Source organism: Hyla sarda, chromosome 9 (assembly GCF_029499605.1).
Source record: "Hyla sarda isolate aHylSar1 chromosome 9, aHylSar1.hap1, whole genome shotgun sequence".
In the NCBI taxonomy this organism is placed as follows: Eukaryota; Metazoa; Chordata; class Amphibia; order Anura; family Hylidae; genus Hyla; species Hyla sarda.
Genome location: NC_079197.1, coordinates 152,403,485 through 152,547,663, shown reverse-complemented (window position 1 = coordinate 152,547,663; position 144,179 = coordinate 152,403,485). Strand labels below are relative to the sequence as shown.

The 144,179-nt window shown below is 43.7% G+C and overlaps 2 protein-coding genes across 7 annotated transcripts in view; one reads left to right on the top strand and one right to left on the bottom strand.

The window, feature by feature from the left end:
* Window positions 1-54,334: 54,334 nt before the first annotated feature.
* On the top strand, window positions 54,335-109,015 carry TMLHE (trimethyllysine hydroxylase, epsilon). The gene is made up of 9 exons (XM_056539287.1): window positions 54,335-54,488; window positions 66,093-66,183; window positions 70,228-70,412; window positions 76,963-77,139; window positions 81,622-81,901; window positions 84,450-84,569; window positions 91,805-92,041; window positions 97,782-97,920; window positions 108,601-109,015. Exons 3-9 carry the CDS (start codon window positions 70,229-70,231, stop codon window positions 108,730-108,732), a joined length of 1,269 nt encoding a protein of 422 aa, XP_056395262.1. The 5' UTR covers window positions 54,335-54,488; window positions 66,093-66,183; window position 70,228; the 3' UTR covers window positions 108,733-109,015.
* A 29,185-nt stretch (window positions 109,016-138,200) lies between these two features.
* The window catches only part of LOC130290892 (probable G-protein coupled receptor 34), a 21,623-nt gene continuing 15,644 nt past the window's right edge, over window positions 138,201-144,179 (bottom strand). For 4 of the 6 annotated variants that reach the window (XM_056539083.1, XM_056539081.1, XM_056539082.1 and 1 more), the window contains exon 2: window positions 138,201-139,428. In XM_056539083.1, the coding sequence (XP_056395058.1) occupies window positions 138,361-139,428 (1,068 nt within the window). In that variant the 3' untranslated portion in view covers window positions 138,201-138,360. Of the gene's footprint in view, window positions 139,429-141,191; window positions 141,324-143,394; window positions 143,415-144,179 lie in introns of those variants that run through there. The other 2 variants (XM_056539085.1, XM_056539084.1) reach the window with 2 other exon arrangements.

Genomic DNA, 144,179 nt, shown 5'->3' with positions numbered 1-144,179 from the left:
ACATACAGAAGCAGGAAACCACTGTTTAAATAGCGGTCTTCTGCTTGTCTGCTGGGGCTTCTGCAGGGGGGTGCATCAGGGGCCTGGGCCCCTTAATGGGGTATTGGCTGTACCTCCTGATGGCGGCCCTACAAGGTAGGCCCGGCACATTAACTTGGTTGTCCCCAATTGGGAGTGTTTTGTCCCCTAATAGCAGTGTTTTGTTCCCTACTGTCCCCTATTGGGAGTGTTTTGTCCCCTAATAGCAGTGTTTTGTTCCCTACTGTCCCCTATTGGGAGTGTTTTGTCTCCTAATGGGAGTGTTTTGTCTCCTTTCCGGTGGTCCGAGACTGCTATTGAGAGTGTCCCCTATTCGGAGGGTGCAAATACATTAAGTCTTATGGCACTCTGCCAGGGAATTAAAAACTGTCCGCTATTAGGAGGTGTTTTCATGCTGCACGGGTGCTCTACCCCTCACGGGATGGGGTCAATTTCTACCAAGGAAGCCAAACCTATTTATAACAAAATAAAATGTTCCTTGGTCCATTATTCTTTGGTTTCCACCCTCTAGGACAGTGTTTCCTAACCAGGGTGCCTCCAGTTGTTGCAAAGCTACAACATGTTGGATACAACATGGTTGGAAAACACTTCTCTAGACTCTGTTCTCATTGTTGTCGGCGTCTGTTCTGTCAGGTTTCCCTTGCCTTCGACATGTTCTGTCAACCTCCGGTTACAGTATGTCCGGGCATGCTGGGTGTTGTAGTTTTGCAACAGCTGGGGGCAACCTGGTTGGGAAACATTTCTCTAGGCTCTGTTCACACTTTTGTTGAGTTCTGTTCTGTCAGGTCTCCCCTTGCCTTTGACATGTTCTCTTAACTTCATTATTCTCTTGTTTCCACCCTTTAGGTCTGTGTTTCCTATACAGGATGCCTCCAGTTGTTGCAAAACTACAACACCCAGCTTGCCCAGACAGCCAGAGGCTGTCCGGGCATGCTGGGTGTTGTAGTTTTGCAACAGCTGAAGGAGACATGGTTAGGAAACACTGCTCTAGGCAGTGTTCACATTGTTGTCGCCATCTGTTCTGTCAGGTTGCCTTTGACATGTTCTGTCTACCAAAGATTACAGTATGTCCTGGCATGCTGGGTGCTTTCAGGTTTCCCTTGCCTTTGACATGTTCTGTCAACCACAGAAGTTGCTGTATGTCCAGGCATGCTGGGTAGTGTCGTTTTGCAACAGCTGGAAGCACCCAGGTTGAGAAACACTACTCTAGACTCTGTTCACATTGTTGTTGGCTTCTGTTCTGTCAGGCTTCCCTTGCCTTTGACATGTTTTGTCAACCACAAACTTATGTAGCACAGCTGAATTTGGTACAACTTGGGACATTGCAACGTAGCATATGTAGAACTTAAAAACCGCTATACATCCATGTGATCTTAGGTATTATGCTGTAGCTTTGGACCACACATACACCCATAGCATTTATACCTCACATTACACATACGATCGTAGCATAATACTGCTCATAGCATTTATACTGCACATATGTTCTTAAGGACGCAGGGCGTACCTGTGCCGGGTCCCGGTGTTTAAAACGTCACACCGGGTCGGTCTCGGCTGCTATTGATAGCCGGGACCCTGGGCTAACAATGCACGGCACAGATCGTTGTGCCGCGCGCTATTAACCTTTCAGACGCGGCGATCAAAATTGATTGCCGTGTCGAAAATGAAAGTAAAAGCTTCCCGGCAGCTCAGTCGGGCTGACCGGGACTATCATGATAATATCGTGATGTCCCGATCAGCTAGGACGTAAGCGGATGTCCCCTTACCTTGCTCCTCCGCGTCCGACCGGCATTTGATTGCTCCTAGCCTGAGCTACAGGCTTGAGAAATCAACCCCCTATTACGCTGATCCATGCAAAGCTACGGCTTTGCAGGGATCAGTGTAAGAGATCAGTTTGTGCAGTGTTATAGCCCCCTATGGGAGCTATAGCACTGCAAAAAAAAAGTGGAAAAAAAAAAGTTAGTAAAGGTCATTTAACCCCTTGCCAAATAAAAGTTTGAATCACCCGCCTTTTTCCATAAAAAAATAAAACTGTGTAAATAAAACTGAAAATAAACATATGTGGTATCGCCGCGTGCGTAAATGTCCGAACTATAAAAATATATTATTAATTAAACCGCACGGTCAATGGCGTACGCGCAAAAAACTTCCAAAGTCCAAAATAGCGTATTTTTGGTCACTTTTTATATCATTAAAACATTTATAAAAAGCGATCAAAAAGTCCGATCAATGAAAAAACGGTACTGATAAAAACATCAGGACACGGCGAAAAAAATGAGCCCTCATACCGGCCCGTACGCGGAAAAATAAAAAGTTATAGGGGTTAGAAGATGAGAATTTTAAAAGTATAAATTTTCCTGCATGTAGTTATGATTTTTTTCAGAACTACAACAATATCAAACCTATATAAAAAGGGTATCAATTTAATCGTATGGACTTACAGAACAATGATAAGGTGTAATTTTTACAGAACATAAGTCCCCGAATGTTACAAAATTAAATTTTTTCGGTCCATTTTAGGAACTGTCCAGAGCAGGAAAAAATCCCCATAGCAAACATAAGCTGCTCTGGACAGTTCCTAAAATGGACAGCAGAGGTCAGCAGAGAGCACTGTGGTCATGACATCAGAGGAAATGAGTATACAGCCCCTAAAAAGTACTGGAAGGATTAAGATTTTTTAATAGAAGTGATTTTCAAATCTGTTTAACTTTCTGGCACCAGTTGATTTAAAAAAGAGTTTTCCACAGGAGTACCACCTTAAAGGGGTTATAGTGTACATACACTAATAGCATTTATACTGCTCATAAGCTCCTGGCATTTAAACTGCACATACTTTCATAGCAGTATACTGCATGTATGCTCATAGTATTTACTGCACGTGCGCTCGTAGCTTTGATACTGCACACATGCTCGTAGCTTTGATACTGCACATATGCTCGTAGTTTTTGTTCTACACATACGTTTGTAGCATTTATTCTGCTTATACTTTGGTAGCGTTCATTCTGTACATACCCTCATAGCATTTATTCTGAACGTACACTTAGCCTTAGTTCTGCATGTACATCTATAAGCGTTTACATTGCACATTGTTGATAGCTTTTTGCACATACTTCCATAGAGTTCGCGCATAGTATTTATTCTGCATATGAGTGCCTAGTTTTTATACAGCAGATACGCTGGTAACTTTTGGATTGTACACGTGCTCTTAGCATTTTTACTGTACCTAATTCCATAGCATTTATACTGCATGTTTATATATATTTTTATTTTATTTTATTTTTTTTAATTTTTAAAGTCACATGCGCTCCAGCTTGACACAGTGCGCTAATATGTTTGTGCTGGCAGTGTTTTAGTTACTGTTGTAAGGCTATGTGATTGGTGTTCCTGGGCGGTCACATACTACAGTGGGTATAGAGGGTGTTGCATACGCACATCCAAAGCATTTTTGTGTAGACATGCATAGTGTTCGTTTGCTCATTAAGTCCGTGTGTAGCTTTCTGTGGTATACCCTTCTTTTGTGTTTAATACTGGTTTGTATATTCCTTTTGTTCGCGCATATATGGATTGCACTATGTTGTGTGTTTTGGTTTTGTGCATGCCTCTATTTCTGAGCTTATGTGTAGAGATTCATGTAAAAAAATTATATTTTTGCTGTATGACCATTGTGTGCTGTTCGTGCACTCATGGCATTTACTGTGCATCTGCTCGTAGCATTTATACTGTACGTACGAGCATAGCAAGTTACGGTACATATGTTCATAGCAATTATACTGTACATCTGCTCGTAGCTTTTATATTGTACACTCATAGCATTTATACTGTACAAATGCTCGTAGCAATTATCCTGTATATACGCTCGTAGCATTTGTGCGGTACATATTCTAGTAGTAGTTATACTGTACATACGCTTGATCATTTATATTGTACATACTCTTGTAGTTACCATTCATTCATAACATTTGCTATACATTGATTTACTGTACTTTGTAGCATTTTACTTTAAAGCTGTTATACTGTACGCACGTTTTTAGCATTCATATCATACATACATAGCATTATGGTACATATGGTACATACAGTCACAATGCTTTTACTGTATATGCAATAGTTCTTAGCATTGTTAGCATGCATATGATAGTAGTGTTTATTCATGCTTGGTCCCCAGCTTTCACTCTGTTTCGTTCGGGCGTAGCCTCGAGCATGTATGTTCATGGCATTCCTACGGGCCTAGCATTGACAGATGCATACGTTCGTAATATTTTGGTGCATAGGTTTATAGTTTTATTCTTTGCAATAGTTAGCGCATATATTTAGTGTATATGGTATAGCAGTTAGTACAATATAGTGTGTGTCCAGTTTTAGGAGGTAACAGCGTTGGTATATCATTGAATCAATCTGCAAATATGTTCATTATTTTAGTATAAAAAAAAACAGCTTTACCGTACATACAATTACAATACACGTCATGGCATTTATACTGTGCATATTTGCATAGCAGCTATACTGCTTGTCACATCTGTAGGGGGGGATGCTTTTAGTTATGGTTGCTCACATGTATATAGCGTTCATAGCTTTCCTCATGTATACGGTCATAGCAATTATACCGTGTTTATGTTAATGACAGTCTATGCATACAACCATAGCAGTTATCATGTTAAGGCACATATCATTTTAAAGCGCACACATTGCGCTTTAAAACTGTTTTATTATTGACACATATTCAAAGAAACATGTCGGCATATAGGAAGTAGTTTTCCTGTCATGCCTGCCGTGTTGGCACGGGGGTGCACTGCAGTGTTATTGTTCTATTATGTCTTAGAGCAATAGCTTTGTGAGAGATAGGTGGTGGTATACCAGTCATATCTGCCTCCTTTACAGGCACCTTGGTTATGTAACGGCCTGTCACATTCACAGGCACGATGGTTATGCAAAGTCCTGTCATGTCTACAGGCACGTTGGTTGCGCAATGACCTGTCAGGTCTACAGGCACGAGGGTTTGATTAGACCTGTCACATCTACAGGCATGTTGGTTTCGCTAAGACCTGTCATGTCTACAGGCATGTTGGGTTCGATAAGACCTGTCACGTCCACAGGCATGTTGGTTTCACTAAGACCTTTACAGGCAATATGACCCGCAAGGTCATTGTCACCAAAGTCATGTAGTCAGGTTCTGGCTTTGCATTTATCTGACAGTATATTTTATCTCTTAAATTACAAAGACTTGGGGTAGCACTATGGCATGCCTGACAAGCATTTGTCGGTGTTCCCTTTTGCAGTGCTGTCACAGGTATCGGGTCATTCTCTCAGAGTGGGTGATGCTACTGCAGCTTGTCAGGTACAGGCACCACCTCGAGTGGTCGCTAGTTAGCAGATGCAACTCTTTATATCACACAAGGTAGAGTCTAGTATAGTGTATGAGATGCTTGTTATCGAGTGTTTGTTTATGTTTGTTATAAATTTAGTTATTTATCCTACTAAGTAGATTTTTGCCCTCTATCGGCGTGCCCTCGGACACGGTTCATATCACACCTCGGTCCGCTTTAAGTTTAAGATTTTCTTATAGGTATGTATGCAACGTTGCAGACTCAGGCACGTGTGGAGCCCCGAGCAAGTTTGAAGCCTGTTGGGCTGTATTTGTGCGAGGGGTGTGAGTATTTCACGCCCCCTGCATCTGTAGGTGGGGCATATTGGTATTATGTGAGGGGCGTTAGCATATAATATATTAGGCTCCTGCTCTATACAGGCGGGGTGTACGTGTCATTTGGGAACCCTCCCTCATTTTATTCTTTTATTATAGGGTATGCCCTCTATAGGCGTGCCCTCAGACGCAGTTCATGGGACACCACTGACCACTTTAAAGGACATCTACAGTGCAAAATAACTTATCCCCTATCTGAAGGATAGGGGATAAGTTATAGATCGCGGGGGGTCCGAGCGCTGGGGCCCCCTGCGATCTTCGGTACGGGGCTGCGGCAATATACAGGAAAGGGGGCGTTCCGTCCCGCATGACGCGGCGGCCAACACGCCCCCTCCATGAATCCCATAGAGATACATGGAGGGGGCGATTCTGATTTATCCTTTGGATAGGGGATAAGTTATTTTGCGCTTGAGTACTCCTTTAAGTTTAAGGTTTTCTTATAGGTATGTATGCAACGTTGCAGACTCAAGCACGTGTTGAGCCCAGAGCACAAATAAAAAAAAAATATATATATATATATATATATATATAGATATAGATATAGATACAGAGTTAAAGTGGCACTTTGTGGGATTAAGATCCCAGGATCCAGGTGGGTGCTCAGCCATGTGTCAGACTTGACCACGTCCCAATGTATAGAATTCTCCAAAATGACAAGACGGCACTCCAGCGATCCAATACAAAAAGTGATTTTATTCACCCAAGTGTGAACTGCGACGTTTCAACCTGCTCAATGAACGTATCTATGCTCATGTATTTATATGAATTATCCTAATCATGACACTAAGGTGATTGTTAATTGCACATTTAATGTTATTTATGTCAATGTTTACAATGATGATGTCACTATGTACCGACCCCTTTATGGGTGTGGTGTACCCTTTATATATGGTTCACCTGCACACTATTGTATGCTTGAAAAAGACCTCATTGAGCAGGTTGAAATGTCGCAGTTCACACTTGGGGGAATAAAATCACTTTTTGTATTGAATCGCTGGAGTGCCGTCTTGTCATTTTGGAGAATTATATATATATATATCAATGCACTCAATGCGGACCAATTCTCAATACGACAAATTGAAATATGATAAAGTAAGATGCCCCAATTTATAAGGAGTCCTGTGACTCCCTGTATACATAGTTTCATAATTTCTCCCCTAATGGATATTATTATTTACTTACATAGTGCGCTTGGTTTCAGGACGCTGATCAAAATAGTCAATAAGGGCTCATTCACACTACATAATCTCCACCCGATGGTGTTTTCCAACCATGGTGCCTCCAGCTGTTGCAGAACTACAATTCCCAGCTTGCCTGTCCGGGCATGCTGGGAGTTGTAGTTTTGCAACAGCTGGAGACACACTGCTTGGAAAAACAATGCTCTATAGAATAGGTACAGTTTGCAATGAATTTTCCAGTCACTCCAGTTATCCTCACTTAAAGTTTTCAGCTTTTTTTTGGAACAAATGTGAATTGCATCCTCATTTACAGTACTTCCATGTACAAACACATTAATCTTTCTGCTAGTTCTTCCACCACAATTTATCCTCAAACGTCCTTTAATTTCCTGTACTGGTTGATGGATATCTCAGCTTCTTGCGTTTTACTTTCCATAAAACATTACAACCTGTCTCCGGTCAGTCAAGGTCTAAGGGTGTTGTGCAGTTTTTGCCACTTCTACACCTTTAGGCTAGTTAAAATTTTAGGGAATGTCCAAGCAGAATTCTGCTGGAAAATTCTGCCAAATTACTGCACATTGTATTGAATGGGGATCCTGCTGTCCCATTTCCACTGAAGTATTTCCACTGCGGATGTTCCACAGCAGAAATTCTACTTTCCGGATTCTGGAAAAACATTGAACATGTCCTTAAAGGGGTAATCCCCTATGAAAAGGATAGGGGATATCATGTCTGATCGTGGAGATCTGGTCACTGGGGACCCCCTCAATCTCCACCACGGCTCTTCAGTCAACCGATGCATGATCACAGCCGCGAGGCCCCCTCCATTCATGTCTATGGGAGGAGGAGTGACGCCTGTGTACTAGCTGTCACACCCCATCCCGTAGACCTGAATAGAGGGAGCGTGATGTGACGTTGAAGTGGAACAGTGGCCCAGCTCTCCTTCTGAAAGGAGTGTGTCGACCACCGCACAAACACCCCCCCCCCCTCCCCCCCCCCCCCCCCCCCCCATGATAGGATAGAAGATACGTTTTTATGAACGGGAGTTATCCTTTAAATTTAGCAAAATTCTGCGGCGGAATCCCATTAAAGTCAATCAGGCTTTGAATTTCGGCAGAATTCTGTGTTTTGAGCACCCAGAAATTCTGCTGAAATTCCTCAAAACCGCAAACATTCTGCAACAAGCTTTACAGAACGGAATTTTAGCGGAATGCCAGAGATTCTGCCGTGTGAACATGGCCTTATATAGATTGTAGTGGCATTGTTGTGGAGGATTTTGGTTGTGTCTAGCCCTGCAGCTCACCAATTTAAGTCAATGGGGCTGTGAGTGATTAAAGGGGTATTCCAGGAATCAGAAAACAGGCCTTTTTTCTTTCAAATACCGTTTGCTGTCTGTCTCCAGGTTGGGTGTGGTTCCGCAGCTCCGTTCAGTGAATGGAGCCAAGTTGTAATACCATACCAAAAAGTGGAGACAAGGAGGGTGCTGTCTTTGAAAGAAAAATGCCTGTTTTTATTCCTGGAATACCCCTTTAAGCTTTAGTACCTGGAAAAATGTCACTCCTATGGATTTAGATATGTCTAGATTTGTAGACCTGTCCCTTTGTTCTGCTAACTACAGTAGTAGGGTACATAGTTGTTGGACCCCCATGATTATACTTTGATGACTTATCCTAAGTATTATCCATCAATGCTATATCCAGAAAAAAAAAACCTTTATGCCATATTATTTGTAAAGATGTACCCATGCAGAACACATCCATTTGAGGATAGCAGGTACATGGCCAAATGATATGCTATGCATGATATGGATGGATTTTTACAACTTTACTTTAAATGGGCACAATCAGAATCAAAAACATTTTATATTTTGAACATCTAAACAAAACATAATATATAATTATAATGATTAATTATATAAGAACATTTTTATCTCCTTTTTATAGAAATCATGGCTTATAAAAAATAAAAAGACCACTAGGGGTCCCCATACCATCCAGAACATAATACTGTCTGACTTCAGCATCATCTTTGTCCCAGCTGAAGCACAGGCTAAGACAAAGTTCAGTAAGTGAGGGCGGGACTAGTACTCCTCTGTGCTCACTCCGGTCCTGTCTGCAGCATGAAAAAAGAGAGGACAGGGTTACAGAGCAGCCTGCAGAGAATGGATGAAGAGACCCCACACAGCAGACTCAGGGAGAAAGTGAATGCATAGCGAGTGAGGGCGGGCTCAGTGCTAGCCTTGTTAGGAATTTGTGAGCAAAATACAGAAGCTGAACACACACACATAAAAAAGACATGTAAAGAATCTGCATGACCTAGTGAGGAACATATAGAAGCATTCATTTTTTATGTTTATGTAGAATTTATGTTCAAAACTCTATTTTGATCAGTATCTTTATAGTGGTTGAATCTTTGGTTTTCTAAAATAAAGCTCACAATCCCCTGCACAAGTGAAAATGTAAAATATACTGGCTATCTTCAGCTGTCATTAGAGGGTGCATGGCAAATAACTGCATATATCATGTTTAGAGATGCAGACATGGGCAGATCACTGTTTGCAAAGTAATAAAGTTATGTTTTGCTTCTAAGCGTAGTGGAGGCTGGGCTGGGCTGAGCTGCAGCATGCATACCTCCTCCCTCCACCATCTCTTCCTGCTCTGAATGGTTGATGTACAAGGCAAGACAACAAACCCTGTACATCAATCATGCAGGGCAGGGAGCGATCTCTTATAACACTCTGCCTTTGGCAGGGTGTAATAGGGACACGATTATGACAACTGAGATCAGCTTGCAATTTTCTCAGGTGGTTGGGGGCAATGGGATGCTAAAAGTGACTGGTGTACCACTGTCAGCTGCTGATAGCAGCCAGCAGCCGCCACTGTGTATGGGCCCGCTGCATACATCTTTGATGCCACCATGAAGCTGTGGCCGACATGCCCCCTCCATATATCTCTATGGGAGATACAGAGATACGCTGTATCCCTGTCTCGTCCATGGACTTCAATGGAGGGGCATGACGACCTGCGGCCGCCCGAAGCCTAACGCAGCCGGCATTCTGAACATAAATGGAGATCCCGGGGGACTCAGCGGTCAGACCCCCCATGATCAGACATTTTATTCTCTATCCTTTGGATAGGGGATAAGATGTCCAGGACCAGAGTACCCCTTAATGTACTTAATAGGCATACAATTATTTACCTAAAAAATGATACGTGAAAAGGTGGTGGTTCACTTAAAGGGGTACTCCCGTGGAAAACTTTTTTTTTTTTTTTTTTTAATCAACTGGTGCCAGAAACTTAAACAAATTAGTAAATCACTTCTATTAAAAAATCTTAATCCTTCCAGTACTTTTTGGGGGCTGTATACTAAAGAGAAATCCAAAAAAGAAATGCATTTCCTCTGATGTCATGACCACAGTGCTCTCTGCTGACCTCTGCTGTCCATTTTAGGAACTGTCCAGAGCAGCATATGTTTGCTATGGGGATTTTCTCCTGCCCTGAACAGTTCCTAAAATGGACAGCAGAGGTCAGCAGAGAGCACTGTGGTCATGACATCAGAGGAAATGCATTTCTTTTTTGGATTTCTCTTTAGTATACAGCCCCTAAAAAGTACTGGAAGGATTAAGATTTTTTAATAGAAGTGATTTACAAATCTGTTTAACTTTCTGGCACCAGTTGATTTAAAAAAAAAATTTTTTCATGGGAGTACCCCTTTAAGCCTCCATTTGTGCACTCTTTGGAACTAAATAAACCTAAATACAAATAACTAAGATTGTCCAAATGCAAGATGGGGAATCAACAGATCCCCTAAAATCAAATCTACTTATAGCGGCTACTAATACAGATGACCTGTTCTATGTTATCAATGAGGGGGGGGGGGGGGGGCACATTGCAAGAATATATGTAATCTCACTTTTCGAGAGTAGAGATTTTTGGCAGGCTTTTCCTCATCTTGGATCCCGGCCTCAGAACAGAGAGATAACATTTCTGTCAGTATTAGCATTAGCTTTTGGCCCATAGGAACTTCTCTCCCTCAGTTTTCTTGTCACACACAACTGCAAAGTATAAAAAACTGAAGATACCGGGGGTCAGGATCCGGTAAGCTCTGCCAGGCGACGTTACCAGCTGCAAAAGTAAATTAAAAAATTTTTTTTTTAACTGTTTCATAACAGGATAAAGTAAAGTATGTCGTAAAATGGAACATTGCAAAACGCTCCTCTCAACGAAGGAAGTGAAAGGGTAACACTCGCAGCTGCAGGTCTGAAAGGAAGGAACGCTGATTCTTCCTTTGTGACTGGTTCATTCACATCCTCCGCACAAAAGAGATGGCAATGAGGAAGTCTTCAAACATACTGTGCGGCCAACCAACAGTACTGTGATTTAGTCGGCGACTAAATGGGAACATTCACTGATGAACTATTCTTAGATGTGTAAGGAAGCCCAGAGCAGATCTATTTCATGTATTCAGCTTTTTCCATACAGAAAGTCCCATTTTATAGGTTGCTCCTATTTTATGTCTTTAATATATACTTCCACAAAATGTTGTTGAGGAAGGTTACAAGGAGTTTTGCAAGATTTCATGTGACAGATTTTCAGTCTACCATACGTTGTGCAAAGAGGTATCACTGTATATGAGCCCCTTTCAAACACAAGTATATTGTAGAATGGGTTAGGCCAGTGTTTCCCAACCAGGGTGCCTCCAGCTGTTGCAAAACTACAACTCCCAGCATGCCTGGACAGCCAAAGGCTGTCCGGGAATGCTGGGAGTTGAAGTTTTGCAACAGCTGGAGTCACCCTGGTTGGGAAACACTGGGTTAGGCAGTGGCTGAGGGACAGACAACAGAGGGTTGTGGTCAATGGAGAATATTCAGAGCAAGGTCTTGTTACCAGTGAGGACCTCAGATCTGTACTGGGACCCATTTAGTTAAAATTTGCATTAGGGATATTGCAGAAGGTCTTAATGGTAAGGTATTGGTATTGGTTCAGAACTCTGGACACTGACATTTAAAGGGGTACTCCGATGGAAAACAGAAAGTTAGATAGATTTGTTAATTACTTCTATTTGAAAATCTTAATCCTTCCAGTACTTATCAGCTGCTATATACTACAGAGGAAGTTGAGTTGTTCTTTTCTGTCTAAACCACAGTGCTCTCTGCTGACACCTCTGTCCATGTCAGGAACTGTCCAGAGTAGGAGCAAATCCCCATAGAAAACCTGTTCTGCTCTTGACAGTACCTGACACGGACTCAGACAGGTGTCAGCAGAGAGCACTCTGATCAGACAGAAAAGAAATTCAAAAGGAAAAGAACTTCCTCTGTAGTATACAGCAGCTGATCAGTACTGGAAAGATTAATATTTTTATATAGGAGTAATTTACAAATCTGTTTAACTTTCTGGCACTAGTTGTTTAAAAAAAATATGTTTTCCACCGGAGTACCCCTTTAATGTGAATAAGTGCAAGATAATTCACCTGCGGTAAAAACCCAATTGCAGAATATAGAATATGGGATTCAGTCCTAACCTTAGTTAGAAAAGGGATCATTATTTTAGAAGACAGACAATGTCATAGAGCAGCGGGAATGCTAGCAGAATGCTTGGGTGTATAGGGAGAGGTATTAGCAGAAGAAAGAGCAAAGTGCTTATGGGTCTATAGGGATAGGTATTAGTAGTAGAAAGAGGAAGTGCTCATGGGTGTATAGGGAGAGGTATTAGCAGTAGAGAAGGAAGTTCTCATGGGTGTATAGGGAGATGTATTAGCAGTAGAGAAGGAAGTTCTCATGGGTGTATAAGGAAAGGTATTAGCAGTAGAGAATGAAGTGCCCATGGGTGTATAGGGAGAGGTCTTAGCAGTAGAGAGGGAAGTGCTCATGGATGTCTAGGGAGATGTATTAGCAGTAGAGAGGGAAGTGCTCATTGGGTGTATAGGGAGAGGTATTAGCAGTAGAGAGGGAAGTGCTCATGGATGTCTAGGGAGAGGTATTTGCAGTAGAAAGGAGGAAGTGCTCATGGGTGTATAGGGAGAAGTATTAGCAAAAGAGAGGGAAGTGCTCATGGGTGTATAGGGAGAGGTATTAGCAGTAGAGGAGAAAGTGCTCATGGGTGTATCCTTCATATATGATAGAGATAGGCATAAGGCTATCTTTCATATAAGATGGAGATAGATATAAGGGTATCCTTCATATAAGATAGAGATAGGCATAAGGCTATCCTTCATATAAGATAGAGAAAGGCATAAGGCTATCCTTCATATAAGATGGGATAGGTATAAGGCTATCCTTCATATAAGATGGGATAGGTATAAGGCTATCATTCATATAAGATGGGATAGGCATAAGGCTATCCTTCATATAAGATAGAGATAGGCATAAGACTATCCTTCATATAAGACAGAGATTGGTATAAGGTTATCCTTCATATAAGATAGGGATAGGCATAAGACTATCCTTCATATAAGACAGAGATTGGTATAAGGTTATTGTCACGATGCCGGCTGGCAGGAGGTGGATCCTCTGTGCCAGAGAGGGATTGGCGTGGACCGTGCTAGTGGACCGGTTCTAAGTCACTACTGGTGTTCACCAGAGCCCGCCGCAAAGCGGGATGGACTTGCTGCGGCGGTCGTGACCAGGTCGTATCCACTAGCAACGGCTCAACCTCTCTGACTGCTGAAGATAGGCGCCGTACAAGGGAGTAGACAGAAGCAAGGTCGGACGTAGCAAAAGGTCGGGGCAGGCAGCAAGGATCGTAGTCAGGGGCAACGGCAGGAGGTCTAGAACACAGGCTAGGAACATACAAGGGAACGCTTTCACTGGCACAATGGCAACAAGATCCGGCAAGGGAGTGCAGGGGAAGTGAGGTATACATAGGGAGTGCACAGGTGAACACACTGATTAGAACCACTGCACCAATCAGCGGCGCAGTGGCCCTTTAAATCGCAGAGACCCGGCGCGAGCGCGCCCTAGGGAGCGGGGCCGCGCGCGCCGGGACAGGACCGACGGAGAGCGAGTCAGGTACGGGAGCCGGGGTGCGCATCGCGAGCGGGCGCCACCCGTATCGCGAATCGCATCCCGGCTGGAGGCGGTATCGCAGCGCACCCGGTCAGTGGATCTGACCGGGGCGCTGCGGGAGCGAGAGTGTAGCGAGCGCTCCGGGGAGGAGCGGGGACCCGGAGCGCTCGGCGTAACAGTACCCCCCCCCCTTGGGTCTCCCCCTCTTCTTGGAGCCTGAGAACCTGAGGACCAGACTTTTATCTAGGATATTGTCCTCAGGTTCCCAGGATCTCTCTTCAGGACCACAGCCCTCCCAGTCAACCAAAAAGAAGGTTTTTCCTCTGACCTTTTTAGAGGCCAGTATCTCCTTTACAGGAAAGATGTCTGAAGAACCGGAGACAGGAGTGGGAGAGATAAGTTTAGGAGAGAAACGGTTGATGATGAGTGGTTTAAGAAGAGAAACGTGAAAGGCATTAGGAATACGAAGAGAAGGAGGGAGAAGAAGTTTATAAGAGACAGGATTAATCTGGCACAAAATTTTGAAAGGACCAAGATAGCGTGGTCCCAATTTGTAGCTGGGAACACGGAAGCGGACATATTTAGCGGAGAGCCATACCTTGTCTCCGGGAGAAAAAATGGGGGGAGCTCTTCTTTTCTTATCAGCAAACTTCTTCATGCGTGATGAAGCCTGTAAGAGAGAATTTTGGGTCTCTTTCCATATGGTGGAAAGATCACGAGTTATTTCATCCACAGCGGGCAAACCAGAGGGCAAGGGAGTAGGGAGGGGGGGAAGAGGGTGACGGCCGTACACCACGAAAAATGGGGATTTGGAAGAAGATTCCGAAACTCTGAAGTTATACGAGAATTCGGCCCATGGTAGAAGATCTGCCCAGTCATCCTGGCGGGAGGAAACAAAATGCCGTAAATAATCACCCAGGACCTGGTTAATTCTTTCTACTTGCCCATTGGATTGAGGATGATAAGCAGAAGAAAAGTTTAATTTAATCTTGAGCTGTTTACAGAGAGCCCTCCAGAATTTTGACACGAATTGGACGCCTCTATCCGAGACGATCTGTGTGGGCAACCCGTGAAGACGAAAAATTTGTACAAAAAATTGTTTTGCCAACTGAGGCGCAGAAGGAAGACCAGGAAGAGGGATGAAATGTGCCATCTTGGAGAATCGATCAACGACCACCCAAACAACAGTGTTGCCACGGGATGAGGGTAAGTCTGTAATAAAGTCCATACCAATCAGAGACCAAGGTTGTTCGGGAACAGGCAGAGGATGAAGAAGACCAGCGGGCTTCTGGCGAGGAGTCTTATCCCGGGCACAGACAGTGCAGGCCCGCACAAAATCAACAACATCCGTCTCCAGAGTCGGCCACCAATAGAAACGAGAGATGAGTTGCACGGATTTCTTGATGCCCGCATGGCCTGCGAGATGGGAGGAGTGACCCCATTTGAGGATTCCGAGGCGTTGGCGTGGAGTGACGAAGGTCTTCCCTGGAGGAGTTTGCCTGATGGAGGCTGGAGAAGTGGAGATCAGGCAGTCAGGAGGAATGATGTGTTGCGGAGAGAGCTCTACTTCCGAGGCATCCGAGGAACGAGAGAGAGCATCGGCCCTGATGTTCTTATCGGCAGGCCGAAAGTGAATTTCAAAATTAAACCGGGCAAAGAACAGAGACCACCTGGCCTGGCGAGGATTCAGCCGTTGGGCAGACTGGAGATAGGAGAGATTTTTGTGATCGGTGTAAATAATAACTGGAAATCTTGATCCCTCCAGCAGATGCCTCCATTCCTCAAGTGCTAATTTAATGGCTAGTAGCTCTCGATCCCCGATGGAGTAGTTCCTCTCCGCCGGAGAGAAGGTCCTAGAAAAAAAACCACAAGTAACAGCATGCCCGGAAGAATTTTTTTGTAGAAGGACAGCTCCAGCTCCTACTGAGGAGGCATCTACCTCCAATAGGAAGGGTTTAGATGGGTCAGGTCTGGAGAGCACGGGAGCAGAAGAAAAGGCAGACTTGAGCTGTTTAAAGGCGTCTTCCGCTTGAGGAGGCCATGACTTAGGATTGGCATTCTTTTTGGTTAAAGCCACGATAGGAGCCACAATGGTGGAAAAATGTGGAATAAATTGTCTGTAATAATTGGCGAACCCCAAAAAACGTTGGATAGCACGGAGTCCGGAGGGGCGTGGCCAATCTAAGACGGCAGAGAGTTTGTCTGGATCCATTTGTAGTCCCTGGCCAGAGACCAAGTATCCTAGGAAAGGAAGAGATTGACATTCAAACAGACATTTCTCCATCTTGGCATAAAGTTGATTGTCACGAAGTCTCTGAAGAACCATGCGGACATGCTGGCGGTGTTCTTCTAGGTTGGCAGAAAAAATCAGGATATCGTCCAGATACACAACGACACAGGAATATAAGAGATCACGAAAAATTTCATTAACAAAGTCTTGGAAGACGGCAGGGGCGTTGCACAGGCCAAAGGGCATGACCAGATACTCAAAGTGTCCATCTCTAGTGTTAAATGCCGTTTTCCATTCATCCCCCTCTCTGATGCGGATGAGATTATAAGCACCTCTTAAGTCCAGTTTGGTAAAGATGTGGGCACCTTGGAGGCGATCAAAGAGTTCAGAGATAAGAGGTAGAGGGTAGCGGTTCTTTACCGTGATTTTGTTAAGACCGCGGTAGTCAATGCAAGGGCGTAGGGAGCCATCTTTTTTGGACACAAAGAAAAATCCGGCTCCGGCAGGAGAGGAGGATTTGCGGATAAAGCCCTTTTTTAAATTTTCCTGGATGTACTCAGACATAGCAAGAGTCTCTGGGGCGGACAGAGGATAAATTCTGCCCTGGGGTGGAGTAGTGCCCGGGAGGAGGTCAATAGGACAGTCATAAGGCCTGTGAGGAGGAAGAGTCTCAGCTTGTTTTTTGCAAAACACATCAGCAAAGTCCATATAGGCCTTAGGGAGACCGGTTACAGGGGGAACCACAGGATCACGGCAGGGAGTACTGGTAACCGGTTTAAGGCAGTCCTTGAAACAAGAGGTACCCCAACTCTTGATCTCCCCTGTGGACCAATCCAGGGTTGGGGAATGGAGTTGAAGCCAGGGTAGTCCAAGGAGAATTTCGGAAGTGCAATTGGAGAGGACCAAAAACTCAATTCTTTCGTGATGAGGTCCGATGCACATTAGGAGGGGTTCCGTGCGGTAACGCACGGCACAGTCCAATCTTTCATTGTTAACGCAATTGATGTAAAGAGGTCTGGCGAGACTGGTCACTGGGATGTTGAACCTGTTGATGAGAGAGGCCAAAATAAAGTTTCCTGCAGATTCGGAATCCAAGAAGGCCATAGTAGAGAAGGAGAAGGTAGGTGCAGATATCCGCACAGGCACAGTAAGACGTGGAGAAGCAGAGTAGACATCAAGGACTGTCTCACTTTTGTGCGGAGTCTGCGTACGTCTTTCCAGGCGGGGAGGACGGATAGGACAATCCTTCAGGAAGTGTTCGGTACCGGCACAGTACAGGCAGAGATTCTCCATGCGGCGTCGTGTCCTCTCTTGAGGTGTCAGGTGAGACCGGTCAACTTGCATAGCCTCCACGGCGGGAGGCACAGGAACGGATTGCAGAGGACCAGAGGAGAGAGGAGCCGGGGAGAAAAAACGCCTCGTGCGAACAAAGTCCATATCCTGGCGGAGCTCCTGACGCCTTTCGGAAAAACGCATGTCAATGCGAGTGGCTAGATGAATGAGTTCATGTAGGTTAGCAGGAATTTCTCGTGCGGCCAGAACATCTTTAATGTTGCTGGATAGGCCTTTTTTAAAGGTCGCGCAGAGGGCCTCATTATTCCAGGAAAGTTCTGAAGCAAGAGTACGGAATTGCACGGCGTACTCGCCAACGGAAGAATTACCCTGGACCAGGTTCAGCAGGGCAGTCTCAGCAGAAGAGGCTCGGGCAGGTTCCTCAAATACACTTCGAATTTCCGAGAAGAAGGAGTGTACAGAGGCAGTGACGGGGTCATTGCGGTCCCAGAGCGGTGTGGCCCATGACAGAGCTTTTCCAGACAGAAGGCTGACTACGAAAGCCACCTTAGACCTTTCAGTAGGAAACTGGTCCGACATCATCTCCAAGTGCAGGGAACATTGTGAAAGAAAGCCACGGCAAAACTTAGAGTCCCCATCAAATTTATCCGGCAAGGATAGTCGTAGGCCTGAGGCGGCCACTCGCTGCGGAGGAGGTGCAGGAGCTGGCGGAGGAGATGATTGCTGAAGCTGAGGTAGTAGCTGCTGTAGCATCACGGTCAGTTGAGACAGCTGGTGGCCTTGTTGCGCTATCTGTTGTGACTGCTGGGCGATAGTGTTGCTCGCGAATATTCGCAATTCGAATATTATTCGCGAATATCGCATATTCGCGAATTCGCGAATTTCGCGAATATAGCGCTATATATTCGTAATTACGAATATTCGTTTTTTTTTTTTTTTTTTCTTCACAGTACACATCACAGTGATCACCCCTCTCTGCTTCCAGCTTGTGTGGTGTAAAGAAGGCTCTAATACTACTGTGTGAGACCGGCGCGCGAAAATTCGCATATGCGAAAATTAGCATATGCTAATTTTCGTATATGTGAATTTTCGCGTATGTTAATTTTGTATATGCTAATTTTCACATATGCTAATTTTCGCATACGCGAATTTTCGCATATGCGAAAATAAAACGAGGATATAACGAATATGCGAATATTCGCGAATATATGACGAATATTCGTCCATATATTCGCGAATATTCGCGAATTCGAATATGGCCTATGCCGCTCAACACTACTGGGCGACCACCGTGGTGAGGTCGGCGACAACTGGCAGAGGAACTTCAGCGGGATCCATGGCCGGATCTACTGTCACGATGCCGGCTGGCAGGAGGTGGATCCTCTGTGCCAGAGAGGGATTGGCGTGGACCGTGCTAGTGGACCGGTTCTAAGTCACTACTGGTGTTCACCAGAGCCCGCCGCAAAGCGGGATGGACTTGCTGCGGCGGTAGTGACCAGGTCGTATCCACTAGCAACGGCTCAACCTCTCTGACTGCTGAAGATAGGCGCGGTACAAGGGAGTAGACAGAAGCAAGGTCGGACGTAGCAAAAGGTTGGGGCAGGCAGCAAGGATCGTAGTCAGGGGCAACGGCAGGAGGTCTGGAACACAGGCTAGGAACACACAAGGGAACGCTTTCACTGGCACGATGGCAACAAGATCCGGCGAGGGAGTGCAGGGGAAGTGAGGTATACATAGGGAGTGCACAGGTGAACACACTGATTAGAACCACTGCGCCAATCAGCGGCGCAGTGGCCCTTTAAATCGCAGAGACCCGGCGCGCGCGCGCCCTAGGGAGCGGGGCCGCGTGCGCCGGGACAGGACCGACGGAGAGCGAGTCAGGTACGGGAGCCGGGGTGCGCATCGCGAGCGGGCGCCACCCGTATCGCGAATCGCATCCCGGCTGGAGGCGGTATCGCAGCGCACCCGGTCAGTGGATCTGACCGGGGCGCTGCGGGAGCGAGAGTGTAGCGAGCGCTCCGGGGAGGAGCGGGGACCCGGAGCGCTCGGCGTAACAGTTATCCTTCATATAAGATGGGATAGGTATAAGGCTATCCTTCATATAAGATAGAGATAGGCATAAGGCTATCCTTCATATAAGACAGAGATTGGTATAAGGTTATCCTTCATATAAAATAAGGCCAGGGACTATTCATAGTATTCAAAATATTGGACAGACTCAATTGGCCCAAGGGTTTTTATCTGCCGATACGTTCTTTGTTTCCAAGGTAATTTTGAGGCCAAATGTGAGATTGTGGAAGCTTATGTCTGCCACTGAACATCATTTTACAGTTTAGATATAAAGCGAGTACCTTGTGGCAGGGCATATAAACCCATTTACTGATTCAAGTAATTTATATCATGTCATATGACAGCAACCAGGCTTCAGGAGGTGCAAATCTTATCCAGGGAAAGCTGAGGGGGATATGGGGAAATCTAGCAAAGTTATTTTGCACTCCAGTATTCCTTTAGTGTGAATACAGCTTTATTTTGTGGTTGGAAGTGAAGAGCAGGAGAAGCCTTACATTTGAATTCGGGGCTGTTTACTGCCTCTTGCCCATCTCTTCCGAGCTAATCTCCCACAGCCTGTATGTCCTAACATATATCATACATATAATCCTGCGTGCCTCTCATATGTTAGGGGAGACATCACTTGAATACAAAGTTAGTCTCAGGAAACGAGTACATCTGGAACAATTCCGTATATGTTGTGAAGAAAATATATTAGCAGGCTTTACTCTGTGGGGAAAACAAATGGATTTTTTTTTTTTCTCTCTTCAAATCTTGGAAACCAAATGGTTTTAATGAGAAGCAAATATTTTTGGGCCGGTTCCTGCGAGGAGCCTCCCATCCAGAGGGAAAGCTGGCAATCCTTTATTAGATCTGTGCTTTATATTCTTATCATGTGTGGTGACGGTGTGATGAGGGCAAATGGAATTACCCTAGGGGCAGATGGCATTAACCCCTTGTATTCACGACGCCAGGGCATGATTTATCCTCTACACCACCCAAAGGTATACCTCTGGATCCTGGGCTAGGCATGGGGGCAAATAATGACTCTGATGCCAAGCTACGGAACAAAGGCAGCTTTACTGAGTCAGACAGGTGTAACAGTCTATACAGCTTGGCTAGGCCCACGGAGGTGACCAGTGGCTTTAGAGACCTTAGGGCTTGTTGGGACTAATAGTGGACTTGGACAATTTGAATGTCTGACTTAAGACAGAATGACTTGGACTGACTTGACTATGACAGACTATGACTGACTTCACCCCTTCTGTAGCTTACCAGGCTTTGACTTGACCTGTGGGGCGATGGACTTGAGAATCCATGGCTGCTTGACGGACTTTAGGCCTCCTCTGGACTCCAGACACACACCTAGGACTTGACCTCACTGTTCCTCAGCAAAGACTAAGAGAGTGAGCAGAGGCTCCACCCAGGGCTTATATGGGGGAGACTCTGGAGGGGTCCCATAGGTCACCCTTAGGTCACATAGTCACTGATACCTCACTGGGTTACAATCACATGACAACAGGTTAACCACATGTTAACTATTCTTAAAGGCATAAACTTTTATATACATTACACAGCATAAAGATAAATGTACAAGGGAAACCGGTGCAAGGGGGCCCAACGGAAACTGTAGGGAGGCTGCCTGACAGGAAAGCAAGGGTACAGGGGTACATCTCCTGTACTGGGCCACCACACATGGAACTGAATAGACATGTGTACATATATATACATATATATATATATATATATATATACATATATATATATATATAAATCAACATATGTACGTATGCATCTACAGTATGTACATATGTTCCACCATAACTTCCAAATGGATGGAGATATTTTCATAAAACTTGGTACACATGTTACTTATATGTCGGTTTATTTAATCCTAACCCACCCCCATTTTTTTTTTTCTGAAGTGTCATGCAAGTCTATGGGGCTTCGAGTACATGTACTGATTGAATGTGTTACTCCTGGGCTGCAGAGATTGCCCGTGACAGTCCGGCAAGCAGGTGAATGGAATAATTAATGTAGGGGACGGGAGATGGGGTCAGGATATGAGGACAGGAGATGGGATCAGGATACCTAGTGCCCCTTGTGCCCCCGGCAAGGTGCTTTGTTGGCGCCAGCCCCTCCCACTGTACAATATTTTAGCAAAAAACAATACACGTACGTCTAACATTCTTATCTTAGCTAAGCTGTTTTTAACCCCTTAAAGGACAAAGGGGCAGCTGAGCGCACATCATAACCAGTAAGTCCCAACAGCTATCAGCTCAGGGACCCGTGGCAAATGCCTGACATCGCTGATCGGGCCGATGCCCAGCAATAACCCTTTCAACTTTGATAGTGAAATCTAAAATGACAAAAAACTATTCAAGCTGCTCAGCAGAGCTGATTGGCACACCCGCGGTGAAATTGTAAAGGTCCCAATCAGCTAAGAGGACGTAGATTAACCTCTTCCCTGATTAAAGTTTTAATCACTCCCCTTTTACCATATTTTAAATAAACAATGTAAACAAAAATAAACCTAAACATATCTGGTATCACTGCGTGTGTAAATGTCCAAACTATTAAAATATAATGTCAATTAAATTGCACAGTCAATGTCTTAATGTCTTATACGTAAAAAAATATCAAATTCCAAAAATAACAAATTCCAAAAAATGTCAAATTCCAAATATCAAATATCAAATTCCAAAAATATCAAATATCAAATTCCAAATATCAAAAAATAGAAAAGTTATAGGGGTCAGAAGAGGACTACTTTAAACATACTAATTTTCATACAAAAAGTTATCATTTTTTTAAAGTAGTAAAATAAAATAAAACCTATATAAATTGGGTATCGTTGTAATTGCATAGACCTACAGAATAAAGATAAGGTATCACTTTTACCAAAAAATGCACTGCATAGGAACAGAAGCCCCCCAAAAATTCAAAATGGCAAATTTTTTTTTTCAATTTTGCCCCACAAAAAATTTTTTTGTTTCCCCATAAATTTTGTGTGATAACATTTTGAGTGATATCATTACAAAGTAAAATTGGTTGCGGAAAAAACAAGGCCTCATATAGGTCTGTAGGTGGAAAATAAGTGTTGTGATTTTTTTGAAGGGGAGGAGGAAAAAGGGTTCATATACTGTGCCCCCCTAAATGGATTAAATACTGTTATGGTATGATACTGTCCCCCCCCCCCCATATGGATTAACCTTTTTCCCACCCCAGGACATATGCATACAGTGCATAGTGAAAGTATTCGGCCCCCTTCAACTTTTCGACCTTTTGCCTCATTTCAGGATTCAAACATAAACATATAAAACTGTAATTTTTTGTGAAGAATCAACAACAAGTGGGACACAATCATGAAGTGGAACAAAATTGATTGGATATTTCAAACTTTGTTAACAAATAAAAAACTGAAAATTGGGCGTGCAAAATTATTCAGCCCCTTAACTTTCAGTGCAGCAAACTCTCTCCAGAAGTTCAGTGAGGATCTCTGAATGATCCAATGTTGACCTAAATGACTCATGATGATAAATAGAATCCACCTGTGTGTAATCAAGTGCATAAATGCACCTGCACTTTGATAGTCTCAGAGGTCCGTTTAAAGCGCAGAGAGCATCATGAAGAACAAGGAACACACCAGGCAGGTCCGAGATACTGTTGTGGAAAAGTTTAAAGCCGGATTTGGATACAAAAAGATTTCCCAAGCTTTAAACATCCCAAGGAGCACTGTGCAAGCGATAATATTGAAATGGAAGGAGTGTCAAACCACTGCAAATCTACGAAGACCTGGCTGTCCCTCTAAACTTTCAGCTCATACAAGGAGAAGACTGATCAGAGATGCAGCCAAGAGGCCCATGATCACTCTGGATGAACTGCAGAGATCTACAGCTGAGGTGGGAGACTCTGTCCATAGGACAACAATCAGTAGTATACTGCACAAATCTGGCCTTTATGGAAGAGTGACAAGAAGAAAGCCATTTCTTAAAGATATCCATAAAAAGTGTTGTTTAAAGTTTGCCACCAGCCACGTGGGAGACACCAAACATGTGGAAGAAGGTACTCTGGTCAGATGAAACCAAAATCAAACTTTATGGCAACAATGCAAAACTTTATGTTTGGCTTAAAAGCAACACAGCTCATCACCCTGAACACACCATCCCAGTTGTCAAACATGGTGGTGGCAGCATCATGGTTTGGGCTTTTCTTCAGGAGGAACAGGGAAGATGGTTAAAATTGATGGGAAGATGGATGGAGCCAAATACAGGACCATTCTGGAAGAAACCCTGATGGAGTCTGCAAAACACCTGAGACTGGGAGGGAGATTTGTCTTCCAACAAGACAATGATGCAAAACATAAAGCAAAATCTACAATGGAATGGTTCACAAATAAACATATCCAGGTGTTAGAATGGCCAAGTCAAAGTCCAGACCTGAATCCAATCGAGAATCTGTGGAAAGAACTGAAAACTGCTGTTCACAAACACTCTCCATCCAACCTCACTGAGCTCCAGCTGTTCACAAACGCTCTCCATCCAACCTCACTGAGCTCCAACTGTTTTGCAAGGAGGAATGGGCAAAAATGTCAGTCTCTCGATGTGCAAAACTGATAGAGACTTACCCCAAGCGACTTACAGCTGTAATCGCAGAAAAAGGGGGCGCTACAAAGTATTAACTTAAGGGGGCTGAATCATTTTGCACGCCCAATTTTCCAGTTTTTTATTTGTTAAAAAAGTTTGAAATATCCAATAAATTTCGCTCCACTTCATGATTGTGTCCCACTTGTTGCTGATTCTTCACAAAAAATTACAGTTTTATATCTTTATGTTTGAAGCCTGAAATGTGGCAAAAGGTTAAAAAGTTCAAGGGGGCTGAATACTTTCACTATGCACTGTACATCCCAGTTACCTACATGTCGATATCCTGCTCAGCGCAATGCACTGCAGGAGATCACAGCCAGGGTCCTGCCGCAGCTGCCGAGACCGGCGTGATCCCATTAACCCCATAGATGCCGTAATCAGTCCTGATCACGGCTTCTTTGAAAATGATAGGGGGAGGGCTCCCCATGTTTACCAACGGTGATCTCGCGATACAATCGTGAGAGCACGTTGGTTGCCATGGCAGCAAAAAAAAAAGTGCAAAAATCACTACTTTTGGTCCAAAACGTGGAGTAAAAAAAGATCGCAAACATGGTACCAATAAAAAGTACAGCTTGTCCCAGAGAAAATAAGCCCTCATAAATAGTATCAGATAAAAAAAAAAGTTATGGCTGTCAGAACATGACAATACAAAAGAGGGGGGGGGGGGGGAAAGGATTTTGTTGTGAAAAAAAAAAACTTAAAAAGCTATATTAATTGAGTATTGCCATAATCGTACCAACTCACAGAATAAAAATAACATATTTTTACCGTACAGTGAATGCCATAAAAAAATTTAAATAAAGGCCAGAAAATTTTCAATTTTTCACAATATTTTGGAGTTTTTTACAAAAAATGCTGCATAAATCAACAACGATTTACCACTAATATAAAGAACAATATGTCACATAAAAAACTGTCTCAGAATTGCGTCACTAAGTAAAAGCGTGTCAGAGATATTACCACTTAAAGGAGTACGATGCAAATCATTTCATGGGCAAAGCATGCATTAAGTAAAGTTATATAACTAAGTAATATACTTGTGCTTTGCATATTGAATGGATCCCGGTGTTCTTCAGCTCTCTGCCGCTGACCGAAAGCTCTGTAGTTCTCCCGTGTTTGATGACGTTCGACCCTGTATTCTCAGCGCTCTGCTGCCATGTTAGGCCGGTGACTCACACTTCCCATGAGTCATTGCGGGCTCTGCCTGCCTCCCAGCCCGGAGTCGGCTACTACCCCCTTGCTTATTTATTCATATATTCATGTTTGCTGAGCTGGCATAGACTCAGCTCAGCAAATGCCTATCTTGCGCAGCCCGCCAATCGGATGTAATGAGCGGGCATTCTGGGAGGTATAGTTTTTTACACTGCGCTGGCCATGCACAGAACCCAGAAGTAACGGAAAATTCGGGCAGGCATAGAGCAGGAATGGCTGGACCATTCTGCACGATATGAGGCTCTATGGACAGGCACGTGAATGGGTTACATTTTGATATTAGTTTATTCTTTCTAGGGGGCATCAGAGTTTTTCTTTAAAGAGACACAGGACAGATTTGAAAAATTAGACCTGGTCATTAAGGTAAAAACAGGCTGGGTCCTTAAGGGGTTAAATAATCTGCATTCTTGTATGGATTAGATACTGTAACCCCCTATATGGACCTGCCGATCAGGGACGTAGCTAGAAACCAAAGGGCCCCAATGAAAAAAATTGCCTCGGGGCCCTATACACCCCCCATGCAAGGGTGGGGATCTGACCGATCACCTCGGTTCAAGTGGCTCTCCAGCTGTTGCAAAGCTACAACTCCCATAATACCTGGAGAGCCTCAGGCATTATGGGAGTCATAGTTTTGCAACAGCTGGAGAGCAACAGATTGCGGCATAGTTTCACACATCATACCTACAGAACTTACAAGTGACTACAGCTCTGATGGGACAGTCAGGAGAATACACAATAATATCAGTGACTACAGCTCTGATGGGACAGTCAGGAAAGTACACAATGATATGAATGACCTGAGTGACGCCTGTTGTCTTTTCTTTTTCTTCCTTATCTGGTCCAGACACCAGGACTTCTTCCAGCTACATCTTCCTCTGCAGAGTCTGACGCCCATACATCATTGGTTCATCACTTTGTCAGCAGATCCTCATCCTCTGTATAAAGACAATAATCATTATAATCCTGCCAGACACTGTGCCCCCTGAATATAATACTGCTATATACACTGCACCCTGAATATAATACTGCCACACACTGTTACCTCTGAATATAACACTGCCCCTCCTCTGTTCCACCCCCTCAACCCCTAAGTCCTCTCTACGGTCCTCTTCCCCCTCTCCAGACCCCTATGTCCTCTCCAGGCTCCTCTGCTTCCCTCCCCAGACTGAAGGTTGTCAGAACATCATAGGAGTCTCTTCATCAACACCCCAACCCCTCCCCCAAAAATAATTTAATTAAAAAAAAACATCATTGGTCCCCTCATTAACCCCCCCCCTAAACCCCATCTTTGGTCTCATTAACCCCTTCCTGACCCATGGCATACATGTATGTCATGGGTCAGCTCCCATTCTATAACGTGGGGCCACGGCGTGGCCCCTCGTCATAGCGGTTCGGGCCCGGCACCTAGCAACGGCCAGGACCCGTGGCTAATAGCACGCGGCAGTGATCGCGGTGCCGCGCGCTATTAACCCTTTAGACGCGGGGTTCAAAGTTGAATGCCGCGTCTAAAGTGAAAGTAAACTAATGCTGGTTAGCTCAGGGAGCTGCTCGGGATTGCCGCGGCAAAATCGCGGCATCCCGAAAAGCTTATATGACAGCCGGAGGATCCCTACCTGCCTCCTCGCTGTCCGATCGACGAATGACTGCTCAGTGCCTGAGATCCAGGCATGAGCAGTCAAGCGGCAGAATCATTGATCACTGGTTTCCTATGAGAAACCAGTGATCAATGTAAAAGATCAGTATGTGCAGTGTTATAGCCCCCTATGGGACCTATAACATTGCAAAAAAAAAAGTGAATAAAGATCATTTAACCCCTTCCCTAATAAAAATTTTAATCACCCCCCTTTTCCTATTTAAAAAAAAAAAAAAACTGTGTAAATAAAAATAAAAATAAACATATGTGGTATCTTCGCGTGCAGAAATGTCCTAATTATAAAAATATATCATTAATTAAACCGTACGGTCAATGGCGTACGCGCAAAAAAATTCCAAAGTCCAAATAAGCGTATTTTTGGTCACTTTTTATATCATGAAAAAATGAATAAAAAGCGATCAAACATTCCGATCATTACAAAAATGGTACCGCTAAAAACTTCAGATCACGATGCAAAAAATTACCCCTCATACCGTCCCATACGCCAAAAAATAAAAAAGTTATAGGGGTCAGAAAATGACAATTTTAAACATAGAAATATTCCTGCATGTAGTTATGATTTTTTCCAGAAGTACAATAAAAACAAACCTATATAAGTAGGGTATCATTTTAACCGTATGGACCTACAGAATAAAGAAAATGTGTCATTTTTACCTAAAAATGTACTGCGTAGAAACGGAAGCCCCCAAAAATTACAAAATTGTGTTTTTTCTTCAATTTTGTCGCACAATGATTTTTTTTTCCGTTTCTATGTAGATTTTTTGGTAAAATAACTGATGTCATTACAAAGTAGCATTGGTGGCACAAAAAATAAGCCATTATATGGATTTTTAGGTGCAAGATTGAAAGAGTTATGGTTTTTTTAAAGGTAAGGAGGAAAAAACGAAAGTGCAAAAATGGAAAAACCCTGGGTCATGAAGCAACCCCCCCCCGAACCCCATCCTTGGCCTCCTCATCAACAGCCACCCTCCGCTCCCCCAAGAATAAATATAACTAAATATTCCTTGTTTTAACCTCCTTACTGAGTTTGACTCCCAGCAACTCCCTGGTATTTCCTCACGTCACGGGTGCTCAAGAAAGCGGTGCGCGGGTCCCAGCTTTCCTCCTTAAGATTACATGGGGATGCAGTGGGAGTCATGTGAGCGGGCGCCACACGTGATGCGATGTCAGCGCGGCTCCCCAGCGCTCCTGGGACTAGGACTTGGGATTTTGCGAAGCAGCAGGCAGCAATTAGGATTGATCCCTGCAGATTGCTGCGCTGCAGCGCACAATCCCTGACTCATGACATTATGATTCGGCGGCCTGATCTGTTTTGCGGCGGCGGGTTTGCAAAACGGTAGGTATGTCACTGATTAGGATATGAGGATGTGATATGAGGACAGTATTTAAGGACGAGATATGAGGATGGGATATGATGACGGGATTTTAGAACGGGATATGAGGACAAGATATAAAGTTGGGATATGAGGACAGAATATAGGAAAGGCATATTAGGTGGGTATAGGAGGATGTGATGTGAGGTTGGGATATGAGGACCAGATATAAGGACAGGATATGAGGACGAGGTATGTTGCTTTTCCTCTCCCACAACTTCCAGCATACCTAGAGAACCAATGGCTCTCTGGGCATACAGGGAGTTGTAGTTTTGCAACAGCTGGAGGGCCACAGTTTGGAGACCACTCATATAAACTGACAAAAGAGGATAACACAATGTTCTAAGAATGAGGATGTATGCACACGGCAAGAAACCAAATCTATTTTTTTTCCAGACACCACTTTTTAGTACAGTTGAAGGTCCTACTTTGCCCTTCTTATTAGTTACATAAGGTGAGTTTAGGACATTATTGTGCGTGCTTTGCACTTTCTTAGGATTATTAATATTATTATTATTATGTGTTGTCATAGAGAATAATACAATGGCAATGTGTTGTTGATTGTGCTGGGGGAATAAATAAATACAATGCAGCAATGCAGAAACTCCCTCTCCCGGGATGCATATTCTGGCACGGCAATGAGAACTACAACATAAGGAAGGAATTTCTGTCTCCCAATTGGTTGCTGTACAGAGGTTATGCAAGAACAAATTAATCCCTGGGATTCTTGCAATTCTGCTTTTGACTTTTTATGGCCTATGCTAGCGCTCCCTTGTGAAAATTACTTCCATTAATTGAGTTTCTTTGAATTCTTTTAGCGGTTAACTTTGCTCTGAATTCCATTGGTCGCATTAACTCATGGGATGTTGTAGACCACCAGTTCAGTATTGTGACTGCAGTTATATGGGAGCAGAAGGATGGATTATATAACTGGATCAGTCATTATGCCATGCCACCTTAATGGGGGGCTCCACTTCTAACCATCTTCTGACATATCACAGAGATGATGTACAGTAGATAACAATGAACATGGTCCATAAAATCACCAGGCATCCTTATATTTCACTAGCTGAGTACCTGGTGTCTTCCCCCATAAAGCTTGTGGGAGAGGAAAAGAGACAATGATGTTTTCATCCCCATATCCCATCCTCATATCCTGTCTCTAATAACCTGTCCTCATATCCTGTCCTCATATCCCTTCCTCATATTCCATCTCGTATCCCTTCCTCATATCCCATCCTCATATCATGTCCTCATATTCTGTCCTCATATCCCTTCCTCATATCCCATCCTCATATCCCATCCTCATATCCTGTCCTCATAGCCTGTCCTCATATCCCATCCTCATATCCCATTCTCATATCCTGTCCTCATATCACATCCTCATATCCTGTCCTCATATCCCATCCTCATATTCTGTCCTCACATCCTGTCCTCATATCCCGACCTCATATCCCGTCCTCATATCCCTTCCTCATATCCCGTCCTCATATTCCGTCCTCATATCCCATGCTCATATCCCTTCCTCATATCCCTTCCTCATATCCCTTCCTCATATCCTGTCCTCATATCCTGTCCTCATATCCCGTCCTCATATCCTGTCCTCATATACCATCCTCATATTTCATCCTCATATCCCATTCTCACATCCTAATCTCATATCCTGTCCTCATATCCTGTTTTCATATTCCATTCTCATATCTCATCCTCATATCCTGTCCTCATTTCCCATCCTCATATCCTGTTCTCATATCCAATCCTCATATCCCGTTCTCATATCCCGTTTTCATATCTCGTCCTCATATCCCGTCCTCATATCCTGTCCTCACATCCCGTTTCAACTAATTTTAATTGGTTTTTTTTTTTTTTAGAATATATTAAAAGTTAAACATAGAAAATGTTTTTAACAAATCCTGTCCTCATATCCCATCCTCATATTCTGTTCTCACATCTCATCCACATATCTCAACCTCCTATACCATCCCTATATCCCATTCTCATATCTCAACTTCATATCCTGGCCTCATATCTCGACCTTATATCCCGTCCTCATATCCCGTCCTTATATCCGACCTCATATCCCAACCTCATATGCTGTCCTCATATCCCATCCTCATATCCCGACCTCATATCCTTCCTCATATCCTGTTTTCATATCCCATTCTCATATCTCAACTTCATATCCTGTCCTCATATGTCAACCTTATATCCTGTCCTCATATCCCGTCCTTATATCCTGACCTCATATCCCGTCTTTATATCCGACCTCATCCCATCCTCAAATCCCGTCCTCATATAGTGTCCTCATATCCCGACCTCATATCCCGACCTCATATCCCGTCCTCATATCCCGTCCTCATATCCCGTCCTCATATCCTGTCTTCAAATACCGACCTCATATCCCGTCCTCATATCCCGTCCTTATATCCCATCCTAATGTCCCAACCTCATATCCTGTCCTCATATCCCATCCTCATATCCCGTCCTCCTATCCTGTCCTCATATCTCGTCCTCATATCCCATCCTGATATCCAAGAGTAACATGATCAGGAAATCTACAGGAAGTCTCATAGACTCGCATGGGACGAAATCCCCAAATGAGGGTTGGTTAGGGTCGACTTTTCCTTTACTTACACTATTAGATTCACTTTAATTGTTTCTATTAATTGCATTTAATTGCTTCCTCTGGCCATAGGAGTCCAGTGGGCAGTCTTGACAATATTTATTTATTACACTGATGGATGACGCCATTATCTGAAAAAAAATTGTTTTCTGTACAATCACTCATCAGCGATCAACTGCCTGTAATATATATACAGTGACCCCCCGACTTATGATGGCCCCCACATATGATCATTTCAACATATGATGGCCTCTCAGAGCCCATCGTATGTTGAAGGCAGCCTCGACATATGATGCTGCTGTGTGTCGGGGCCATCGTACAAACAGCTATCTGACAGCTCTGACAACTTCAGCATCTGACAGATAGTTGTTTAATGTCCCCGTGTGTCCCGTTCTACCTCCTGTTACTCACATGCTGTCCTGCTAACTCATACAGGCTTCCACTGTGAGCTCTGTGAAAGCCCCGCCCCCCCCCCTCAGTGCAGCCATAGCCAATAGCCTGCAGCATCTTGCTGCAGGCATCCAATAAGCTGCTGGCTGCCCTCCCCTTCCTTTCCTATAGAGCTGTAGTCGGCAGGATGGTAATGGAGGACATTCTGTCCCCCCTGAAGGTATTTAAAGAACTGTACAGTACTGTATGCGATGTCACACATCACATACAATACATATACACACTATACACCCCATACATCAATGTTTCCCTATCAGTGTGCCTCCAGCTGTTGCAAAACTATAACTCCCAGCATGCCCAGACAGTCAATGGCTGTACATGCATGCTGGGAGTTGTAGTTGTGCAACAGCTGGAGGCACCCTGGTTTGTTAAACACTCCCCATACACTCCACATACAATGGTCATCCCAGAACCAATTAGCAGTTTCCCATAGAGATATGTATTCAACATACAATGGTTCCGAGGCCCCAGAACCAATTACCATTTTTACATAGACATATGTTCTCGACATATGATGGTTTCAACATATGATGGTTCTCCTGGAACCAATTAATATCATATGTTGAGGGACCACTGTATTTACATACAGAGATAGCTATCCGTCTGCGGGAGACTGCCCATTGGACTCCTAAACTCCGAAAATCAGCAGGGATTAAAATAGGTATAGTGAATGTTGCTTCCCATGCATTTTCCCACATACCCACATATAAACATATATATATATATATATATATATATATATATATATCTATATATATATATATATATATATATATATCTATATATATATATAATTTTTTTTATGATTATTATAATTTTTTTTAAATAAATAAAAAAATGTAATATATATATATATATATCAATGCATACCAATTCTCAATACAACAAATTGAAATATGATGAAGTAAGATGCCCCAATTTATAAGGAGCCCTGTGACACCCTGTATACATAGTTTCATAATTTCTCCCTAAATGGATATTATTATTTACTTATCTAGCGCACTTGGTTTTAGGACGCTGATCAAAATAGTGCGTAAGGGATCATTCACACTACGGAATCTCCACCCGATGGTGTTTCCCAACCAGGGTGTCTCCAGCTGTTACAAAACTACAACTCCCAGCATGCCCGGACAGCCAAAGACTGTCCGGGCATGCTGGGAGTTGTAGTTTTGCAACAGCTGGAGGCACCCTGGTTGGGAAACACTGTAGAGTACTTCAGGGCTAATTTCTCTGCCTACAAAAAGAATTTGGTCAGTATACGGCCAAGATACAGAACACATCAAGTGGCCTTTATACCCGCAGATTGCTCAGCTAATTCGATTAAAGTAAACCCATAGGCTGATGTTAAGCCAGGCTGGAAATAAAACATTAAGGCGATTATCTGTCTAAAGTCCCTATTTAGCCTGCAATAATATATTTAGGTTGCGCTATTCGTATTCCCTATATCACAGTCTAGGATTGCTCTGGGGCGCCATCTAGTGACATAAAAAATGACAACGCCAGAGAAAAAGTAAAAATGTTTGTGTAACAGGAATATCCAGGAAATGGCAACTGATAAGAAACTCCAAACATGTTCCAGTTGAATCAACACCAGGGTTGACAACCATTTTTTTTCTCTTTCTGGATAACTTATCAAAAAAGAGCGCTAATTTTTTTTCTATCGTACACTGGACAGATAATTAGTAATATGCGTAAACGTATAGGTTAGTAACATTTACTATAAACATTTAAAGAATTTGTGTAAATAAGCTATTTTTGACTACTCTGAGGCTATGTTCACACAGCGGAATTTCCGAGCAGAATTCGGTGGAAAAATTCAACTCGGAAATTACATTGTTTTCAGTTCCAGTCTCCGCAGAAAGAATTGGCATGTCAGTGCCTTCCTGCATAATCAGCTCGGACATGCATTGCCGTCTATGGAGCGGTCCTGGCGCTGGCATGTTTTGCTGATGCCTCTTGTTTTGAGAATTCAATGTTTTGCTAATTCCTCTTGAATTCTCCTCTCCAGATTAATACACATCGTCTCTGCCCATTGACTTTAATGTTATTTCTGCTGTCCTGTTAAGGCCATGTTCACACTACGGAGTTCTCGCGGGCTGAATTCCGCGAGCGGAGATTCCGCCTGGCGGCCGCCGCCGTGAATAATTTGGCACTAGGGCCGCGGGGCACTGAGCCGTCACCATTGAATGGCTATGCAGTGCTCGCGGAATCCGCGCAAAGAATGAACATGTTCTTTCTTTGCGCGGAACAATTTCAACGGCGGAATTGTCCGCAGCGGACATTCCGCAGTGTGAACGGGTCTCACGGAGACCCATTCACACTAATGTTAAGTTCACACCGCGGAATTCCGCTCGTGGAATTCCGTGAGAATTCCGTAGTGGGAACATGGCCTAACACTGCGGAAATTCTGCTAGCAGAATTCCAACGCTGAGTTCCTTTCCGCTTGAAGAAAGAACATGTTCATTCTTCAAGCGGAATCCGCGAGCAGATTCCAATAGAAGTCAATGAAAGAAAAATTCTGCCCGACATAGTTTTCAAGCGGAATTCGAGCAGAATTTAAGCGGAATTCGAGCGGAATTCAGAAAAGTAGATAAATAGCCTCCTCCTTCATTCCTCTTCATTTCCACATGGAAATTCCACTTGAATTCCACTTGATTGAGAAGGCAACAATTTCCTGACCGAAATTATTCCTCATGAATTCCTCTTGAATTCCTCAGTGTGAACGCATTACAGTCACTATCCTGAGTTGTCTGCGATGTATTCCCTGTAGTCACTGTATGTTGTGAGCAAACAGTTCCCTAAGGCTATGTTCACACAGGGGAACAGAAAATCTCCCTGCGGACATTCCCCTGAGAGCGGAGCTCCGGCAGAACATGCTGGCGCTAGGACTGCTTAAAAATACGCTGTCTCATAGACGGCAATGTATTTCCATGTGGAGTCTTCAGAAAGAATAGACATGTCTATTCTTTCTGCAAACACCAGAAATAGAATTTTCCCGGCAGATTTTTCCGGTGCAGAAATTCTGTTATGTGAACAACAGCATACATACAAACATTTATAATACAAACACACATCTGTCATACATACACACATCTGTCATACATACACACATACATAAACATACTTCATACACATATATCATAGGAACATAAACACATCCCCCCCCCCCCCCCCATCCTTGGTTTTCTCATACACCCCCCTCTCATCCTAGGTCTCCTCATCACCACATAAACCAACATCAGCCCCCCCCCCCCCCTAAAATCCCATCATTGGTTGGTCTCCTCCACCCTCCATCCTCTGTCTTGTCACCAATGTCTCATCCTTGTATCCTGAGTTGTGAGAAATTGTAGTCCGGAAAAAAAATTTGTGCCTTGCTTTTGATGGGATGGCTTGTGGTAGGGGTTGTGGCTTTCAAGCCGGACTGGGACATTCACCCGGAGATGTGGAGCTTGAGGAGTAAGGTGGGGCTGAGCTGTGATGAAGAGATTGTGGTTGAAGGATCTGTGGTGTGGGTGTATGGGGCGAAAATTGTATTTTTGGGCCTTGAGCTGAAAAAAAGGGCTGAAAATAGAAGGGGTGTGGCTTGTTGGAGGGGTAGGGCTTACGGGAGGGGTGTGGTTTTTCAAGATGGACTTACACACTCACCCGGAGATGCAGAGCGAAGATTGTGGAGTAAGGTACCACGGTCCCATAGACTTACAAGAGACCTCACAAATGGGGGTGGGTGATGGTAAATTTAACTATCCTATATTTTTTGTTGACATATAAGTAGCATGTGTACCAAGTTTCATAAAAATATCTTCAGCCATTTGGAAGTTATGCTGGAACATACACACATAAATACATATACGCACACACATTGGGGGAGATTAATCAAAACCTGTGTAGAGGAAAAGTAGCACAGTTGCCCATAACAACCAATCAGATCGCAGCTTTCATTTTTCAGAGGCCCTTTTTTTTTAAGTGAAGAAGCAATCTGATCCACCTGATCCAGCAATCTATCATTTCTCCAATGCTAGGCCACAATCCTTAATATAACAAAAGAAGCTACCAATTAATTTTTCTACATAACACGAAATCTTCTGTAATTCTGTATTAAAATAGCAATTGGAAAAAAAAGGGCTACAGCCCTGACTTTTTTGAGGGTTTTGGATCACTGCAGTGATGGAGAGCAGAGGAAAGCTCACTGGAAAACGTAAGGACACCGCGACATCGGCTACAACATCCCAGCTGGCATTCGCCATAACATCTTCCTGTCACGATTCGGCTGGCTGGAGGTGGATCCTCTGTGCCAGAGAGGGATTGGCGTGGACCGTGTTGGTGGACCGGTTCTAAGTTGCTACTGGTATTCACCAGAGCCCGCCGCAAAGCGGGATGGTCTTGCAGCGGCGGTAGCAACCAGGTCGTATCCACCAGCAACGGCTCAACCTCTCTGACTGCTGAAGATAGGCGCGGTACAAGGGAGTAGACAAGAGCAAGGTCGGACGTAGCAGAAGGTCAGGGCAGGCAGCAAGGATCATAGTCAGGGGCAACGGCAGGAGGTCTGGAACACAGGCTAGGAACACACAAGGGAACGCTTTCACTGGCACAATGGCAACAAGATCCGGCAAGGGAGTGCAGGGGAAGTGATGTATAAATAGGGAGTGCACAGGTGAACACACTAATTAAGCCTGCTGCGCCAATCAGTGGCGCAGTGGCCCTTTAAATTGCAGAGACCCGGTGCGCGCGCGCCCTAAGGAGCGGGGCCGCGCGCGCCGGGACAAGACCGACGGGGAGCGAGTCAGGTACGGGAGCCGGGATGCGCATCGCGAGCGGGCGCCTCCCGCATCGCGAATCGCATCCCGGCTGAGAGAGACATTGCAGCGCACCCGGTCAGCAGGTCTGACCGGGGCGCTGCAAATGCGAGGAAGTTGCGAGCGCTCCGGGGAGGAGCGGGGACCCGGAGCGCTCGGCGTAACACTTCCCCAGCTTTGGCTATAACATCTCAGCCGGAGAACATGGAGGTGGAGGGGAGACAATTTCATGATGATATCACCATGTCTGATCTGGATCCAAAGAAGAGGAGATTCACCTATGATGTTGATGGGGATTGTGTTATGGCCGATGTCAGCTGGATCTGGAAGTGGAGGAGATAGTTCTACTTCTCCAGGACCATGTATAGTAACTATTGGGGGACTCTCTAGAGGTAAGAAATTTACTATATACTTTACTCTATAACATTTGAGACTCTCCTGAAGACTCATCCGGCCAGAAGATCTCAGTGTAGAAGATCAGCAGCAGCCGGTACATACAGCGTCTCTCAGCTACTCTGCAGAGATGACATAACTGTGCTCCGATCTCAGAACATTTTAAGATTCCCTGGTTGAACTTGATGGACATATGTCTTTTTTCGACCGTACTAACTATGTAACTATGTAAGATACAGCGCCTTCCAGCCTCTCCACAGAGATGACATCACTGTACTCCGATCTTAGAACATTTTAGGATACAGCGCCTTCCAGCCTCTCCACAGAGAAGACATCACTGTACTCCAATCTCAGAACATTTAAGATACAGCACCTTCCAGCCTCTTAGCAGAGATGACATCACTGTGCTCCAGTCTCAGAATATTTTAAGATACAGTGCCTTCCAGCCTCTCTGCAGAGATGACATCACTGTGCTCCAGTCTCAGAACATTTTAAGATACACTGTCTTCCAGTCTCTCCGCAGAGATGACATCACTGTGCTCCGATCTCAGAACATTTTAAGATACAGCGCCTTCCAGCCTCTCGGCAGAGATGACATCACTATGCTCCGATCTCAGAACATTTTAAGATACAGCACCTTCCAGTCACTCTACAGAGATTACATCACTTTGCTCCTATCTTAGGACATTTTACATTTTGAGATATTTATTTAATAATAAACATATTTATTTTTTTATCATATGTTATTGTGTTTTATTCCACTATTACTAAGTCTATTACTCAGGGGACTATGTATCAAGGCAGGGCATAGAAAAGTGACACATATCTGCACAAGGCTTCTTTTAAGTGAAAATTTGCAACCTTACCAACTTTTTGTGTAGCTGATGTCTCATTTTGAAAAGTGGGAGGGTCTTAGGAGAAAAGCTAACCAGTTGCCCATAGCAACCAATCAGACTGCTTCTTTCATTTTCAAAAAAGGCCTCTGAAAAATAAAAGAAGCTATCTGATGGGAATCCAACCCCTAGGACCCCCCGCAATCTCCAGAATGGGACCTGACTCTCTCAGTGAGGAGCGTGTGTTGTCTACTGGTAGATTCATTTCTATGGGAGCGCCAATGAAGCCCAAGTTCATAGAAATGAATGAGGCACATGCCATCTGGGGGTCCCAGCATTCGGACTCCCAACGATCAGCTACTTATCCCCTATTCTGTGGATAGCGGATGATTTAGTTTTGGCGGAGTTCTCCTTTAATAGTGTTGGTTTGTATTTTTCATATGTTTTGGCCCAGTATGGGAGGTGTTACCCTGTACCCTTGCTGCCCTGTCAAGTAGCCTCTCTACAGTGTCCCCTGGGCCCCCTTGCATCTGCCCCCCCCCCCCCATGTAAATATGTTTCTAAAGTATTATACCATGTAAAGTGTTCAGAAAGCATTGTCACTTTAAGACTGTTTACCATGTGACTTGTCATGTGATTGTTGCCCAGGAGGGACCAGTGACCAGGTGATCCCAGGAGTGACCAATGGGCTCCCTGCTATTCTCCCCCATATAAGCCCTGGGTGGAGCTAGCTCTCTCTCTTTCCTTACAAGTCTTTGCTGAGGTCGAGTCGAGTCTTAGAGAGTGTCCGGAGTCATAGGAGACCTCAAGTCCAGTCTACAGCCACAAGCAGCTACAAGTAAGCCACAGTCTCGGTATTGTCAGTCATCAGTCAAGTCAGTCACAGTCATCATTTGTCAAGTCAACATGGCCTGCATTAATTTGACCATATCTACAACAAGTCCCAGCAAGACATTAAGGTCTCTGCGTCACTGGTCACCTCCATGGGCCCTGGCTGAACTGTATAGACTGCACCATCTGTCTACCCTCAGTAAAGCTACCGTTATCCGTAACTTGGCACCGGAATCATTATTGCCCCCGTGCCTAGCCCAGGATCCAGTGGTATACCTTCGGGTGGTATAGAGGATAAACCACGCCCTGGTGTCACAAATACAAGGAGTTAATTCCATCTGCCACTAGGGTAACAACATCTGCCCTCATCACACCCCGTTACCACACACATTGTCTGGTTTGCCTCACAACTTGGGCTTGGGGACAAAGGAAACTCAGTGTCAAGACTCCAGGAACACTCGAGACCAGTAGTCTCAAACTGTGGCCCTCCAGCTGTTGCAAAACTTCAACTGCCAGCATGCCCAAGGGAAACCAAGTTTTGACTCCATCAAACCAAGTACAGCCGCCACAACATCAATGACAACCATGGTGGCTGAGGAGAATCGGTCCTAATATTCACTTAGTCGTAATGTGGAAGATGGAGGAAATAAAAATCATGGGCTAAATGGCATAAAAAAATGTATGACAACATTACAGTTCTACATCCCCTCCCCAATTAAATAAATAAATTTAAATAATAATTTAAAAAAAAGGAGATACAAGAACTCCAATATTAAGGCATTACAAAGTACAACTTGCCCCACCAAAAAAACTAATGAATGGCACTTGGAGGAATTATAGGGGTACTCCAGGATAGAAAAATATTTCCCCCTACCCACAGGATAGGGGAAAATTGTCTGATCACAGGGGGGTCCAACCACTGGGATCTCCCGCATGCGCCCTGGCTCTCCCCTGAATGACAAGGCCCTGAGAAGGTTTACATAGGGGCCACATGGGATGGGCCCCTAACCTCCACCCCCCTTCCCCCCTGTGATTTACTATAAGTTTATGTCATATGCACAGTCTCATAGGATAGGGTTTATGTAGGAAGGGTTAATAGTCATTACTATCATGATATGGAGTTTATCTGATAGGGCCAGTATGTTGCTGGGCAGATTTCAAATCCCACCTGATTGGTGGTTAACAGCTGAGGCGGGAAAATTCAACAATATATAAGTGAGTACCGGCCAGCTAGGTGTTACAGTTTTAAAAGAAGATCTGAAGAAGCAGCTGCCCATCCCTCCCTCTTTTTTCATGATGCTGTTTATGAGGGGGTCAGCATCATGACACATTTCCTTTCTCTATAATTGGGAGGTCACCCAGATTTTTCTGGGTGGACAGTTGCTGTTTTGGTATACACTTAGTGGTATTTATATACAGTATATTTATTTTGGTTTGGGGGGGAGGGTTTCCTCTGATTGGAGAACACCAAATGGCCATTTGTTCATTGAGAAAGGGATGTGCTGTCCCGAAACGCGTCTGATTTAGGCTCAATAAAGAAACCTTGCACAATACTTACCTTGTATTGGATTATATTCAAGCGGACTGCGCCTCGTACCCCGGCATTTTTTCAAGATAGCATCCCTATCCCCATACCCATCTGCCGCTATCAGCTGGAACTTCCAGGACCTGATTCCTGGGTGGCTGCACCGCACAACGTACCACGGCCAAAAACTTCACTCTAGTGGTTGTGTCTGCCAACACAACCCAAGAAGGTGAGTCTATTTCTCACCACCCTACAATATTGACAACCATATCAGATGTACTGCCCCATGGGAGGCTCTGCCTTTTTTTCTTCTTAGTACTTCAGATGTGTGTATGTATGAGAGATGTGTGTATGTATGACAAATGTGTGTGTATGTATGATAGATGCATGTATGATAGATGTGTTTATGTATGATAGATGTATGCATGATAGATGTGTGTATGATAGATGTTTGTATGTATGATGGATTGGATATATGCATGATAGATGTGTGTATGTATGATGGATGTATGCTAGGTGTGTGATCTATCATACATATACATATCTATCATATATACACACATCTATCATACATATACATATCTATCATACATACACACATCTATCATACAAACACACCTCTGTCATACATACTCCCATCTGTCATACATAAACACATTTGTCATACATACATACATCTATCTTTCATACACACATCATACACACTTCATACATACACACACTTCATACATACATCCTACACACACACCATACACACGCATTATACATACATATACACATCCCCACATCCTCGATCTTCTCATCACCCCATAACCCCCCCCCTCCCACCAAACCCCATGCTTGGTCTCCTCAAACCAAAACTTGCCCCTCCACCATCCTCTTTCTCCTCACAAACGCCCCCCAACCCCGGCCAATTTACTCACCCTCCTGGAAATCGATGTGAGGCGGCGGAGGCTGTTGCTCTTGCCATTGCTGCTGCACAGAAGGCCTCTGCCATTTAGCAGGGTCAGAGGCAGGAACAGGTCAGAGGATTGGAGTAGACGTGCATGCCTGCGTGGGGCACATCTACTCCTATCAACCCCTGGCCTGTCTGGGCCTGCTCTGTGGTCATTATTGTCCTCAGTGCCTAGCCCAGGAGAACTGTCTGGCCTTGAAGAATTGTGGTTAACGCTACCCTGGCATCACGAACAGTGCATTACCCTAGTAGTACACCACAGACACCACAGATAGGCAGTGTCTGGTTTCCTCCAGACATGATGTGTAATATTAAGGCCAAAAAGTTCTGTTTGGTTTAATTATACCAGAGAATCTGGTTCCACGCAGTCCTAGGTTGATTAGGTAATTTTTTGCAAACTCCAGGTGACTTTTATGTGTCTTTTACCTAGAGGAGGTTCCCTTCTGGTCACTCTGCCATAAAGCCCAGCACCACAATTAACTATTGATGGTCTGTTCTTAAAAAACTGTGCGAATGTAGTCAAAGAAATAATGGAGGCCCCCAAGGAAATAGTTAGGAGTTTTTTTTCTTATAAAAAAAACTCAATATTTTTTTTAGATATTTCGTGAAGGAACCATATAAATGTTCACATGATAAGTTGATCTTGTCCACTAAAGACGTCCTCTACATGTTAATACCCCCCCCCCCCCAGTAGATTTTATTCTATACGTCATTCGCTGTGGGAGATGGATGGCCTTACATCATTGTCCTTGACCTCCTCTTCTCAAATTAGTTCTGACATCAAAGTGCGTATTCTGGCACGCTTCCGATCTCTTTCCTGCCATTTTAGGTGACACAACAGTTTCCGTTTAGCGACATAAATCACTGTGGAAGAAAAGTATTTATTTAATCTGCGACATCAACTTGATAAATTGTATCTGTTGTTCTGATGCTTCTCAGGGCACATAACCTGCTTTGTGTAGATTTTGGCGCAACAAAACTGCACTTAATGTTCCATGTATATGTTTATCAACAAACAACACACGCTTCTATGGGAAAGAATGCTGAGCGCTGAAACAACATGCCATGGACGGACTTTCCCACTGCTAATTTCCATCCACCGCTTCTGTTAATACAACAAAATGAAGCTCCATTGCTTGAATGGGCACTGTTAGAATCAAAAACTCTTTATATCTGTTAGAATCAAAAACTCATCAACTGTTCTAATATACTTCATTAAAAAAAATGTATGTCCTTTTCATAGAAATACTGAATTGTACAAAAAGACCACTTTGTCCCAGCTAAAGCACAGGCAGTAGTCCAGTAAGTGAGGGTAGGACTAGCACTCCTCTGTGCTCACCCCTGTCCTTTCAGACTCTTGTCTAGAAACAGAGAGGAGGGGGTTACAGAGCAGCCTGCAGTGACTGGATGAAGAGACCCAGCACAGCACAGCAGACTCAGGGAGGAAGTGAGTGCATGGTGAGTAAGAACACATAAAAAAGATATGTAAAGCATCTGCATGACCTAGTGAGTAACATATATAAGCATTTTTTTCTGTTATATAACAGGTACGCTTTAAATGGCAATGCCATAATATACCGTATTTTTCGCCGTATAAGACGCACTTTTTCTTCCCCAAAACTGGGGTGAAAAAGTCGGTGCGTCTTATACGGCGAATACACCCCTATCGCGGCGGTCCCTGCGGCCATCAACGGCCGGGACCCGCAGCTAATACAGGACATCACCGATCGCGGTGATGCCCTGTATTAACCCTTCAGATGCGGCGTCTGAAGGGAAAGTGACACTAACCCGGCTGTTCAGTCGGGCTGTTCGGGACTGCCGCGGCGGTCCAGAACAGCCCGACTGAATAGCCGGGTTAGTGCTTACAGGACACCGGGGGGGGGACCTTACCTGCCTCCTCGGTGTCTTCTCCGTTCAGGGATCCCCTGTATGCCGGCGCTCTCCTTCCTCGTCATCACGTCGTCGCGTACGTGCGTCGGCGTGCGTAACGACGTGATGGAGGCGACGGAGAGCGAGGATACCCGGCCGGCAGCAGAGACGTTCCAGAGCGACGGGGACACGGCGACAGCGATGGAGCGACATCCAGGGCAGCGGTGACGGGTCCGGAGCGGCGGGGACACGTGAGTATTACCTCCTCCTGCAGTGGTCTTCAATCTGCGGACCTCCAGATGTTGCAAAACTACAACTCCCAGCATGCCCGGACAGCCAACGGCTGTCCGGGCATGCTGGGAGTTGTAGTTTTGCAACATCTGGAGGTCCGCAGGTTGAAGACCACTATTGGGTTCAAAATCTTAATTTTTTTAGATTTTGCCCCTAAAAATTGGGTGTGTCTTATACGCCGGTGCGTCCTATAGTATGAAAAATACGGATGAAAGTATGAAAATATACTATAGTATGAAAAATACTAGTCTCACCAGTGCCATTGTGCCATGCTACATCCGGTGCTTATGTGCTCTGATCTGACATGTGATGGAGCATACCATGAATTTTCTTCTCTAGAATGGAATCCAACAGAAATAAAAAAATCTCTGTATACCTTTGTATAGAATCAGAGGTACAGAAAAGACACCCATACACCATATACTAAAGTTGGTTGAACCCGCCAGATATTGAAAATGTATGGACACAGTTATGGCTGCATGGATTTGCTACTGACTTTGTACGCAAAAAATTTCCATGCAGTAAATCAGCAGTGTCTACAGGAGCAATAAAGTAGATACAAAATCAGCTGCGAAACTGAAACCGATTTTTTTAATCTGCAGCATATCAATTGTTGTGTCAGGTATTCTGCAGATTTATGGTAGATAATTTACACCATGACTTCAATAGAGAAGGTGGAATCTGCAATTCGTTGTGAATCTTGCTGCAGACAGGCTGCAGATTGGCAGCAAACTTTACCACTGCAGATTTAGGTTATGTTTACGTGGCAGAATTTCTGAGCAGAATTCTGCGGGTATATATATATATTTGAAATTCCGCTGCAGTAAAGCTCCGTTGATTTCAATGAGATTCTGCTGCACTGTACACATGGCGGAATGTTCGCAGCAGATGTTTCTGCTGCGGAAATGCTGATTCCGTTGTACGCAGAAACATTGAACCGTTCAATGTTTTTGCCGATTACAAATCTATGAAGACGGCGCATTTCCGAGCACAACTTAGAGACGACAGTGTTACTGAAAATGATAAAGAAGCAGAGAGAGCATTGTTGCCTTTCCCAGGCACCTGTTAGGATAACAGCAGAAATTCCAACCCGCCATTTGCCTTTTGTCAGCCATGTCATACGACGTTCATGGCTCACGCAGCAGTAGCAGAATGATCGTAAAAATAATGAATAATGGCATTAATAAATAGAGCAAAATGCATTTCCCCTGATTTTTCCCTAGTAAACTTCTATGGAAATCCAATAGTAAATGAGGACCACTAAGTGCCTTTAACCCCTTCAGGACCAAGCCCATTTTGGCCTTAAGGACCAGAGCGTTTTTTGCACATCTGACCACTGTCACTTTAAACATTAATAACTCTGGAATGCTTTTAGTTATCATTCTGATTCCGAGATTGTTTTTTCGTGACATATTCTACTTTAACATGGTGGTAAATTTTTGTGGTAACTTGCATCCTTTCCTTGTGAAAAATCCTAAAATTTGATGAAAAATTTGAAAATTTTGCATTTTTCTAACTTTGAAGCTCTCTGCTTGTAAGGAAAATGTATATTACAAATAAAAAAAATTTTTATTCACAAATACAATATGTCTACTTTATGTCTGCATCATAAAAGTGACGAGTTTTTACTTTTGGAAGACACCAGAGGGCTTCAAAGTTCAGCAGCAATTTTCCAATTTTTCACAAAATTTTAAAACTCACTATTTTTCAGGGACCAGTTCAGGTTTGAAGTGGATTTGAAGGGTCTTCTTATTAGAAATACCCCACAAAAGACCCCATTATAAAAACTGCACCCCCCAAAGTATTCAAAATGACATTCAGTCATCATTTTAACCCTTTAGGTGTTTCACAGGAATAGAAGCAAAGTGAAGGAGAAAATTCACAATCTTCATTTTTTACACTCGCATGTTCTTGTAGACCCAATTTTTAAATTTTTACAAGGGGTAAAAGGAGAAAATGTATACTTATATTTGTAGCCCAATTTCTCTCGAGTAAGCACATACCTCATATGTCTATGTAAAGTGTTCGGCGGGCGCAGTAGAGGGCTCAGAAGGGAAAGAGCGATAAGGGGATTTTGGAGAGTACGTTTTTCTGAAATGGTTTTTGGGGGCATGTTGCATTTAGGAAGCCCTTATGGTGCCAGAACAGCAAAAAACCCTCACATGGCATACCATTTTGGAAACTAGACCCCTTGAGGTACGTAACAAGGAATAAAGTGAGCCTTAATACCCCACAGGTGTTTCACGACTTTTGCATATGTAAAAAAAAAATTTTTTTTCACTAAAATGTGTGTTTCCCCCCAAATTTCACATTTTTCCAAGGGTTAATAGCAGGAAATACCCCCCAATATTTGTAACCCCTTCTCTTCTGAGTATGGAGGTATCCCATAAGTTGACCTGAAGTGCACTATGGGTGAACTACAATGCTCAGAAGAGAAGGAGTCATATTTGGCTTTTTGAGAGCAAATTTTGCTCGGGGGGCATGTCGCATTTAGGAAGCCCCTATGGTGCCAGAACAGCAAAAAATACCCACATGGCATACCATTTTTGGAAACTAGACCCCTTGAGGAATGTAATAAGGAATAAAGTGAGCCTTATTACCCCACAGGTGTTTCATGACTTTTGCATATGTAAAAAAAAAAAAAAAAATTCCACTAAAATGTGTGTTTCCCCCCTAATTTCACCTTTTTTCAAGGGTTAATAGCAGAAAATACCCCCCAAAATTTGTAACCCCATCTCTTCTGAGTATGGAGGTACCCCATAAGTTGACCTGAAGTGCACTATGGGCGAACTACAATGCTCAGAAGAGAAGGAGTCATATTTGGCTTTTTGAGAGCAAATTTTGCTCGGGGAGCATGTCGCATTTAGGAAGCCCCTAAGGTGCCAGAACAGCAAAAAAAAACACACATGGCATACCATTTTGGAAACTAGACCCCTTGAGGAACGTAACAAGGGGTACAGTGAGCATTTGCCCCCCACTGATGTCTGACAGATCTTTGGAACAGTGGGCTGTACAAGTTTTCATTTTCATGGACCACTGTTCCAAAGATCCGTCAGACACCTGTGGGGGGTAAATTCTCACTGCACCCCTCATTACATTCCGTGAGGGGTGTCGTTTCCGAAATGGGGTCACATGTGGGGTTTTGTTTTTTTTGCGTTTGTCAAAACCGCTGTAACAATCAGCCACCCCTGTGCAAATCACCTCAAATGTACATGGTGCGCTCTCCCTTCTGGGCCTTGTTGTGCGCCCCCAGAGCACTTTGCGCTCACATATGGGGTATCTCTGTAGTCGGGAGAAATTGCGTTACAAATTTTGGGGGGCTTTTTTCCCTTTTACCTCTTGTGAAAATGTAAAGTATAGGGCAACATCAGCATGTTAGTGTAAAAAAAAAAAAATTTTTACACTAACATTCTGGTGTAGACCCCAACATTTCCTTTTCATGAAGGGTTAAAGAAGAAAAAGCCCCCCAAACCTTGTAACGCAATTTCTCCCGAGTACAGCGATACCCCATATGTCGCCCTAAACTGTTGCCCTGAAATACGACAGGGCTCCAAAGTGAGAGCGCCATGTGCATTTGAGGCCTAAATTAGGGATTTGCATAGGGGTGGACATAGGGGTATTCTACGCCAGTGATTCCCAAACAGGGTGCCTCCAGCTGTTGCAAAACTCCCAGCATGCCTGGACAGTCAACGGCTATCCGACAATACTGGGAGTTGTTGTTTTTCAACAGCTGGAGGCTCTGCTTTGGAAACAGTGGTGTACCGGACGTTCTTATTGGGGGAGGGGGGCTGTGTAAGGGTATGTGTATATGTAGTGTTTTTAACTTTTTATTTTATTTTGTGTTAGTGTAGTGTAGTGTTTTTAGGGTACAGTCACATGGGCGGGGGATTACAGCGAGTTTCCCAGCGCAAAATTTGCTGCATCTCAAGATGCGAGAAACCCACTGTAAAAGCCTCGCCCATGTGAATGTACCCTGTACATTCACGGGGGTGGCGGGGCGGGGGGGGGGGGGGAGTGCATGCTGGGAGTCATAGTTTTGCAACAGCTGGAGGCACACAGGTTAGGAAACACTGAGTTAGAAACAGACAATGTTTCCCAACCAGTGTGTCTCCAGTTGTTGCAAAACTACAACTCCCAGCATGCCCAGACAGCTGAAGGGCATGCTGGGAGTTGTAGTTCGGCAACATCTGAAGGGCCAGATGTTGCTGAACTAAAACTCCCAGCATGCCTGGACAGTCAGTGCATACTAGGAGTTGTAGTTTTGCAACAGCTGGAAGAGCACAGATTGGAGACCATTATACAATGGTCTCCAAACTGGGGCCCTCCAGATGTTGCAAAACTACAACTCCCAGCGTGCATGGTCTTTTAGTGCATGCTGGGAGTTATAGTTTTGCAACAGCTGGAGGCACACAGGTTAGTAAACACTGAGTTAGAAACAATGTTTCCCAACCAGTGTGTCTCCAGCTGTTGCAAAACTACAACTCCCAGCATGCCCAGACAGCTGAAGGGCATGCTGGGAGTTGTAGTTCGGCAACATCTGAAGGGCCAGATGTTGCTGAACTAAAACTCCCAGCATGCCTGGACAGTCAGTGCATGCTGGGAGTTGTATTTTTGCAACAGCTGGAAGAGCACAGATTGGAGACCATTATACAATGGTCTCCAAACTGAGGCCCTCCAGATGCTGCAAAACTACAACTCCCAGCATGCCCAGACAGCCAAAGGCTGTCTAGGCATGCTGGGAGTTGTAGTTTTCAGACTCCTAGAAGCAGCAGTGAAGATCTTCACTGCTGCCTCTGAGGACCACATACTTACCCGTCGCTGCTCGTCCACGTGGCCGATCCCGCGCTGCTCCTCGGTCCCGCCGCTGGATCAGGTAAGTCCGCCGGTCCCCACGTGTTCCCCCCGAATGCCGCAGGTCCCCGCGAGCCCCTGCAGCCTTCGTCCCCCGTTCTGCCCGACTTCCAGGGGCGGGCAGTGCGGGGGATCTGAACTTTCACCCCAGATCACTGTGATTGGTCCACAGGGACCAATCACAGTGATCGCTGACCAGGACCATCAATTGATGGTCCTGGGGGTGAAGCAGAAGTTGTCCCCTGCTGGAAACAGCGGGACTTCTGCCAGTTAACCCGTGCGATGCTGCGCATCGCCGGGTTAACTGCATGTCATTTATAAACGCCGGGATGCGCGAACGCACTGCACAACCCGGCGTTTATATATGACATTCTGCGGGAAGGGGTTAAAGAAAAACTGACAGCTAGTTCACTCGCACTAAATCCAATATTCTGGGTTATAGTGTGGGTGAATAGTTGTAAAAAGAAGGATAACATACATATTTAGGTGAAGTATTTCCTTTGTTCTGACCATTCCTAAGTCCACAACTTTGCACAATGGAGGCAGGAAGCAGCTCACCGAGCTCCCCTGTCTCATCAATATTCCCTGCCCTCCTTGCATTATAGGAAAAAATGGCACAGCAGCTGGAACACCCACACGTTTATGGTGCCTAGGCACCCTTAATCATGACTGATGATTAAGGGTGCCCAGGCACCAGAAATGCATCGTGTTCTGACTTTTTGTACTGATTTTTTCTTTACTGCATGGGTTTGTTCTGGAGGTCTACAAGTGTCCGAGATTGAGGACACGGGATCCGTGCAAGAGTCATTGAAACTTGAGAGCAGGGTTTCAATGAGACACTTTATTCTGTTTGCTTACATACTTAAATTTTTTTTTAATCAACTGGCGTCAGAATGTTGAACAGATTTGTAAATTACTTCTATATAAAAATCTTAATCCTTCCAGTACTTATCAGCTGCTGTATGCTCCAGAGGAAGTTCTTTTCTTTTTGAATTTCCTTTCTGTCTGACCACAGTGCTCTCTGCTGACACCTCTGTCCATGTCAGGAACTGTCCAGAGCAGGATAGGTTAGCTATGGGCATTTGCTTGTACTCTGGACAGTTCCTAAATCGTGATGAGCGACATTGCCCATATTGGAATTCGCGATATTTTGCGAATATATAGACGAATATTCGTTTTATATTAGCGAATTTCGCGTATTCATTATATTCGCATATTCAAGGAAGAAAACAGTGAGGGGGTGGGCAACTTTACTATTGGTTGCTAGGGATGTTGTTGATAACCTCTGACAAGTGTATTTGCATCATTCTAATTGGCCCACAAGTGAAAAGAAGGAATGTGCGAATATTCACCTATGCGAATATGCGCAAAAAAAGTGAATATTCGTAATTTCGAATATATAGTGAATATATTCGTAATATTCACGAATTTTCGATATTCGCGATAAAAATTCGAAATGCGAATATTCGTGCCCAACACTATTCCTAAAATGGAGACAGAAAGCACTGTGGTCAGACAGAAAGGAAATTCATAAAGAAAAGAACTTTCGCTGGAGCATACAGCAGCTGATAAGAGCTGGAAGAATTACGATTTTTATATTGTCATTCACAAATCTGTTTAACTTTCTGGTGCCAGTTGATTTAAAAAAAATAAATAATTTCGCCGCACACCACATGACCTAAGAGGAAATGCATTTCTTTTTTGGATTTCTTTAGTATACAGCCCCTAAAAAGTACTGGAAGGATTAAGATTTTTTAATAGAAGTGATTTACAAATCTGTTTAACTTTCTGGCACCAGTTGATTTAAAAAAAAAAAAAGTTATCCACGGGAGTACCCCTTTAATAAATTTGGTGCTCCTACACATTACCAGCACACACACAAAAAAAAAAAAAAAAGGTGTAGAAAAAAAGCAAATGTTATCCATTTGCATCCATTTGGATCCGTTATTGTTCAGTAAAAAAAAAATATATATTTTTTTTATGTTCTGAGCATGCTCAGAAGTAAAAACGGATCAAAAAACGGATTGAAAGGGATGACATTAAAGGCTCATCCGTTTTCCATAGACTTCAATGTTAAATTTACTGTATCCGTGTTTTTTTTTCCCTGTTTTTTTGACGGAAGAAAAAATACTGCATGTGCCGATTTTCTGCTGTCAAAAAACAGAAATGAGTGCAGACGGGTACAAATGGATGTAAACGGATTGTAAAAAAATATCCCATTGACATGAATGGGATTTTTTTTAAACCGTTTTTAATCCATTTACAGCCTGCAAGAACGGAACCGAAGCGGTGATAAAAAAAAAAATGGGGACAGACGGCCGTGTGAACGCACCCTTATTCTGTATGTTTACTTAGGCTGCGTTCACACGGCCATCTAGACCCGTCCCATTCTTCTCCCGTCAAAAATAAAAACGGACTTTAAAAAAAAAAAATAAAAAAAAAAAAAACAGACAATAACGGATGCAAACGGATGTTATCCATTTGCATCCATTTTGATCCGTTATTGTTCAGTTAACAAACCCCCAAAAAACGGATTAAAAAACGGATGCAAATGGATGACATTAAAGGCTCATCCGTTTTCCATAGATTTTAATGTTAAATTTACTGTATCCGTTTTTTTCTTCCATTTTTTGGACGGAAGAAAAAATACTGCATGTGCCGTTTTTTCTGCCATCAAAAAAATCGGAAATCAGTGCAAACGGATTGTAAAAAAAAATCCCATTGACATGAACGGGATTTTTTAAAAACCGTTTTAAACAGCCTGCAAAAAAGGAAACAAAACGGGGATAAAAAAAAAAAAAACGGGGACAGACGGCCATGTGAACGCACCCTTATTCTGTATGTTTACTTACCTATATGTTTGTTTAACCACTTGCAGCAAAACCCTATTGATGTCAATGGGATTCTGTTGCACTGTGCACATTACTGAAGTTCTGAGGCAGAATATCCCAGGCGGATCTGGAATGAATTCTACAATGGCATTTTGGTCAAAGGGATGGCGCTAAATGGTGGCACGGTAAGAAAGCACCAATTCTCCAGAAACAGTTGCAAGCAGAATTTCCATAGTGTGCAAGGGCCCTTACAATGGAGGCCATCTTATGCCATGGGATGGGGAGGGCAGGGAGCGCTTCTCCCGCCTTCCATCTAGACTAGTGTAGCCCAACCAGGGTGCCTCCAGCTGTTGCAAAACTACAACTCCCAGCATGCCCGGACAGTTGGGGGCACCCTGCTTGGAAAACACCAGTCTAGAGTTCGGTAGGGGTCTGAAATTTGACATGTCTGTGTGACCTGTCAAAAGTTTTATTTTTTTTATTTTTTTTTAAGTGACAGTGATGCTTTTAACCCAGCGTATGAATCGCCAGAAATTTCTGAAAAGTACTAAGAAGGGTGAATTTACTTAAGCTCAGGTCACTCCAGAATTTCACCCATAGACCCCATCATATATGAAGTGACCCTAAGCTGATGACCTGTCGTCATGGTGACCGCACCCAAGATCAAAGTGGGTAATTTCCTTTTGTACCAACAGCCAAGACGGTTCTGGGCCCCAAACGTTGAAGGGATGTATTGTCATATAACTTCCTGTAGAAATCAATGGTGGAGATCATGTGACATTGATTTCAGTCGCTCTAGTGACTCAGCGTGACTATTGTCATGAGGTGGGACGAAGATGACCTTCTGCCCCAGAGCCCCGAAGCTTTTACCTATGAAACTGCCCAACCAGCTCTGGAGACATCACTGTGGGCCAGTGTTTCCCAACCAGGGTGCCTTCAGCTGTTGCAAAACTACAACTCCCAGCATGCCCGGACAGCTGAAGACCACTGCTCAAAGCAAGGCCAGCAGGGCATGCTGGGCATTGTAGTTTTGCAAGAGCTGCAAAATTACAGGCTAGAGACCATTGCTCTAAGCAAGTCTGCCAGGGCGTGCTGGGTGCTGTAGTTTTGCAACAGCTGGAGACCACTGCTGTTAGGGTGCATGCACACTACGTTTTTGCAATACAGTTCCCGTATCAGGTTTTTGGTGAAAAACGGATTCCTCAAAACCTGACTAAACTGTATCAAAACGTGTGTACAAATTTTAGCCCATATACAGTTGAAAACCATATACGGTTTGAAAAATGATGTCCGGTTGCATCCATTTATTAAGAAAAAAACATATATGCTTAAAAATTTTCACTCCATTTTGAATAAAGTTTCACTTGTTTAATTGAAATTCCAAGATAAAAAATTGTGCAAAGTCAAAAACCGCATGGTGAAAACTGTATGGAACCGTAAGCACATAGGGGGGTATTTATCAATTTTGCCTGTTGACAGTTTCCTTTTACCCTTTTTTTTCCACTTTGGTTTTCGTGGACATGCACCAAATTTATCATTTGGCGCATGTTGTAAGTAATTTTGGCGCAAATGTTGAAATCAGCTGTTCACAGCGCCTTTTACACAGAACTTACCACCACAGAGGACGCGTATTTTACCCTGTAGAGCAGCCATTTCGGAGTCCCTCCTGCAGTATATCAGCAAGCGACGGGAGTTATTATCTTTTGTGGGGTTTATAGCCGCCATGTGAAATGTGTTTTTTTTTGTTACCTTTAGTGCTTACCTTTCCTGAACCTGTGCGGCCATGTCCGATGCTGGCTCAACGGAGGGTGAAGGTTCCTCAGAGACAACTATGTCGCAGGATAGTATTGAGCAGCCCCGGAGGAGTCGCTGCTTTCACAAACATTTTTTTAACTGTATTTTGACGCCTTTACATTTTCTGACATTGCTAAGTGTGTTTTCCATGTACAAAATTTCTTGGTGGTGAATTGCGCCAAAAAAAACCCCTAAAGGCGCAACATTTGACGCAAATGATGAATTACTGTCCAAAGTAAAAATCACACACAGGACTGTGTGATTTTGAGAAAGTTAAAAAAATTACAGTGGGGAGAATGCGCCAAATCTTAGCGCAAAAAGACACTGCGCCAAAGTATTGCGCCAAAGTTACGGGGAAAAAAACACAGAAATCCTTTGATAAATACCCCCCCATACTCTTCTGTACGGTTCCCATTGACTACCATGTTAAAAAAAAAAAAAAAACTTATACGGTTAAAAGGGGTACTCCAAAGGATAGGGGATAAGATGTCAGATCGCGGGGCTCCCACCGCTGGGGACCCCCGGGATCTACCATGCAGCACCCACCTTTAGCGGCTTCCGGAACCACTGGAGGTCCTCAGGCTGAGTCCATCTCGACCACGAGGACGGAGCATAGTGACATCACGGCTCCGCCCCCGTGTGACATCACGCTCCGCCACCTCAATGCAAGTCTATTGGAGGGGCGTAACAGCTGTTACGCCCCCTCCCATAGGCTTGCATTGAGGGGGCGGAGCCGTGACGTCACTATGCTCCATCCCCGTGATCGCCAGTAATCAGATCCGGAGTGAACACGCTCCGGGGACTGATTCTAACGGGGTGCGGTGTGGAAGATCACGAGGGTCCCCAGCGGCGGGACCCCCACGATCTGACATCTTATCCCCTTTATCCTTTGGATAGGGGATACGATGTCTTAGCGCTGGAGTACCCCTTAAATACAGTTTTTCACCCGGACAAAAAAAAACGGTAGACTACGGTTTTGAGTACGGGTAAAAAAACTGTATAGCAAAAACGTTATGTGCATGCACCCTCAGAAAGGCTATCAGGGCATGCTGGGAATTGTGGTTCTGCAACAGCTGGAAAACTACTGGGTACTACTGCTCTAAGGAAGGCAGTCAGGGCATGCTGGTTCTTGTAGTTCTGCTATAGCTGGAGAGCCACAGGCTGGAGACCATTGCTCTAACCAAGGCTGGGAGGGCATGCTGGGCATTGTAGTTCTGCGACAGCTGGACAGCCACTGGCTGGAGACTACTGCTCTAACCAAGGCTGCCAGGGTATGCTAGTAGAGTTCTGCAACAGCTGGAGAGCCACAAGTTGGGGATCACTGTCATTTCTGGTATACAGAAGTATAATACCCATCTACACCAGTGGTCGTCAAATTGTGGACCGCTAGATGTTGCAAAACTACAACTCCCAGCATGCCCGGACAGCCAACGGCTGTCCGGGCATGCTGGAAGTTGTAGTTTTGCAGCATCTGGAGGTGCACAGTTTGGAGACCACTGCTTTTACACATCAGACGTTGTGTGACCCTTTTGAGTCAGCTTGCAAGTAAACACATAAGCAAAGGCCAGTGTACAAGACATTGTTTCCTAAACAGGGTGCCTCCAGCTGTTGCAAAACTACAACTCCCAGCATGCTCGGACAACCTTTGGCTGTCCGGGCATGCTGGGAGTTGTAGTTTTGCAACAGCTGAAGGAACCCTGGTTGGGAAACAATGGTATAAGAAAACAAGCAGCTTCTCCCATAACAGTCAGGCGCCGCTTAGAACTCTGGGAATTATAGTTCAACCCTCGTTTCATCGCCTTGGTACTAGCGGGGAAGTAAACTACGTTTCCCGCCGTCCCTTAGAGATCCTCGTCGCCTATTGGCCAGCACGCTCGGCCAATGACATTTTCAGCTTCACTGCCCGCAATGCCTGCCGGGTATCGTAGTCCTGGCCGTGCTTCATGTAAGTCATAGCGGAGCGCTGGAAAACTACAACGTCCATAACGCCCCGGGGCGTGAAGAATAAATTGCTGTCCAGTTGAAATGTTGAAGCTTCTGTAAACTCGTCCGCAAGGGGCCCCGGTCTTGCCAGGTAGTCCGCACGGTTGTGCATGTTTATACCTCTCACTAGGTGTTGTATGTTATTTAGGCTGCAGGAGGAGGATGGGGGTTGTACTGTGTCTTATAACGGTGATGCATGGGGGTTATTTATGCTTTTTTTTATGTGGCTTTTGTGCAATTTTAACTCTTGACATGCACTGGCAGCCAGGAACTGCTGGGAGTTTGTGGTTTCTTAAAAACAATTAAAAAAAAATGAAAGTTTGCAGCCACAGGTTACAGATTGTACTAACTTTCTTTTCTTTACTTAAGGGAGCATTCACACAGCGTTATTGATGTTTATATAGGGAGGAAAAAAACAGATGCTATAAAAAAAAAAAAAAAAAAAAAAAAAGTTGCTGCTGTTTTCTATTGACTTACATTATATATATATATATATATATATATATATATATATATATATATATATATGTAAGTCAATAGAAAACAGCAGCAACTGTTTTTTTATTAATTTATTTTTTATAGCATCTGTTTTTTTATTTATTTTTTATAGCATCTGTTTTTTTATTTATTTTTTATAGCATCTGTTTTTTTAAAATATATATATTGTAATGCATGTTTTTTTGGCACATACCATAGCGTAGTTGACATCGGTTTTGTGTGCAGAAAAATTAAGGGTACTCTTATGGGAGAGGGGCCGATTCACACTATTGTCACGATGCCGGCTGGCAGGAGGTGGATCCTCTGTGCCAGAGAGGGATGGCGAGGACCGTGCTAGTGGACCGGTTCTAAGACACTACTGGTTTTCACCAGAGCCCGCCGCAAAGCGGGATGGTCTTGCTGCGGCGGTAGTGACCAGGTCGTATCCACTAGCAACGGCTCACCTCTCTGGCTGCTGAAGATAGGCGAAGTACAAGGGAGTAGGCAGAAGCAAAGTCGGACGTAGCAGAAGGTCGGGGGCAGGCGGCAAGGTTCGTAGTCAGGGGAGATAGCAGTAGTTCTGGTACACAGGGTATAAACACACAAAACGCTTTCACTAGGCACAAGGGCAACAAGATCCGGCAAGGAAGTGCATAGGAGGAGGTTAGATATAGTCAGGGACCAGGTGGGAGCCAATTAAGCTAATTGGGCCAGGCACCAATCATTGGTGCACTGGCCCTTTAAGTCTCAGGGAGCTGGCGCGCGCGCGCCCTAGAGAGCGGAGCCGCGCGCGCCAGCACATGACAGCAGGGGACGGGAACGGGTAAGTGACCTGGGATGCGATTCGCGAGCGGGCGCGTCCCGCTGTGCGAATCGCATCCCCAACGGCCATGACAGAGCAGCGCTCCCGGTCAGCGGGACTGACCGGGGAGCTGCAGGGAGAAAGACGCCGCGAGCGCTCCGGGGAGGAGCGGGGACCCGGAGCGCTAGGCGTAACAGTACCCCCCCCCTTAGGTCTCCCCTTCTCTTTATCGGGTAACTGCCTCCCCTGGGATGAGGACACCGGGAAAGGATGGAGGGATTCCTCAACGGCAGGCAGAACCGCAGGAGTGGGAATGGGGAGAGAGGGCAGAGGGCGAGACCTGGCACGGGGCAGTGTGACACCAGGACGAGGGCCATGAGGGGACACAGAAGCTTGCCTGATGGAACTGGGAGGGGGGGAGGGGCATTTCCTGTGGCAGGCAGAGTCCTTAATGACCTTAGGGGGACCGGATACTGAGGGAACCACAGAGTCACGGCAAGGGTTACTGGGAACCGGTCTTAGACAGTCCTTGGAACAAGAGGGCCCCCAACTCTTGATCTCCCCAGTGGACCAATCCAGGGTTGGGGAATGAAGTTGAAGCCAGAGAAGTCCAAGGAGAATTTCCGAGGTGCAATTGGGGAGGACCAAAAGTTCAATCCTCTCGTGATGAGATCCGATGCTCATTAGAAGGGGCTCCGTGCGGAAGCGTATGGTACAATCCAACCTGGCTCCGTTGACCGCGGAAACGTGGAGTGGCTTGACAAGACGGGTCACCGGAATGCGGAATTTATTCACTAAGGATTCCCGAATAAAATTCCCAGAAGCTCCAGAGTCCAGGCAGGCCACGGCTGAGAGGGGAGAGCTGGCTGAAGTGGAAATCCGAACAGGTACCGTGAGACGTGGAGAAGCCGACTTGGCATCAAGAGACGCCACACCCACGAGAGCTGGGTGCGAGCGTGCGTTTCCCAGACGTGGAGGACGGATTGGGCAATCCACCAAAAAATGTTCAGTACTGGCACAGTATAGACAAAGATTCTCTTCCTTACGGCGATTCCTCTCTTCCAGGGTCAGGCGAGACCGATCCACTTGCATGGCCTCCTCGGCGGGAGGCCTAGGCGCAGATTGCAGTGGAGACTGTGGGAGAGGTGTCCAGAGATCTGTCTTTTTCCTGGCGGAGCTCTTGATGCCTCTCAGAAAAACGCATGTCAATGCGAGTGGCTAGATGAATGAGTTCATGCAGGTTAGCAGGAGTCTCTCGTGCGGCCAGAACATCTTTAATGTTGCTGGATAGGCCTTTTTTAAAGGTCGCGCAGAGAGCCTCATTATTCCAGGATAGTTCAGAAGCAAGAGTACGGAATTGTATGGCGTACTCGCCAACGGAGGAATTACCCTGGACCAGGTTCAGCAGGGCAGTCTCAGCAGAAGAGGCTCGGGCAGGTTCCTCAAAGACGCTTCGAATTTCCGAGAAGAAGGAGTGTACAGAGGCAGTGACGGGGTCATCGCGGTCCCAGAGCGGTGTGGCCCATGACAGGGCTTTTCCAGACAGAAGGCTGACTACGAAAGCCACCTTAGACCTTTCAGTAGGAAACTGATCCGACATCATCTCCAAGTGCAAGGAACATTGCGAAAGAAAGCCACGGCAAAACTTAGAGTCCCCATTAAATTTGTCCGGCAAGGACAGGCGGAGGCTAGGAGTGGCCACTCGCTGCGGAAGGGGTGCAGGAGGTGGCGGAGGAGATGATTGCTGCTGCAGTTGCGACTGAAGTTGGTGCACAATGGTGGACATTTCCGACAGCCGGTGGGTTAGATGGGCGATCTGTCGGGATTGCTGGGCGACCACCGTGGTGAGATCAGAGATGGAATGCTGGGGAACCTCAGCGGGATCCATGGCCGGATCTACTGTCACGATGCCGGCTGGCAGGAGGTGGATCCTCTGTGCCAGAGAGGGATGGCGAGGACCGTGCTAGTGGACCGGTTCTAAGACACTACTGGTTTTCACCAGAGCCCGCCGCAAAGCGGGATGGTCTTGCTGCGGCGGTAGTGACCAGGTCGTATCCACTAGCAACGGCTCACCTCTCTGGCTGCTGAAGATAGGCGAAGTACAAGGGAGTAGGCAGAAGCAAAGTCGGACGTAGCAGAAGGTCGGGGGCAGGCGGCAAGGTTCGTAGTCAGGGGAGATAGCAGTAGTTCTGGTACACAGGGTATAAACACACAAAACGCTTTCACTAGGCACAAGGGCAACAAGATCCGGCAAGGAAGTGCATAGGAGGAGGTTAGATATAGTCAGGGACCAGGTGGGAGCCAATTAAGCTAATTGGGCCAGGCACCAATCATTGGTGCACTGGCCCTTTAAGTCTCAGGGAGCTGGCGCGCGCGCGCCCTAGAGAGCGGAGCCGCGCGCGCCAGCACATGACAGCAGGGGACGGGAACGGGTAAGTGACCTGGGATGCGATTCGCGAGCGGGCGCGTCCCGCTGTGCGAATCGCATCCCCAACGGCCATGACAGAGCAGCGCTCCCGGTCAGCGGGACTGACCGGGGAGCTGCAGGGAGAAAGACGCCGCGAGCGCTCCGGGGAGGAGCGGGGACCCAGAGCGCTAGGCGTAATAACTATGGAATGAAGAACGAGTCGGCACTAAGACCGCCCCCCTTCCCCTCTGGATGTGCGCAGTTCTCATTGACGACCAATGCGGTCCGGGCGGAATTCCTTCAAAAAAGAATTATCATGTTCATTCTAGTGGTGGAAAATTCCACAGTGTCAATGGTGCTTTGGGATCCCTTTGAAAAATCCCTTTGGGATCCCTTTGAGGCTGCTGTGCCGGAATATGGTTGTCTAAATGGACCCGAATCTGAGACAAAAACGCAGTGTGAACCCACCCAAATGTGTCGCTTTAGACCTCCATTATATATTATTATAATCTATGGCAGTGTTTTCCAAGCAGCCTCCAGCTGTTGCAAAACTACAACTCCAGGCATGCTGGGAGTTGTAGTTTTGCAACAGCTGGAGACACCCTGCTTGAGAAACACTGATCTAGTGTGTATGGGGCTTCCCTACCAGCGCCAGATGTTGGATCTGATTTCTTCTGGCAGCAATATCCCATTCACATGGAAGAATTTACGCAGTTGAAACATCTGCCGCGGAAATTAAAATTCAGGACTCCGCAGAAAGAATGAACATGTTTATTCTTTCTGCGGAATCCGCTTGGAAATGCATTGCCGTCTATGGAGATGGTGCATTTTTGATTGGTCCTAGCGCAAACAGATAAGTCGCCAGCTGGAAATTTCTCCAAAAATTTGCCGTGTATATGGGGCCTAATAAAAAACGCCAACAAAAATGTGCATGGTCATTATTTATGACTCAAAATAGCCAATTTATGCATAAAAACATTTATGCATAAAAACATTTTTTAAATATATTTTGCACAAGCACCACATAACATAAAAAAATGCAAGCAAAGATCTAAACTGCATAAAATGCACTAAAGGAATGACAATAAAAAAAAAAAAACTCAGCATGCATATGAACATTCCAAAAAGCATAAAAAACTGTTTAAAAATGTGGGTCCCATTTTTCTTGGGCTGGGTTCACATTACACTTCATGCCTCTAAAGAGCAGCAGACAACGCTAGGTGATGGTTGGTCACATGATCAGTCATCTGACAGCTGTCAGTCTCAGTGCTATGGACATGAATGTTGGGATCAGCTGACTGTGTAGGGTACTTCTGTATAGTACTGGATGTGATGTAACTGCTTAGGTAGATGTATGCCTGAATATTCATATTGGGGGATATTTATCAAAGTTGTCTATGTCCCGCATCAATATAGACCAAACTACAGAGGGTTAGTCTGGTCTATTGTGCGCCTAATTTATCAAATGGCGCACAGCTCTTGATAAATTCTGTGCACAGACTGCATGATCTATGCTTTAGTCTATATTTAAACCTGCTCCAACATGGTCTGACATTTCGGCGTACTTTCAGCCTATGCGACTTGTCGCTGAAAAGTCGCACTTGATAAATTCAGCACCAATGCATTTTCCATCTAAAATAGACTAGAATGCATCATGTTCTAAAAATCCTCTACAGCAAAAGTCGCAGAAAAGTCGCACATATTTAGACTGCGACTTTCTGTGTGACAAATTTAGACAAGAAAAACCAGTCTAAATCCTTTGATAAATCTCCCCCAATGTGTATTTGTTACGCCTAGCGCTCCGGGTCCCCGCTCCTCCCCGGAGCACGTACGGCGTCTCTCTCTCCGCAGCGCCCCGGTCGGTCCCGCTGACCGGGAGCGCTGCACTGTCATGGCCGTCGGGGATGTGATTCGCACAGCGGGACGCGCCCGCTCGCGAATCGCATCCCAGGTCACTTACCCGTTCCCGTCCCCTGCTGTCATGTGCTGGCGCGCGCGGCTCCGCTCTCTAGGGCGCGCGCGCGCCAGCTCCCTGAGACTTAAAGGGCCAGTGCACCAATGATTGGTGCCTGGCCCAATTAGCTTAATTGGCTTCCACCTGCTCCCTGGCTATATCTGATCTCCTCCCTTTCACTCCCTTGCCGGATCTTGTTGCCTTGTGCCAGTGAAAGCGTTTTGTGTGTCCAAAGCCTGTGTACCAGAACTTCTGCTATCCACCCTGACTACGAACCTTGCCGCCTGCCCCCGACCTTCTGCTACGTCCGACCTTGCTTCTGTCTACTCCCTTGTACCGCGCCTATCTTCAGCAGTCAGAGAGGTTGAGCCGTTGCTAGTGGATACGACCTGGTCACTACCGCCGCAGCAAGACCATCCCGCTTTGCGGCGGGCTCTGGTGAAAACCAGTAGTGACTTAGAACCGGTCCACTAGCACGGTCCTCGCCAATCCCTCTCTGGCACAGAGGATCCACCTCCTGCCAGCCGGCATCGTGACAGTAGATCCGGCCATGGATCCCGCTGAGGTCCCTCTGCCTTATATCTCTGATATCACCACGGAGGTCGCCCAGCAATCCCGACAGATCGCCCATCTAACCCACCAGCTGTCGGAAGTGTCCACCATTGTGCAGCAACTTCAGTCGCAACTTCAGCAGCAATCATCTCCTCCGCCAGCTCCTGCACCCCTTCCGCAGCGAGTGGCCACTCCTAGCCTCCGCCTGTCCTTGCCGGACAAATTTAATGGGGACTCTAAGTTTTGCCGTGGCTTTCTTTCGCAATGTTCCCTGCACTTGGAGATGATGTCGGACCAGTTTCCTACTGAAAGGTCTAAGGTGGCTTTCGTAGTCAGCCTTCTGTCTGGAAAAGCTCTGTCATGGGCCACACCGCTCTGGGACCGCAATGACCCCGTCACTGCCTCTGTACACTCCTTCTTCTCGGAAATTCGAAGTGTCTTTGAGGAACCTGCCCGAGCCTCTTCTGCTGAGACTGCCCTGCTGAACCTGGTCCAGGGTAATTCTTCCGTTGGCGAGTACGCCATACAATTCCGTACTCTTGCTTCTGAACTATCCTGGAATAATGAGGCCCTCTGCGCGACCTTTAAAAAAGGCCTATCCAGCAACATTAAAGATGTTCTGACCGCACGAGAAACTCCTGCTAACCTGCATGAACTCATTCATCTAGCCACTCGCATTGACATGCGTTTTTCTGAGAGGCATCAAGAACTCCGCCAGGAAAAAGACTTAGATCTCTGGACACCTCTCCCACAGTCTCCATTGCAATCTGCGCCTAGGCCTCCCGCCGAGGAGGCCATGCAAGTGGATCGGTCTCGCCTGACCCTGGAAGAGAGGAATCGCCGTAAGGAAGAGAATCTTTGTCTGTACTGTGCCAGTACCGAACATTTTTTGGTGGATTGCCCTATCCGTCCTCCACGTCTGGGAAACGCACGCTCGCACCCAGCTCTCGTGGGTGTGGCGTCTCTTGATGCTAAGTCGGCTTCTCCACGTCTCACGGTGCCTGTACGGATTTCTCCTTCAGCCAGCTCTTCCCTCTCAGCCGTGGCCTGCCTGGACTCTGGTGCCTCTGGGAATTTTATTCGGGAGTCCTTGGTGAATAAATTCCGCATCCCGGTGACCCGTCTTGTCAAGCCACTCCACATTTCCGCGGTCAACGGAGCCAGGTTGGATTGCACCGTGCGTTACCGCACGGAGCCCCTCCTAATGTGCATCGGAACTCATCACGAAAAAATTGAGTTTTTGGTCCTCTCCAATTGCACTTCCGAAATTCTCCTTGGACTACCCTGGCTTCAACACCATTCCCCAACCCTGGATTGGTCCACAGGGGAGATCAAGAGTTGGGGTACCTCTTGCTTCAAGGACTGCCTTAAACCGGTTCCAAGTACTCCCTGCCGTGACCCTGTGGTTCCTCCTGTATCCGGTCTCCCTAAGGTCGTTATGGACTCTGCCCGCCTTAAGAAGTGCCTCTCCCCCCCTCCCAGTCCAGTCAGGCAAGCCTCGGTGCCTCCTCATGGCCCTCGTCCTGGTGTCACACTGCCCCGTGCCAGGCCTCGCCCTCTGCCCTCCCTTCCCATTCCCACTCCTGCTGTACTGCCTGCCGTTGAGGAATCCCTCCATCCTTTCCCGGTGTCCTCATCCCAGGGGAGGCAGTTACCGGACAAAGAGAAGGGGAGACCTAAGGGGGGGGGTACTGTTACGCCTAGCGCTCCGGGTCCCCGCTCCTCCCCGGAGCGCGTACGGCGTCTCTCTCTCCGCAGCGCCCCGGTCGGTCCCGCTGACCGGGAGCGCTGCACTGTCATGGCCGTCGGGGATGCGATTCGCACAGCGGGACGCGCCCGCTCGCGAATCGCATCCCAGGTCACTTACCCGTTCCCGTCCCCTGCTGTCATGTGCTGGCGCGCGCGGCTCCGCTCTCTAGGGCGCGCGCGCGCCAGCTCCCTGAGACTTAAAGGGCCAGTGCACCAATGATTGGTGCCTGGCCCAATTAGCTTAATTGGCTTCCACCTGCTCCCTGGCTATATCTGATCTCCTCCCTTTCACTCCCTTGCCGGATCTTGTTGCCTTGTGCCAGTGAAAGCGTTTTGTGTGTCCAAAGCCTGTGTACCAGAACTTCTGCTATCCACCCTGACTACGAACCTTGCCGCCTGCCCCCGACCTTCTGCTACGTCCGACCTTGCTTCTGTCTACTCCCTTGTACCGCGCCTATCTTCAGCAGTCAGAGAGGTTGAGCCGTTGCTAGTGGATACGACCTGGTCACTACCGCCGCAGCAAGACCATCCCGCTTTGCGGCGGGCTCTGGTGAAAACCAGTAGTGACTTAGAACCGGTCCACTAGCACGGTCCTCGCCAATCCCTCTCTGGCACAGAGGATCCACCTCCTGCCAGCCGGCATCGTGACAGTATTACTTAATACCTTTAGTGCTTATATGAAACAATGTAATTGTAATCCTCTTTGCTTTTTTTGAAATGTGTAAATAATGAAGTATTCCTCACAGAAAAGGATTGCAGTAACACATGTTTTGCTATACACATGTTTATTCACTTTGTGTGTATTGGAACTAAACCAAAAAAGGGAGGAAAAAAAAAAACCAAATTGGACATAATGGGGGAGATTTATCAAAACCTGTGTAAAGGAAGAGTGGTGTAGTTGCCCATGGCAACCAGTCAGATTGCTTCTTTCATTTTTAACAGGTCTCTTTAATAATGAAAGAAGCAATCTGATTGGTTGCCATGGGCAACTGCACCATTCTTCCTCTGCACAGTTTTTGATAAATCTCCCCCAATGTCACCAAACTCCAAAAATGTACTGGACAAAATTATTGGCACCCTTTCAAAATTGTGGAAAAATAAGCTTGTTTCAAGCATGTGATGCTCCTTTATACTCACCTGGGGCAAGTAACAGGTGTGGGCAATATAAAAATCACACCTGAAAGCAGATAAAAAGGAGAGAAGTTCACTTAGTCTTTGCATTGTGTGTGTGTCTGTGTGTGTGCCACACTAAGCATGGACAACAGAAAGAGGAGAAGAGAACTGTCTGAGGACCTGAGAACCAAAATTGTGGAAAAATATCAACAATCTCAAGGTTACAAGTCCATCTCCAGAGATCTAGATTTGCCTTTGTCCAGAGTGCGCACAGTTTTTGCCTTTGTCCCATGGCACTGTAGCTAATCTCCCTGGGCGTGGACGGAAGAGAAAAATTGAGGAAAGGTGTCAGCGCAGGATAGTCCGGATGGTGGATAAGCAGCCCCAAACAAGTTCCAAAGATATTAAAGCTGTCCCGCAGGTTCAGGGAGCATCAGTGTCAGCGCGAACTATCTGTCAACATTTAAATGAAATGAAACACTATGGCAGGAGACCCAGGAGGACCCAACTGCTGACACAGAGACATAAAAAATGTAGATAACATTTTGCCAAATTGAACTTGAGTAACCAAAATCCTTCTAGGAAAACGTCTTGTGGACAGATGAGACCAAGATAGAGCTTTTTGGTAAAGCCCATCATTCTACTGTTTACCGAAAATGGAATGAGGCCTACAACGAAAGGAACACAGTACCTACAGAGATATATGGTGGAGGGTCAATGATGTTTTGGGGTTGTTTTGCTGCCTCTTGCCCTGGGTGCCTTGAATGTGTACAAGACATCATGATATCTGAGGATTACCAATGGATTTTGGGTCGCACTGTACAGCCAGTTTGTGTCCGAGATCTTGGGTCTTCCAGCAGGACAATGACCCCAAACATGTCAAAAAGCCCCCAGAAATGGATGACAACAAAGCACTGGAGAGTTCTGAAGTGGCAGCAATGAGTCCAGATCTAAATCCCATTGAACACCTGTGGAGAGATCTTAAAATTGCTGTTGGGAAAAGGCGTCTTTCCATTAAGAGATAGATAAAAAAAAAAGGAATTTTTCTTGCAGCGCTGGACCAAAATGAATGTAAAGGGACAAGGCTCTTGAAGAATAAAATCGAGTGGCGTTTATCGATTTTATTCTTCAAGAGCCTTGTCTCTTTACATTCATTTTGGTCCAGCGCTGCAAGAAAAATTCCTTTTTTTTATCTATCTGCATTATTACTACCGATGACTCCAGTGAGTGTTTGGAGGGATTGCGAACTGCAGGATCCAAAGACCCACTCTACATGCGAATAAAGGTGTTGTGCTCTGAGCGCAACATTACATGGTGAGTGAGATTCACACCATTATCTTTTAAATCATTGTTTGACTGTACTTCACTAGGGGCACGTTCCCTCTTTTTTTCTTTTATTTCCTACTTCCAATAAGAGAGACCTGGAGCAGTTTGCAAAGGAAGAGTGGTCCAACATGCCGGCTGAGAGGTGTAAGAAGCTTATTGATGGTTATAGGAAGCGACGGATTTCAGTAATTTTTTCCAAAGGGTGTGCAACTAAAAATTAGGTTATGGGTGCCAATAAGTTTGTCCAGTACATTTTTGGTGACATTATGTCTAATTTGCTTTTTTCCTCCCTTTTTTGGTTTAGTTCCAATACACACAAAGGGAATAAACGTGTGTATAGCAAAACGTGTTACTGCAATCCTTTTCTGTGAGAAATACTTAATTTTCTAGAAAAATGTTAGGGGTGCCAACATTTACAGCCATGACTGTATGTAGAGAGAGAGAACATTGGTAAGATTTTTCCTTATGCATGACAATATCGTACACTGTATACAAGGAATAAACCTATCAACATACATATTACCATCATACTGGTACTGACCAAATCCTGTATACTAAGACCAATATTACCCATAATTCCAGTATAAAAGGAGGAATATTATCACCATACATATTATCATCATACTTTTACTGACCAAATCCTGTACACTGAGACCAATTTTACTGACAATACCAGTATACAAGGAGGAATATTATCACCATGCATATTACCATGATACTGTTATGGACCAAATCCTGTATAATGAGACCAATATTACCTTTAATACCAGTATACAAGGAAGAATTATATTACCATGGATATTACCATCAAACTGGTTCTGACCAAATCATTTATACTGATCTCCATAAGTACACAGCTCTGCAGACCATACAAGTGATTATAGTACGGTTACATGCAGTGACTCGCATTGGGCGTCTTCTCTAAATTGTAGCCCGGGCCAATTTGGCGCTCAGCCTATCGCCGGCCACCGCGATGTTCAGCCTCGGCCGGCGATAGGCTGAGCGCCATGTGACGCTTCGTTACACCAGGAAGTATGAAGAGGATGGACCGGAGGACCGATCAGCTGTAGTGGCGCTCCGCGGGAACCCAGGGAGGTGAGTGAGGGTTCATTTTCATTTATTTTGCAGCCCAGGCAGAACGGAGCAGGAATACTCTGCACTAGAGTACTCCTTTAAACATTTTGCTTTGTTCCACACCAGATTTGTGAATGTGAAATATTAAACCTTTACCCTTTATTTGCAGCCAATTTTATGATAATAAGCAAATTACTTCAATAATGCGGTTTACTCATCAATCGTGTTTTATACTCCATAGAGACCTTTGATACCTGAGGAGTACAGGACGATTACTGAAGAAGTCCTGGTATTTCCAGAAGCACTGCCATAGGAGAAGGCTACGTTAGAAGGTTTGTTGGATTCTTTTTTTGTAATTTACTATTATTTCTTTAGGTTTTTTTCATGATGCTTATTGTGGCCTGTTATCTATCTATGATGGGCAGATTTTTTTTTTCAATAAATCCTAATTGTTGAGGGTTGTGCCCTGTCCATTAATGTTTGGCAGTCTGGGAGTATTAAAAGGTCTTTTACAGGAATATTAAATTAAATGGGCCCAGCATTAGAAAAACATATCTGATTTCTTCCAAAAACAGCACCACACCTGTCCTCAGCTCCATTCACTTATTTGGAACAGAGCTGCACTACCAGACACAAACTGAGGACAAGAGTGGTGCTGTTTTGAAAGAAAGCAGCTATGTTTTTTTTTCTAATTGTGGATAACCTCTTTAAGGCTAGGGTCACACGGGAGTGCATCCGTATTTAACGCAGCGGATGAGCTGCCTGCAGTCGCAGAGCGAGCTCCCTGCTGCAGTAGCTCTGTGTGTCCGCTCGTATCTGCAGATAGCAGACATGCAGAGCTACGGCAGCAGCATCAAATCAAATTCTTCCCTTCATTTGGCTGATCTTTGAGGATCTCTGTGGTCAGGCTGGACGATCCTGTAAATAGGAGATCAAAGAGCATCTCTCACTCCTGTCCTCCATTAAAGGGGTATTCCAGGCAAAACCTTTTTTTATATATATCAACTGGCTCTGGAAAGTTAAACAGATTTGTAAATTACTTCTATTAAAAAATCTTAATCCTTCCAATAGTTACTAGCTTCTGAAGTTTTCTGTCTAACTGCTCAATGATGATGTCACGTCCCGGGGGCTGTGCATGATGGGAGAATATCCCTGTCAGCTCCTGGGACGTGAGTCATCAGAGAGCAGTTAGACAGAAAACAGCAACTCAACTTCAGAAGCTAATAACTATTGGAAGGATTAAGATTTTTTAATAGAAGTAATTTACAAATCTGTTTGACTTTCCGGAGCCAGTTGATACATAAAAAAAACATTTTGGCCTGGAATACCCCTTTAAACATTCAGCCATTGTTTTTAATATATTCTGTGTAATGCTTAATTTCTACTGTGGTGGCGCTGCAGGTAAATTGAACGCTTGCTGCCAGGTTTCCCCACAGTATGAAAGATGTACCCCCGTACCCCTGCTGCCCTGTCTGGCAGCCTCCCTACAGTGACCCCTGGGCCCCCTCTAAACCTGTTCCCTTGTAAATATATCTATTACCTGTATTATATTGTATAATGTTTATAAAAGGTGTTATAGCTTTAAATGAGCACTGTCAGATCCAAAAACCTTTGATATGTTGTAAAACATGTATAAACAAGAGGTTTTGCATTTGCTTTCATTAGAAAATTTTCAGTATTTCATACTAAAAAGCCAGTCAAACAACTGCCCCCCCCCCCCCCCTGCTTGGACACATACTAGTCCTGCTGTGTCCATGCATCATCACCTATGTCATGGACACACTTCCTTGATTGACAGCTGTGAGTGCAGGGCTCATAGCTGGAGGAAAAATCCTCCCACTGTCATCTTGTGTCCCGCTACTGTCAGTGAGGACAAGCTGGGAGTTGTAGTTTTGCTAATGCTAGGGGAGATGTGAGCAGACAGCATACTGAGGGAGGGGGCGGAGACCTGCACAGTGAGCACGGGCTGGATATCATCCAGCCTCTTCGCCACTGCGAGAGTGCGCGCCGCCGGTATACTCTATAGAAGTCACGGAACAGGCAGCCAATTGGAGGTGTTGAGATGGGCCCCCATTGGCACCGGACTCTAGGAGATATATCCATATGGCTTTCTGTTGATAATTTTATTTATCTAAGTACTGCAAACAAGAGGCCATCGCATGATATGCGCATTGGCATGCTGTGGCCCCTTGTGTGAGTCCGTTCAGGTGAAACTTATCCTGACAGTCTTCTGAGATTGACTCCTATGTTATCTCCCCTGATGACGTCGCTGAAATAGGCGATAGAAACGCGTTGGGTATATCAGTCACCACTTAGGTTGACTGAGGGAGTATTTGTATGTTGAATGACCACTAGTTGGTTAGTTGGATGTGCTTGTATAACACTATAGCACTCCCTTCTTGGATATTATTAATGAAGGAATATTGATTTCTTCTTTTAGCAGTATTACTCTGGTATAAAGATCATTGGGTACATGCACAGAACGGCACTATTTGTACTATATGAATCTTTTATTTGAGAATAACAATTAAAAGTTATGTTTTAAGCCACCTCTTATCACTGGTGTAGGTCAGCTGGTGTTATTAATTATTGAGCATCTAAAGTCCCATGGATTACAGGATAAGAAACCAGGCTATGTAATAATTATTAGTAGTTAGGCCGGGATTTTTGGCAGGTAAAATTGTGGTATTACGACAATACTGTGTGTATATACTGCTGCATATGACAGCCTTTGGCTGTCCGGGCATGCTTGGAGTTGTAGTTTTACAACAGCTGGAGGTACCCTGGTTGGGAAACACTGGCCTATGGGCTAGTTTTTTTTTTCCTACAAATGCCAGCCGCAGCCTGAGATCCCCGGCCTATCCTCCATGCAGAGTGCCATAAATGAGAAAAGCAGACACAAGTTGGCGGTTGTCACCTTTGAAGTGAGGATAATATAATAACGCTGAGCCAGTTATCCTGGTTAACCTTTGAGATAACGTCTTGACGGCAGAAGAAGACAGATGTAAAAGTGCAGAGGTTGTTTCCATCCTCTGTGCTGTGTATTTCTGAATATATAATATAATAATGCAGGAGGTCTGGTATATGGGGCGCCTTTGATGTGCACTTAGTAGGCACCTGCCTGGTGAGCTAGCAGCGCCCCGCTGGCACAGGGTTTAGTGGAACCGGGCTCTGTTTGATTACCCAACACTTACCATATTTTTCGCCGTATAAGACGCACTTTTTCTTCCCCAAAACTGGGGGGGAAAAGTTGTTGCGTCTTACACGGCGAATACACCCCTATCGGGTCGGTCCCTGCGGCCATCAACGGCCGGGACCCGCGGCTAATACAGGACATCACCGCTCGCGGTGATGCCCTGTATTAACCCTTCAGACGTGGCGATGAAAGCTGACCGCCGCGTCTGAAGGGAAAGTGACAGTAACCCGGTTGCTTAGTCGGGTTGTTCGGGACCGGCGTGGGGAAATGGCGGCGTCCCGAACAGCTTACAGGACACCGGGAGGGACCTTGCCTGCCTCCTCGGTGTCTGCTCCGTGCTGGGATCCCCTGCATGGCCGGCGCTCTCCTTCGACGTCATCGCGCACGCCGCCCCGTCATCCAATAGGAGCGGCGTGCGTAGCGACGTGATGACAGCGACGGAGAGCGAGGATACCGGGGAAGAAGACGTCCGGAGCGTCAGGGACACCACGGGGACGCGGCGACAGCGATGGAGCGACATTCAGGGCAGCGGTGACGGGTCCACAGCGGCAGGGACACGTGAGTATTACCTCCTATCCGGTGGTCTTCAACCTGCGGACCTCCAGATGTTGCAAAACTACAACTCCCAGCATGCCCGGACAGCCAACTACAACATGCTGGGAGTTGTAGTTTTGCAACATCTGGAGGTCCGCAGGTTGAAGATCACTGTTGGGTGCAGAATCTTTTTTTTCTAGATTTTGCACCTTTAAAATTGGGTGCGTCTTATACGCCGGTGCGTCCTATAGGGCGAAAAATACGGTAGCTGTGCCTTTCGCCCTAAAGAGATTAGTCTACTGGCTTGAAACCAACTTCTCCAGACGTGTGAGTTCAGTACAAGCAGCCGTACGTCTTCTTTTTTGGGAACACGCTGACATTGGGATTTGGTCTGAGCCGTACACAAAGGCAGTTTGACTACTTAATAGCTTGATGCTGACGGCTGCGTACACAGCAGAGAACCCGGAGCCGTGACACAGTGCCAACATATCAGCCAGATTTTCTCCAGCTCCTTCTTTCTTGCTTTTATTTAGCTGTTTACCCTCTTTTCTAATTTTGTGTCGTCGGTCGCTTTCTCCGCCCCCTTTTTAGAATATTTCTATGTACTCATGTTCACTTTTCTCTGATGTTATTCTCTCCCGGACAGCATGTGGTGCCGCAGGCTGGCATGGCTCTATCCGGAGACCAGGGGGCTTCTAACCAAGATGGGGAAACGACCGCATCGATGGACACTACAGTTGCAAAGGTCTTCTTCTCCTTCAGCGGTTCAGTGGCTGAGTACAGCTCCGGAGGCTAAAGAATGCTCCTGGGTCCTACATGATGACCATTTTGGTGAGTTGAAGCTTTGGAGAATTGTGTAATAATTGCATGCTGGGAGTTGTAGTTCTGCAACAGCTGAAGGCACACTGGTTGGAAAACACTGCTGGAGATACATGTAATACATTAAAGGGGTACTCCGGTGAAAAACTTTTTTTTTTTTTTTTTTTTTTTAATCAACTGGTGCCAGAAAGTTAAACAGATTTGTTAATTTCTTCTATTTAAAAATCTTAATCCTTCCAGTAGTTATCAGCTGCTGTATGCTCCACAGGAAGTTCTTTTCTTTTTGAATTTTTTTTTCTGTCTGACGACAGTGCTCTCTGCTGTCACCTCTGTCCATGTCAGGAACTGTCCAGAGTAGGTGCAAATCCTCATAGCAAACCTATCCTGCTCTGAAGAACTGTCTGGCACCAGTTGATTTAAAAAAAATAATAGTTTTCCACCGGAGTACCCCTTTAATGACATCTTTGACCTGGGGCTGCTACTGACTATTTCCAGATTATAATAGCTTCTGTTACTGGAAATCAGGCAGAACATTGTAAGCAGCGTACCAATAAGTTCAATGACAGATGGGGGGTAGATTTGTCTAATACTTTGGCCACAACGCCAAAGATTGCCATGTTGCACTTCAGGACACGTGAATAAGGGTCGGATTGCAGCCCACACGTAGCCACAACTTGACCCAACATTCCCCAGAAATCTAAGACAGTATAAAAAAAGAGAAACAATGGCACTCTCCAGGCTTCAAATCTTCAAATTTTATTTTAATAAAGTTGCAGTAAAAACTAGAGATGAGCGAACTTACAGTAAATTTGATTCGTCACGAACTTCTCGGCTCGGCAGTTGATGACTTATCCTGCATAAATTAGTTCAGCTTTCAGGTGCTCCGGTGGGCTGGAAAAGGTGGATACAGTCCTAGGAGACTCTTTCCTAGGACTGTATCCACCTTTTCCAGCCCACCGGAGCACCTGAAAGCTGAACTAATTTATGCAGGATAAGTCATCAACTGCCGAGCCGAGAAGTTCGTGATGAATCGAATTTACTGTAAGTTCGCTCATCTCTAGTAAAAACCATCTTACTGCAGCCGCAACGCCAGTGTGAACAAGATTCCCCAGAAATCCATCCAGAGGGGCTTTCTGGTAGCGTGTGTGATATGACAGGTACGCTTTAAGGGAATGGATGTGACTGGGCCACCTATGCATGTGGCCCATTCATGCACACCCATTCCCTTAAAGCGTACCTGTCACAGCCAAAAAAAAAAATGCTTTTTATGTTACTAAGTCATGCAGATACTTTACATTTGTGAGTGTGAAGCACTTAGCCTGTCCTCGCTCACTATGCATTCACTTCCTCCCTGAGTCTGCTGTGCTGGGTCTTCTTATCCAATCACTGCAGACTGCTCTGTAACCCCCTCCTCTCTGTTCTCATGCTCCAGTCTAATAGGACAGAAGTGAGCACAGAGGAGTGCTAGTCCCATCCTCACTTCCTGGACTTTGTCTCAGCCTGTGCTTCAGTTGGGACAAAGATGATGCTGTAGTCGAACAGGATTATGTTCTGGATGGTTTGGGGACCCCTAGTGGTCTTTTTTTTATAAGCCATGATTTCTATAAAAAAGAGAAAACATTTTCTTATACAGTATACTCAGAACATAGAAACTGATTAGAAAACAAACTGAATATGTTTCAGTATCTGGTTCTGATCAGTAAAACAATTTGCTTTGAATGGGAAAAACTTACTTTTATCTTCAGGTTAGTTGATGAAACCTTTCACCCCATTCTGTTGCACTGTGGAAGAAAAGAATTCTGCTGATTCTTTGCTTTGTGGGACAAAACAAGAAAAATGTCTTCAAGCATGTAATGTCATAAATATCAAGTTACTAATTTGTAGATAATAAGTAAAGGAGTTGCCTCATCCCCTTATGATATGGAAGCTGAATTCCGGTTCTTCAGGCCAGGCCCCACACCGATGTTCTCTAGGAAAACTGTAGCCAAGCATTTGCACTGCAGCAGCCCTAGAGGTAAAATAGGGTATTACATCAACATTACCGGCTTAAGGCAAAAGCGGGAGCCAATTCTTGGCTCTCCATTCTGGCCCATAGCAAAGAGTTGCTCAGTGGAGGACGGCCTAATAGATGATGTCTATATGTCCTAATAGAGAATATGGATTGGTTGGTGGGACAACCACTTTAAGGGGTACTCCGGTGGAATTTTTTTTTTTTTTTAAATGATCTGGTGCCAGAAAGTTAAACTGATTTGTAAATTACTTCTATTAAAAAAATCTTAATCCTTCCAGTACTTTTTAGCAGCTGTATGCTACAGAGGAATATCTTTATTTTTTGAATTTCTTTTTTTGTGTTGTCCACAGTGCTCTCTGCTGACACCTGATGCCCATATCAGGAACTTTCCAGAGCAGGAGAAAATCCCCATAGAAAACCTATGTTGCTCTGGACAGTTCCTGACACGGACAAAGGTGACAGCAGAGAGCACTGTGGACAACACAAAAAAAGAATTTCAAAAAGTAAAGAATTTCCTCTGTAGCATACAGCTGCTAAAAATTACTAAAAGGTTTAAGATTTTTTAATAGAAGTCATTTACAAATCTGTTTAACTTTCTGGCACCAGTTCATTAAAAAAAAAAAAAAAAGTTTTCCACCAGAGTACCCCTTTAAGTGTAGGGTCACACGGAGTGCATCCGAGCGTATTTCGGGAAATCCGCCACTACGAGCAGATGGCTGCAGTGCTGGACCGTGGTTCTCTTTAAGTTCGAGTCAGTACGGCAGGGTGATTTCAAAGGGGGACTTTAAAGGTCACTGCTATTTCCCTATGGTACCATGTGTCCCATTAAAATCAATTATGGCAGTGTGTTCCCAAACAGTGTGCCTCCAGCTGTTGCAAAACTACAACTCCCAGCATGCCCTCACTGCCAAAGGCTGTCCGGGCATGTTGGGAGCTATAATTTTGCAACAGCTGGAGACACACTGTTTGGAAAACACTGACTGGTGGTTTCCTCATCAAATGTCAGCTTTTTTGCTCATGAGAACATACCCTTACAGTCCATAATAGCGTAACACTGAGCCAATATAACAAACTGCAATACTTTGCTTAAAGGGGTACTCCACTGGAAAAAACTTTTTTTTTTAAATTAACTGGTGCCAGAAAGTTAAACAGATTTGTAAATTACTTTTATTTAAAAATCTTAACCCTTTCAGTACTTATCAGCTGCTGTATGTTCCAGAGGAAGTTCTTTTCTTTTTGAATTTCCTTCCTGTCTGACCACAGTGCTCTCTGCTGACACCTCTGTCCATGTCAGGAACTGTCCGGAGCAGGAGCAAATTCCCATACCAAACCTCTCCTGCTCTGGACAGTTCCTAAAACGGACAGAGGTGTCAGCAGAGAGCACTGTGGTCAGACAGAAAGGAAATTCAAAATGAAAAGAACTTCCTCTGGAACATACAGCAGCTGATAAATACTGGAAGGATTAAGATTTTTAAATAGAAATAATTTACAAATCTGTTTAACTTTCTGGCACCAGTTAATTAAAAAAAAAAATGTTTTCCAGGGGAGTACCCCTTTAATGCAAAGTAAAGTTACAGAAGTGTTTTTGATTAGCTCTGTTGAACCAGTCAGACAGCAGTCAGAGACAGGGACATGGAAGTTATATTTAATCAGGGCTTCTCCTGTGTTTATTTTTCCTGTAACAAAACAAATCCTGCTCCAGGCGTAAACACAAAAATATATGCTGCTTTCCCAATGCTAACTATACAGATCCATTCCCTGTCTATACAGGTGGCTTACTACCAGCCACCCAACACAATAGTCAACAAAATGTGTTACTTACAAAGGTTATTAGTGGTACTGGATTCTCACAGCCTCACTTACAGACCAACTCTCACCTACTTTTAAAGGCCAGTGATGAGCTGTCTTCAGCACCTGTGCTGATCTGGGCTAGTCTTAAAACCTAAAGTGGCCTAGAAGGGAGATGAAAAGCCCCACTATAAAACCTGCCTTTCATTTCACAAAAATTCTAACCTGATAATGGGACTTACCAAAGTCCCTAGCAAGCTACATCTTTCCAGGCATTTAACCATTTCTGTATTCCCTACATCTCACCCAGCTCTCCCTGGATGAGAAATGCTCTTCTTCAAAAAACAGATATTATATACCAGGAGAAATATGGCAATCCCTGATGACCATTGCTGTGGCAAATACAAAGCATACAAAATGAAGGTTGCCGCAACACCCAAAAAAATGGAGGATCAAAACGTGTCCCCCATCCACCAAGCGGAGGTGGCCTCTTGTCGGATGGGACCCTAACATGCTCATTCCACTCACCTCTGCTGGGCATATAGCCTCTGACTGGGTGACATGCAGGATCCACTATCAATTTAAAGAACCTTCAGCTGCAACCTTCATTTTGTATACTTTGTATTTACCACAGCAGCGAGCACCCGTGTATTAGGTAGTGGTGCTGGCCATTTTTCTTTTTTTTTTGCTATGCAAGTTAGGCAGAGTGGCACCCCTCCCTGTTCACAGGAGTATTTTTTCATTGATAGTGGATCCTGCATGTCACCCAGTCAGAGGCCATATGCTCAGCAGAGGTGAGGCCACCTCCTTGTGGTGGATAGGGGACACCTTTTGTTCCCAAAGAAAGAGCCTCCATTTTTTTGTATAATATATAGAATATATATATATATATATATATATATATATATATACATAGAATACAGTTATTTCTTTTTACTTATCCATCCATATGATGGTCTTATTCGCGTAAGTTTTTCTTTTGTAGTTTTCTCATTTTTTCTTCTTCTCTACACTGTATTTTATATATAATTTGCTACTCACATAATTTATCTTGACTGAGGTCACATATAGTTTTGCTCATTTGGGAGTTCCCTATATAGACAAGTTATTCTGAATATTGGGAGGTTAACAAACATAATGTTACTGCACTTTAGCTGGGTATTCACAGAAAGTGGACAATTATGCATATACTGCCACTGGCCCCTATTATGAATTGTTTGCAATTAGTTATATTTCATGTACTGAGTGAGTATGTTGTTCTTCTATATACCTGATTATAATGTGTACCCATATTGCTTTCGTTTTGCCACATATAATAAATGTTGATATTTTGTGGATTAAAAATGGTACTTGTGTATATATATATATATATATATATATATATACTGATATGGGCAGTAAGCAGCAATAATGGGTCTTTTTTCTGTGTACATTGGTGATCTTTACGTAGTGTGAGGGAACATTGGATAATACCTACCATGATTGAGCACTGTAGCCGCGAGCGCCGATTCCAGCATGTGTGCATGCGCCGGGCCGATTCCTGGCACTGTCTCTCCGGACGTCGGTAAGCCAGGCGCGCATGTCCGGATACGACGTATAGAGCTGGGCGGTATGACCAAATATGTGAATCACGGTATTTTTGTAACTTATGGCGGTTCCACGGTATATAACGGTATTTCTTTCACCCCCACCCCCCAAATCATGTGACCCACCAGCGCTTTTCTGCTCCCCCCCACCAAATCATGTTACCCGCCAGCGCTGTTCTGTTCCCCCCCCCCCCCCCCCAATTAATTATCAGCCCAGCGGGGCACTACTCGCATATGTCACCCGCAAGCACTGCCCTCCTCCTCTTTGTTGCGGGCCGCCGGCGCTGGAACTCTATACTGTACGCCAGTGGTCTCCAACTTGCGGGCCTCCAGATGTTGCAAAACTACAACTCCCAGCATGCCCGGACAGCCAACAGCTTTCCGGGCATGCTGGGAGTTGTAGTTTTAATTTAGCCAAACAACTACACGGCAAACATTTAAGCGCCGTATGTAGATCCCGGGGGTACCAATATATAGCCAAAAACAAAGAGACCCACAATACTAATAATATTTCAAAAAGTATGACAATCTTTATTAGACAAAATAAAACAAACAATTAAAATGATTAAAAGGCAGAGGATAACCTAAGGCAGGAGACAACAAGTGCCAGTGAATCTGGTATGGGTAATGTAGGTATTCAGTCGAGAGCATGTACAATATAAAACTGACACAGCTGCAAACTCTTAATATAATACAATATAGATATAACATCTAACATACATCAATATGAGATAGGGAGCAGCAATACAGTATAACAGACAAAAATAGGAACCCAAAAACAGGAAATAGGAATACCTAAAGAGACTACCTGTCATATACCCACAAGCCAGGAACACCAAGCACCAACACCCCAACGCACGTTTCGCATATGGGCTTCGTCAGGGGGCGTGACACGCCCCCTGACGAAGCCCATACGCGAAACGTGCGTTGGGGTGTTGGTGCTTGGTGCTAGCACTGTTATTAATTGCTACCTTTCCCACCATCTTTTTTGGATTTGTTTATCTGTCTACACTCATTGATTTGGGTTTTGATTTAATTTGTAATTTGGTTTTTTTTATGTATTAGTTATCAGTAGTTATGGCTCAATCTTCTTTTATTGTATACAATATATATATATATATATAGATATATATAGTTTTTTTTTTCTCCATAGTTCTTTACCATATTCTTTCCACAGAACTGTTGTACTCCAGCACTTGCATGCGCTTTGACTACGTGTGGCTCCGAGATCACTGTCGCTCAGCATCCTGCTATAATGTTAAAACAAACCAACGCAGTCTAGACACGGCCAGCGTCCAACTGGACATCAAACCGGCACAAGTACGAGTAGATGAGAACACTCTCTACCTAACATGTAAGTCTTTAACTAAGGTATAATGTTTTCTTATTCATGTATTACTAATATTTTTAGCAACTACATGGCCATGGTAAAAGAGGTTGGCATGGATTGGAATAAAAGGAATCTGCTTTTCCAGAAACAATGCCAATCTTGTCCATAGGCTATGTCTGGTACTGCAGCATACCACCAGTCTCTTAGGGTATGCTCACACTGCGGAATCCCTGTGGAATTCCGTGAGCGGAATTCCGCGAATAAAATTCCACACAGTGAACGTTAGCATCTGTGTGAATGGGTCTTCCGCGAGACCCGTTCACACCTCGGAATTTCAGCGGCGGACAATTCCGCCGCTGAAATAGTTCCGCGCAAAGAAAGAACATGTTCATTCTTTGCGCGGAAGTCCGCGAGCACTGCATAGCAGACATTTTCGGTTGTGTGAACCAGGCCTTACAGTGAAAGGTAACACCTCTATTATAGACAACACAGGATCCACCATTCACAATATGTGATGGTCACAACTGTTCTGCTTCCCTATCCCTGTAAGCCTTTGGCTGTCCATGCTAGGAGTTGGGAAACACTGGTTTAAACTGACCTCTGCGTAGGACATAGAAATGTTTCCAACACTTGTCACAAAAGGCCACAGGTTCCCACGGTCCATTGGGCTGCTGTAAAGCATAGTTTAAAATGCAGTAAACAGCTGTTCAGGCAAGCCATCATAATAATGTACAGAAAGTATAAAAATAAACTACAATATGATATAATATCTTTGTATGCAGTAAATCCTATATAGTAGGGGTCCAAAACACAGGCTTTTTGTTAGAAACAAATTTAGCCCAAAACATTTCTAGTAGTTCTGATCTAAATTTGGCCTCTGCACACATTTCTGTAATGCAAAAGGATTCCTTATTGGGCTTGAGAGGGGGGGGGGGGGTTATGGAATACTAGGGGGGTCATGGAATAGTAGGGGGGTCATGGAATAGTAGGGGGTCATGGAATAGTAGGGGCATCATGGAATAGTAGGGGGGTCATGGAATACTAGGGGGTCATGGAATAGTAGGGGGGTCATGGAATAGTAGGGGCGTCATGGAGTAGTAGGGGGTTATGGAATAGTAGGGCGTCATGGAATAGTAGGGGGTTATGGAATAGTAGGGCGTCATGGAATAGTAGGGGGTCATGGAATAGTAGGGGGGTCATGGAATAGTAGGGGGTTATGGAATAGTAGGGCGTCATGGAATAGTAGGGGGTCATGGAATAGTAGGGGGGTCATGGAATAGTAGGGGGTTCATGGAATAGTAGGGGGTCATGGAATAGTAGGGGGGTCATGGAATAGTAGGGGCGTCATGGAATAGTAGGGGGTTATGGAATAGTAGGGGGTTATGGAATAGTAGGGCGTCATGGAATAGTAGGGGGTCATGGAATAGTAGGGCGTCATGGAATAGTAGGGGGGTCATGGAATAGTAGGGGGGTCATGGAATAGTAGGGGGTTCATGGAATAGTAGGGGGTTCATGGAATAGTAGGGGGTCATGGAATAGTAGGGGGTTATGGAATAGTAGGGGGGTCATCTAATAGTAGGGTGGTCATGGAATAGTAGGGGGGTCATGGAATAGTAGGGGGGTCATGGAATAGTAGGGGGTCATGGAATAGTAGGGGGGTCATGGAATAGTAGGGGGGTCATGGAATAGTAGGGGGGTCATGGAATAGTAGGGGGGTCATGGAATAGTAGGGGGAGTCATGGAATAGTAGGGGGGGTCATGGAATAGTAGGGGGGGTCATGGAATAGTAGGGGGTCATGGAATAGTAGGGGGTCCTGGAATAGCCATGATTCATCTAACGTACAGCAAGAAGAAAAGGAGTTGGAGAAGTACATAGGACATGGCCTGAGGAAGTGCTGTAAGCACGCATCGGTCTGTCGCCACTCCCCCCGCACGTCTGTGTACCCGCTCTCCCACTGTACCTGCTGGTGTCTTTTATCCTTAAAGAATAAAGAAGACATAAATCGGAGTTCTTGGTGAGTGCAGCGTCTTTTCTTTTTGAGAAGTGTGGACTATTATTGTTGGCTGTGTTACGCTTGCACCACTGTTACCGATAACCAGTAGTAGTACACCCTGGTGCGAATATATTAAACAGCCGTGCAGTGGAGATTCTAGTGCCGGTGACTGTTCGCTCTCGTTAAGAAGTGTAGTAAAGTACATAGGACAGATGAGATAGGACTACATGTTAGTGAAAGAATGTAAAAATAGCCATTTAAAGGGGGGAAATTGTAATGGATTTAATATATAATCATATATATTATAATTGGTAAAATGTCTTATTTTACTTCTGCTTAGTTTTTTGCTCATATTAGCCGACCTGACAAGATGATATCAGCCTCTCCCCCAGTGAAGCCTGACAATAAGATTGGACTGTTTGCAGATATAATAATAATGTCAGTAGGACATCTGGGGGGAAAGTACAAGGTTATAATTGCTTAAAGCTTAGAAGCAAACAAGTCAGCTGGTTCATGACAAAACCGCACACACGTACACGTCACTAATAATAATCTATAATGTGGGTGGTAAGTTATATTGATTGTGAAGTCTATATAACCTGTGAAATATGTTGTAATAAACAGAGGAAGAATTGCGTTACCCTGAACAGTGTGTGTCATTCACTCCGATGCATGCATCAACTCTAATAATCAATTTGGACGGGAACAGATATCCACTAGGCCTCTGAAGGAGTTCCACTTCAAAAGTGCAGACACTAAAGGCTGTTATGGTGCTGCAGCTTGTTCTCCATTGTGCCCTACCACTAGGTGGAGTCGCAGCTTCCTTGGAGTGTTGGCTTGGCCGGTGCATAGTTACTTACGCTTTTGATGCTGCCAGATACAAGTCTTTATCTTCCTCAGTCCCTGTGTTATTTAAAGGGCTACTCTGGTGGGAAAAAAAATCCTTCCAGTACTTATCAGCTGCTGTATACTACAGAAGAAGTTTTGTAGTTCTTTTCAGTCTGACCACGGTGATCTCTGCTGACACCTCTGTCCATGTCAGGAACTGTCCAGAGTAGGAGCAAATTCCCATAGCAAATCTCCTGCTCTGGACAGTTCCTAACATGGACAGAGGTGTCAGCAGAGAGCACTGTGGTCAGACAGAAAAGAACTACTCAACTTCCTCTGTACTATACAGCAGCTGATAAGTACTGGAAGGATTATTAAGATTTTTTTAATAGAAGTAATTTACAAATCTGTTCAACTTTCTGACACCAGTTGATTTTTTTTCCCCACTGGAGTACCCCTTAAAGGTGTCCCTGTCATTTGACAAATCACTGAGGCATACAAAAGTTTTGATCAGTCAGGGTCGCAGTGTTGATACCCACAACGATTAGAAGAACGAGCCAGATAAAGCGCTTGGTAGCCTTCTTTGTCATGGGGCTGCAAGACATCAATCGCTGAGAGTTATGGAGTGAAACGTGCTATCACGTTCTTCTCCTCTCTCATTCTCCTGATGGTTGGGGGTCACAAAACTGAGATCCTGACAAATCAAATTTTTTGAGGTGTCTCTGTGACGTGTCAAAAGTTTTTTGAAATGTCAGGGACACTTCAAGCTACGAGAGTAATACCTCTCCTCCCTTTACGCAAGTGTTTCCCAACCAGGGTGCCTCCAGCTGTTGCAAAACTACAACTCCCAGCATGCCCGGACAGCCGAAGGCTGTCCGGTTATGCTGGGAATTGTAGTTTTGCAACAGCTGGAGGCACCCTGGTTGGGAAACACTGCTTTACGCTATGCAGCTTATGGTGGTCACAAACAACGCACATTTTGGAAGACTGAAAGCATGGCCAAGTTTCATCCTGAATTATCAAGTTAAAGGGGTACACCGGTAAAAAACATATATATATATATATTTTTTTTTTTTTAATCAACTGGTGCCAGAAAGTTAAACAGATTTATAAATTACTTCTATTAAAAAATCTTAATCCTTCCAGTACTTATAAGCTGCTGTATACTACAGAGGAAATTCTTTTCTTTTTAAATTCCTTTTCTGTCTCTCCACAGTGCTCTCTGCTGACACCTCTGTCCATGTCAGGAACTGTCCAGAGCAGCATATGTTTGCTATGGGGATTTTCTCCTGCTCTGGACAGTTCCTGACATGGACAGAGGTGTCAGCAGAGAACACTGTGGTCAGACAGAAAAGAAATCCAAAAAGAAAAGAATTTCCTCTGTAGTATACAGCTGCTAATAAGTACTGAAAGGCAAAAAAAAATTGTAGAAGTAATTTTCAAATCTGTTTAACTTTCTGGAGCCAGTTGACTTAAAAATACCTAAAATAAATGTTTTCCACCGGAGTACCTCTTTAATAGTTCCATGTACTTCAGTGCATTTTCCTGTTGTACATCATTTATATAACTGCTCAGATTTTTTTGCATTGAATGTGGCTCCTGACCATCTCAGAATGTGGCTCTCAAGGTAAGAGAGGTTGGGGCCCCACTGTTATCCTACATCTATCATTGTCCTATTTTGCAGGGCCGGATGGTCACATGACCCGATATGGCTTACAGTGGTTGTCGCAGAATAGCTATGAAGGACAAAAACAGCAGCTGGTCCAGCCGAGGATATTGTGGAATGAGAAGATCTACAAAGAGGCGAGCGTTCCGGCCGTCAGTTATGTGGATTTCCTGGAGACCAATGAGGGGCTGAGAGACTTTCTGCACAATTTCCTTCTCTATGGTATTGCTTTCGTAGAGGACGTTCCAGCCACCTGCGAAGACACTCAGAAAGTGGCAGAGAGAATCAGCCATATCCGGTAATTCACTCATCCTATGGCACCCACTTATATTAGTGGCCTACATGAACAATAACATGCTTCCATCAAAGGGGTACTCCGCCCCTAGACATCTTATCCCCTATCCAAAGGATAGGGGATAAGATGTCTGATCGCGGGGGGTCCCGCCGCTGGGGACCCCCGCAATCTCCGTGCAGATACCGCCGCTTGTTTAGAATGCTGGGTGCGGGTGGAGGGGGTGGTGATGGCACAACCACGCCCCTAGTGATGTCACGACACGCCCCTTCAATGCAAGTCTATGGGAGGAGCGTGGTGGCCACCCTGCCCCCTCCCGTAGACTTGCATTGAGGGGGCGTGACGTGACGTCATGAGGGGCGTGACCGTGACTTCATGACCCCCGCTGTCCGCACCCAGCGTTTGGAACAAAATGTTCCGAACGCTGGGGCAGCGGAGTACCCCTTTAAGAGCCTACAATGTACAGTAGCCTTGATGTACACTGCCTTGAGAATGTATACACCCCTTAGGGCCCATTCACACTTTTGAATTTCCACAAGGAAATTCCACTTGCAGCAGACCCCTATTGATCTCAATGGGATTCTGCTGTTCGTTGCACACTACCACAGTTCTGTAGCGGAACTTTTGATGCAGAATTTTATTCGTCCAAAAGATTGAACAAATTTAAGAGAGCAGAGAAGTCCCGGTGTAATAAAGAAAACTGTTTGTGACCCTCTGCACAGGGACACTCCCCTGCTCCTTCTCACCCCATCCCGCTCCCTCCCAACCCTATCCCCGCTCCCTCACACCCCATCCCCGCTCCCTCAAACTCCATCCCCGCTCCCTCATACCCCATCCCCGCTCCCTCAAACTCCATCCCGCTCCTTCTCACTCCATCCCCGTTCCCTCAAACTCCATCTATGCTCCTTCTCACCCCATCCCCGCATCCAACCAACCCCATCCCCGTTCCCTCCCACTCCATCCCCGCTCCCTACCACTTCATCCCCGCTCCCTCCCACTCCATCCCTGCTGCCTCCCACTCTATCCCCGCAGCCTTCCTCTCCCTCCCAGCTCCCTCCCACTCCATCCCCGCTCCCTACCACTCCATCCCCGCTCCCTCCCACTCCATCCCTGCTGCCTCCCACTCTATCCCCGCAGCCTCCCTCTCCCTCCCAGCTCCCTCCCACTCCATCCCCGCTGCCTCCCACTCTATCCCCGCTGCCTCCCACTCCATCCCCGCTGCCTCCCACTCCATGCCCGCTGCTTCCCACTCCATCCCCGCTTCCTCCCACTCCATCCCCGCTCCCTCACACTCCATCCCCGCTCCCTCACACTCCATCCCCGCTCCCTCCCACTCCATCCCCGCTGCCTCCCACTCCATCCCCGCTGCCTCCCACTCCATGCCCGCTGCTTCCCACTCCATCCCCGCTTCCTCCCACTCCATCCCCGCTCCCTCACACTCCATCCCCGCTCCCTCACACTCCATCCCCGCTCCCTCACACTCCATCCCCGCTGCCTCCCACTCCATGCCCGCTGCTTCCCACTCCATCCCCGCTTCCCCCCAATCCATCCCCGCTCCCTCACACTCCATCCCCACTCCCTCACCCTCCATCCCCACTTCCCTCTCCCAGGGAGACAGGGACACAGTTTCTCTGCACATTTACTTGCCTTTCTCCCACCCGCCTGCGCCACACATCCACTATCCATCCGCTAGCTGTTCAAAAACTAAAACCCCCTGTAAGGACATACTGTGGAAGTTGTAGTCTTGGAACAGGTAGCGGGCAGGGGGTAGATGTGCAGTGCGGGCGGGTGGGAGAAAGGCTGTGGAGTGCTCTTCTGGCTGCGGTCCACAGTCTGAGTGTTGGAGAAACTGTCCACATCCACTTGACAGAGGGTAGCGGGGATGGAGGGAGAGGGAACAGGCAGTAAAGCAGACAATTGTGTCCCTGTGCGGAGGGTCACTATCCGCGGAATTCACCCTGACTTTCCTTGTGGAAATTTCAAAGTGTGAACAAGGGCCTTTTTTATTTCACTGTAACAATGTGGACTATTCTGTCAGGTCTATTGTATAAAATCAAAAATCCATTTGAATTTCAGGTTGTTACATAAAAGACACCAGGGGGGTGAATACTTTCACAAGGCACTGTACATGTGTGACTGTGTTTAACGTTTAGTTTAGGGGATGGGCATTGCTACTAACAATAAGTTCACTTTTTTAGGAAAAAAAAAATGTTTACACTTATCCTGGTTACAGGTGTAACCAGACTGTAGAACATCCGCAATTAATGTGCCTTTTTTTATAGTTACCACTAGAGGGTGCTGTTGCCCTTATCTATTTTTCTAGACCAGGGTTTCCCAACCAGTGTGCCTCCAGCTGTTGCAAAACGACAACTCCCAGCATGCCCGGACAGCTTTTGGCTGTCCGGGCATGCTGGGAATTATTGTTTTGCAACAGCTGGAGGCACCCTGGTTGGGGAACACTGTCATAAGCAAACGTAAAATGTTATCAGGGCTGACTATGCATGTTGTTATGATGCTAATTGATGTACATTACTATTATTTATCATTTCTGCAGGGAGACTATTTATGGTAAAATGTGGGACCTCACATCCGATTTCTCCCGGGGGGACACGGCATATACCAAACTGGCTTTGGACCGTCACACAGACACCACTTACTTCCAGGAGCCCTGCGGGTAAGTAACTTTTGTTATAAATTATTAAATGCAGGCAAAATGGCTGCTGTATTGCCCTCTACAACTAGAGCAGTGTTAAAGGGGTACTCCGGTGGAAAACTTTTTTTTTTTCAACTGGTGCCAGAAAGTGAAACAGATTTGTACATTACTTCTATTAAAAAAATCTTAATCCTTCCAGTACTTATTAGCGTCTGTATGCTACAGAGGAAATTCTTTTCTTTTTGGATTTATTTTCTGTCACGACCACAGTGTTCTCTGCTGACACCTTTGTCCATGTCAGGAACTGTCCAGAGCAGGTGAAAATCCCCATAGCAAACATATGCTCCTAAAATGGACAGAGGTGTCAGCAGAGAGCACTGTGTTCGTGACAGAAAAGAAAAAAGAATTTCCTCTGTAATATACAGACACTAATAAGTACTGGTAGGATTAAAGGGGTTGTTTGTGCGCTGCCCTGCAGTTCGGAGCTCCGCTCACAGCGTCCGGAAGTTCATTACTCCGAACGCTGTGTTCGGGCTTCAGTGATCGCAGCCGCCAGGCGTGACGTCACGCCTGGCCCCTTTGTGACGTCTCGCCCGCCCCCTCGTGACATCACGCCCTCCCCCTCTACCAAAGTCTATGGGAAGGGGGCATGACAGCGGTCGCGCCCCCTTCCCATAGACTTTCGTTAAGGGGGCAGGCGAGACGTCACGAGGGGGCCGGGCGTGACGTCACGCCCAGCGGCTGCGAACACGGAAGCCCGCACACAGCGTTCGGAGTAATGAACTTCCGGACGCTGTGAGCGGAGCTCCGAACTGCAGGGCAGCGCACAAACAACCCCTTTAAGATTTTTTCATAGAAGTCATTTACAAATCTGTTTAACTTTCTGGCATCAGTTGATTTAAAATTTAAAAAGGCTGTTTGGACATGCTGGGAGTTGTAGTTTTGCAACAGCTGGGGGCTCACTGATTGGGAAACACTGAATTAGAGGTTTCCCAAACAGTTATTGGTCTGATCATAGGTTTAGGAGGAAGCTCAAATTTGAAAAACCTACTATATGGACTGCAATATAAAGGATCACAGTAGAGCGGTGTTTTCAGACCATTGTGCCTCCAGCTGTTGCAAAACTACATCTCCCAGCACACCCGGACAGCCTTCGGCTGTCCGGTCTTGCTGGGAGTTGTAGTTTTGCAACAGCTGGAGGCACAATGGTCAGGAAAAACTGCAATGGAGGTTGGCTTGTTTATTCACTATATTTAGTGAGCCTTTTAAATACCTGGATGAACCCAAAATCTTTATCTTTCCCCCCCTTAAAAATCGAACACTTCCTGACCCGTAAGATAATGCATCACTTGTCAGCAGACATCGTCGTCTCATCACAGGCAGGAGTCCAACACAACACTCTCAAGTTATGACTGATGCCCATGCTTTGCTCTATTTATTTCAATAGAAGTGAGCTGCAGTACCACACACATCCTGAGGATAAGGGTGGCGCTGTTTTTTGAAGAAATCAGCTCTGTTTCGTTTAATTTTTTTAATGCTGGAATCCCCCTTTAAAATCAACGCTTATTCATGCGTAAAGGGGATGTAGCGTGATTGGCGCTACATCAACTTTACACATGCATGAGTGTTTATTTTCACGCCTCCTCCATACTGCTAAATCTCCACCCGGAGATTGTCTGGAGTGGCCACTGCCGAAATGAGCGGCGCTAGGACCGCGCAAACGTGCACCGCCTTCATAGAGGGCATTGCAGACCAGAGGAATTCGGGCCAAAGAAGGAACATGTCCATTCTTTTGGCAAACGTTGATTCTGCCAGCAGAATGTCGCAGTGTGCATAGAGCAGCAGATTGAAAACAATGGGACTCTGCTGCAAGCTGACTGAATTTCAGCAGTGTGTACAAGGCCTAAGAATAGGTTTCCACATGTGTTTTTTCTTTTCTTTTTTTGGTGTTTTTTTGATTTGGCATTTTTTATTTTACTTGTCATGTTGATCAGTTCATCGTGTTTTTCTATGGTTTTGGCCTCTGTGGCAGGTTTCCAAAATCGCAGCATGTTGAGACAATGGCAGGTTTTTTTCGGACAAAATCTTGGCGTTTCTCTTCCATAGGACATGTAGGTTTGGCTTTGGCTTTTTTTCTGACGTTTTTTTTTTTCCCCCTTTTACTTAAAGGGGTACTCTGGTGGAAAACTTTTTTTTAAATGAACTGGTGCCAGAAAGTTAAACAAATCTGTTAATGACTTCTATTAAAAAATCTTTACCCTTTCAGTACTTTTTAGCAGCTGTATGCTACAGAGGAAATTATTTTCTTTTTGAATTTCTTTATTGTCTTGTCCACAGTGCTCTCTGCTGACACCTCTGTCCGTGTCAGGAATTGTCCAGAGCAGCATAGGTTTGCTATGAGGATTTTCTCCTTCTCTGGACAGTTCCTGATACGGGCATCAGGTGTCAGCAGAGAGCACTGTGGATGACCGTATCAGGAACTGTCCAGAGAAGGAGAAAATCTCCATAGCAAACCTATGCTGCTCTGGACAATTCCTGACATGGACAGAGGTGTCAGCAGAGAGCACCGTGGACAAGACAAAAAAGAAATTCAAAAAGAAAAGAATTTCCTCTGTAGCATGCAGCTGCTAAAACATACTGGAAGGGTAAAGATTTTTTTACAGATGTCATTTACAAATCAGTTTAACTTTCTTGCACCAGTTGATTTAAAAAAAATGTTTTCCACCGTAGGCTTGCATTGAGGGGCGGAGCGTGACGTCACACGGGGCAGGGGCGTGACGTCACACACCGCTGACCCTGCGGTCGACCTTAATCAGACCCGGAGCGAACACGCTCCGGGGACTGATTACTAACGGGGTGCCGCGTGTATGATCACGGGCATCCCCAGCTGCGGGACTCCCGCGATCAGGCATCTTATCCCCTATCCTTTGGATAGGGGATAAGATGTGTAAGCACCGGAGTACCCCTTTAATAGAATTCATTGAGTCACATGATGAAAGAATCACAAGACTTGTCATGATAAAAATTGAGGGAAAAAATGCCAAGAGTCAAGGTTAAAAAAAATATATAAAAAACAGAAATTACCAAGTAGAAACCTAGCCTAAGGCTATGTTCACACGGGGAATTTCCTTGTGGATTTCCGCAGAAGAATTCTGTTGGAAATTCCACCATAGTTTACTGTACATTCATTTCAATGGGATTCTGCTATCCTATCCACAGCCGATAGACAGAATCTCTGCGACGGGAATTCTGAAAAAAAAATCGAAGATCAACTCTATATGGTTCCGTGGTGGAATCCTATAAAGGGTGCGTTCCCACCTGGCATACACGCAGCGTATTTCACGCTGCACGAAATTTGCGGCAGCAGTGGGAAATACACTGCGTATTCCTCGCTCACTATACACACAGGGCTTTCCGGAGGCAGCCCTATGCGTGTAGTGAGTTTTGGAGGCGGGGCCGTGTGCCGGTGTGACTGTGACGCGCGGTTCAGCCTCAAAAACTCATTGCCGCCCGAAAGCCCTGTGTTTATAGTGAGCAAGAAATACGCAGCGTATTATCCACTGCCGCAAATTTTGCACAGCGTGAAATACGCTGCATTTATATGCCAGGTGGGAACTCACCCTAAAGACAATGGAGCTTGAATTTCGGCAGCGTTCTGAGAACACAGAAATTCCGGAAGAATTCCGCAATTCTGTTCGGCAAGCTTTTCTGACGCTGTTTTTGGAAGAAATCGGCTTTGTTTTTCTATCCCTGGATAAACCCTTTAACAAACTAAATAAAATATCTGGTAAATCGAAATACATGACTGATCTTATTTTCACATGAAGTCTGCAGATCGTAGGCCAACTTAAAGGGGTACTCCGTTGAAAACCTTTTTTCTTTTAAATCAACTGGTGGCTGAATGTTAAACATATTTGTAAATTACTTCTATTAAAAAATCTTAATCCTTCCAGTACTTATTAGCTGCTGAATACTACAGAGGAAATTCCTTTCTTTTTGGAACACTGATGACATCACGAGCACAGTGCTCTCTGCTGACATCTCTGTCCCTTTTAGCAACCATGCCTTGCAGTGCTGGGGACTTGAGTTCAAATCCCACTAAGGACAACAATAAGTTGAGCGTTATTATTATTATAATAACGTCAGCAGAGGGCACTGTGCTCGTGATGTCATCAGAGAGCATTCCAAAAAGAAAAGAATTTCCTCTGTAGTATTCAGCAGCTAATAAGTACAGGAAGGATTAAGATTTTTTTAATAGAAGTAATTTACAAATATGTTTAACTTTCTGCCACCAGTTGATTTAAAAGAAAAAAGGTTTTCACCGGAGTACCCCTTTAATGTCTTCACCAGTGTTTCCCTACCAGGGTGCCTCCAGCTGTGGCCAAACTACAACTCCCAGCATGCCCGGACAGCCTTTGGCTGTCCGGGCATGCTGGGAGTTGTAGTCTGGCCACAGCTGGAGGCACCCTGGTTGGGAAACACTGGTCTACACTTAGACACCATTTTATTTTTCCTGGATAGGCCCAAAAAATTCTCTGCTCTTCATTTCTTCATATATCTGTTAAGCTGGGTTCACACCACGTTTTTGCTGTCCAGTTCCCGTATACGTTTTCAATTTGAAAACCTTACAGAACCGTATTGAAAACCGTATGCATTGACTCTCCATTGAAAACCGTATGCCAAAAAATGCCTCAGGTTGTGTCCGTTTTGTAAGGTTTTGTCAGTTTTTTTTCCCTCGTACCCAAAACCGTAGCCTACCACAGTTTTTGGTCCGGGTGAAAAACTGTATTCAAACGTATACGTTTTTTTTTTTTTTTAACATGGAGGTCAATGGGAACCGTACAAAACCGTATCTGCGTAAAGTTCCATCTGGTTTTCACCATCCGGTTTTTGACTTTGCACAGTTTTTTTCTTCAATTTCAATCAAACAAGTGAAACTTTATTCATAATGGAGTGAAAAGTTAAAAACTTATAAGTTTTTTTCTTAAAAAATGGATGCAGCCAGACATCATTTTTCAAAACGTATACGGATAAAAATGTGTGCACACGATTTGATACAGTTTAGTCAGGTTTTGAGGAATCCGTTTTTTTTAAATCAAAAACCTCATACGGGAACTGTATTGCAAAAACGTGGTGTGAAACCGGCCTTAGATGTTGGGGCTTCAGTTTTCTACAAAGCTCCAAAATCCCTTCGAAAACATCTAGGGGGGAGATTTATCAAAACCTGTCCAGAGGAAAAGTTGCTGAGTTGCCCATAGCAACCAATCAGATCACTTCATTTTTCAGAGGCCTTTTCAAAAGTAAAAGAAGCGATCTGATTGGTTGCTATGGGCAACTCAGCAACTTTTCCTCTGGACAAGTTTTGATAAATCTCCCCCTATGACTGAGTTGCCCATGGCAACCAATCAGATCACTTCTTTCACTTTCAGAGGCCTTTTCAAAAGTAAAAGAAGCCATCTGATTGGTTGCTATGGGCAACTCAGCAACTTTTCCTCTGAACAGGTTTTGATAGATCTCCCGCTCTGACTGAGTTGCCCATGGCAACCAATCAGATCACTTCTTTCACTTTTGAAAAGGCCTCTGAAAAATGAATGAAGCGATCTGATTGGTTGCTATGGGCAACTTGGCAACTTTTCCTCTGCGCAGGTTTTGATAAATCTCCCCCATAGGGAAGTCAAAATGATACAAGTTTTTCTTAACCATTAAATGTCAACTTAAGAAATACAATGCGTGTGACCTATGAGAACGACTTGCTGTCTTGACGTCTTATGGTCTGATGCAGATAGTCTTTGCAGGAAATGATTCACCATGTGTAGTTCATTGCGATAGCTCTAGTTAGAACAGATTCTTACTGAATTTGTGCAGGATTAGAGAAACAACACCACCTCTGTTGTCAGGTTGAGTGCGATATTGCACTTCCATTCCATTAATGTGAATAGAGCCAAGTTGTAATACCACACAGAACCTGTAGACTGGTGTGGCGCTGTATTTGGAAAAAAAAAATCAGCTTTGTTTTGATAATCCTGGACAAAAAAGATTAGGTTAAAAAGGATAAATTTAGCCATATATTTTACAATCTAGGGGTTGTCCGTGATGGTGAGCTGATCTCAAGGTCCGACTGTGGTATTACAAGATGTCCAGTGGGATCACCTTAGATCCCAGTGGCAGCAGCTGGGATCAAAGATAACTTTTATGGTTAGACTGGTGGGCCCTTCATCCCAATGCCCTACCATGGCACAATCATGTGGCGCTATGTCATGGCAGACGGGGGCCTAGTGAAGGCCTCTATGGTACCAAGGCAGGGGGTAATAGCAGATTGGTAAAATGACATTAGTACAGTATAACTGTGTATAGTGCATTTGATGAAGCAATTGCATCTAGTCCGTTAGGGCAACTTAATGTGTAAGTAATTACTTTTTTTTTTTTCTAAATATTATTTAATTATAATATTATTTAAAAAAAAATGTTAAAGAATTAAAAATAACTTTTCCTATTTCCTATGTGGTATCGCTACATCTATAAAATTCAGTCACATTGTTCATTCATCGAGCTGCAAAACCAACAGACCTTTACTTATGTACAGTGATCCCTCAAGTTACAATATTAATTGGTTCCCGGACAACCATTGTATGTTGAGTCCATAAATCTAAGGAAACCTGGTAATTAGTTCTGAAGCCCCAAAATGTCATCCAAAAATAGGAAAAAGTGAGGGTTAAAGAAAAATAAGTAGATAACTAATACAGATGAAAAAAGTACTTACATATAAAAGTAATAAAGATCTGCTGGAGCTGTAATCACTGTCTATGTAGAGGACAGGAGCTTCTTCGGGGTCCTGTACAGTACACACAGTGTCCTAAAGAAGTAACATGAAGCCGCCCTCACCTGGTGTCCAAAGGAGAAGCTAACCCTGGTACAGGTAAAGAGTACAGAACATGTAATACCTCCCTGTACTGTAGGAGGCGCTACCAGACAACAGTCAGTGCATACACTTCAGTAATACAGGGGTTTTACCAGTGAATGCCCATTCTGATTGGTCGGTTCTTCCAGTCATTGACACGTTTCACTGATCTGGACTGTCTGTAGTATTGTATATTGAGTCTGATTTCAGACAACATTGTATGTTGAAACTATTGTATTTTGAGGCCATTGTAAGTTGAGGGATCACTGTATTTTTATTCCTGATATTATATGAGTATGTTTTATTACTATACACTACTACGTCTTGTGCTCTTATACTATGTGTTTCACTGTTGTAGTATGCAGCTTTTCCATTGCCTGCGGCACGAAGGCACCGGGGGGCGCACTCTGCTGGTAGATGGCTTCTATTCAGCTGACCAAGTGCGACAACATCACCCTGAAGACTTCGAAATCCTCACTAATATCCCCCTGAAACATGAGTACATTGAGAATGTTGGAGGAAGCCACAATCACATGATCGGGATTGGCCCAGTATTAAATGTTTATCCCTGGAATAAAGAGCTTTATATGATTAGGTGAGTTGCATCCACGCAATGTATGATCGCCTGCCTGAACCGTGGGCTTATTGTTTTTAATTCAGTACTAAATCTTATTATGCACTGACTATATGTATTATGCACTGACTATACTTATTATGCACTTACTATATGTATTATGCACTGACTATACTTATTATGCACTGACTATACTTATTATGCGCTGACTATACCTATTATGCACTGACTATACCTATTATGCACTGACTATACTTATTATGCACTGACTATACTTATTATGCACTGACTTTATGTATTATGCACTGACTATACTTATTATGCACTGACTATACCTATTATGCACTGACTATACCTATTATGCACTGACTATAATTATGCACTGACTATATGTATTATGCATGGATTATACTTATTATACACTGACTATAATTATGTGCTGACTATACTTATTATGCGTTGACTATATTTATGCGCTGACTATACTTATTATGCACTGACTATACTTATGCGCTGACTATACTTATTATGCACTGACTATACTTATGCGCTGACTATACTTATTATGCACTGACTATACTTATTATGCACTGACTATACTTATGCGCTGACTATACTTATTATGCACTGACTATACTTATGCGCTGACTATACTTATTATGCACTGACTATACTTATGCGCTGACTATACTTATTATGCGCTGACTATACTTATTATGCACTGACTATACTTATTATGCGCTGACTATAATTATTATGCGCTGACTATACTTATTATGCACTGACTATACTTATTATGCGCTGACTATACTTATTATGCGCTGACTATACTTATGCACTGACTATACTTATCATGCACTGACTATACTTATACACTGACTATACTTATTATGCACTGACTATACTTATGCGCTGACTATACTTATTATGCACTGACTATACTTATGCGCTGACTATACTTATTATGCACTGACTATACTTATGCGCTGACTATACTTATTATGCACTGACTATACTTATGCGCTGACTATACTTATTATGCACTGACTATACTTATGCGCTGACTATACTTATTATGCGCTGACTATACTTATTATGCACTGACTATACTTATTATGCGCTGACTATAATTATTATGCGCTGACTATACTTATTATGCACTGACTATACTTATTATGCGCTGACTATAATTATTATGCGCTGACTATACTTATTATGCACTGACTATACTTATGCGCTGACTATACTTATTATGCACTGACTATACTTATGCGCTGACTATACTTATTATGCGCTGACTATACTTATTATGCACTGACTATACTTATTATGCGCTGACTATAATTATTATGCGCTGACTATACTTATTATGCACTGACTACTTATTATGCTCTGACTATAATTATTATGCGCTGACTATACTTATTATGCACTGACTATAATTATTATGCACTGACTATACTTATTATGCACTGACTATACTTATTATGCGCTGACTATACTTATGCACTGACTATACTTATCATGCACTGACTATACTTATACACTGACTATACTTAATATACACTGACTATACGTATTATGCACTTACTATACTTATTGTGCACTGACTACTTATTATACACTGACTATAATTATGTGCTGACTATACTTATTATGCGTTGACTATACTTATGCGCTGACTATACTTATTATGCACTGACTATACTTATGCGCTGACTATACTTATTATGCGTTGACTATACTTATGCGCTGACTATACTTATTATGCACTGACTATACTTATTATGCACTGACTATACTTATGCGCTGACTATACTTATTATGCACTGACTATACTTATGCGCTGACTATACTTATTATGCACTGACTATACTTATTATGCACTGACTATACTTATGCGCTGACTATACTTATTATGCACTGACTATACTTATGCGCTGACTATACTTATTATGCACTGACTATACTTATTATGCACTGACTATACTTATGCGCTGACTATACTTATTATGCGCTGACTATACTTATTATGCACTGACTATACTTATTATGCGCTGACTATAATTATTATGCGCTGACTATACTTATTATGCACTGACTACTTATTATGCTCTGACTATAATTATTATGCGCTGACTATACTTATTATGCACTGACTATAATTATTATGCACTGACTATACTTATTATGCACTGACTATACTTATTATGCGCTGACTATACTTATGCACTGACTATACTTATCATGCACTGACTATACTTATACACTGACTATACTTAATATACACTGACTATACGTATTATGCACTTACTATACTTATTGTGCACTGACTACTTATTATACACTGACTATAATTATGTGCTGACTATACTTATTATGCGTTGACTATACTTATGCGCTGACTATACTTATTATGCACTGACTATACTTATGCGCTGACTATACTTATTATGCGTTGACTATACTTATGCGCTGACTATACTTATTATGCACTGACTATACTTATTATGCACTGACTATACTTATGCGCTGACTATACTTATTATGCACTGACTATACTTATGCGCTGACTATACTTATTATGCACTGACTATACTTATTATGCACTGACTATACTTATGCGCTGACTATACTTATTATGCACTGACTATACTTATGCGCTGACTATACTTATTATGCACTGACTATACTTATTATGCACTGACTATACTTATGCGCTGACTATACTTATTATGCACTGACTATACTTATGCGCTGACTATACTTATTATGCACTGACTATACTTATGCGCTGACTATACTTATTATGCGCTGACTATACTTATTATGCACTGACTATACTTATTATGCGCTGACTATAATTATTATGCGCTGACTATACTTATTATGCACTGACTACTTATTATGCTCTGACTATAATTATTATGCGCTGACTATACTTATTATGCACTGACTATAATTATTATGCACTGACTATACTTATTATGCACTGACTATACTTATTATGCGCTGACTATACTTATGCACTGACTATACTTATCATGCACTGACTATACTTATACACTGACTATACTTAATATACACTGACTATACGTATTATGCACTTACTATACTTATTGTGCACTGACTACTTATTATACACTGACTATAATTATGTGCTGACTATACTTATTATGCGTTGACTATACTTATGCGCTGACTATACTTATTATGCACTGACTATACTTATGCGCTGACTATACTTATTATGCGTTGACTATACTTATGCGCTGACTATACTTATTATGCACTGACTATACTTATTATGCACTGACTATACTTATGCGCTGACTATACTTATTATGCACTGACTATACTTATGCGCTGACTATACTTATTATGCACTGACTATACTTATTATGCACTGACTATACTTATGCGCTGACTATACTTATTATGCACTGACTATACTTATGCGCTGACTATACTTATTATGCACTGACTATACTTATTATGCACTGACTATACTTATGCGCTGACTATACTTATTATGCACTGACTATACTTATGCGCTGACTATAATTATTATGCACTGACTATACTTATGCGCTGACTATACTTATTATGCGCTGACTATACTTATTATGCACTGACTATACTTATTATGCGCTGACTATAATTATTATGCGCTGACTATAATTATTATGCACTGACTACTTATTATGCTCTGACTATAATTATTATGCACTGACTATAATTATTATGCACTGACTATACTTATTATGCACTGACTATACTTATTATGCGCTGACTATACTTATGCACTGACTATACTTATCATGCACTGACTATACTTATACACTGACTACACTGACTATACTTAATATACACTGACTATACCTACTATGCACTGGCTATACTTATTATGCACGCATACTATCCTTTCTATAGCACCAGCATATATATTGCAACACTATACAAAACTTGTGTGTCCTCAATTGACCAAAGCGTTTCTATACATCTGGCATGTCAATAAAGATATAGAAAGACAGAACAGAACAGAACCGGAGATAATAAGTGGGTGGTACACAAACAAGACCACTGTAACACCCTCCTTAACAAGTAATATCCCCTAAAACTAACATGACTCCAAACACATATACCAATCAAAAAGCAAAAGCCCAGGGAGTCATTTATTACGATATAAAAATAAAATTTTTATTGATACTCATTAAAATCAAACACACATATAAAGAGAAACAATACATAAAAAAAATGCGGCAACACCAGGTACCCCGCAACCATGATGACAATCAAGGGGTATATCATATAAAATGAGGTAGCATCAAAAAATGTAAACACAAACACCAATCTCCATATAAAGGATATACTCACTATAGTATAGCAAGTATATAAGCAAATTTAGTAAAGTGCTAGGTAAACAGTATATAAGGTGCTGTGTATTAACATATAAGCTCTATATAAGAACTAAAGTGCATAGTGCAACACAAGTATATTGCATAATACCCACAGGAGACCAGGATGGTCACAGAAAGGCTGCAGGGACCGGGATGCCACCAGTGGCGGCATCCCGGTCCCTGCAGCCTTTCTGTGACCATCCTGGTCTCCTGTGGGTATTATGACAACTACTTTTCTCTTTTTTCCCAGTCTTCTTGTGTTCATAGTACTATGTCCCATAAGCTCATTGTTACTGACTGGTTTTCTGTGACTCCTCCATAGTTCATAGGACTAGAGGCAGAAAATTGTTAAAGGGGTACTCCGCTGCTCAGCGTTTGGAACAAACTGTTCCGAACGCTGGAGCCGGCATTGGGAGCTTGTGATGTCATAGCCCCACCCCTCATTACGTCACAGCCCCGCCCCCTCAATGCAAGTCTATGGGAGGGGGCGTGACAACTGTCACGCCCCCTCCCATAGGCTTGCATTGAGGGGGCGGGGCTGTGACGTCACAAGCTCCCGGTGCTGGCTCCAGCGTTCGGAACAGTTTTTTTTCCAAACGCTGAGCGGCGGAGTACACCTTTAAGAGGTCCATCCCGTCCACAGCTATTTTCCCAGATGTTTTTGAATAGTGGAGACCACAGAGGGGTTATGGTCTTTGAATAGAGAAGACCAGGACTCAAGTCCTGCAGAAATGCATGGGAACAGAGTTCCTGCACTTTTTCCACAGCAGGAACACTTGGGGGCATTTATCATTGTGTTTCGAGGTTTTTTTGTTTTTTGCGTTGATTTGTCGCTATTAAGGCGCAGCACTGCGCCTCCGGCTATTTTTTGCGCTTTTTCGATTTACACCTTTTTTTTTTTTTTTAAAGAGTGTACAGGCCAGATGTTAAGGGTTAGTCTTGTGCACCGGTAATGAATTTATCAACTGTGACTGACTCAAAAAAGTCGCAATTGACCATTTAGGTGCAATTCTACACCAGCCCAGACCTAGCCTAGCTTTTTGGTGTATGTGAAGAGTGAAATTTCAGAAAATGTGTATCCTCCACAAAATTTATCAAATGACCTGCGACCATTTAATAAATTTGGCGGAGTCACGCAAAAAAACACGAAAAAATAAGGACTAAAAAATTAACTAAATCACACACATCTTAGTAAATGCCGCGCATTATGTGGAAGAGTTCCCAAACTTTTTTTCCAGGACTTGACCCCAGGAGAAGACCACAACCCCTGTACTTTCTCATATGTAGCTATGAGTGAGCACATGATGACATTGGTTATTGGGATTGCTTGACAGGAACTAGTAATGCCATCTTTCTTTCAGGTACAACAACTATGACCGTGCTGTCATTAACACAGTGCCCTATGGTCTGGTGCGCAGATGGTATGCCGCACATCGCATCCTCACCACCGAACTGAGGAAGCCGGAGAATGAGCTGTGGGTGAAGTTAAAACCGGGCAAGGTAAATGGAGGGGAAAGGGATTGAGGTCATTTAGACTGGGAGAAAAAAAATGGGCAGGGTGCTCCATTGTGAAGGAGTTTGAGTGGTATGAGCCCACCACCACCACTCCTATATACTAACCTGGTAGGTTTGTGCTAGAGGATAGACACAACTCAAATCAAAGGTATTGAGTTAAACCAGAAGGACACCTGGTCCTGGTTACCATGAGGGTAAGGGGTACTCTGGGGAAGTTAAGAAAAATAAAAATGACCCAAAGCCACCACAATACCTGTTCTGTGTCCCCTGTAGTTATCCATGTGATTTTGCCAGCTCCTGTGGCCCCTGTTGTCTCCTGAATATTCTTTTTCCTTGCTTGCAGCCCAGACTACAACTCCCAGCAGTCATTGCAGCTCTGTTTTATTGCTTCCAGCCAATTGCTTTTACTATCTGTGTGCATGCTGTGTTGTTGTAAACACAGTCAGCAGCACACACTGTACAAGTCTTTTCTTTCAAACTATCCTTACCCCCAGCAATAAATCATGCTATGCTCTGAATGGGAGCAGTCAGTGATAAGATAAAGAGCAGCGTTATGTGCTGAGGAGTCTGGGCTGTTTTTCTCCCAGCAAGAGCCTCACACAGAGAGGGGAGAGGAGGTGTGGCTGAAGCCAGAGTCCTAGACAGAAATCACGTGGTGTGTGTCTTCCAGGAGGGTGGGGGCTAGTCTCATAGAGGAGTTTGCACAAAGACAAAGAGGATCTGATAATGACGTCTTTCTCTCACTCCCTGCATGTAAGTGACAGCTGAAAGAGTCTTCACCACGATAGACGCACAGGACCTGACAATTATATTGGTACGTAACAATGGATCAATGCGTCCTGGCTGGCCGACGCATATATCTCTGATGTATGAGCATGTCTGCCAGCCAAGATGCCTGGGAGGTGTTTCACGTTCCACTTGAGGAAGGCGTATGTTGGTGCCAAAACCCGTTGTCCCATTGTATGATAGAATCATAAAATCCTGTGCATCTCTTGTGGTGAAGACTCCATGTACAAAAATACAGCAGCACTAACCTGCTAGCCATTTTTATTGGTGAATCCGTATCCAATGTAACGTAGCATCAGTGTGAATTTATTGATTTTTGTCATATTGATCATTTATCTGTCAGGTTGGATTTTCTTTTTATTCCTATGCGGCATGATGAGTCAAATTTGGCCAATCTTTTGCCACTTTTTTGGCAACTTTTTTGTTGTTAAATTCAACGGCTTGTTACTAGCGAGAACCTTGATATGAACAATTCCACAGAGGGTTAATCGCGCACATTCTGTCCCATCAAAGCCTTATGTGTGTATCCAGATTTGCTTTACCATGCTGACATGATAGCGTTGGGTACTTGCTGCAAATTGCCATAGTACAGTCGTCCCAGAAATGCCCAGTGGGGCATATGTATGGACCCAGCCTTTATTTTTCTTTCACCACCATAAGACTGGGTTGCCAAACTGTGGCCCTCCATATGTTGCAAAACTACAACTCCCAGCATGCTGAAAGTTGTAGTTTTGCAACATCTGGAGGGCCAAAGTTTGGAAACCACTGTTTTAGAACCTGAGGCTAGTACATGATATTCAGCAGGTTGCAGGAAAGGATATATGACAAATGTGGTGTGGGTGTCGTTTCTGTAGGTTGTATAATACATTATAGATTAGTTTTGCTGAATATGGTTATCTTTGATACGATCCGGTACACTTCCTGTAAATGGAGTGCGACATGAAATATGTCCATTCTAGTGATTATGTTTATATCTCAGATAAGATCCGGTACGCTTCCTGTATACGGTGTGCCGCCTGAAATATATCCAATCTTGAGAAAATGAGAAAAACATGGCTGTATTCTTTGAGAAACAGTGTCACACTTTCCAGTGGGTTTTGCATGGTATAGCCTCTCTGTTCCATTGTGGTGCATGGGGCTGAATGGCAACACCACACAGGGCACATGAACAGGTGTTGGGAAGAAAGAAGACAATTTTCTTCTTGCAAATCCTACATTTATTTTGTTCTCTTGTTGTCACAATTAGCAGGAATTCTCCTGTTTAAATGAGCACTCTCATTAAAACTAATTTTTGCTATTGCACTCCTTATGGTAAATAAAAAAATTGTTCTAATGTAGTTTGTTTAAAAAAAAAAATTAAGTTTTCTATGTTTTTATTGTGCTTAAAAAAGCTGCCACTAGGTGTCTCCCTACTTGTCCAGAGCACATTTCCCCCCATCTCTTGCACAGACTTTGGACTCCTGCTGGCCTGACAGAAGTCCAAAATCAGGAAATGCAGTCTGGAGTGCTGATGGGGGTTGTGTGCAGCCTTAGTCAATCATAGCTCCTCTCACACACTGAACTGCTCTGGGCTGTGTGTAGCAGAGTGAGAGAGGAAGTTCTCCCCTGTATGGCTTCAGATGATGCCACGCGTGCTGGGTAACGCCCCTTCTCAGTCTGTGAATCTGACTAAGGCCCAGGGTTTTTTATTTAGCAGGAGACTGCATATGGGTATCCTCTTAACATTCTCCCAGCCCTCTGGCAGGGAGCACATGGTAGGTGTTCACACTGGTGTGGTTCTCTGTGGCGGCCATTGTTGCTGTGATGCTTTGTCTGTGGGGTGGAGTGGCCTGGAGCCGGGTGCTTGGTAGGGCAGCAGTGGGGCTGTCTGGCCATTGGGTCATTCCCCCTGTGGGCTCTTTGTTGCGGTGGTGGTGGTTGCCACCCGGCGCTATGCCAGTTTTAGGTTAGGGACCCACTCTGACTAGGTGGCCTTGACGTGACAAGTAAACTTGTACTTTTTGATCAAAATGTATACTAACAACCTGTTAGTTTTTGAAATTATACTAAGAAGCAAGTAGATCAAAATACAAATGGTGTGGCTGTGTTTCTGTTTCTCTATTTTTGTTTTACACTTGGCCAAATCCTCCGGAACGAGCTGGAGCCTCACAATCCTGTGAGGTCTAGTGGTATGGAGGTCCACAGGCTTGTAGGCTCCACAGGCTTGTTTTATTCATCTTCTGTCTCTTTCCTGGCTGTCATCTTTGTTTCATGTTTATTTTTTGCTTTACCTCTTCCCCTTCTAAACGCCATGACTATTTAGTTTGTCGGTTGACAGAGCTGTACGAGTGCATATTGTTTGCGGGACAAGTAGCACTTTTTTTTATTGGCCATGCATTGCATGTATGAAGTTTAAGGGTACATTCCCACACGGCGTATTTGCTGCGTATTTGCTGCTGCGTATTTTATTTTCTCTGTTGAAGTCAATGGGTAGGAAAATACGCAGCACCAAATACGCAGCAAATACGCAGCAAAATACGCCGTGTGGGAACGTACCCTAATAGTATATTATTCAACGTATTATATCTTTAATGTGGTATGACTTTTGCAGGGTGAACATATCCTTTAAATGAGTTCTGTAGTAAAACATAACTTATAAGTTATAAATCGTATGGAGTCAGAGTGCTGGGACCCCCGCGATCTCCTGAACAGGGCCCCGGCAGTCTAATGGAAGGGGGGCATGCCAACCCCTGCACGGAGCGCCGGTCTACTGAAAATTTCCATGGAGGGGGCATGACGGCCGCGGCTTCCTGGAGGGGTCAGAACTGCTGCTTCCCGCAGACTGCCGAGCCCCCGTTCAGGAGATGGTGGGGGGTCCCATTAGTCGGATCCCCGTGATCTGTAACTTATTCTTATCCTTTGAATAAGTTATGTATAACTGCACTACTCCTTTAAATACATTATTGTAAGGCAATGTTTCCCAACCAGGTTGTCTTCAGTTGCTGCAAAACTACAACTCCGAGCATGCAGGGAGTTGTAGTTTTGCAGCATCTAGAGGACCACAGTTTGGGAAACTCCCTTCGTATCTGCTTTTTTAGCACAGGTCTTTCAGTTCACACATAACTTTTCATGACATTGTTTGTGGGTTTCAGCCGAAGCAGTTGCACAAGCTGTGGTTATTTCTGGAGTCTCACAATGTCTTATAGTTACCTTGGTTAATTTAGTCACTAGATTTTAAAGACAGAATGCACCATGTTTTGACATGTTGTCCTGTCTGGGCAACCCATATTCATGTATTGGTTTTGGACCTCTATTAGCCAGAGAGTGGATTTTGGTCTGTAGGACTTGGTGTATTACTGCCTGGTCTAACAGGTGCCATGTAATACTGCATTTCCCCTGCAGTAGGCGCTGTAAGGAGCTTTTATCCTGCCGTCAAGAGCTGATTCCATAGTTTGTTAGGCTATGTGTTCATACGGCAGAATTTCCGCAATTCTGCACAGCAAAGCTTGGTGAACAGAATTGTGGAATTCCACCGGCATTGCGGCAAAATTTCTGTGTTCTCTAAACATAGAATTCTGCTGAAATTCAAGCCCCATTGAGTTCATTAGGATTCTGCCTGCAATTCTGAAAAAAAAAAGACAGGGCTTTAGGTTTTGCGGAATGCAGAAATTCCACAGTGTAAATGGGACCGCAGAATCCTATGAAACATAATGGGCTCTGAATTTCAGCAGAATTTTCGGCAGAATTCTTCCGCGGAAATACCGCTGTGTGAACATAGCCTAAGTTAGCATTAGTGTTGATTAGACATTAAAGTTTATCCTAGTAACAAGGTAATAACTTTTGGTATGCTAGAGCATTAGGCTATGTTCACACGGCAGAATATCAGCAATCCAGAATTGCCTCGGAATTTCAGCAGAATTGATTCAAGATACATGAAAAGGGTATTCCAGGAAAAAAAAAATATTTTTTTTTTATAGCCAGGTGATATTAAAAAAAAAAAAAATCCTTCCAATAATTATCAGCTGCTGAAGTTGAGTTCTTTTCTGTCTGGCAACAGTGCTCTCTGCTGACATCTCTGCTTGTCTCAGGAACTGCACAGAGTAGAAGAGGTTTGCTATGGGGATTTGCTTCTACTCTGGACAGTTCCTGAGACAGGTGTCATCAGAGAGCACTTAGACAGAAAAGGACAACTCAACTTCAGCAGCTCATAAGTACTGAAAGGATTAAGATTTTTTTAATAGAAGAAATTTACAAATCTGTTCAACTTTCTGGAGCCAGTTGAAATATAAAAAAGTTTATTTTCCTGGATAACCCCTTTAATGCTGTTGGTAGTAAACTGGTAATCAAACAAGAAGAGGAGATGATCCAGCGTGGGTCAATAGAAATCCAGACTTTATTGGAACTCACAGTAAAAGCAGTAAAAGCAACCAGCAGATCAGACGCGTTTCAGGCGCATGCGCCCTTCGTCAGTGATGTCATCCATCTGCACAGGTGTCAGTTAAATACCGACCAGGTAGTGGGTGGAGAGTTAACCACCAATTGAACTACACTTGGACCGCTGACAACGGTGCAGAGGAGGATACTAATACAAAACATAGACAAAATGTTAGTAAAAGTACAAGAAGCTAAAACAATACACTAATATGCAATTTTGCACAAATGGCTTGTACAACACAGGAAAATAACATGGTGATAAATGTACACCAGTTATAATCCGCTGTGAAAGTGGAACAAACGTGTGTGTGTGACTGCGGCGCTAATAATGGAACAGCAATTCTCTCTTTAAATTCAGACCCTTCGGTGCACTGGTGCCCAAAGTGAATTGCCAGAATGCCTCACGTTCCAACAATTTTCGCCGCACACAACCACCACGGGGTCCTATGTGAACACGTTCTATAGCATAAATTTGAAAATAATTAATGTGGCCACCATGTACAGTTTTAAAATGTAAAGATGCTGCCGATCGGTTTCTTACGGCATTGCTGGTTATGTCATTGAGATGTTCCAGTGCTCTGACCCTAAGTTTCCTGGAAGTGGAGCCTACGTATTTAAGTTGGCACTGCGAACACTCAATGACATAGACTACATTATGGTGGTTACAGTTAATATAATCTTTTATCTGATAATTTTTGGTTTGCTCTGCATTGGAAAATTGTGTGCATAATTTAGCATAATTACAAGTTCTACAAATCCTACCGCCACATTTAAAAAATCCTCTATTACTCAACCAGTTATTTCTATTAACTGTGTTGGACAATACCAAGCTAGGGGAAAGAATATCTCCCAGGGTTTTTGCCTTTTTTGGGACTATGTGACAACCTTTAGATAATATTTTTGCTACAGTTTCATCCTGTCTCAGGAAATGGAGGTGTCTATTGATAATATTCTTGACCTGTGTAAATTGGGGAGAATAAGTGAGTGCTATGACCGGTTTGTTCTGAAAATTAGAGCGACTGTGTTGTGAACAGTTAATAGGTGGAGAAATTAGACGAGAACGGTCCTTTTTAGCAACAATAGTTTTAGCTCTGGATAAAGTACGTTTAGTGTAGCCTCTATTCGCGAGCCTACGTGAAGCCTCACTGATTTGAGACTCGCAAGTAGAGGGACCACTACAATTTCTTTTTATCCGTGTGAATTATCCTACTGGAATAGCCCTGATGGTATGTGGCGGATGATTACTATCAGCTCTGAGAATAGTGTTACCTGCAGTGGGTTTGCGGAACGTTGAAACAGAAATGATATGATCTGGTACTGAGCTGAATTCAAGGTCAAGGAAGGAAATGCTGGATGGGTGTGAATGGTGAGTGAATTTAAGATTGTAGGAATTGTCATTAATGTATTCCAGGAACAGTGGTATGGCAGACATATCACCCCTCCAAATCAGGAGGAGATCATCTATGAATCTGCCATACCACTGCACGTGGGAAACAAATGGATTGGATGTGGAAAAGAGGTACTTGGATTCCCAATATGACATAGTCAGATTGGCTAAAGAAGGTGAATGTCTAGCGCCCATGGAAACGCCACTAGTTTGAATGAAGAACATGCGGTCAAAAGAAAAAAAAAAGTTATGTGTCATGAGATACCATGTGCTCATTTTAATAAATTCTTTTAAATCAGAGGTATAGTCACTGTGGTTGTCCAAATGGTACATCAGTGCCTCCATGGCGACATGCCAGGGAATACTGGTGTACAATGAGACAACATCACAAGTTAACCAACTATGCTCTGGCCTCCATGTTAGGTGTTCGAAAGCTCTAAGAACATCTCTAGAATCTTTAAGATACCCAGGGACCCTTTGGACCATGGGCTGAAGCATTTGATCAGTCCATATGGATAGTTTTTCTGAAAGGGAACCGCAAGAAGATACAATCGGTCTCATAGGGGAGATTAGTTTATGGGTTTTGGGTAGGCCGTACATGATGGGGATAATAGGTTCATCCACCAGCATGTATTCCCTATCCCTATTTGAAATGACACCCAAACTAACCCCCTCACTCAGTAGTTTATCCAACTCATTTTTAAACTTGGCGGTAGGATCAAAATCCAATTTTTTGTACACATTTGTATCCAAAAGTAGATCATTACTTTGTTGCATATAAATCGCCTTATCCATCACAGTGACTGTGCCGCCCTTATCAGACATTTTAATGACTATATCATCTGCAATACTAAGTTCATTGAGAGCGGCATTTTCACTGTGCGAAAGGTTGCGATGTTTGTTGGGCAGTCCTGATCGACTGTTACCCAATGCAATTAAATCCACCTCCACTGCATTTTGGAATAAATCCATACCATTGGTTCTAGATTGAAGAGGATAAAAATAAGGGTTAGCATTTCTATGAGCAGGGTTGCTATAGGTAACTGCATCTGATTGTTCTCCAGCTAAATCTTGTAATGTGCATAAAGCCACCTGCTCAGAGAAATGTAATCCACAAAATTTGTTAACATAATTATTACGAGAGATAGGTACATTATAATCCATAACAACATCTGCGAAAAAATGTTTTTTGATTGTCAAATTTTGTACAAACTTGTTAATTTCACATAACATTTTAAAAATTTGCAGATCGTTAGATGGGGAGAAATTCATTCCCCTACTAAGGACACTGATTTGGTCAGGAGTGAGTGTCCTATTAGATAAATTTAACACTGTTAATTTCTCGTCACTTGGCTCCTCAATCTGGGAGTGGCCACGTCTGTTGTGTTTTCTTCCCCCCCTCCGGGAGGGTTTCCTTTGCGCTTGGAGTTTTTTGAAAGATGACGCTGTTGAACAGCTGAAGACTGTGAAGTGTCCGATTCTGTGCTATCTCCATTGGCTTCCGTTTCATACTCAGATGAGCTGAATGTAACTTTCGGTTTGCGGTTGCGATTCCTTCTTCTATAATTTTTATTTTTATTTTTGAGAATGGATTTGGGTTCACTTGATTCCCATTTGCCCCACGCATAGACTTGATTGGTTTCATAGTCCCGTATGTCCCGCTGTAACTTGATTTTTTTGGTTTCCATGATGTGGGTTTCCATTTTATTAATGCGCTCATTTATTTTATCCAAGAAATCTTTATATTCAGGTAAATCCTTGTACAATTCAGCTTCACTATTAAATTTGTCAATGTCCTCTGTGAGGGTCTCCAATCTGAGAGACTCGAATTTAGTGATAGTCTTCATGATACTTTTGGAACAAATGGTAAGAGCCTCATTCCACTCATTCAGCATTTCATCACAATAGACAACATTAGGATTTTTCCGGATCCGTAGACCTCTCGGAATAATTTCTTTAGTTAAATAATTTGTGAGAGTGGTGTGATCCCACCATAACTTCATTTCCTGGAATTGCAGGCGTTCAAGATTATGCATGCATACTTTAAGGTTCACCAGATTAGGTTCCTGGGATCCTGTAGCAGCAAATAAATTGGCTGCTTTGGCAGAACGGTTCAAGTTAGCCATGACTGCAAAACGCAATAGTGAACTGGGTTGCACACAGTACCTTGCTCCTGTGATGATCCTGTGAAGTTCTCTGGAAGGTGGTGAGCACGGAATGGCTGTAGAACTTGGCAAGTATAGTTCGGAAAAATCCAGCTCGCTCCACCAATGCGCCCCCGACACGGATCCGCACCCAGCCCGGTGCACATGGATTCAAACAAGAAGAGGAGATGATCCAGCGTGGGTCAATAGAAATCCAGACTTTATTGGAACTCACAGTAAAAGCAGTAAAAGCAACCAGCAGATCAGACGCGTTTCAGGCACATGCGCCCTTCGTCAGTGATGTCTTCCATCTGCACAGGTGTCAGTTAAATACCGACCAGGTAGTGGGTGGAGAGTTAACCACCAATTGAACTACACTTGGACCGCTGACAACGGTGCAGAGGAGGATACTAATACAAAACATAGACAAAATGTTAGTAAAAGTACAAGAAGCTAAAACAATACACTAATATGCAATTTTGCACAAATGGCTTGTACAACACAGGAAAATAACATGGTAATACAGGGGGTTTATAGGGGTCTGTTGTTAGATGAAGGCCTAAATGTGTCCTTTTACACTGTTATCTGGCCCTAAATGTTGATATACCGCAACAGAGAGAGGATGGAAAAGCATAGTGGACTACTTTATTCCATTCAGCAGGATTATATATGTAAAAAAAATTGTATCTGTTAAACGGACACTGGAAAAAACTTAGGACATGTCAAAAGATTTTATCGGTCATGGTCCCAGACCCCCACCGATCAGGAGACCGAACAGAAATAAGTGCGCGCTAGTGTGCAAATTCCCCAGCCCTCATCGATCTTTGTCTTGCTGCTCCATTATAAGTCTATGAGGCAGTGAGTCAACGATAGCAGAGAGCCGGGGAGTAAAGCGTGCGGTATCCTCGCTCGTTGTCCTCATCGGTGCTGAGACCCCAACTCATCAAGACTTTACACATGTCAAAAAAGTGACATGTACACTTTAAATGGTTTATATAGCATAAGGAAACATACACCTGTCCTCCGTTTGTGAGTGGTATTACAATTGTACTGTGAACTGCGTTGCAGTACCACAGACAAACTGAGGACAAGTGCTTTTTCTGGAAGATAACAGTTATGTTTTTCTAATTCTGGTTAACCCCTTAAAGGGGTACTTAGGTGGAAAACTGATTTGTAAATTACTTCTGTTAAAAAATCTTAATCCTTCCTGTACTTATTAGCTGCTGAATACTACAGAGGAAATTATTTTCTTTTTGGAACATAGAGCTCTCTGCTGACATCACGAGCACCATGCTCTCTGCTGACATCTCTGTCCGTTTTAAGAACTGTCCAGAGTAGGAGAAAATCACCATAGAAAACATATGCTGCTCTGGACAGTTCCTAAAATGGACAGAGATGTCAGCAGAGAGCACTGTGCTCGTCATGTCAGCAGAGAACTCTGTGTTCCAAAAAGAAAAGAATTTCCTCGGTAGTATTCAGCAGGTTATAAGTACTGGAACGATTAAGATTTTTTAATAGAAGCAATTTACAAATCTGTTTAACTTTCTGGCACCAGTTGATTTATAAAAAAAAAAAGTTTTCCACTGGAGTACCCCTTTAAAACTGATACCATGGGTAGCCTATGGGTAATGGATGGCACTGTATGGCATCAATTTAACACATGCATCATGAGCCGTTCGGTAGCTTTTCAGAACATGACCTTTTCATAGGGCTATCCAAAAATGACAAATTATAAGTGTCTGATCTCGAGAATGAGGACTCAAGTATCCCATCAGAATCGAGCACCGGTCATGAATGGGCCCCACCGCTCCTTTCATTTTCTGTGGGAGCCACCGGTTCTTCTACAATGCAAGGCCACGGCTGGACTCTGAAAGGACGTAGTATTTCCACATGTTGCTCGTTCTTCTGAACCTAAACTTATTTCTCTTACTTCAGGTTCTGTTTGTGGACAACTGGAGAGTCCTACATGGACGGGAGTCCTTCACCGGATACAGACAACTGTGTGGTTGCTATCTCACTCGAGATGATGTCCTGAACACTGCCCGTTTACTAGGCCTCAAAGCCTGAGGATACTACAGAGGAAGTAATGGTAGCCACATCTGTTCACTGCCAAAACAATTTCACCATAGGATAACCCATATTGAACCTGCCTCTAGTAGACTTGGAAAGTCTTTCAGGAATGATCCACCAATGTAATTGTTTTTTAATGCTCAATACTTCACAGTCCTGTTGTCTACACAAGGGCTTTAATGTGCTAAGAATTATCAAGTTGATGAAATTACTGAATTATTTATGGCATTGAAGCTCATATAACCACATATGGAAAGATGGCCTCCATCAGCGTTCTCAAACTGTGGCCTTCCAGATATTGCAAAACTTCAACTCCCAGCATGCCCGGACAGCCGTTGGCTGTCCGGGCATGCTGGGAGTTGAAGTTTTGCAACGTCTAGAGGGCTGCAGTTTGAGACCACTGGCCTACATGGTGCCTTGAAGCCTATCAACGCTGAATAATCCTATGGAGCATCAAAGAGGCCCGATTCTATGACCAAAATGGTAGATCTTGTTGACTACCAGTGATAATACGTGAAGCTTTACCATTTACCTAAGGTCGGGATGAACTGTTGTCTGGAATATAGGGTGATTCAAAAAGGATGGTGCGAAGGTAGAGGCCTGTAGATAAACTAGGGCGCATAAACGTAACTTGTATAGACGTTACTGGTCTAAGGTAATATAGGAAATATGTTGTGTTAGTCATAGAAATATCAAGAAAAACATTTTCCAGTGAAAAATTTTATTGATGGTGGTTCTTGACAATTTATAAACACATAAGTAATATCACTCAATAAGCAGCCCAAGAACAAGTCAGGTGGGGAAATCTGATCCTATCCCTATCTGAGATGCCTGCGTGTCAAAACTGTAGGTCCCCTGTCCTTGTGACCTGGGCCTACACCGGAACCTCCTGGTAGACCCTAGGCTAGGTTGGGGATACAGATAGTAGATATGGTAACCAACCTGTGCGTCTGTACTGGCTATTGATGATAAGGGGTTATTACCTGTTGTGGCCAAACATACCTGTATACCATATCTATGTATCCCCAACCTAGCCTAGGGTCTACCGGGAGGTTCCGGTGTAGGCCCAGGTGACAAGCACTACAGCCTACAGCTTTGACAGGCAGGCATCTCAGATAGGGATAGGATCAGATTTCCCCACCTGACTTGTTCTTGGGCTGCTCATTGAGTGATTATTATTATGTCGAGAATCAATAAAAATTTTCACTGGAAAATGTTTTTCTTCATATTTCTGTAGATAAACTAGCAGCAGTGGCAAATTGCCAGTGACTAAGAATCAAAGCAAGACTGGGAAGGTCAGTCACCACAACGTTAGAATTTATGGCTCAGGAAAACCATGTGACCTTATTAAGCACATGAGGGACTCACCCAAAGTACACTTGTTCTGTGCTATGAGCAGAAGCAAAGTCTATACAGTAGTCCCTTATTGTTTGCAGAGTATATGGTCACTGGCTTCTTCTACCTGGGCATGTCATAGGAATACACAGAAACAGGCAAATCCTCCACAAATGGACGGGATAATCCCAGGCACTCGAAAGGAACCTCCACAAACAGGTCAAGTGAGTAATATTTTTTATCCCCAGAATGCAACACGTTTCGCATTGAGGTAACCAAAGTTTCATGTGGCCCGATAAAGCGGTGATTGTCTTACAGCGAAACGGGAATAAACCTGTTACTCACTCGACCTGTTCATGGAGGTTTCTTTCGAGCACCTGGAATTGTCCTATCTATTTGTGGAGGATTTGCCTGTATCTCTGTTGTGCTGGGCTCGGAAACCATTCTTGGTAAGTGCTAAATCACATATAGCGTTTATTAGTACTGGCGGTATTATGCTATGGAGCGCTATTCATTTTCTTTTTAGCTGTATGTCATAGGAATGGCTTACACCAGAGATCTGTCAAAGTCTATCAGCAGGATGGCTGCCTCCACAGCTCCATTTGGATGTTCACTGATACCTGGATGAAACTCTACTGGAACTTTGGATCAGTCATCAATGTTGTGCTAGCCTCCATGATCACCAGATCTAACACCATGTGACTTCTTTCTGTGGTGCTACATTATGGACTCAAGGTGTATCTGTCCAACCTTCCCGAGCCACAGGATCTGAACAACCTGAGACAACGCATCACTTAAACAGTCTGGACTACCACCTAGACATCTGCCGTGTTACCAATGGAAATAACGTTGAACATTTGTGGTGTATAGATAAAATTGAGATATATAATGCTATTTTCATGTTCAGAGACTTGTGGCATATTCTCTTGGTTATAAATACCGAGGCTATAATTTAGCACCCTCCTTTTTTTAATCAAAACCTGTGTAGATGTAGAGAAGTGGAGTTAGCGCATAGCAACCGATCCGATTGCTTCTTTCATTTTTAAACCCCTTAATAACACTGGACGTAAATGTACATTCTAGTGCCCTGGCACTTAAAGGGGTTATCCAGGAATCGAAAAACAGAGCTAATTTATTTAAAAAAAAACGCTCCCTGTCTGTCTCCAGGTTGATTGTGGCTTTACAACTTGACTCCATTTATTTCAATGGAACTGAGCTGCAGAACCACACCCAACCTGGAGACAGAGAGGCAGTGGTTTGTAAAAGAAAAAAAGCCCTGTTTTTCGATTCCTGGATAACTTCTTTAACCCCTTAAGGACCCAGCCCATTTTCATCTTAAAGACCAGAGCATTTTTTGAACATCTGACAACTGTCACTTTAAGAATTAATAACTCTGGGATTCTTTTAATTATGAATTTGATTCTGAGAGTTTTTTCGTGACATATTCTACATTAACATAGTGGTAAATTTTTGTCGATACTTGCATCATTTCTTGGTGAAAAATTCCAAAATGTAATGAAAAATTTGAAAATTTTGCATTTTTTTTTCGTTTGAAGCTCCCTGTTTGTAAGGAAAATAGACATACCTAATAAATTATATATTAATTCACATATGCAATATGTCCACTTTATATTTTCATCATAAAGTTGACATTTTTTTACTTTTGGAACACATCAGAGGGCTTCAAAGTTCAGCAGCAATTTTTCACAAAACTTTCAAAATCTGAGTTTTTCTGGGACCAATTCAGTTTTGAAGTGGATTTGAGGGGCCTTCATATTAGAAATACCCCATAAATTACCCCATTATAAAAACTGCACCCCCCAAAATATTCAAAATGACATTCGGAAAGTGTGTTTACCCTGTAGGTGCTTCACAGGAATAGCAGCAAAGTGAAGCAGAAAATTCAAAATCTTCATTTTTTACACTTGCATGTTCTTGTAGATCCAGTTTTTGAATTTTTACAAGGGGTAAAAGGAGAGAAATTTCCCCTCCCCCCAAAAAAATGTGTAACCCAATTTCTCTCGAGTAAGTAAAAACCTCACATGTGGATGTAAAGTGCTCTGCGGGTGCAGTTGAGGGCTCAGAAGGGAAGGAGCGACAATGGGATTTTGGAGAGTGAGTTTTTCTGAAATGGTTTTTGGGGGGCATGTCACATTTAGGAAGCCCCTATGGTGCCAGAACAGGAAAACAACATGGCATAGTATTTTCGAAACTACACCCATCAAGGAACATAACAAGGGGTACAGTGAGCCTTAACACCCTACAGGTGTTTGACGACTTTTCATTAAATTTGGATGTGTAAATGAATTTATTTTTTTTCACTAAAATGCAATTTTCCCCCCAAATTTTACATTTTTGCAAGGGATAATAGGAGAAAATGCCTCCAAAATTTGTAACCCCATTTCTTCTGAGTATGGAAATACCCCATGTGTGGACATCAAGTGCACTGCGGGGGCACTACAATGCGCAAAAAAAGAAAACACATCGCATACTAATTTAGAAACTACACCCCTCAAGGAATGTAACAAGGGGTACAGTGAGCCTTAACACTCCACAGATGTTTGATAAATGTTAATTAAAATGGGATGTTAAAAGGAAAAATGAGATTTTTTTTTTTACACTACAATGTAATGTAATGTAATTGGGCTGTTACCCTAAATTTTTTATTTTCACAAGTGGTAATAGGAGAAAATGTCACCGTAAATTTGTAAATACATTCCTTCGGAGTAAGGATATACCTCATATTTGCCAAAAAACTGCTCTGCGGGTGTACACCAGGTCTCAGAGGAGCAGGAGCACCATTCAGCTTTTGGAGAATTTTGTCAGGGGCCTTGAGGGTTTACAGAGCTACCATGGAGTGAGAACAGCAGGACTCCCCCTCAATTGCCATCATTTTGGAAACTACACCCCTCAGGGAACGTAACAAGGGGTACAGTGAGTATTTACACCTCACAGGTGTTCGGAACATTGGGGCGTAAAATGACAAAATAGTTTTTTTTGCGCAAAAATGGTGGTGTTACCCCAAATTTTTCATTTGCACAAGGAGTAATAGGAGAAAATTCACCCCAAATTTTGTAACCCTATTGCTTCTGGGTATGGATATACCCTATATGTAAATGTAACATGCTGTGGGGCGCAAAAGTCATAGAGGTCTGTTTGCATTTGAGGCATATGGCATATCAGTAGCTAACGGTTACATACATTCAGCGGAAAATAACAAAAAGAAACACCCACATGTGACCCCATTCCACACAGTTCACCCCCTGGGAAAGGTGTATAGGGGGAAACTGGACATTTGGAACGGATGAATGTTCCCTAAATTTATTTTCCAGGAATAGATGAAGTGTACTATGGGGGGGATGAAAATTACAATGTTACTACTGATATGCCAATTATGTTCCCAGAATGATGCCCACCCCAAACCCTATGCTCTGAATCATCATTCTGGGAATGTGATGTGTGTGGCCGTCCCTAACCTGTTGCCTCAAATGCGCACCCGCTCAGGCGGAGAGAGAGCGTTGCGCATTTGAAGCAACATAAAAAAAGACCCCGATGCTAGTGACTAAGTGACCCCTAAAAATACCCCCAGAGGTCTTATCAGGTTTTTTTTTGTTGTTTTTTTTATAGAGTTTTTTGGGCAATTTAGTGGTTTATGGGGTTGAAATTTGGAATGTACTCTGTACTTGGTACATTGGGGTCAAATTATGGAAAATTAAACTGAAAAGGGAACATTTAGTACTGCATGGAAGCAGTTTTTAATGCAGAGGCCCGGATGATCGGGGCAAGTGTCACATTGAGTGGTGGTGTCCTTCCGTATCCCCCTCTTGTGACACAGTCTACATTTTTTTCTGGGTTCGTCCCTTCTCTCCAGTGTGGGGGACTTCACCTGGAAAGTGTTGGCCTGGGACGATCCTGGCACCTATAACTTCAGTTCCTTGGGAAGACCGGCCTGCTCTTTCCCGGTCACCAAAGATCAGGACCTTTAGGACTTCTTTTTGGAACTGGAGGAATGTCCCTGTGTTGCCAGCGTACAAAAGAGTTGTACATGGCAACCTGTACCAAGTAGACCACAACCTTTTGTACCATTCCTGTGTTTTCTGCATGGCCATGTATGGCTTGAGGACTTGGACAGAAAGATCAACTCCCCCCTTATACTGATTGTAGTCCAGAATACAATCGGGCTTGAGGACCGTTGTTGTGGTACCTCACACAGGGACAGGTGAGCTGTCGTTACCATGAACTGTGGTCAGCATAAGGACATCCCTCTTATCCTTATATCTGACCAGCAACAGGTTTTCTTGGGTAAGGGCACGAGAGTCACCCTTGTGCATAGGTGTCTGGAAAAAAATTAGAGGGAGGCCTCTCTGGTTCTCCCACATGGTCCCACAAGCGGACGTGGATCTGGCGGCAAGGGATGTGAACAGAGGGATGCTGGTATAAAAGTTCATAAAAGTCTGTAGACTCATCTACAGAGAGCTCCCTGAGGGGTACGTAGGCCTCCAAAAATTTGGCCCCAAAGTGATCGATGACCGGCCTCACTTTGTAAAGCCGGTCATAAGCAGCATCACTTCGGGGGGACATGCCGCATTATCAGTGTAATGTAAGCATTTCCAAATGGCCTTGAACCGCCTCCGTATCATGGCCATACTGTAGAGTGGGGTCTGGTAGAGGACGTCCCCACTCCAGTACTGCCTGACACTGTTTTTTTTTACTAGGCCCATATGCAGCACAAGGCCTCAAAATGTCCTCATTTCGGCTGCATTGACGACTGCACACACGCAGCAGCTGTTACCTGGCTCAATGCTGAGAAGCTGCGTTTCCTATGCAACGTCCGCTTGTGCACCCTGTGAACAATAAAATTCTCTGTGACATTGTGACACCGGTGAGTGACGCCTTTTATTTCTACCTGTCTGGATGCTTTATGGACTATTCTCTTTTGGAACCCCGGTATCATAAATGTGTCCACCGGCCGTAGGCTGCTTTATGTGGTGAAGATACACCTGTTCTTTCCTATCATGAGGAGTCATTGTGTTGTTGGTGGTCATAGAGGTGGCGGTGCCGACTGCTTGAACTTTTTGCAACACAATAATAGAAAAGCATGTGAAACAATAAAGAAATTTGCACTGTTTGCCCAATTTATCTGGTTGCGCTGTATATTTTACGGTGAAATGAAAGATGTCGTTCCAAAGTACAAAAAAAGGAGGAAAAACAAAAACACAACAATTTAAATTGACTGGGTCCTAAGGGCAAAATAGGCTGTGTCCTTAAAGAGGCACTGTCATTGTTAAAAACTTTTCATATATTGCAGGACTCATTATAATATGACATTTCACAATATACACCTGTTAAATTTATTTATTTATTTTTACCTTAAATTCAAGCTCAAAATAGCAGCCACTAGGGGTCGCCTGTCTTTTAGCCAGACAGACTAGTCTAGATTTTACAGCATACTGGATACCGGCCGTAAAGCATACCGGTATCCAGTATAGGAGATTTCTATTGAGTGTATGCAAAACTACAGATAAAAGATGTATGGACATGCTGGGTGCTGTAGTTTTACAACAGCTGGAGGCAACACTGCTCTAACACAGTTATTTACAAACACTGCAGCTTCAGTTGTTACTAAACTACAACTCCCAGCATTCTGAAATAGTCAAAGCTTTTTCGGACTCCTGAATGACAAAGAAGTTGATCAGACATTCCGGAGTCTGTGAAAGATGAATGACACACATAGTGACAGCTATGCTGATTAGCATCCAGCTTTACTAGGAGAAGATAAAACAGATAGAACATGTAGTCATAAAAATGCTGTACTTTTATCTAAAAAATCCTTGCACTAATTTTATAAAGATCTTATATTTATATATTTTAACCTGTGATGAATTCACCATAATGTCTTCTGATTACTGCAGGCAAGCTCCAAGTGTCTGGACACATGACACAGCATGAAACCAGAGAGGAAAGGGTTACAGAGTAGAGAGCACTGATTGGCTGACTGCACAGGCTTGCTCCTGTGAGGGAGACAGACTGACACGCCCCCTCCAGCCTGCACACTGAAAAAGTAACTCACCAGCAGATAAATGCTTATATCTCTGGATATATAGGTCCGAGACACATACAAATTATATGCACATGATCAGGATTGGGTCCTGAGTAACATATCACTTTTTTTCTTTTTTTTTTTTTTGCACTATGACAAGTACGCTTTAAGGGGTTAAAAAGGCCATAGAAAAATGAAAGACGCAATCTGAAGCTGATTGGTTGCTATGGGAAACTGCACCACTCTTACTCTACACAGGTTTCGATATATCTCCCCCATATATCATTTTGTCTTGTTTTTATTTGCTATTGGCAGATACGTTTCTTATTGTATGTAAAACCTCTGTGCTTTTATTTTTCACCATAACCACATCTTACTGTTAAAAGTAGATTGTTGACTATATTTGCAGATACTTAAGCCACATCCTGTATTTTACAATAGTCATACACATGGCTGCTTTAGCTTTCTTCACCTTTTTTTTTCCAATCAACTGGTGTCAGAAAGTTAATCAGACAGACAGAAAATAAATGTAAAAAGAAAAGAACTTCCTCTGGAGCATACAGCAGCTGATAAATACTGGAAGGATTAAGATTTTTTAATAGAAGTAATTTACAAATCTGTTTAACTTCTGGCACCAGTTGATTTAAAAACATGTTTTCCAGTGGAGTACCCCTTTAACCATCTCCAGAGGAGCCTGGCAGTGGCTTTCTACATTCTACCAGTTTTGAACACACATGCTCAGTCAAGCTGAGCATACATGTGCAGAACAAGATAGATAGCTGTCAGATGAAGGAACATTTGGCCTAAAGGGGTTACTCAGGAAGCAGAGAAGGTACTAGACTTCCTTGCTTCCTGTTGTCCCACTTCTGCTTTGAGCCCATCTTGGTTAGGCCATGTTCACACAGCCGATTATGTGGGGAATATCCGCCCGGGCGGACATTCTGCACATTTGAGTGATTTGGTGGGTGCTAGAACTGCTCGGAAATGCGCCATCTCATAGACAACAATGGATTTTCGAGCAGAATTCGCAGAAAGAATAGACGGGACTATTCTTGCCGGAATCAGAAATTCCACCGTGTGCCCAGCTCAGCAGAATCCCATTTAAATCAATGGGACTCTGCTGCAGCAGAATGTCTGTGCAGAATATTCCGGCGGAATTCCACCGTGTGAACATACCCTTATACTTCCGAAATTGGGGGTGGGGCAGCCCCTATGCATTTCACAATATAACATCATACCGAAAGTCAGACATAGTGATGGTAGTGTGATGGATTGGGGCTGGTGAAGACTTGATGGAATCATGAATTTTGCAAAAATTCAAGTAATAAGCCGTTGGTTACTACATGGAGGTGAAGGCCCCGAAATCCAGCATCTTTAAAGGGGTATTTCGATGAAGGGGTACTCCAGTAGTTATCAGCTGCTGTATGCTCCAGAGGGAGTTCTTTTCTTTTTACATTTATTTTCTGTCTTACCACAGTGCTCTCTGCTGACACCTCTGTCCATGTCAAGAACTGTCCAGAGCAGTAGCAAATCCCCATAGCAAACCTATCCTGCTCTGGACAGTTCCTGACATGGACAGAGGTGTCAGCAGAGAACACTGAGGGCAGCCAGAAAACAATTTAAAAAATAAAAGAACTTCCTGTGGAGCATACAGCAGCTGATAAGTACTGGAAGGATTAAGATTTTTAAATAGAAGTAATTTACAAATAACTTTAACTTTCTGGCACCAGTTTATTTGAAAAAAAAAATAGTTTTTCACCTGAATCCTTATATTTCCATTGCAGCAGAAAATAATGACCCACCGTGGTTCTTACAAGTTCGTCTCAAGCAGGGGATCTCTTCTATATGAGTGTTTCCCAACCAGGGTGCCTCCAGCTGTTGCAAAACTACAACTCCCAGCATGCCTGGACAGCCTTCGGCTGTCCAGGCATGCTGGGAGTTGTAGTTTTGCAACAGCTGGAGGCACCCTGGTTGGGGAACCCTGTGCGACCCCATTCCGTTGCAGAAGCGACGCATGGTGAAAAATGTGCTGAGAAGTCATGGATGTTGTTTGTACGTATCCCAGGTGGCAGGAAAGAATCCTTTCAGTTCAGTGTCTACAAATACACGTTTAGTGTGAGAAGAGGAAACATTAAAGGACACGGTGGAAATACACAGCAGCTGTAAGTCAGGAACGTTGCATTCACATGTAAAAGACATTGGAAGACCACAGGCATTCCTCTGTGCAAATCATTCAGTTTTGTTTTTAAGGGGGGGGGGGGGGGGTTCTTGACCTTTTTGAATGCTCTTCTAATGCTTTGTAATTCTGTAAAAGGTCAATATACCTAAATATATGTTTTTTTTAACTTCAGCGCTGTTCCTTTAGTTCCCTTCTACCTACAGTTGCCCTGCATCATGTAAGTGATCTCTTCTTAGATTTTAGCATACATAAGTGTACAGGGGCTCCATTTGCCCAACAGAGGCCGGAAAATTCGTTTTTTTATCCCATTGTTTTGCTAATATATGACTGTACTATGTGTTGCCCGGTCTTCCTACCTAAACTTCATGGCAGAGGAAATGCAACGCATCCTTTTAATTTTTTTTTTACCTTTTGGTTGCGCTCGGCCTATAGCTTCACGGTTTCGTTGAAGGCATTTTTACTCCTTAAAATAATCAATCAATCATTAACTAATCAATATACCATTTCGGTAAATACAGCAGCTAAGTGTCAGCCGCTACGTCTCTTCTTGTCTCCAATAGGACTACTTCACCAGACAGAAAATCTCTTCAGGAGACTGGGAAAGCTGGGGGAGTATTGTGAGACCTGTGCTGTCTTCTGTCTGCTTCCCAGCTTTCCCCATATCCTGAAGAGAATAGTCAAATAGCTGTTATATCGGAGCTCTTAAGAAGATTGAGAAAGCTGCATGCATACTGCATGCCACTCAGCTTTCCCTGTTTCCTGAAGTCCCAGCAGTAATAGATTGCCCCAGGAGTCAAGTCCTGGAAACAAAAGTGTGGGAACTCACCCAAGATTTCTGCTTAAGGGCCGGTCCTGCTAATGGAAACTGTGTTACTGAAGTGGGAAAAGTGCAGGAACTCAGTTCCCATGGGTTCCTGCAGAACTGGATTGCTCCTTTTCCTGCACCTCTCTTTGCAGCAGAGCTGTCATGCCTTCTCACTGCCTTTGCACTGATGTCTTCTTTCCTCCTGCATTCTTCTCTTAGAACCCAATAAATGTTTTCTCCTGTCCCGACACTAACTATTCTCTGCACCTGCCTGTCGGACAGTTAAATCATACTTTACCATGAAGTCGGTTTGGCAGCAGAATGTTTAAAACTCCTGGGCAATCTCAGCAGGTTGAGAGTAACATGATCAGGAAATGTACCTGAAGTCCCATTGACTTGCATGACACTACTATAAGGCTAAGTTTCCACTTGTTTTTTTTCTGGCAGTTTTTGGAAAACTGCCACTGTAGTTTTTGAGCCAAAGCCAGAAGTGTATTCAAAAGGAATAGGACATATAAAGGAAGGACTTACACTTCTCTTCCACTTCTGACTTTGGCTCAAAAACTGCAGTGGCAGTTTTCCAAAAACTGCCCAAAAAAAATACAAGTGGAAACTTAGCCTGACCATGATAACAAGGTATGATTTAACTGTCTGGGCTCCATCCCTAAACTTTGCTTTATTTTTATTTTACGTATAAAGAAGCATGTGTACCAAGTTTATTCAACTATCTCCAGCCGTTCAGATGTTATTTTGTTACATATATATACACTGCTCAAAAAAAATAAAGGGAACACTTAAAGGGGTACTCCACCCCTAGACATCTTATCCCCTATCCAAAGGATACGGGATAAGATGTCTGATCGTGGGCGTCCCGCCGCTGGGGACCCCGCAATATAGCACGCAGCACCCACCTGTTACTGCTCCAGAAGCGCTGGAGGGTCTGGCTCCCGGCCAAGGGGACGAAAGATCGTGACGTCATGACTCCGCCCCGTGTGACGTCACGCCCCGCCCCGCCCCCTCAATGCAAGTCTTTAGGAGGGGGCTGTCACGCCTCCTCCCATAAACTTGCATTGAAGGGGGCGGGGCATGATGTAACACAGGGGCGGAGTCATGACGTCACGATCTTTCGTCCCCTTGGTCGGGAGCCAGACACTCCAGCGCTTCTGGAGCAGTAACAGGTCGGTGCTGTGTGCTATATTGCAGGGGTCCCCAGCGGCGGGACGCCCACGATCAGACATCTTATCCCGTATCCTTTGGATAGGGGATAAGATGTCTAGGGGTGGAGTACCCCTTTAAACAACACAATGTAACTCCAAGTCAATCACACTTCTGTGAAATCACACTGTCCACTTAGGAAGCAACACTGATTGACAATCAATTTCACATGCTGTTGTGCAAATGGAACAGACAACAAGTGGAAATTATAGGCAATTAGCAAGACACCCCCAATAAAGGAGTGGTTCTGCAGGTGGTGACCATAGACCACTTCTCAGTTCCTATGCTTCCTGGCAGATGTTTTGGTCACTTTTGAATGCTGGCAGTGCTTTCACTCTAGTGGTAGCATGAGACTGAGTCTACAACCCACACAAGTGGCTCAGGTAGCGCAGCTCATCCAGGATGGCACATCAATGCGAGCTGTGGCAAGAAGGTTTTCTGTGTCTGTCAGCTTAGTGTCCAGAGCATGGAGGCGCTACCAGGAAACAGGTCAGTACCTCAGGAGACATGGATGAGGCTGTAGGAGGGCAGCAGCAGCAGGACCGCTACCTCCGCATTTGTGCAAGGTGGAGCAGAAGGAGCACTGCCGGAGCCCTGCAAAATGACCTCCAGCAGGCCACAAATGTGCATGTGTCCACTCAAACGGACAGAAACAGACTGCATTAGGGTGGTATAAGGGCCTGACATCCACAGATGGGGGTTGTGCTTACAGCCCAACACTGTGCACGACGTTTGGCATTTGCCAGAGAACACCAAGACTGGCAAATTCACCACTGGCGCCCTGTGCGCTTCACAGATGAAAGCAGGTTCACACTGAGCATATGTGGCAGACGTGACAGAGTCTGGAGACGCCGTGGAGAACGTTCTGATTCCTGCAACATCCTCCAGCATGACCGGTTTGGCGGTGGGTCAGTAATGGTGTGGGGTGGCATTTATTTGGGGGGTCGCACAGCCCTCCATGTGCTTGCCAGAGGTAGCCTGACTGCCATTAGGTACCAAGATGAGATCCTCAGACCCCTTGTGAGACCATATGCTGGTGCAGTTGGCCCTGGGTTTCTCCTAATGCAAGACAATGCTAGACCTCATGTGGCTGGAGTGTGTCAGCAGTTCCTGCAAGAGGAAGGCATTGATGCTATGGACTGGCCCGCCCGTTCACCAGACCTGAATCCGATTGAGCACATCTGGGACATCATGTCTCGCTCCATCCACCAACGCCACGTTGCACCACAGACTGTCCAGGAGTTGGCGGATGCTTTAGTCCAGGTCTGGGAGGACATCCCTCAGGAGACCATCCCCCACCTCATCAGGAGCATGCCCAGGCGTTGTAGGGAGGTCATACGGGCACGTGGAGGCCACACACACTACTGAGCCTCATTGTGACTTGTATTAAAGACATTACATAAAGTTGGATCTGCCTGTAGTGGGGTTTTCCACTGTGATTTTGAGTGTGACTCCATATCCAGACCTCCACGGGTGAATAAATTTGATTTCCATTGATAATTTTTGTGGGATTTTGTTGTCAGCACATTCAACTATGTAAAGACGAAAGTATTTCATACGATTAGTTCATTCATTCAGATCTAGGATGTGTTATCTTAGTGTTACCTTTATTTTTTTGAGCAGTGTGTATATATTTATATACTGTATATATATATATATATATATATATATATATATATAATTTATATATATATATATATATGTATGAAGTGTTCAAGTATGGAATAATATAGCAGACAATGCGATCCATAAAACATCATACTGTGAAAAAAAAGTATATTATACATTTATAGAGTCTATTCACACGTACAGTATTCTGTGCAGATTTGATGCGCAGGATTTTCTGCTGCAGATTTCAATGTAAACTGATTAACTGAACACAGCTTGAAATCCTGCGCATCAATTCTGCGCAGAATACTGTACGTGTGAATAGACCCATAAGGAGCTTTCATACTAAATACAGATAAGTTTATGTAGTGACACTAACACCTTTGTTGTAGTTTCCTAACAGCTGTTCCGCAGTTCTGCCGTCTGAAAAGTGACAGACAACTGCTATAGGTGTCATTTTGTGACAGCCCCAGATGTCACTACTCTTCTCCGACACACTGGGAAAGATATTCAAAATCTACAATAATTTCTGTTACAGCGAGATTAATCATACTTTAATTTAAAAAAAAAATTTTTTAAACTACAGAAAAAAAAAACTTAAAAAACCACAACCTTTTTTGTGATTTCAACATTAGAGCTGGTGTGAAATTTTTGATGTAAAATGGACTCTCATCCCTTTGAAAATATCATGTAAAACATTAAATGTACATTACCACGCCCACTTTGGCAGAATTGGCGTGACTAGTGTAAACCTTGGATCATTCTCATGTAAAACACTTTGACTATCTGATGTAAACTTTTTTTGCGCAATTTCGCAAAATTTTCAACGTGAACAATTTTGAATATGACCCCCACTGTGTATAGTCGAATAGATCTATCTCCACTCCATATGGGCTGTGCTCCATGTTTCATAGATTTTGTCGATCCTTAAAGGGGCACTCCCGTGGAAAACTTTTCTTTTTTAGATCAACTGGTGCCAGAAAGTTAAACAGATTTGTAAATTACTTCTATTAAAAAATCTTAATCCTTCCAGTACTTTTTAGGGGCTGTATACTACAGAGGAAATGTTTTTCTTTTTGGATTTCTCTGCTGTCACGACCACAGTGCTCTCCATTTTAGGAACTGTCCAGAGCAGGAGAAAATCCCCATAGCTAGCAAACATATGGTGCTCTGGACGGTTCCTAAAATGGACAGCAGAGGTCAGCAGAGAGCACTGTGGTCGTGACTACAGAGGAGCGAACTTACAGTAAATTCGATTCCTCACGAACTTCTCGGCTCAGCAGTTGATGACTTTAGTCTTCATAATTTAGTTCAGCTTTCAGGTGCTCCCGTGGGCTGGAAAAGGTGGATACAGTCCTAGAAGACTCTTTCCTAGGACTGTATCCACCTTTTCCAGCCCACCGGAGCACCTGAAGGCTGAACTAATTTACGCAGGATAAGTCATCAACTGCCGAGAAATTTGTGACGAATCAAATTTACTGTAAGTTCGCTCATCTCTAGTCGTGACATAAGAGAAATCCAAAAAGAAAAACATTTCCTCTATAGTATACAGCCCCTAAAAAGTACTGGAAGGATTAAGATTTTTTTTTATAGAAGTAATTTACAAATCTGTTTAACTTTCTGGCACCAGTTGATTAAAAAAAATAAAATAAAAAATTTCTACGGCACGGGAGTACCCCTTTAATCAGGTCACACACAGACAAAGACATTTGCCACCTAGGAGGAAGATCGCAAATAGCAATATTTGGGAAGATTTATCAAAACCTGTGCAGAGAAAAGTAGTCCAGTTGCCCACAGCAACCAATCACATCGCTGCTTTCATTTTTCACAGGCCTCTTTAAAAATGAAAGAAGCAATCTGATTGGTTGCTGTGGGCAACTGGTCAATTTTTCCTTTACACAGGTTTTGATAAATCTCCCCCCATTGTGCCTCCACTTTCTACCTCCAATAGTTTTGGGGGAGATTTATCAAAACCTGTGCAGAGGAAAAGTTGACCAGTTGCCCATAGCAACCAATCAGATTGCTTCTTTCATTTTTCAGAGGCCTTTTCTAAAATGAAAGTGAAAGAAGCAATTTGACTGGTTGCTATGGGCAACTCACAACTTTTCCTCAGGACGGGTTTTGATAAATCCCTCCATTTATTCCTATATGTAGCTTTACTGTTTTGTGTATCTTTGCTTTTCTATGACACTTTTGCCGTCTTTTCTTGAAAGGAAACCACTCTTTGGTGGCTTGCTATTCTAAAACCCCAAATATATTTGCAATGACTGGGCTTTTTCAGTTTAGTAAACCTAATGCATAAACAAGAAAGGAAAATGAAGGCACGGCATTTTTATTTTTATTTTTTGCAGAGAAAATAACTCAAAACTATTCTAACATCATTATTCTAGGTCAGTGGTCTCAAACTGTGGCCCTCCAGATGTTGCAAAACTTCAACTCCCAGCATGCCCGGACAGCCGTTGGCTGTCCGGGCATGCTGGGAGTTGAAGTTTTGCAATATCTGAAGGGCCACAGTTTGAGACCACTTTTCTAGATATTATATCTACCTAACACGAAAATTGTACTACATAAAAAAGATTCGGCGATGATGTCATGAACTTACCTGGCTCGGTTCCAGTGCCGCCTCTGGTCCATCCTCTCCTGACTGGCGGCGTCTCCTGTTGTCCTGAAGGCCAATGAGGAGGTGTGTGCGCCTGGCCAATCAGCGGCGCACGTTCTGAAAAAGAGAGAGGTGGGGTAAGCCAGCGCCAGACTATGTCGGTGATTTATCTCTCCAAGAACAAAAGGATCAGGCAGTTAAAGTCCAACATGCCTGATCCTTCTCTCCCCAGAAATCGGCTGTCAGGGGGGATAGCTGTGAGCTCCTCATCAACATTAAATAGTTATTCAGTGCACATCATTTTTACCACGATTTTTGAAAATCGCAGCAAACACTGGCAAAATGCAGTAAAAATTCAACGTGTAAGCATAACCTAAAGTCTTCATTTCTTCATAAAAGACCCACAAAATTGTTAGTATAGGCCAAATCATTTTTGCCTCATGGCAATATATCTCTAAAAAACACACTTTGAATAAGAAAATGCATCTAAACTGCACATGATGTGAATTTACCCCAACCCATCCATGAATGTAATGAATTCATTTGGGGAACCTCCAGTACCAGCAGCCTTATTTAAATGGGTATTCCCGTGGAAAACAGTTTTTTCATATCAACTGGCTCCAGAAAGTTACACAGATTTGTAAATTACTTCTATTAAACAATCTTAATCCTACCAGTACTTATCAGCTGCTGAATTTGAGTTATTTTCTGTCTGACAACAGTTCTCTCTGCTGACACCTCTGTCTGTCTCAGGAACTGTCCAGAGCAGGAGAGGTTTGATATGGGGATTTGCTCCTCCTTTGGACAGTTCACTCAACTTCAGCAGCTAGTAAGTACTGGTAGGATAAAGATTTTAAGATAGGGAAGGGGTTAAATTATCTTTATTCACTTTTTTTTTTTTAACTTTTTTTTGCAGTGTTATAGCTCCCATAGGGACCTATAACACTTCACACACTGATCTTTTACATTGATCACTGGTTTCTCATAGGAAACCATTGATCAATGATTCTGCCGCTTTACTGCTCATGCCTGGATCTCAGGCACTGAGCAGTCATTCGGCGATCAGACAGCGAGGAGGCAGGTAGGGACCCTCCTGCTGTCCTGTAAGCTGTTCGGGATGGCGTGATTTCGCCGCGGCTATCCGGAACACCCCAATGAGCTAACCGGCATGGTTTCACTTTCACTTTAGACGCGGCGTTCAACTTTGAACGCCTCGTCTAAAGGGTTAATAGCCATGGGTCCCGGCCGTTGTTAGAGGCCCCGCGTTATAGATCGGGAGCGGAACCATGACGTTCCAGTACGTCATGTGTCCTTAAGGAGTTAAACAAAAACAGAAATCTTTCGGCTTCTACGCACAGAAATATTTCACCTACTGCACTTTCTCAGTCTCACTTTTTCCAATGATTCTAGATGGTTCAGATAAGTTTCATGATATCCTGTCACCTTTCTGTTTTGCTGTGTTCATGGAAGAATAAAACCGCGTGTATATTTAACATAACATTTCTATACTGAATCATCATTTACTCATATTAATCCTCAATATGACCTATGGTATCTCACACACTCCTCACATTATGTAAATATTTTCTTCTATCTTTCCATGTGACAACACTGAAGAAATGACCCTCTGCTACAATGTAAAGTAGTGAGTGCACTGTCGGTATAACAGTGTTTAATGTTGTGTCCCCTAAAAATAACTCAACACACAGACATTAGTGTCTTAACCTTGGCAACAAATGTGAGTGCAACCCAAAGTGGAAATGTCCAAATTTAGCCCAATGTGTCAATATTTTGTGTGGCCGCCATTATTTTCCAGAACTGCCTTAAGCCTCTTGGGCATGGAGGTCACCAGAGCTTCACATGTTGTCGTTGGAGTCCATCACATTACAGAGCTGGTGGATGTTAGAGACCTTGTGCTCCACCACCTTCCATTTGAGGATGCCCCACAGATGCTCAATACAGTCTAGGTCTGGAGTTATGCTTGGCCAGTCGATCACCTATACTCTCAGCTTCTTAACCAAGGCAGTGGTGGTCTTGGAGGTGTTTGGGGTTATTCTCTTGTTGGGATACTGCTCTGTGACCCAGTCTCTGAAGGGAAGCATCATGTTCTGCTTCAATATTTCACAGTACAGTCATCCCTCAACTTACAATGGCCTCAACATACAATAGTTTCAACATACAATGGTCTTTTCTGGACCATTGTAACTTGAAACCAGACTCAACATACAATGCTACAGACAGTCCAGATCTGTAAAACATGACAATGGCTGTAAGATCTGCCCAATTACATTGGACATTTTACTGGTAAAATCCCTGTATTACTGAAGGGCATGCACTGACTGGCTGTCTGGTAGCGTCCCCTACAGTACAGTGAGGTATTACATGTTCTCTACTACTCTGTGCCACAGTTAGCTGCTCCTTTGGACACCAGGTGAGGGCTGCTCCATGTTACATTTTTAGGACATTGTGTTCTGTACAGGACCCTAAAGAAGCTCCTGTCCTCTACATAGACAGTGATTACAGCTCCCAGCAGATCTTTATTACTTTTATATTTAAAAATTAGCTTTATCTGTATTAGTTATCTACTTAGTTTTCTTTAATCCTCACTTTTTCCTATTTTTGGATGACATTTTGGTGGCTTCAGAACCAATTACCAGGTTTCCATAGAGTTATGGTCTCAACATACAATGGTCTAAACTTACAATGGCCATCCTGGAAACTAATTAATATTGTAACCACTGTATTGGAACCACTGTACATGTTGGCATTCATGGTTTCCTCAATAAACTGTAGCTCCCGAGTGCCAGCAGCACTCATTCAGCCCCAGACCATGACGCTGTTTTGGATGCGTTCCAAGTAACCGCTCTAGGTTGATGTCCTTCTCCAAATTAGATAAATACGTGCACGGAGAAAACACGCGGACTAAGCCTTTATGGGAGATACAGTATATATAATGTGAGGGATGGACTCATTTATGGGAGATACTGTATATATAATGTGAGAGGTGGACTCACTTATGGGATATACTGTATATATAATGTGAGGGGTGGAGTCACTTATGGGATATACTGTATATATAATGTGAGGGGTGGAGTCACTTATGGGAGATACTGTATATATAATGTGAGGGGTGGACTCACTTATGGGAGATACTGTATATATAATGTGAGGGGTGGACTCACTTATGGGAGATACTGTATATATAATGTGAGGGATGGACTCACTTATGGGAGATACTGTATATATAATGTGAGGGATGGACTCACTTATGGGAGATACTGTATATATAATGTGAGGGGTGGAATCACTTATGGGATATACTGTATATATAATGTGAGGGGTGGAGTCACTTATGGGAGATACTGTATATATAATGTGAGGGGTGGACTCACTTATGGGAGATACTGTGTATATAATGTGAGGGGTGGACTCACTTATGGGATATACTGTATATATAATGTGAGGGGTGGACTCACTTATGGGAGATACTGTATATATAATGTGAGGGGTGGACTCGCTTATGGGAGATACTGTATATATAATGTGAGGGGTGGACTCACTTATGGGATATACTGTATATATAATGTGAGGGGTGGACTCACTTATGGGAGATACTGTATATAATGTGAGGGGTGGACTCACTTATGGGAGATACTGTATATATAATGTGAGGGGTGGAGTCACTTATGGGAGATATTGTATATAATGTGAGGGGTGGACTCACTTATGGGAGATACTGTATATAATGTGAGGGGTGGAGTCACTTATGGGATATACTGTATATAATGTGAGGGGTGGACTCACTTATGGGAGATACTGTATATATAATGTGAGAGGTGGAGTCACTTATGGGATATACTGTATATATAATGTGAGGGGTGGAGTCACTTATGGGAGATACTGTATATAATGTGAGGGTGGACTCACTTATGGGATATACTGTATATATAATGTGAGGGGTGGACTCACTTATGGGAGATACTGTATATAATGTGAGGGGTGGACTCACCTATGGGAGATATTGTATATAATGTGAGGGGTGGAATCACTTATGGGATATACTGTATATATAATGTGAGGGGTGGACTCACTTATGGGAGATACTGTATATATAATGTGAGGGGTGGACTCACTTATGGGAGATACTGTATATAATGTGAGGGGTGGACTCACTTATGGGAGATACTGTATATAATGTGAGGGGTGGACTCACTTATGGGAGATACTGTATATAATGTGAGGGGTGGACTCACTTATGGGAGATACTGTATATATAATGTGATGGATGGACTCACTTATGGCAGATACTGTATAAATAATGTGAGGGGTGGACTCACTTATGGGAGATACTTTATATATAATGTGAGGGGTGGACTCACTTATGGGAGATACTGTATATATAATGTGAGGGGTGGACTCATTTATGGGAGATACTGTATATATAATGTGAAGGGTGGAGTCACTTATGGGAAATACTGTATATATAATGTGAGGGGTGGACTCACTTATGGGAGATACTGTATATATAATGTGAAGGGTGGAGTCACTTATGGGAAATACTGTATATATAATATGAGGTGTGGACTCACTTATGGGAGATACTGTATATATAATGTGAGGGGTGGACTCACTTCTTGTGTGGTATGTCCCAAGTATTGTTTTAAACATACATATTCGATTATGTAGATAACATATCTGGAGTGACAATTCATATGGGATGTTATTTGGAACGTTTCCCCAGTTTGATTACTTTTAAAGGTAGTTTTGTTGTTTGTGATACACAATCACAGGCAACGCGATTTTCCACACTTAAATACTTCATTGGTTTCAGTTAAGTGTTGACTTTCATTTGCCCTTTTACTTTTTGTTTTTGTGTCTTTTTAACTGACTCGGGGCTAAAATGTTCTTGATGGTGGGTGCCCTCCTGAAAATAGTACCTGGATTATCTTTTAAACCTGGTCCCAATATGGGATCCTCCTTTAATACATGCCATTGTTTTTTCAAGATACTTTTTATCTTGGGCCATTCTATAAGTGGTGACAAATTTCGGAGTGTTGTTATGCTCACTGGAACCTTCTTTTGTTTCAAATGATTGGGTTGAGGCAGAGGGAAAACAATTGTTTGAGTTAGATTCTTGGTTTTGTTAAAAGCATCATGTAAAAGTGATTTTGGGTAACCCTTATCGGTGAACCTTTTTTCTAAAATCTTGGCTTGTTGATAGAAGGTATCATTAAGGGTGCAGTTCCCTCATACCCATTTATATTGCCCGAAGGGCATATTCGTCCGCCATTGTTTTTTTGGTGTCCACTGTGGAAGGCAAGATAACTATTTGAATGCACACTAAGTTAGTATAGGATGGGGCTACTCGCGTACCCATAGCGGTCCCACGGGTCTGATGATACGTGCACCCATCATACCTGAAATTTTTTTTCTCCAGGATTAATTTCAAACTTGCGAGGATAAATGATTCTTGTATTTCTGGGATATCAGGGTCTTGTAATAGTACATTTTAGACCAATGGAATGTTGAATGTTGGCATATAAGGCTGTTACATTTAAAGTGAGAAAGACGTATTTTGGCTGCCAGGTTATGGGCCTTAGTAGTGTAATTAACTTGTCTGAGTTTTTAAGATAACTGTCGAGATTTTGAACATATTCTTGCAAAATTAGATCCAACTATTGTGAAAGGTTAGATAATAAGCTATTCGTGCCTGCAATTATTGGGTGACCTGGTGGTGTTACTGGGTTTTTATGCAATTTTAGTAGATGGTAATAATACGGTATAGATGCATTAGTTACTGTTAAGAATTTTCTCTCCTTTTTTGTCAATATTTTATTCTGTACTGCTTCGGTCAGTAAAACTTGTAGTTTTTACCCCAGAATTTCGAATGAGTCCTCTTTGACAATCTGATAATAATTTGCACTCAGTATTTTTTGGGCCTCAGCATTATAATCTGAACAGTCTTGTAGTACCACTCCCCCGCCCTTATCCGCTGGACGGATTACTAGATCAAAATAATTTTTCAGAGCTGTCATTGCTTTCTTCTCTTTTTGGGTAAGATGTCCTTCCTTACCCAATGGATGATAATTTTTCTCTATAGGCTCTAGGTCCCGGGATACTAGATCCTGGAATACTTTGGTATGTGGACCCTAATTGTAAACAGGGTAAAATTTAGAAGGGCATATAATCTCGGGGTGTTTTCCAAGAATTTGTAGTTCATCGCCCTCCCTTCTGTTGGTAGATTTGATGGAGGGTTGATTGGAGGGTAATAAAAAGTGACGGTGCAATGTCAATTTTCGGATGTATTGGTGAAGATCCAAAAATAATTCAAAATCATCAGGTTGATTTTTAGGACTGAAGGATAGTCCCTTTTGCAAGAGACTAGTCTCATAGGGTGTAAGATGGTGGGAGGAGAGGTTAAAGATTTTTATTGTGGAATTTTGTGAAGAAATAGGGGAGGGTGATTGAACTAAAACTGGGGTTCTTTTCTTTCCTTTTTCTTTTCCTCCTTGTTTGCCTCTTCTGTGTTTTTCCTTTTTGTTTGTCTTGGCATTGCCAGTCAGAACATCCCCCAAGTGCCTCAACCCATTACAATATACCCAATTGAACATATTCCAGAGGATACACCTAACAGAATCCAAACCCTCAATATATATATATGTGTGTACTGTCCATATGTGGAGGTGTGTGTATAAATGTACATATGGATCACCTGACCTACATAAAGAATAAGGGAAAAGAAGGTGTGAGAGAAAAAAGGAATGATAGAGAAGAATAAGAAGAAATTAGTAATTATTTATTTTTATCTATATATGAAAATTGTTCAAAACTAAACTATGAAAAAGGATTCTCTCCGGGCTTTTGGGAATACACAACATCAAAAAGCTAAATTTAATTTCTATGTCCACACATGTCCTCTCCTATATAAAATAAGTTTTTTTTTTTTTTTAGAAACTGGGCTTTATCCATTTCCCCTTGGATTAATCCCCCGAAAAAACGATATATAGAAAATAATGAAAATTGTTGCCCATGAGGGGTCTCGAAGTTTGGACCCTTGGAAGACTTCTCACATAAAAACACTTCCCTAACAGCTACACCACAGGCTCTTCTCAGAAAGCTGTCCCCCCAGAACTTATACTTATACTAAATTTTTATAGAATAAAAAATAAATAACATAAGTCCTTTTTATAAATTTTATATTTTGACGGATTTTATTTACTAGTAGAGAGGAATCTCTCCGTCTCTGCCTCCCCCCTCTCGTTTTTTCCCCCTGTATTTATTAGGTTATTATGTTATTTTATAATGATTATAATTTTCCCCAATGGAGCCTCTTAATGTTGGAATCTCATTTTACAGTAATGGTTTTATAAGTTTACGCTATTTTATTTACATGCAGTATGCAATACACCTTGATTGGTGGGCCGCATCTACCTGTGTGAACAGGATGTGATGTCCCACTTGCGTTACGCCAGGTAACTCCCAGACTTTTTAAATTTTTTTATTTATATAACATCACCTCTTTGTTACCTCTGTAATAGACTTGAGAAAGAGGGCGGGCTAGCTCTCGAAACGCGTTGTCCAATGGGAAATCAATTGTTTTACTGAAGTCCACGGTGCCCGTGGTCTCTGCTAATAGCGTTGTGCGCCCCACAACTCACCTGGTTTCTTCCCCGTCTGGAATCCTGTCAGTGGTACCACACGTGTTGTTTAGCCACCTTTCTCAAGGTGGATCCAGGACCGGAGGCAGCCACGCTTTGGAAATCTATACATGCTATCCTAGATGTTGAGCTCTCAGCCCAACATCCACAGGTACGGGAGCATTTGGCACAAGTGAATTTATTTTCCTCCACCTCTGGTAACGGCACAGGGCAACGCCTACTATTGTCTGTTTTTTTTTTTATCTCCACATATCTTCTGAAAGAGCATCATGGGATATGTAGTCCACAACATCTGCAGTGCCAAAAGTTGCCTACCAATGATCTAGTGGATGGTTTTCTAAGGACTAAAGTCAACTGTGGTAAAAGAGTTTAAAGGGGTTCTCCGGTGAAAAACTTTTTTTTTTTTTAATCAACTGGTGCCAGAAAGTTAAACAGATTTGTAAATTACTTCTATTAAAAAATCTTAATCCTTCCTATACTTATAGCTGCTAAATACCAGAGCGGAAATTCTTTTCCGTTTGAAACACAGAGCTGTCTGCTGACATCATGAGCACAGTGCTCTCTGCTGACATCTCTGTCCATTTTAGGAACTGCCTAGAGTAAAAGGAAATCCCCATAGCAAACATATGCTGCTCTGGACAGTTCCTAAAATGGACAGAGATGTCAGCAGAGAGCACTGTGCTCATGATGTCAGCAGACAGCTCTGTGTTTCAAACGGAAAAGAATTTCCACTGTAGTATTCAGCAGCTAATAAGTACAGGAAGGATTACGATTTTTTAATAGAAGTAATTTACAAATCTGTTTACCTTTCTGGCACCAGTTGATTTAAAAAAAAAAGAAGCTTTTCACCGGAGTACTCCTTTAAATGTCCTGTTGGCTGTCCAGGCATGCTGAGAGTTGTAGTTTTGCAACAGCTGGGGGCGCATTGGTTAGGTAACACTGGCATAGAGTGATCACAGAACTGTAGTTACAGCAGTGCTATAGACAATGACACATATCTTTAAACATTTTTAATAAATGAATAAAAACATAAACAAGATACAAATATTAAAAACACAAATTACCATAAAAAAAACAAGTACTAGTGGACTATATAACAGTCCATCAATGAATGCTCAGACCCTAAGGAGTCATAGTAGCAGTAGCTTTGGCTAAAATCATTTTCATCAAGATCTTGTATAAGCTACAACTTGTAATAAAACAACAATAGTCATTTACTTCCAGTTATTTGAACAGAGTGATGTCACTATATGTGTATATACATATATATATATATATATATATATATATATATACAGTGACCCCCCCCCCCGACCTACGATGGCCCCGACATACGATCATTTCAGCATACGATCACTCTCAGAGGCCATCACATGTTGGAGGCAGCATCAACATACGATGCTTTTGTATGTCGGGGCCATCGCATAAACGGCTATCCGGCAGCGCAGACTGCTTCAGCTGCCACCGGATAGCCGTTTATGGTGCCCCGTGTGGTCTGCCGACGATCACTTACCTGTCCTCTGGGCTCCGGCGCGTCCTCTTCGGGATCCCCTGCATCGTCGGCGCTCTCCATCGTCGCCATCACGTCGCTGCGCACGCCGCCCCGTCATCCAATAGGAGCGGCGTGCGTAGCGACGTGATGGCGGCGACGTGAGAGTGAGGATGCCGGGGAAGCAGAGGCCTTGCCGGAGCGTCCGGGACACCCCGGGGTCAGCGATGGAAGGCGACATCCAGGGCAGCGGTGACGGTCCGGAGCGGCGGGGACACGTGAGTATAACCTCCAATACCAGTGGTCTTCAACCTGCGGACCTCCAGATGTTGCAAAACTACAACACCCAGCATGCCCGGACAGCCAACGGCTGTCCGGGCATGCTGGGTGTTGTAGTTTTGCAACTTATGGAGATCCGCAGGTTGTAGACCACTGTCCTATACTTTACATTGCACGGATCCCTCAACATACGATGGTTTCAACAAACGATGGTCCATTTGGAACGGATTACCATCGTATGTTGAGGGACCACTGTATATTTAATTGAATGAGGTAACAGGTATAGTCCACAGTATGGTCCGTGTTCTGCTCTGCTGTGGTGTCTCTGAAAAGGAATATGTCCATATGCTATACTGTAATATCAATGAAAGGGAATCTCTTAGCTACAATTCACTTTCCAAACTGCTGACATTGCTAGGACAAGGAGACACATGGTACCTTTCATATTTCTGTCTGTGCTTCATAAGGGTATGTTCACACTGAGGAATTGGAGAGGAATTTCCACAAGTAATTTGCTTATTCTTCTCCAATTCATTCAGCAGTGATTTCCACATGCGAAATTCCGTTCCGCATGAAGAATGAACATGTACTTTCTTCATGCGGAATCCGCGTGTAAATCCCAACAGATTGCAATGTTATCTTTATAAATTTTTTTCACCGAATGCGTTTTCGCACGGAATTCACGCAGAAACTCCGCACAAAAAAAAAAAAGGGAAATTCTAACTGGTGGCTGTCATCCAGCAAAAAAAAATAAAAAAAAAACAGTTTCCTCCTACATTCCGCATGGAAAATCCATGTGGAATTCCGCGTCAATTCTGCGCAAAAAAAAAAAAGGAAATTCCACTCGAGAATTCCTCGCCAATTTCTCAGTGTGAACATACCCTAAGGTAGAAAAATGATTTTATTCTCCTGTGTTCCCCTTACCATCCCTGTCCAGTTGGAAGCTGAGCCCTGTTTCCCAATGTTGCGCATGCGCACAATGGGGGAGATTTATCAAACTGTGTGAGAGGAAAAGTGGAGTGATTTCCCCACAGCTCAGCTGACGAGCTCTGGTAAAGTGAAAGCTGAGCTGTGATTGGTCGCTGTGGGGAAATCACTCCACTTTTTCTCTCACACAGTTTGATAAATCTGGGCCAATTTGTATACACAGCGCAGAAATTAGATTTTGAAACAGGGCTTGGCTTCCAGCAGAAAAGGAGGGGGAGCAAGGAGGCGTTCCATCCCTTATCAATTCAGGGGCTTGGGAACGCCTCTTTGACACTTATTGTAGGAATATCAAAGCATTTGTTTCCTTGCCCTAACAGCTATCTAAGGCCATGTTTGCAAGTTGAAAAAGGTGCGAAATGTCCACCCGGAAAACACAGCGATGCGCCATCTATAGACGATAATACATTTCTGAGCGGAATCCGCAGAAACAATGAACATGTACATTATTTCTGCGGACACCAAAATCGAAATTTCTGCAGGAGATGTTTCCGTAGCAGAAATTCCACCGTGTGCAGCAGAATCCCTTTAAACATTATTTTCAAGCGGGATTTCACAGAGGAATATTACTAAGGAATTCCGCTTAGAAAATTCAGCCATGTGAACATGGCCTTAGGCTAGGCTTCCACTTGGTTTTTTTTCTGGCAGTTTTTGGAAAACTGCCACTGAAGTTTTTGAGCCAAAGTCAGAAGTGGATCCATAAGGGAGGAGAAGTATAAGTCCTTCCTTTATATGTCCTATTCCTTTTTAATACACTTCTGACTTTGGCTCAAAAACTGCCCGAAAAAAGTGGAATCCTAGCCTTACAATGTCAACAGTTTGGAACGTGATTTGCAGCTGAAAACTTCTGGCACTCACTTATTTGTAGTTTTATGCAACTTTATTTAAAAAATAAATAAATAAACATGAAGCTATAAATAGCTGAGTGCCGGGAGTTCCTTGATAGTCCACAGCTGCAGACACAGCCAATAGACACGAGTAGTGCAGTTTCTGGGGGAAAAAATACATACTTTCGGGCAACCCTTAAAGGGGTACTCCACTGGAATACATTTTTTTAAATCAACTGGTGCCAGAAAGTTAAACAGATTTGTAAATTACTTCTAATAAAATATCTTAATCCTTCCAGTACTTATCAGCTGCTGTTCTGATCCACAGGAATAACTTTTCTTTTTGAATTTCCTTTCTGCCTTATGACTGTGCTCTCTGCTGACACCTCTGTCCATTTTTGGAACTTCCCAGAGTAGGAGCAAATCCCCAAAGAAAACCTCTCCTTCTCTGGACAGTTCCTGACATGGACAGAGGTGTCAGCAGAGAGCACTGTGGTCAGGCAGAAAGGAAATTCAAAAAGAAAAGAACTTCCTGTGGATCATAACAGCAGCTGTCAAGTACTGGAAGGATTAAGATTTGTTAATAGAAGTCATTTACAAATCTGTTTAACTTTCTGGCACCAGTTGATTTAAAAAAAAAAAATGTTTTCCAGTGGAGTACCCCTTTAAAAGCAAGTTGTCTTATCTGTATTTATGGACATTACAGAGAGCTGATAAATTGGGGTAAAAAAAGCTGAACCATCCCATTTTCAGGGTAGCCCTTTGCCTGTCCTGGCATGCTGGGAGTTGTAGTTTTGCAACATTTGGAGGTCCACACTTTGGAGATCACTGCTCTATGTAAACAGCACTTTTACTGATATGACAGGGCCAGTGGATACCCTTTACCGTCACACTGTATCAATTTATGTTGCTTTAATGCTGGGGATTTATTGTGTATTCAATAGGGAGGTCGAAATTCCCAACAAATTCTTATTAAAAAAAAAAACCTAACTTTCTGAACATTACCTCTTGCAAATTACTTGTGGGTATTGGGTAAATCTGGTTGGTTAACTGCCCTCAAACTGGCATTTCTGTTTTTCCTTAAAGGGGTAATCTGCTGCTAGACACCTTATCCCCTATGGGGATAAGGTGTCAAATCGCGGGGTTCCGCTGCTCGGTTCCGGGTTCCTGCGGCAGTGGTTGTGACGCCTCGGTCACGCCACGCCCCCTCCATTCATGTCTATGGGAAGGGGCGTGTCGGTCGACACGCCCCTTCCCATAGACATGAATGGAGGGGGTGTGGCGTGACGTCATGAGGGGACGTGGCCGTGACATCACAATCACGGCCTTCAGCTCTGAGCATTCTGACCATAATGTTCAGAACGCTGGAGCACCGGAGTACCCCTTTAAAGGAGTACTCCGCTGGAAAACATTTTTTTTTAAACTCAACTGGTGCCAGGAAGTTAAACAGATTTGTAAATTTCTTCTATTTAAAAATCTTAATCCTTCCAGTGTTTATCAGCTGCTGTATACTACAGAGGAAGTTCTTTTCTTTTGAAATGTCCTTTCTGTCTGACCACAGTGCTCTCTGTTGACAACTCTGTCCATTTTAGGAACTGTCCAGAGTAGGAGCAAATCCCCATAGCAAACCTATCCTGCTCTGGACATTTCCTAAAATGGACAGAGGTGTCAGCAGAGAGCACTGTGGTCAGACAGAAAGGAAATTCAAAAAGAAAAGAACTTCCTGTGGAGCATACAGCAGCTGAAAAGTACTGGAAGGATTACGATTTTTAAATAGAAGTAATTTACAAATCTGTTTAACTTTCTGGCACCAGTTCATAAAAAAAAAAAAAAAAAGTTTTCTAGTGGAGTAGCCCTTTAAAGATGTCTCCTTACCGAAGTCTTTGAACTTATGATTTGTTTTGGCACCACTGGTGGTGAACTCATTCTACAATGAATTGTCCGTATGAGACAAAATTAAGTTGGGAATATGTTTTGGACAATAAAAAAGATCAGTAGTTCCAACATGTAGTTTTTCACATTAAAGAAGTACTCTGGAGGAAAAAAAAGTTTTCAAATTAACTGGCACCAGAAAGTTATACAGATTTGTAAATTACTTCAATATAAAAATCCTGACCTTTCCTGTACTTATCAGCTGCTGTATGCTCCAGAGGAAGTTGTGTAGTTCTTTTCTGTCTGACCACAAGTGTTCTCTGCTGACACCTCTGTCCATGTCAGGAACTGCAGGAGCAGGAAAGGTTTGCTATGGGGATTTGCTCCTGCTCTGGACAGTTCCTGACATGGACAGAGGTGTCAGCAGAGAGCACTGTGGTCAGACTGGAAAGAACTACACAACTTCCTCTGGAGCATACAGCAGCTGATAAGTACTGGAAGGGTTCCGATTTTTTAATAGAAGAACTTTACAAATCTGTTTAACTTTTTGTCACCAGTTGATTTAAAAAAAAATGTTTTCCACTGGAGTACCCCTTTAAGGTCCTTCTAGTACACAGAGGAATAACAAGTGAGATTGCGTAAGTCCGCATTCCCATTCCATATCCCACACAGGGTCTATTCAGGTGACCAGTCCCTGAGGAACAGTTGTTACAGTAAACATTGCCGAGTCCGGATTCACATTTCAGTGACAGATCTGTTGCCGTTCGACGCTCTCTCCTGATGGTTCATGATGAGTTTCAGCTTTCCCTGAACAGTGCATATTACGACTCGTTTGAAGCTGTCTGACAAGAAGAAATAGATGACAGGGTCCAGGCAGCTGTTGAGCGTAGATAAACACAGCACTAACTCATTAGTAATATGCAAAGTCTGTTTCCAGGACAGGCTGGGGATGACATTGATCTGGGCCAGGACATAGGGCACGCGGACCAAGTGATAAGGGACAAAACACACAATGAAGATGATCAGAACCACAAAGGACTTCTTCATGGCCCGGTTACTGTTCCTTTTCGTCTGGGGCTGGTTCTTCATCAAAGACGCCCTATGGAGCTTAGCAGAGATCTGGGCGTAAAAATAGACAAAGAGGAAAAGGAGGACAAAGAAAGCCAGGACCGCAGTCAGGTTGATGGCCGCCGATACGGTCCCCTTCTTCTTGAAGTGGAAGCACTTTTGGCCGCAAGGTTCATTTCCTTTGTTTTCGAATAAGAACGGTACAATGCAGACCACATTGATCACCCAGACCACGTGGGCCGCCCTAGAGCTCCATTGGACGCTATGGATTTTGTACTGCTGGAGAGGCCTGGTTATTTTGAGGTACCGGTCCATGCTGATGAGGCTGAGGAACATGATGCTTGCATACATGTTCAAGTAGAAAAAGGCGCCGATCACATGGCACAAGAGCAAGGGGCCATTGTTGTTCTGATAAGCGATGCGGAACGGCAAGCATAGGGCTAGGAGGAGATCGGCTATGGCAAGGTTCCTCATGTATACAGTCATGGAGGTAGATCGTTGGGAATTGGTCCAGAAGACAAACAGGGCCAAGATGTTACTCATGAGGCTAAGTCCGCAAACAAATGAGTAAACCACAGGAAGCAACCAGGACAGGACTCCATCTTTGATGTCGCAGCCGTTAAAAGGAGGCGAGGAAGTAACATTGAGGTCAAGATAGAGAGGACCGGATGTCTCCAGGGTCCACGTGTTAGTGGTCACATCGCTCGGCGTTGAGATTGTCAGAAAATCCATTATCTGTAAAAAAAACGATAAAATAATGTTAGAAATCTGTCTCGTGGGAGGACGGAACTTCACAAATCTGTAGGATATGATTCCAAGGGGAATGTCTATTTCCAAGGATGTGTCTCAGTGTTGGCCAACCAGTGTGCCTCCAGCCGTTGGCTGTCCGGGCATGCTGGAGATTGTAGTTTTGCAACAGCTGGAGACCCACTGGTTGGAAACACTGACGTATCTTGTAATATGGAGGCAACATCCATATATAGAATACATTCCCTTAATAACCTGTCCCAAATAGATCTGCTACTACAGGACGAAGTCTTGTCATACTAAAAGAAATAAACTTCTTCATCCTGTTTCAATAGGCACTGTAAGAATCAAAGACATTTTACATGTTGTACATCTTGGAAAAACATTGACCTTTCTAATATACTTCATAAAAAAATTGTATTTCCTTTTTATAGAAATCATGCCTTAAAAAAGGACCAGTAGGGGTCCCCATACCATCCAGAACATAATCCTGTCCGGCTGAAGCATCATCTTTTTCCCAGCTGAAGCACAGGCAGGGACAAAGTCCAGAAAGTGAGGGTGGGACTAGCGCTCCTCTGTGTCCTGTCCTATCAGACTGCAGCATGAAAACAGAGAGGAGGGGGTTACAGAGCAGCCTGCAATGATTGGATGAAGAGACCCAGCACAGCAGACTCAGGGAGGAAATTAATGTATGGTAAGTGAGGGCAGGACTAGCACTCCTCTGTGTTCACTTTTGTCCTGTCTGACTGCAGCATGAAAACAGAGAGGAGGGGGTTACAGAGCAGCCTTAAGTGATTGGATGAAGAGACACAGCACAGCAGACTCAGGGAGGAAGTGAATATATAGTAAGTGAGGGCAGGCTCACTGCTTGCCTCAGACACGCCCCTTCCTGAGCAGTAACATAGTTCAAAAAGTTGAAAAAAGACCAGAGTCCATCAAGTTTAACCTATAACTCCATTGATACCCTGCTGAGTTGATACAAAGGAAGGCAAAAAAAAATTCCTACTAGGGGTAAAAATCCCTTCCCGACTCCAAATATGGCAATTAGACTAAATACCTGGATCAATATTCTGACCCTATAAATCTAATATCCAAAAAGGTCTCATTGCCAAGGTGTCACACAGTGGATGTCAGAATGAGTGAGCAGCAGAATACAAGGGGTTTGTGAGCCAAATACAGAAGCTAGACACATTAAAAGACATGTGAAGCATCTGCATGACCCAGTGAGTAACATGTAGAGGCATTTTTATAACAGATACACTTTGAAGGGGTTATCCAGGAATCGAAAAACAGAGCCAGTTTTTTTCAAAAACCTCTTCCCGTCTGTCTCCAGGATGGGTGTGGTTCTGCAGCTCAGTTTTAATTAAAGTGAATGGAGCCAAGTTGTAATACCACACACAACCTGGAGACAGATGCAGAGCTTTTTGAAAGAAATTATCTGTTTTTTGTTTTTGTTTTTATTCCTGTATAACCTCTTTAAACAACTATTTGCAATTGTGGTCAAAAATATGAAATCACATTTTGTAGCATTTCACTTACTTTCTGCCAAAAGGTGTACTGGGTACTTAAGCCACGATTTGTAACGCTAGTTTGTTAAAATAAAAATCCCTCAGTTTCACAGACATCTGCTACTAAACAGTGTAACCCTCTGCAAAATAAAGAGCAGCTTGAAAGCGTCATCTGAAGGTGTTTTCAGGAACACAGAAGTGATACAAACATGTGGAAATGATACAAACTATTCTTATTCTGACCATTAACTTGTAATTGAGGAGAAGATCTGATGATGTAATGGGGATTTCCACTTTACGTCATATTCTGGTAAGTATGGTGGAAATATGGTCCACGTGGTGGTGAGCAGGATTCTGCACAGTAGATCTTATACACTACCCAAAATAAAAGAAAAACTTCAAACAAGGAATAGCAAAAATGGCAATGTATCTGTATAACTGAGATCAAATACATGAAATACTTACAAAAAGAAGAAAAAATGGCAATGTATCTGTATAACAGATCAAATACATGAAATACTTACAAAAAGAAGAAAGAAAATGGCTGGAGCTACATCTAAAAACAGGCACTACTGCCGTCAGTATATGTAGTGAACATAGTAAAGTAGCTGTGCAGGTAGTTACAAGAAACTACAATAAAATATAAGATGGATGGTGCTAATATTGGGAGACTTAAAGGGGTACTCCGGCCCCAAGACATCTTATCCCCTATCCAAAGGATAGGGGATAAGATGTCTGATCGCGGGGGTCCTGCTGCTGGGGACCCCCACAATCTCGCATGCAGCACCCACCTGTAAGCACTGCTGGAAGCGCTGGAGCCTCTCAGTCTTATGCCTCCTGACCACGGGAACGGAGTATCGTGACGTCACAACTCCGCCCCCTCAATGCAAGTCTATGGGAGGGGGCGTGACACTTGCATTGAGGGGGCAGTGTGTGACTTCACACGGGGGCGGAGTCGTGACGTCACGATACTCTGTCCCTGTGGTCAGGAGGCATAAGACTGAGAGCCTTCAGCGCTTCCAGCAGTGCTTACAGGTGGGTGCTGCATGCTAGATTGCCGGGGGTCCCCAGCGGCAGGACCCCCGCGATCAGAGGGGATGGAGGCAGGGATACTCGCAATAGTGGCTCTATGTTACTAACTGAACCACTGATTTGGGAGAGTTAACCATTGTTTTACCCATGTTTATCCGCATTATAATCCTGTGCATGAACAAGCTGTACAGCGAAGGAACATTTTTTTTTTCAAATAAACTGGTGCCAGAAAGTTAAACAGATTTGTAAATGACTTCTATTTAAAAATCTTAATCCTTCCAGTACTTATCAGCTGCTGTATGCTCCAGAGGAAATTGTATAGTTCTTTCCAGTCTGACCACAGTGCTCTCTGCTGACACCTCTGTCCATGTCAGGAGCAAATCCCCATAGCAAACTTCTCCTGCTCTGGAAAGCTCCTGACATGGACAGAGGTATCAGCAAAGAGCACTGTGGTCAGAAAAGAACAATACAACCTCTTTTGGAGCATACAGCAGCTGATAAGTACTGAAAGGGTTCAGATTTTCAAATAGAAGTACAGTGACCCCCCCGACCTACGATGGCCCTGACATATGATCATTTCAACATACGATGGTCTCTCAGAGGCCATCGCATGTTGAAGGCAGCATCAATATACGATGCTTTTGTATGTCGGGGCCATCGCATAAACGGCTATCCTGCAGCGCAGACTGCTTCAGCTGCCACCGGATAGCCGTTTACGGTGCCCCGTGTGGTCCGCTGACGATCACTTACCTGTCCTCGGGGCTCCGGCGCGTCCTCTTCGGGATCCCCTCCATCGTCGGCGCTCTCCATCGTCGTCATCACGTCGCTGCGCACGCCGTTCCGTCATCCAATAGGAGCGGCGTGCGTGGCGACGTGATGGCGGCGACGGAGAGCGAGGATCCTCGGGAAGCAGAGGCCTTGCCAGAGCGTCGGGGACACCCCGGGGGCACAGCAACAGCGATGGAAGGCGACATCCAGGGCAGCGGTGACGAGCGGTGACGGTCCGGAGTGGCGGGGACACGTGAGTATAACCTCCAATACCAGTGGTCTTCAACCTGCGGACCTCCAGATGTTGCAAAACTGCAACTCCCAGCATGACCGGACAGCCGCTGGCTGTCCGGGCATGCTGGGTGTTGTAGTTTTGCAACATCTGGAGGTCCGCAGGTTGTAGACCACTGTCCTATACTTTACATTGCACGGATCCCTCAACATACGATGGTTTCAACAAACGATGGTCCATTTGGAACGGATTACCTTCGTATGTTGAGGGACCACTGTAATTTACAAATCGATATAACTTTTTGGCACCAGTTTATTTGAAAAAATTTTTTTCCTTCGGAGTACCCCTTTAATGTGAAAACTACATATTGGAATGCTAAGAGACTAACTTCTGATCTCATACTACTGTATGCACCAGAGGAAGTTGTGTAGTTCTTTCCAATCTGAGCACAGTGCTCTCTGCTGCCACCTCTGACCATTTCGTGAACTGTCCAGAGCAAGTGAGGTTTGCGATAGGGATTTTCTCCTGCTTGTTGGCCACATGTCGCTTTGTGTAATGTGCAGCCGAGGAAAAGGGGATAGAAGCAAAGGGCCCCCGTTCGTGCGGCCATCCCCAGCACAGCAGTCAAGCCCTGTAATACGACATTGGCGCTCGTTTACAGAGAGTGTAGTGTGGCCCTTAAATCCCACATGGGAGATCATGTCTAGATCTTAGAAGAAGAAAAAAGTTTTGTTTTTTTCGGGTCCTATGAGACCGCCAAATGATCCGTCCCTGTCCTTGTGACCGGACATTGGCTATTGAGAGTAGTAGCGTCATTGTATATGCTCATTGTACCGCACCTCCACCACTCCATACAGTGCGATACAATAGAAGATACAATCCAGTGTAGTTGTTTCGGGACACCTTAACAGCTTAGCTTTTAGGAAGGAACCTCTATTCTCCATTCTTTTGCCAATTTTCCCCCTGTGAGAGTGTCACATAATAGAAAGACCCTCGTAAACAAAAAGACAGCTCTGGAACTGTACAACAACCTACAGAATGTGAGTCCTGCGCCTATTTGTTTTCCAAATAAAACCCAATATTGTTACAACAATAGGTTTATTCTGTAGCAAGCTATGGTAAGCAAACTGGTGGGGTCTACTCAACAGATGGGGGAACTGCTATGGGAAACGTTCTTTACAAGAGAAGCGCCACAACAG

Excerpts from the sequence above, each read along its gene's own strand:
- TMLHE (XM_056539287.1), top strand. The coding sequence starts at position 70,229 with ATGTGGTGCCGCAGGCTGGCATGGCTCTATCCGGAGACCAGGGGGCTT. Across the intron at positions 70,413-76,962 it reads CCTACATGATGACCATTTTG|AACTGTTGTACTCCAGCACT; the intron begins GTGAGTTGAAGC and ends TTCTTTCCACAG. Across the intron at positions 92,042-97,781 it reads AAAGAGCTTTATATGATTAG|GTACAACAACTATGACCGTG; the intron begins GTGAGTTGCATC and ends TCTTTCTTTCAG.